At 44.5% G+C, this 129573-nt stretch overlaps 4 protein-coding genes across 4 annotated transcripts in view; all 4 read left to right on the top strand.

The window, feature by feature from the left end:
- The first annotated feature begins 25599 nt into the window (after nt 1-25599).
- LOC106543993 (acyl-coenzyme A synthetase ACSM5, mitochondrial) lies at nt 25600-46929 on the top strand. Its single transcript, XM_087729579.1, has 13 exons — nt 25600-26163; nt 27385-27595; nt 29441-29648; nt 30784-30927; nt 31987-32143; nt 34332-34411; nt 35470-35593; nt 38390-38470; nt 39327-39428; nt 42248-42375; nt 42467-42566; nt 45003-45122; nt 46805-46929. Exons 1-13 carry the CDS (start codon nt 25978-25980, stop codon nt 46913-46915), a joined length of 1752 nt encoding a protein of 583 aa, XP_087585705.1. The 5' UTR covers nt 25600-25977; the 3' UTR covers nt 46916-46929.
- Nucleotides 46930-54277: 7348 nt separating this feature from the next.
- LOC106543986 (acyl-coenzyme A synthetase ACSM4, mitochondrial) lies at nt 54278-74190 on the top strand. The gene is made up of 13 exons (XM_087728704.1): nt 54278-54467; nt 55066-55276; nt 56399-56609; nt 57550-57693; nt 58531-58687; nt 62754-62833; nt 63178-63301; nt 64495-64575; nt 66240-66341; nt 67820-67947; nt 69402-69501; nt 71056-71175; nt 73965-74190. Exons 1-13 carry the CDS (start codon nt 54282-54284, stop codon nt 74049-74051), a joined length of 1731 nt encoding a protein of 576 aa, XP_087584830.1. The 5' UTR covers nt 54278-54281; the 3' UTR covers nt 74052-74190.
- Nucleotides 74191-86265: 12075 nt separating this feature from the next.
- On the top strand, nt 86266-104941 carry LOC106543994 (acyl-coenzyme A synthetase ACSM3, mitochondrial). The gene is made up of 13 exons (XM_087728666.1): nt 86266-86477; nt 88602-88812; nt 89744-89954; nt 90730-90873; nt 93055-93211; nt 95270-95349; nt 95545-95668; nt 96771-96851; nt 97694-97795; nt 99649-99776; nt 101888-101987; nt 102972-103091; nt 104779-104941. The coding sequence occupies exons 1-13, from the start codon at nt 86295-86297 to the stop codon at nt 104863-104865; spliced, it is 1728 nt and encodes a 575-aa protein (XP_087584792.1). The 5' UTR covers nt 86266-86294; the 3' UTR covers nt 104866-104941.
- Nucleotides 104942-116342: 11401 nt separating this feature from the next.
- The window catches only part of LOC106543987 (acyl-coenzyme A synthetase ACSM4, mitochondrial-like), a 21895-nt gene continuing 8664 nt past the window's right edge, over nt 116343-129573 (top strand). Inside the window, exons 1-7 of the mRNA XM_087729435.1 lie at nt 116343-116543; nt 118774-118984; nt 120034-120241; nt 122842-122985; nt 123218-123374; nt 125581-125660; nt 127773-127896. Coding sequence (XP_087585561.1) covers nt 116343-116543; nt 118774-118984; nt 120034-120241; nt 122842-122985; nt 123218-123374; nt 125581-125660; nt 127773-127896 — 1125 coding nt within the window. The remainder of the gene's footprint in view (nt 116544-118773; nt 118985-120033; nt 120242-122841; nt 122986-123217; nt 123375-125580; nt 125661-127772; nt 127897-129573) is intronic.

Below are 129573 nucleotides of genomic sequence, written 5' to 3'. Positions count from 1 at the left end.
AAAAAATAGATTCTCACTCAGACATGATCTCAACCTTTTCGGGGCATTACAACTGATGTGTTATTAGTGAAAACAATTGCAACAGGAAACATTCAAAATCCTCGCCTTTCTCCCTGACATTTTTACCAGCTTTATATTTCCATCGAACTGTATTACACCCACTTCCCCAGCATCCACACCGTCGTGTTTCGATCTTTGCAATATTCCTGGCAACCAGACGAGAGGCGAAATACACACAGAGTAAAATAAAACAAGAAGCAGCATTTAAAGTAGTTCTCAATTTATGATCACAGTTGGGAATGGCGCCATTGTTAAGTGAGGCAGTTGTTAAGCGAGTTACGCTGGATTCTACATCCTTTTGGGGGCTGCGGTCGTTAAAATGAATCAGGGGGTCATGAAGCAAATTCAGATTTCTGACACTGGCAAGGCTTGTGGGAAGCCAGCTGAAGAGATTGCAAATGACAATGGTTATGAATACAGACTGATTACCAACGGCCTGAATTCTGATCTTGTGACTGTGGGGATGTTGTGATGGTCATAAGGGCAAGGACCAGTTATTAACTGCAAGGACTGGCATTTTTAAGCCCCTTTGAATGGTCGTTAAAGAACCAGTTGTAAGTTGAAAACTACCTGTATTATCCCTTGTTAACTTCCGGAATAGAGAACTTGAGAGACCGCCTGCTGCCAATTACCTCCCACAGACCCATTAGATCTCACAGGGTTGGCCTCCTCCGGGTGCCATCTACCAGCCAATGCCACCTGGCTATTACCCGGGGGAGGGCCTTCTCTGTGGCAGCTCCGGCCCTCTGGAACGAACTCCCCGCAGGGATTCGGACCCTCACCTCTCTCCAGGCCTTCCGAAAAGCCGTCAAAACCTGGCTTTGCCGGCAGGCCTGGGGGTGATGAGTTCCCTCCCCTCTCGACATGTATGGTTGTGCGACTGTTGTTTACTTTTATTATTTGTATTTTGTTTTTTTATGTTCCCCCTTTTCTCCCTTGAAGTGTTCGCCGCCCTGAGTCCTCCCGGAGAAGGGCGGCATACAAATAATAAAATTCTAATTCTAATTCTAACTTCTGTCTCTCCGGAATTAGTTCCCCTTCACTTCAGAGTAAAGAGAAACGTGGATTGAGTTCCTCTCCTGATCCATGTGAAATATAGGTGAAGGAAAACAAATTAAGCAGCTCTAGGATTTTAAGGGCTCCTCCAAACCTTTTACTAGGTGATCAAAAGCCCCTCGGAATCAAGGTTGACTTCACCCAACTCTAATTGGGCAAAGGCAATCCAGAAATGTAGCAACAGGCTTACATTAAACTTTAGGAGAGCTCAGTGCAGATGCTAGGAATTTGTTCTGACAGAGGCTCCCTCAGAGCATGAAGCAAACTCCTTGTCTTGACAAAAAACCCTTTTATTAATTGGCTGTGAATTCTGCTCATTCACAACCAGCAAAGTCTTTCCAGGGAGGATTTACGGTCACAGACCTTCTCTGGCTTGGAGAGCTGCTAGGCCGATATCTGCAAAACTTGGCGAAGAGCCTCGGAGAGTCACGAACCAATTAAGCGAACTAATTGTCTCCTGCAAACTCCACTCCCCTTTCGCTCCTCTTTTATTTCCTCTGGGAGGGGCCATTCATCGTCCACCTGTGGCCTTACTCCCAAGTCGACCCCTGTTCTTTAGCTGTTCCCTTCGTCTGGCAACTCTGCGCATGCGCACACTGGGAACAGGCTCCAGCTGTTCGTCTGCCTCACTGCTATCTGACTCTGAAGGCAGCTGATAACTGGCATACGGCCCTGGCCCCCTCTCTGCCTCTGACACAGAGCCCTCATCAGAGCCTTCCCCAGACTCCAGGACCATGTTCCTCCCCAACCTCCTCACTGTCTGAATCTGCTGCCAGCTCCACTGGCCGCTGGTGGACACAACAAAACCTTTTTGATAAGTAATGGGAGCTCACTCCATTACATGACGCTAGGGATTCGAACCACTGAACTGCCGAGCTTTCTAATCGAAAAGCTCAGCGTCTTAGCCATTGAGCCAAGTCATCTGTAGATGCTCCAGATCACACATGCTGAAAACCGATATCTGATATACAGTCCTTTCATAAGACAAGAACCAAACAGATTCAGGATGATGGAAGTGTCTCTCATTCAACCTCTTGTTTTTCGAAAGAGATCATGAGATGCTTCAGAGAAGCCCTTGGTTGACTCCTGAAGATGTTTCTCCTTCTTCTGTTGCCTACTAACAACCGATAGGCTTCTTCTGAGGACAAAACAATCATTTTGGCACTTGGTTGCTACCAAGAAACTCCAACCTTGATGAATAAGTCTCTTTCTCTTCTAAAGCCCTCTCAGCAAGGCTGTCATATCGTTGACAGTAAAATTGCGGAAATGATAAATGGTTCATTTAGAAAAGGACACCCAAAAGACAGATTTCTTCATTTAGGCGTAGAAAAGTTGATATGTGAGAGGAATTTTATGGAGGACAAACTGTCTTTGCAGCTTGGAGGGCAAAGCAAATAACTTATGTCTGCTTTTTTCTTTTCTTTTTTCTTTTTTTTGCAAAGGTAAGAATTCAAAATTTAGAAATGTGTAATGGATGCATTTACTCCACGTATTCAAATTATATTATATTATATATTTTTTTAGAAAGGCCTATTCAAACTATTTTGGTCATCTGCTGTGGCTGAGGTTTTTAAATGTCCATCTAAAACCTCTTAAGATCTGTAGTCCTCTTTGTTTTCCATAGAGCCAAGGGGAGGTTTAATTTATACGTATCGATTTGGCTGAACCTAGTCATATTTTTTAACCTTATGCTTAAGCACTTTCAAAGATCGATATATGGGTTTTCCTACTTTTTTGGGGGGATGCACGTGTCACATTAAAAAAAAAACACCAGCCATTTTGAACCAATCTAAGGACATCTGAGTCATACAAAAAAAGGAGCCCAAATAGAAACTCCCAACAAAACACACCCAGCTGTTCTTGAATGAAATGGCAAGATAGCAACAATAGCAGTGAGACTTATATACCGCTTCATAGGCTTTCAGCCCTCTCTAAGCGGTTGACAAAGTCAGCATATCGCCCCCAACAATCCGGGTCCTCATTTTACCCACCTCGGAAGGATGGAAGGCTGAGTCAACCTTGAGCCGGTGAGATTTGAACCGCCGAACTGCAGATAATAGTCAGCTGAAGTGGCCTGCAGTACTGCGCCCTAACCACTGCGCCACCTCGGCTCTTATAAGATCTTGGGATGTGAATATTCTGCACAATCATGAGTGATCCCGTTCATTCAGAACCACACGTTGCGCGCCATGTGCAACTTTGAAGAGGATCACTTTGATTACGCACAGCACGCATATCCTAAGAGCGTGTCGTTTCATTTTGTGAGTTGGGAAGTCCTATAAATCTGTTTAATAAAAAAAATCCCTCCCTTTTTATGACCCTGTAATCCCTTAATTCAGGGACGCAGTGGCTCAGTGGCTAAGACGCTGAGCTCCTCCATCAGAAATGTCCGCAGTTCGGCGGTTTGAATCCCTAGTGCCGCCTAACGGAGTGAGCTCCCGCTGCTTGTCCCAGCTTCTGTCAACCTAGCAGTTCGAAAGCATGTAAAAAACGCAAGTAGAAAAATAGGCACCACCTTTGGTGGGAAGGGAACAGCATTCTATGCACCTTCGGTATTGAGTCATGCCGGCCACATGACCACAGAGACGTCTTCGGACAGCGCTGGCTCTTCAGCTTTGAAATGGAAATGAGCACCACCCCCTAGAGTCAGGAATGACTAGCACATATGTGTGACGGGAACCTTTCCCTTTGATCCCTTAATTCAGGGTACAGTCGGGGTAACTGGATGGAGCTGAGCATTTACTGGCCTGATGCCCTTCCTGATGCCACACAGAGTTCACAGCAGATAATTTTTTTTCTTTGCACCCTAAGAGAGAAATATTTGCTGTTACCTAGGATTGAATGCTCAACCTCCCAAATGGGAGGCAAATGTCTTTGCCACTAGGCCACCACGCTACTCATATGAAACCGTTTCATAAATAAATGTGCCCTAATAATGTGGAAACTGAAATGGATGCCTTAAAATGAGCATTGATTTACTGATTCAGGCACGCTCCTGTGTACACTTGCGCAGGCACGCAACACTTCAGCGCATGCAGAGAAGCATCCGAGCGGGTGGGCGGAGCCTCCTGCCGCCGCTACTACCGGTTTGCCCGATCCAGTCTGAACTGGGAACACAATCCACCTCTGCCACATCCATGAAACTTTCTCGTTGAGGTTATTTCAAGAAGCCAACCACCGTGAGTGAATTTTGGGGCCGTTCAACTCTAACCAGACTGCCGATTCCCTCTCTCCTTTTCTGAAGGAACTATGCTGGATCTCATTAGACTAAGGCTGACAGCCATCTAAATAATGATAATGACGGCCCCTTAGCCCAGCCCGAGAAGAATTATGGATCCCTCGGATACCAAGTTCATTTATGAACTCGATGTCTCTGCAAGAAACATGATTGGGCAATCCATCTCTCACAGTGATGCAAGTTCCTTTCCCTCCATCCTTGTTAGCAAGCTGGAAATCCCAGCGACAGAGATGCTTGAGGAGACAGTGAGGCTGAACGGGGAAGGCAGACTGTCTAAACTTGGGCCCACGGCAGCCGTGTCTTCAGGATAAATAAGAACCACTGAGAAAAAAGAAATGCACTCATTTTTTTCCCACTCAGCAAGTAAAGAACAGGGATGGGCTTCAAAATTTTTAGCAAGGACTCCTCTGCCAGGTTTCTGGCTGGGTGTGGCCTAGTCAGCCTCCTTCGCCAAGGCCAGGGGTGGTGGTGGCCCTCCCCAGGCTCCAAATCAGTGGTGGGTTTCAAAAATTGTTCGAACCTACTCTGTGGGTGTGGCCTCCTTTGTGGGAGTGGCTTGCTGCCCATGTGACCGGATGGGAGTGGCTTGCCGCCCATGTGACCGGATATGAAGATGCCGACGACACTTGTTAGAACCACCTTAAATTGCCCCCCACACAGCACTGGCATGCATAAGAATAGGATGGAAACTTGTTTTTTAAAAGGCATCTTTGATTTGCGTGAAAACAACTTCAGCACACGCAATGTTCTGATTGCACCACAAACGCAGGAGTCATCCTTACCTTTCACAGTGGCACTGAGTTTTATAAACAGGAGCATGATAGTGTAGAATAATCACATCCAAGGACCAGTGGTGGGTTTCAAAAATTTTTGGAACCTCTTCTGTAGGTGTGGCCTGCTTTCCGGGTCCACTGGTGGAACCTCTTCTAACCGGTTCGGTAGATTTGACGAACCGGTTTTACCGAATAGGTGTGAATATAGATAGATAGATATAGAGATAGAGATAGAGATAGAGATAGAGATAGAGATAGAGATAGATTATATATATATATATATATATATATATATATATATATATATATATATATATATATATATATATAGAGAGAGAGAGAGAGAGAGAGAGAGAGAGAGAGAGAGAGAGAGAGAGAGAGAGAGAGAGAGAGAGAGAGAGAGAGAGAGAGAGAGAGAGATAGAGATAGATAGATAGATAGATAGATAGATAGATAGATAGATAGATAGATAGATAGATAGATAGATAGATAGATACAACCCCCGGTATGCCCAAATATGGGAGGAAGATCACTACTTCCATTCTCTGTCCATTCTCTGTCCTCTGTCCTCAGTGGTTAACACATCTGCCTAAGATGCAATACAGCACAGGTTCGAATCCCAGTAAGGGTATGGCTAGCTGATAAGAGCTAAATAGCTTGAAATAGATCTATACTAGTCTCCCTTTATTTATTTATCAGCACAAATACAACACACACAGACACACACAGACACACAGACTCACAGACACACACAGACACACACACAAACACACACACACAGACACACAGACACACAGACACAGACACACACACAGACACACACACAGACACACACACACACACACACACACACACACATATATAAAGTTTGTCTTCGCTTTTCAAAGTACGTTTCCAATTTATATTCTTTGGCACAATCTCTCCTTTTTAAAATAACAATTCATTCCAGCCTCCTTTGAAAGTTGGAGCAATAAAGGATTATTAGAAAAATTGCTCTCTTGTCAGTGACCTTAATAAGCAAAGAGCAATTAAGGAAAGCCAGAGGAAAATCAAAGATAAGTTGTGCTTCATCGGTGCTTTTTTTTTTCCCCCTGTTGCAAAGATTAAATGCAAAAACTTCTTTTCCAAGGAAATAGTTTGGCAGACAATTTGACCAGCTTCTGCAGTCTCGAGATCAGGGCTACTGTCAGAAACAAGAAACCGGGAGTCAGGATGGAGTTCAAAAGTCCTGTGAGCTTTATTTTACGCTCCCGGTAGACAAGAATCTGAATTACAATCAAGGCAAATTGTCACTAGCGAAGAGTCAACGGAATTCACAGGGAGCTGGACTTGAGTCGTTGGCGACTGTGTAAGGATTCCAAACTTGTAGGTCATCTAGTCCAACCCACTGCCCGAGCAGGAGACTCTACACCATCCCCAACAAATGGCAGTCCAATCTCTTCTTGAAAGCCTCCAGAGATGAAGCCCCCCACAACTTCTGAAGGCAACTTTTCTTCCATGGGTTGATTGTTCTCCCTGCCAGAAAATTTCTCCTTATTTCTAGGTTGAATCTTCTTCCTTGACCAGTTTCCATCCATTATTCCTTGTCTGGCCTTTGGGTGCCTTGGAAAAAAAGATTAAGCAGGATGAGAGCCAGTTAGAACCTGATCTAGCACTGATGATGTTACCTAGTTCGGTAATGCATGAAATAAAACCAAGCTCAGAGACCATTGAGGACTCCACAGTTCCACCTTGAGTTACAAACGTTGTCTTCCATTGGTGGAAATGATCTACCACTGGAGTCGCAGCTGGCTTGGGAAAGAGAATGCTCTTCAGAAGAAAGCAGGTATCTCTGCTTTTATGACTTGCTTTAACCCACCCCACTGTTCTGACCAGTTCTGGAGAACCAGTAGAAGAAATTTTGAGTATTTCGGAGAACCGGCAAATACCACCTCTTGACTGGCCGTGCCCCCATCTGTTCTCTGCCTCCTAATTCCCAGCTGATCGGGAAGAAATGGGGATTTTGCAGTATCCTTCCCCTGGAGTGGGGAGAGAATGGAGATTTTGCAGTATCCTTCCCCTGGAGTGGGGAGGCAATGGGGATTTTGCAGTATCCTTCCCCTGGAATGGGGAAGGAATGGAGATTTTATAATATCCTTCCCCTGGAGTGGGGAGGGAATGGGGATTTTACAGTATCCTTCCCCTGGAATGGGGAAGGAATGGGGATTTTATAATATCCTTCCCCTGGAGTGGGGAGGGAATGGAGATTTTACAGTATCCTTCCCCTGGAATGGGGAAGGAATGGGGATTTTATAATATCCTTCCCCTGGAGTGGGGAGGGAATGGAGATTTTACAGTATCCTTCCCCTGGAATGGGGAAGGAATGGGGATTTTATAATATCCTTCCCCTGGAGTGGGGAGGGAATGGAGATTTTACAGTATCCTTCCCCTGGAATGGGGAAGGAATGGGGATTTTATAATATCCTTCCCCCTGGAGTAGGGAGGAAATGGAGATTTTGCACTAACCTTCCCCTGGAGTGGGGAGGGAATGGAGATTTTACAGTATCCTTCCCCCGGAGTGGGGAGGGATTGATATTTTACAGTATCCTTCCCCTGGAGTGGGGAGGGAATGGAGATTTTATAGTATCTTTCCCCTGGAGTGGGGAGGGAATGGGGATTTTGCAGTATCCTTCCCCTGGAGTGGGGAGGGAATGGGGCTTTTACATTATCCTTCCCACCTTGGTGCCCACCAAGCCACACCCACAGAACCGGTAGTAAGAATTTTTGAATCCCACCCCTGCTTTAAACCCCCAAACTTTAGAAGGGCCTTCAACCATAAATCCCTGCATTTCATTTGGGATGATATGGTCTACATCCACTTTTATTTACACGAAGAAGGAAGGCTTTTGGATGGAGAGAAGTAATTAGTTTCTGAGTAACAATGAAGCATATCACGTCCCCCTGAATTATTAAATGTAATTAGTTTCATTTTAAAAAAAACAACAACTCCTGCAGGCTACAATATCTGCATTAAAAGTCAAAGTCAACGCTGTCTTAGCAACAGCCCAGGCTGGATTTTGCCCCAGCACTGAAACCAATTAGCATCTTTGTGAGTGTCTGTGTGTTATTTCTTCGTTTTCCCTATGCTTTTCATTTCCTGCCCTGTATTTTTTCCCCCTATATTCCTAAACCACCTCCAGTGGAAATCAAAACAGCTTTTTCGGTGAGATGGATACAAGTATCTTCTGTCTGGTTTTGCTGAAAATACTAATAGAGCTTTTGGGATTACAAAAAGGTTTCTCAACCTTCGGCGTTTGAAGATGTGTGGACTTCAGCTCCCAGATTTCCCCTGCTGGCTTCTTCTGGTTGGAGAATTCTGGGAGTTGAAGTCCATACATCTTCAAACAGCCAAGACTGAGAAACACTGGATTAGAAAAAAAAAACCAAAGGAAGCCAAGTTCTTGTGAAGATCCCCAGAAAATAAAGTTTTGTTACGAACCAGGGCTGGATTATTTGACGTCTTTCCAAATTGTTGGAAAACATGAAGCAGAAGACACCAGCCGGAAGATTGAGTGGGACCTCATCAAAACGTCGCCAAGATACTCTCAATCTGACACAGGAAAAGATCCGAATACGCCAAGACCTGCATATATGTGTGTGTGTGTGTGTGTGTGTATGTGTGTGTGTGATATATATATATATATATATATATATATATATATATATATATATATATATATATATATATATATATATATATATATATATATATATATATATATGTTATATTTATGCTGATAAATAAATAAAGGGAGACTAGTATAGATCTATTTCAAGCTATTTAGCTCTCATCAGCTAGCCATACCCAAGTTTTTGGGAATCGAAATATATATATATATTCTGACCCCCTCCTCTGTCCAGTAACGACAGCTGAGACACACTTAATGAGAATGTCCTTTAATAGCAAGACCAGACTCTCGGTGGCTGAAAGCCAAGTAAACAAACAGATAAGGACCTTGGCACCATGTCTGATAAATCTTGGCAGCAATTCAGACAAACTTTGGCAGCAATCCAGCCTGCCAAGTTAGTTTCTCTTTAGTCAAAGCGTTGGACTTCTGCAAGAAGGGCGTGGCACAAGCAGTCTCTTTTATAGTCTGGAGAGGAGCCTAATGACCATCAGCAGAGCATAATTACCTCCTGTAATTACGTAATTGTTCTTGACGCCGAGTAGCTCTTCGACGGCGTGCATCCCAGAACAACTCACAGGTGGTTTCTGGATCACTCTCCCTTGTCTCCTCCCCACTGATCCAAGGCTCAGGCCCAACCTGGTGGGCAACCAGTCTCTCTGCGCCCTGCTCGGAGTTGGAACCCTGTCCAGGGTCCTCCACATCCTCCAGGGCCGACTCATAGGGCCCCTCACTGTCGGAGTCTGGTGGCAGCTCCAACAGCTGCTGCTGGGCCACAACACACATATATATATATATTTTAGAAGGAGGCTTTCAGCCTCCTTCTGTAATAATCTGTTATGTCAGGCCAAAATTCCAGGAATTTTAGCTCTGGGAAATGAAATTATCCAGTTATCTTTGCCTATTATGTCTCATCTATGAAAAAGGCTTCTTGGGCTGAGAGTCACAAATGTGTTTTTTTTGGGGGGGGGGGGAATCTTTGGCTTTGTGTCTCTTCTGTTTTCTCTCACAACCACCATCCTGGTTTTTCAAAATCCACATTAACCTTAACCTTGTCGTAGCACAAATATCGATGCCATTTTGGTGCTTCTGGTCATGTCCTTCTAACTTTAAAAATCCGTTTTTTCTCAGAAACGCCCACTCTTTCGTTCAAACCAAATGGCAAGCTATAAAACACAGAGCCATTTCAAGCCAGGTGAATACAATCCTCCCACTTTCCTCTGCGTTTTGCAATAACTTATATTTAACTTGTGTTTTTATTCCCCCGCCACACAAATTCAGAGAGGAGCCTTCTGCCACGCTGTTTTAAATGCCGCATCCGTTGTCAAACCTGATCAGCAGATACTGGAATTTTGTCAAGAGGAACGTAAAACAAAATCAAGAGAAGAACCGGTGGCCGAGAGATAATCATCGTCGACGGTTCTCTTGCAATCATTAGATTTTAAAATAAACAAGCTCATTTATGGTTTTCAGCGTTGCAAGACTTGAGTTTGAAATAGAATTGTGCAGAAATGATGAACAAGAATTGCTAAAGTATATGAGCTTTCAGAGGTGGCTCCGTGGCTAAGACGCTGAGCTTGTCAATCAGAAAAGTCGACAGTTCGACTTTCTAGCACCGCGTAACGGAGTGAGCTCCTGTGACTTGTCCCAGCTTCTGCCAACCTTACAGTCCGAAAGCATGTAAAAAATATAAGTAGAAAAATCGGGACCACCTTTGGTGGGAAGGGAATAGCGTTCTGTGCGCCTTCGGTGTTGAGTCATGCCGGCCACATGACCACAGAGACGTCTTCGGACAGCGCTGGCTCTACGTCTTTGAAATGGGGTGTTTTTTAAGGGGTGCAAAAATACATCAGAAGCGTTCTAGGGGTGTGGTGTGGGGCATAGAAAAGGCTGCCTTAATGTGTGGTCCTGATTCTCCCACCCTGACGCCTCCTAATTTTTGCTGCCTATAAATCTCTTGGCCTCCAAGGATACCCCAAGACTCTTTGGTTTTCTGATCCACCTCGGAAATGTTTGTCTTTTCTCCCGCACCGTTTTTCCTCCAGAAATGGTGTTGAAGAACGGAACACCTGTTCGGTCAGGCGGTCACCCAAGATTGTTGACACTGCATAGCCTCATTTCTATAATGACTTAATTGGATACTTGGCTTGTCGAATGTCGCCTTGGACAGGGGTCCTTTTTCTTGATTGATGATAGAAGCTCAACGCATCCATCTCCGCACCCCACGGATGCTTAAACTCCTGCTGTGTTGGCAACTTGCAGTGAAATGATTAGGAAGCGAAAGGATGAGTGTCCCTACCCTGGGGAGCTGAGGACGATGTGTCAATTATCTTTCTTGGCTCTTGCGAAGGATTGGGATGAAGAGGGAAGCGTGCCAGGAAAGAGGAAATAAAATGGCGAGGGCCCACTGGAGGATATTTGTCATAAGCTGCGGCCCAATGCAACCATCATTCATTTAAGTACCGTTTGCTTGCTTACAAAGCCTCATTGCTCCGCTCCCTAATTGATGATTCACGAAACGTTTCCAATTCACCATTGTTGAAGAAGAAGACGAAGAAAAATAATCCCGTAGGAGTTTTAATCATGTCCGACCTTCCATTCTTGCTCATTTCAGGGTAGCAGAAGAATTCATGCAAACCCATTTACGGCCTGGGCTAAATGGGCTTTTGCGTTGGGCTGATCAAGCGGGGGGGGGTCACCTGACCTAGTCATTAAATGGAAAGCAGAATTAAAGACCCGTGGATCAATGAAATGAAACAGCTGTGGGGGCGCAGTGGTTAGGACTGCAGGCTACTTTCTGCTGGCTGCCGGCTGCCTGCAATTCGGCAATTCACATCCCACCAGGCTCAAGATTGACTCAGCCTTCCATCCTTCCAATGTGGGTAAAAGGAGGACCCAAATTGTTGGGGGCAAGAGGCTGACTTTGTAAACGGCTTAGCGAGGGCTGTGAAGCACTTGTGAAGCAGTATATAAGTCTGCTATTGCTTGCAAAGGAAGAAGGGGAGGGAAGGGAAAGGAAACAAGCAAGCAAGTCATGTTGGTGCAGTGGTTAGAATGCAGTATTGCAGGCTGACTCTGCCCATTGCCAGCAGTTCGATCCTGACTGGCTTCAGGTTGACTCAGCCTTCCATCCTTCCGAGGTGGGTAAAATGAGGACCCAGATTGTTGGGGGCAAGAGGCTGACTCTGCAAACTGCTTAGAGAGGACTGTAAAAGCACTATGAAGCGGTATATAAGTCTAAGGGCTATTACTACCTACCTTCCTTTCCCCTGCCAGTGGTTAACATGCAGCGTTGCAGTCTTAACTCTGCCAACTGCCAGGAGTTCGATCCTGACCGGCTCAAGGTTGACTCAGCCTTCTGTCCTTCAGAGGCAGGTAAAATGAGGACCCAGATTGTTGAGGGGCAAGAGGCTGACTCTGTAAACTGCTTAGAGAGGGCTGTAAAAGCACTGTGAAGCAGTATATAAGTCTGCTATTTCTAGTCTCTCTCTCTCCTTCCTCCTTCCTTCCTTCCTTCCTTCCTTCCTTCCTTCCTTCCTTCCTTCCTTCCTTCCTTCCTTCCTTCCTTCCTTCCTTCCTTCCTTGGTCCACAGGGATTAGAATGCACTATTGCATTCTACTGACTGCCCATTGCCAGCAGTTCGATCCTGACTGGCTTCAGGTTGACTCAGCCTTCCATCCTTCCAAGGTGAGTAAAATGAGGACCCAGATTGTTGGGGGGCAAGAGGATGACTCTGTAAACCACTTAGAGAGGGCTGTAAAGCACTATAAAGCGGTATATAAGTCTGTTGCTTTAAAAACGGCTATTGCTAAATGTTTTTTAAAGGAAATAATGCATGGCAAGCAAATCAAAGGGAGGGGCACCGAAATCCAAAATGTCCTTCCACGGATCCCAAAGCTTTCTTGAACTTATACCGCTGAATTTCAGCAACAAAATAATTGGGTATCTCTGGCATGGTTTTTCTGACATTTTGGCATGGTTCATATCATGTCCCCCATCGGAGCCTGAATCTTCAGAGGAAGATGAGGCAGAGCTGGAGCTGATGGAGATTGAGGATGTAGCTTCATTGGCTTCGTTAGGAACCCTAACAAGGACTTTAAGGCATTGCTGGCTATTTTCCAATAGCCAAATCAGATCTTCCTAAGACCTTGTAACAGAGGTGGCATTCAGCAGGTTCTGACCAGTTCTGGAGAACCGGTAGCAGAAATTTTGAGTAGTTCGGAGAACCGGTGAATACCACCTCTGGCTGGCCGCGCCCACATCTATTCTCTGCCTCCTGAGCTGATCGGGAAGGAATCGGGATTTTGCAGTAACCTTCCCCTGGAGAGGGGTGTGAATGGGGATTTTTCAGCACCCTTCCCCTGCCATGCCCACCAAGCCATGCCCACCAAGCCACGCCCACAGAACCGGTAGTTAAAAAAATTTGAATCCCATCACTGCCCTGCAACTGAGCAGAGGCTCAGAGTATCTTGAGAGTAGATTTGTTTTAGCAGCTGCGATTGAGAAAGCTGGGAACCTGTGTGGTTTTACTGCATGACCTTTGAGTGGTCCCACCAGCCTGTTGCCTGTTTATATGTTTGGTAACGCCGTGTGATTTCCCCCTCGCCCCCTGGACCAACATCTTGGCTCAGTTGGCAACTATAGCTAGCATCTTCTTGCAGACATAACACAGCATCTTAATCGCCCCCTGCTTAACCGACAATCCGGCTACAGATGGTTGGGTTTTCGTTTTGTTTTGCTTGCAATCTTTTCTTTCTCTGGATGCAAATCTCTGTTTTAATAAGCTGCTGATAGAATACCAGCAGTGGAAGGCACGGTCAAAGGGAGGGAACATCCGTGGAATGTTTCCTTGAGGTATCGTTATGTTGGAAGAACCGTCGTTCTGGGTTCAGTTCCAAGAGGGGGGAGAAGACACTGGAAACATGGAGTCTGCTGGGGAAGATGGTTTTAATGGTGGACAGGACCACATGGCTTGAGGTCCTGGGAGAAAAAGGGAGAGATGCTGAGAGTGCCCTGGTTTTATGCCCTCTCTGGGCTTTTGAATTTGAGCTTGCATTCTGATTGGTTGTCGGACTCCCATGGGGTCATTGCAGGGGCACCTCTGTAGGCTGCCCTGAGTCCGAAGCTTGGTTGGGCCTTGCTGGGTGATGATGTCGTGACATGGCTTTGGACAGTGGTGGGATTCAATTTTTTTTTACTACCAGTTCTGTGGGTATGGCTTGGTGGGCGTGGCTTGGTGGGCGTGCTTGGTGGGCATGGCAGGGGAAGGATAGTGTAAAATCTCCATTCGCTCTTCACTCCAGGGGAAGGATAATGCAAAATCCCCATTGCGTCTTCATTCCAGGGGAAGTATACTGCAAAATCTCCATTCCCTCCGCACTCCAGGGGAAGGATACTGCAAAATCCACATTCCCTCTTCACTCCAGGGGAAGGATACTGCAAAATCTCCATTCCCTCCCCACTCCAGGGGAAGGATACTGCAAAATCTCCATTCCCTTCCCACTCCAGGGGAAGGTTACTGCATAATTCCCATTTGCTCCAGATCAGCTGGGGCTCAGGTGACAGAGAATATATGGGGCCGGGCCCAGCCAGAGGTGTTATTTACCAGTTCTTCAAACTACTCAAATTTTCCTCTACCAGTTCTCCAGAACCGGGTCAGAACCTGCCACCTCTGGCTTTGGGCAATCCCTCCTATGGCTCTGCCTGAAAGAGGTAGATCTTTGTTACGTCAAATAGATTGGCTCAGGCCTTAATGGCCCATTGACAAAGGTTGGGGGGGGGGCCCAAACCCATCCGAATCGTTAGGAACCCACCTTCTGGGTTGGGGGAGAAAATTGTACTTTCATACTTGCAAGATTGGTGCTGGCCTCACAAGGCAAAGCAGGATAGGAATCACGGACCAGAGGAGCGAATTCTGCTTTATTGTAAAGCTACGCCGACAGAATCTTGCCAGCCTGGAAATATTATTATGCTGGTGTGATGCCCTTTGCAATCTCAAACGTCGTTGTGTTAGAGGGTGAAAGATATTTGAGGCTTGTTTGCATTTCATCTGGGGGGGGAGGGGAGCCAAGTCAGACATGCAAGTGTTATCAGGGTTATAAATGAGCAAAATACAAAGCCATTTGTGATTAGATCTTTTTTTGCTACTTTCCCCTTAGGTTTGAAGTGCAGGCGTCCTTATCGGTCGATAGCAACCAGCAGAAACCCTCGGTTTTCTATCGGCAGTCATGTTCCCAACAGATTATCAGCCAAGTCAGGGCACAAATGTCCCCAAAGTCCTTCCCCCACCCCCTGAGAATGTATTTATTTTATTTATTCATTTAGTTTGTCAAACATGTAAAAGATAAACATAAATAGGAACACAGGAAATGGGTATGATTAAATGGGGACAGTAGGACAGGGATGGTAGGCACGCAGATGGGCTTATGCAGACCCCCTTTACAGACCTCTTAGCAATGGGGTGAGGTCCAGTGGTGGGTTTCAAAAATTGTTCGAACCTACTCTGTGGGTGTGGCCTCCTTTGTGGGAGTGGCTTGCCGCCCATGTGACCGGATGGGAGTGGCTTGCCGCCCATGTGACCGGATATAAAGATGCCGACGACACTTGTCAGAACCACCTTAAATTACCTCACACACAGCACTGGCATGCATAAGAATATGATGTAAACTTGTTTTTTAAAAGGCATCTTTGGTTTGCGTTAAAACAACTTCAACACACGCAATGTTCTGATTGCACCACAAACGCAGTAGTCATCCTTACCTTTCACAGAGGCACTGGGTTTTATAAATAGGAGCATGATAGTGTAGAATAATCATATCCAAGGACCAGTGGTGGGTTTCAAAAATTTTTGGAACCTCTTCTGTAGGTGTGGCCTGCTTTCCGGGTCCACTGGTGGAACCTCTTCTAACTGGTTCGGTAGATTTGACGAACCGGTTCTACCGAATAGGTGCAAACTGGTAGGAACCCACCTCTGGTGAGGTCCATGGTAGACAGTTTGAGGTTGAAGCTATGGGGGGTTTGAGGATGTAACCACGGAGTCAGGTAGAGCATTCCAGGCGTTGACCCCTCTGTTGCTGAAGTCGTATTTTCTGCAATCGAGTTTGGAGTGGTTTACCTTGAATTTGTGTCTATTGTTTGCCCGAGTATTATTGAGGTTGAAGCTGAAGTAGTCGTTGACAGGTAGGACGTTGTAGCGGATAATTTCGTGTACTACACTGAGGTCAGACCGTAGGTGAGGCAGTTCTCCAAGCCCAAAATATCAAGCCTGGCGGTGTAAGGGATTCTATTGTGAGCAGAGGAGTGGAGTACCTGTCTTGTGAAACACCTCTGGACCAGAGGTGGGTTCCTACCAGTTCTCACCTATTCGGTAGAACCGGTTTGTCAAATCTACCAAACCGCCGAACTGCTGACCTTTCGGTCGACAAGCTCAACATCTTAGCCACTGAGCCACCGCATCCCATAGCACCGCGTAACGGAGTGAGCTCCCGTGACTTGTCCCAGCTTCTGCCAATCTAGCAGTTCGAAAGCACGTAAGAAATGCAAGTAGAAAAATAGGGACCACCTTTGGTGGGAAGGGAACAGCGTTCCGTGCGCCTTCGGTATTGAGTCATGCTGGCCACATGACCACGGAGACATCTTCAGACAGCGCTGGCTCTTCGGCTTTGAAATGGAGGTGAGCACCCTAGAGTCAAGAACGACTAGCACACATGTGCGAAGGGAACCTTTACCATTTTAAAATGGCCATCAAAGTGTAAAATAGTAATGTGTCTCTTTTTTTTTCCAGTGCTGTTGCAACTTTAGTCACAAAATGAAAGATTGTCGAGTTGCAAAAATTGCAATGAAACCCGGCTGTACTTGGAGTAAAGTCCCTGTAGGAGGCAGGCTTAAGCCCTGATAAAGTTGGTCAGCCTTGATCATGCTACAGGATGATCCTCTATTTTGTAGACTAACAGGGTTTCCCTCCCTCCCTCCTCCCTTCCTAACTCTTTCTGGTTTCCCTTTAATGCTAATAACCAGCAGAACAAAATCGGTGCAATTGACTTCATCAGAAATTCTACAAGGGTATCATCATCTCAGCTACACTTGGAACAAAACTCCCTTTGTTCTCCTTGTTCTTCTCTTCCTCGTACAGGTTGTTCTTTTTTCAAAAGCATAATAACAAGAAACAATTTGAGCAACACTCTGCAGCAGACTTCCCTCAACCTTGGTGACTTTCAGAGGGGTTGGAAAACTCCCCAAATCCACCCAGCATAGGGAATTAGCACAGCATGCATGGCTGGGGAATTCTGGGAGTTGAGCTGCCAGGCCAATATCTGCAAAACTTGGCAAGGAGTCTTGGAGAGTCACGAACCAATGAAGTGAACTAATTGTCTCCTGCAAACTCCACTCCCCTTTCGCTCCTCTTTTATTTCCTCTGGGAGGGGCCATTCACCGTCCACCTGTGGCCTCACTCCCAAGTCGACCCCTGTTCTTTAGCTGCTCCCTTCGTCTGGCAACTCTGTGCATGCACACACTGGGAAGAGGCTCCAGCTGTTCCTCTGCCTCACTGATGTCTGACTCCGAAGGCAGCTGATAACTGTCAGACGGCCCTGGCCCCCTCTCTGCCTCCGACACAGAGCCCTCATCAGAACCTTCCCCAGACTCCAGGACTGGCCCGTGTTTCTCCCCAACCCTCCTCACTGTCCGAATCTGCTGCCAGCTCCGCTGCTGGGCCACAACATGTTTTCTTGGGAAGGCAGTTCCAAAAATCTGCAGATATTTGTTGGCAAATAAGCTCTTGATTTATAACGCTGGCCTTGTATTTGCTAAGTCTGAGCAGTGGAGCAAAGCAAGAAATTCACCTCCTGTCTTGTCATGGAAAAACATTTGTTGCAATATTCCAACCAACAGGTTGCACTGCAATTATTCCAAGGGATGTTGCAATGCCAGAAATTGGGAGAAAGTCCCACTTTTACTGCCTTATCAGGTTGTGAGGGCACATTGCTAAATGCCACTCATTCACCCAGGGAACTTTGGCGAGGGAGGAAAAGTTCAATAAATAAATAGTAAATAAATAAAGCTGGGTTTATTTGCCCAGGAGTCCACTCTGCTAAACAAATAATTCCCTCAACACTGTCAAACTATTTACTAAGTCTGCATTGCTATTACTATTAATCTTCTCATTGTTCCTATCACTCCTCTCCTCCCACTTATGACTGTATGACTGTAACTTTGTTGCTTGCATCCTTACGATTTATATTGATTGTTTCCTAGTATGATTTGATTGCTTATTTGTACCCTGTGACTATCATTAAGTGTTGTACCTTATGATTCGTGACGAATGTATCTTGTCTTTTTATTTACATTGAGAGCATCTGCACCAAAGACAAATTCCTTGTGTGTCCAATCACATTTGGCCCATAAAGAATCCTATTCTATTCTATTCTATTCTTCATTCCATTATTCTATTCTAAACTTATTCTATTCTATTCTTCATTCCTTTATTCTATTCTATTCTTCATTCCATTATTCTATTCTATTCTTATTCTACTCTATTCTATTCTATTCTTCATTTCATTATTCTATTCTATTCTAAACATATCCTATTCTATTCTTCATTCCATTATTCTATTCTATTCTTCATTCCATTATTCTATTCTATTCTTCATTCCATTATTCTATTCTATTCTATTCTAGCAATAGCAGTTAGATTCAGATTCAGATTTAATTTATTTGTATGCCGCCCTTCTCCGGGAGGGACTCAGGGCGGCGAACAACTCAAAAGGGGAAAGGGGATACAAACACAATACATATAATTAAAATACACAAGAGTCATACGGCCATACAAGTCGAGAGGGGAGGGGAACTCATCAACCCCAGGCCTGCCGGCACAGCCAGGTTTTGACGGCTTTCCGGAAGGCCTGGAGAGGGGTGAGGGTCCGAATCTCCGCGGGGAGTTCATTCCAAAGGGCCGGAGCTGCAACAGAGAAGGCCCTCCTCTTAGACTTATATACCGCTTCATAGGGCTTTCAGCCCTCTCTAAGCGGTTTACAGAGTCAGCATATTGCCCCCAACAACAATCCGGGTCCTCATTTCACCCACCTCGGAAGGATGGAAGGCTGAGTCAACGTTGAGCCGGTGAGATTAGAACCGCTGAATTGCAGATAACAGTCAGCTGAAGTGGCCTGCCGGACTGCACCCTAACCACTGCGCCACCTCGGCTCTTATTCTAAACTTATTCTATTCTATTCTATTCTTCATTCCATTATTCTACTCTATTCTTCATTATTCTATTCTATTCTATTCTATTCTATTCTATTTACTCTACTCTACTCTACTCTACTCTACTCCACTCCACTCCACTCCACTCCACTCCACTCCATTCCATTCTTAACTCTTCTCCTCTCCTCTCCTAACTTACCCTACCCTACCTTACCTTACCTTATCCTATTTTCTATTTTCTATTTTTTTCTATTTTCTTATTCTTATTCTTTTCATGTTAGAACCACACATTCCTAGTCGCATCCGGGCCAATCAGAGGGTGCAATGCTAGAAGGCAAATTCCCCCCAAAGTAGGAATCACAATTCCTCATTCCTTAAGGCTGGGCCAATGTAACAGCAAAAGAAGGCCAGCGTTCCTCCTTTGTGTGTGCAAAAAGTTCAAAGCGTTTTCCCCTCCCCAGCATTTTCAAAGCATGCCAACCCCCCCCTCCCGCCCCCAATCCAGGTCTCCCGTGATACAATTCTGGCGTTGGCAGGCAGGAGAGGCCTGGAATTTGTATAGCTCTTTTGCGGTTGCAATTATACGAGCAAGGAGCCTTTGACAGGACCAGATTGCAAAGCCAATTTATTTCGTAGAAGTCCATCCTCCAAATCAATTCACACACCTGCCAGGAATGTGGGGTTGGAAGCAAACAGGAACGCCTGCCAAATTGGAAGGGAACAGTCCTATAATAAAGGCATGTGGCTTTATCCCCGGGTACTTGAAAACACACACACACTCACACACACACACACACACGCATGCAAGCATGCACGCACGCCCATTCTGTTGCCGGACTAATTAGGATTCTGCTTGCTTTAAGTCTCCTAGCCAAGCAGATGACATTTGTTTGAGAATATTGCAAATCCGCCTGCGTTTCAATAAAGTTCTCTTTTTAAAACTCCATTAATATTTATCTTGAGGTTTATGGGAAGCCATTCTGCCCGTTAACCAAAAGGGTAGAAAAGGCATAGCAACAGCAGGGGGCAGTATTTTGGCAGTCTCACCATCTTAAGTCCTCAACTTAAGACCACAATTGGGATCAGAATCTCCATTGCTAAGCAAGGCACCACGCAGAGGCTTGGGGATGGGGGAGGGGATGGCTTACCAAAGGTTAAAGAAGTTTGGAAATGGGCCTGGCTTTGCCCTCCCAGAGGCAAGAGGAAAGCCTCTGGAGTTTGGGAAGGGCAACCCCACCCACCCCCGTGATTCAGGAGGCCGATTAATCCATGCCCATCATGGCAATGGACCCATTGCTGCAATTTTTGAAGCCCACCCCTGGTTATAAATATAAGGATCCGTGGTAAGTCACTTTTTTTTTTCATTATAATTTTGAATGCTTGTTACATGAATTGGTTGCAAAACTCCCTGTACACTTTAGCCTTGCCACTAGGTGGCAGCAGATAGTTGAGCTTGAGTCCAACCAGGTTAGGATTTGGAAGGGAGACCACAAAGAAATGCCTGGCCAGTGGACGGTGGGAAAGCATCCTAAAAGGAAAGTGTTTCTGTATTGTTTCCGAGCCAATTACTTGAAATGCCCATGAATTGAGTTTAAATCGAAGAAGCCTTTACCTGCTGATCATCTTCTAGATCTAAGGCTAAACCTACACCCCTAAATGAATATAAACGTGGAAAAGGCATAGGCCTCTGTTCTGACCCCACTCTTCCTACACCAAAGCACGCCGAGACAAAGATACTTCAAGGATTTATTAACACAGAGACTAGACTTTGGCAGCAATCCAGCACAGACTAACCTTGGCAGCAATCCAGCCTGCCAAGCTAGCCACGATAGCTTCTTCCCTCTAGTGAATACGTTGATTCCTGCGACGAGCATGTGGAAAATCATTCCTTTTATAGTCTTGAGAGGAGCCTAATACCACCAGCTGAGTTCAATTATCTCCTGTAACTGTGTAACTGTTCTTTACGCCTATTAGCTCTCCGTTGCCGGGCATCCAGGACCAACTCCCTTGTCTCCTCCCCACTGCTCCAATGCATGACGTCAGGATCACACTCCCTTGTCTCCTCCCCACTGCTCCAAGGCTCAGGCGCCTCCTGGTGGCCAACCAGCCTCTCCTCCACATCCTCCAGAGCCGACTCATAGGGCCCCTCGCTGTCGGAGTCTGGTGGCATCTCCAACGGCTCCCGCTGGGCCACAACAGGCCTCATACAACTTTGGAAGTTGTAGAGCAAGAAAAATGGATTATAGCAATTCCTTTTATCATGGCAAGAACTGCAGGCAAGATCAGGAATCTAGTTTCTCCCCCACCCCTCTAATAAGTATTTATGTTCAATCATAAATTCGCAGCACATCTTATTCCAGATAAATTAGATTTTCTCCCTTGTTTTACTAAATTCTCCATCAGCTTACAGGTGTTCTCTCTTCAATAAAAGGAGTGAATATGGTGTTCTGTTATACAATTACATGGAGGATCAAACATCAACATAGAGGTATCTGCAACATCCTTCAAGTTCTTCTCAGCCATAAAAGGAGGAACAGAAATAATCTCAAAAATGACAGCTATGGAATGGCCAGAGAGAGATTTACGTTTGAATTTGGATCGAAAATGTTAGTATCATTTGAGAGCCCCATTCATAGCCGTCGCAGGGGCCTTTGGTGGGTCAAGAATAATTCATTCGGGAGATCCAGCTGTCCAAACAGCTGCACAATTGAGGGCCTCTGAATTTTAATAAGACTCAGAAGTTTTGCAAGAGCCTCGTTCGCCAATTGTCTTATTCATAGCACGTTCTTTGTATCTCCTTGGAAGAATTCTTCCCATAGGGGAAAAAATTAAGTTTTCATTCCTCCAGCAAACAAACACTTTGCCTGATTGAAGCTTTCACCAATTTTTAGAATTGGCAAGTGAAATATTCAGGGATTAATGCTGATAACCTGCCGTTGGCCGGATATTTATTTGTAGGGGGGAAAATGTCTGGACCAAATGTAATTTCTAATGTTGGATTTTCCCCCTTACCAGAGGGAGCCCCCTTGTGGGGTACTGTGGAGCCGTTACCATAGCAACTCGACTGTGCTGTACAGTAGAAGCCATATTGCGGCAGTACTGTAGAAGCCGTTTGAAGGCACAACAGGCTGTATCTTAAGAACAGAACAGAACACACACACCGAAAGGCGTGTCTTACACCCCCCATCCCACTATTTATTTACAGAGAGTAAGGCCTCTATGTACCAAGTTTGGTTGAAATTGAAATTGAGGTTGAAATTGCTTGAGGCGCTCCAGAGTTATGCTGGAACACACGCACACACACAGCCACACACATACACACACATACACACACACACACTAAATGAGATGTCAATGGGGATGTTTTCTAGGAAACAGTAGATTTGGAAAATAAAATAAAAAGGAAACCAAACTACTGGAGAGAATTGAAATAGAGGACCAGAGATGTGTAAGTCCTTGAGCTCCTTGGCGTTTGAGTGCTGAACTGATTTGCTCCGTATGATACATTATTCAGATGAGGGTAGGGGCAACAAGATGATTTTTAACAGTGTGATAATTATAGATTCTGCAGAGTGTAAAAGAAAAGCTTGAAAGTGACATGTTTTGGGGACAAAGGTTGCCAATGTGTCATCCTATATGTCACACAACATGACGACTACTACTACTACTACTACTACTACTACTACTACTACTACTACTTCTTCTTCTCCTCCTCCTCTTCCTCCTCCTCCTTCTTCATCATCATCTTATCCTTCTTCTCCTTCTTCTTCTCCTCCTCCTTCTTCTTCATCTTATCCTCCTCTTTCTCCTCCTTCTTTCTTCTTCTCCTTCTCCTCCTCCTCCTCTTTTTTCTTTCTTCTTCTTCTCCTCCTCCTTTTCTCCTTCTCCCCCTCCTCCTTTTTTCTTCTCCTCCTCCTTCATTTCTTCTCCTCCTTCTCCTCCTTTCTTTTAGTTTCCTCTTCCTCCTCCTCCTCCTTCTCCTCCTCCTCCTTTTTTCTTTCTCCTCCTCCTCCCCCTTCTCCATTTCCCTTTCCTCCTCTCTCCTCTCTTCTCCCTCTTCCCCCATTCAACTGTTATCTGTGTCCTCATCAGTTGAGATGGACCATGAGATGGTCATTTGCATCTCGGTCATTGCTCTGAAGCCAAACAGGACTTTGCCCCATCACTCTTGCACCATTCCCCTGACGGACAGTTCTCTCTTTCCTATTTTTCTCTTGAAAAAGCTCCATCCCTGAGACAACAGATGAGGATGAACGGAGCACAACTGGATGTCTTGGGCAGCTACGCTGCGAAGCCTACTCCGTCAAGTCTTCCCTTCCACTTCTAGAAGCCTGGAGGTTGGTAAGTTCAAGCGAGCATTCTAGATTTGCGGGACGTCCAAGATATTCTTCAAAACGAGCCCAGAAGTCATGCTGACGTCTTCTTTCTCCTTAAATCATGGACATTTGCAGGCATAAATGGAGTAAGATACTATCGGGATTTTTCTCATTGCTTCTCAATCTTCCTTTAAAGAAAAGGGGCTCAGGTTATTTGTCTGTCTGTCTATCTTATCTTGTCTGTCTGTCTGTCTATCTTATCTGTCTGTCTGTCTATCTATCTTGTCTTGTCTGTCTGTCTATCATCTGTCTGTCTGTCTGTCTCTCTATCTCTCTATCTATCATCTATCTATCTCTCTATCTATCTATCTTGTCTGTCTGTCTGTCTATTTCTCTCTCTCTCTCTCTCTCTCTCTCTCTCTCTCTTGTCTGTCTATCTATCATCTATCTATCTATCTATCTATCTATCTATCTATCTATCTATCTATCTATTATCTATTCTCTATCTATCAATCTATCTATCATCTATCTTGTCTGCACATCTCTGCCTGACAGTTAGAACAATTAATCAGTGGAACAACTTGCCTCCAGAAGGACTAGAAGGCCTCCAAGGTCCCTTCCAACTCTGCTATTGTATTGTATTGAAATTTCCTTTGATGTGGACTGTCTCTAACTCTGTGTAACAGTTCTTGCACTTCATCCTTCATTCAAAGATCCTGGAAAGGACAGCTGGTTTTTTTCTAATCTAAAAAGAGTAATTAGAAAGGAATTCAGATAAAAGGAAAAGGGGGGGGGGAGAAATGGTTCCCGCCAGAGTTTAGAATGGTCCTGAGTGGCAAAGTGCCATCTAGTGGTGCCTTTAGGAAACAGCTTGATTTTTTTGAACCATTGCTCTGAATTTTATTTTTATTTATTTATTTAGTTTGCCAAACAGGTACGAGATAACAGGCGTAAGTATAAACCTGGACATGAGCGCAGGAAATCAGTACAAATAAATGGGGACAGTAGGACAGGGACAGAAGGCACGCTGGTGCGCTTATGCACGCCCCCTTTACGGACCTCTTAGGAATGGGGTGAGGTCCACGATGGACAGTTTGAGGTTAAAGTTTTGGGGGGGTTGAGGATGTAACAACAGAGTCAGGTAGAGCATTCCAGGCGTCGACCCCTCTGTTGCTGAAGTCCTATTTTCTGCAATCAAGTTTGGAACGGTTTACTTTCAGTTGCTATCTATTGTTCTCCCATGTATTATTGTGGTTGAAGCCGAAATAGAGATTGACAGGTAGGATGTTGTAGCAGACAATTACGTATACTACAAACCCTGCTTCGCTGAAGCACATGGGCAGGGGGTGAGGAGAGGGGGATGCAGCCGGTACATTGTTCCGGGGCCCTTGGAGCTCAAAGTGGGATTTAAAAAAAAATTTGTTTTTTACAAAAAAAATTTAAAAGAAAAACAATATCGGATATATACTTCATACTTTGCGTCTGTAGCAAAACCTCCTTGCAGCCCTGTTTGACCTAACCTTTATGAATCTGAAACGCAGTGCAATTTGTGTTAATTTTATGGAATTTTAATTTCACGACTTAAAGTATTTATTTAGGTTTGCATGTTTAGTTTCCTTTGATTTATGACTAGATTTTATATTTCACTCCGGTTTACGAATGGTGATGTCTTCTCTAAAACCCGGAGCTCTGTAAAAACGCTGTACAGTGTACATGTACAATTAAGACACAATTTTTTTATTGAATTTTTTTGGAAAAAAAAATGTTTTACAAATGTTTACCTCATCTTATCCTCCTCTTTCTCCTCCTCCTCCTCCTTTCTTCTTCTCCTTCTCCTTCTCCTCCTTTCTTTTACTTTCCTCCTCCTCCTCCTCCTCCTCCTTCTTCTCCTCCTCCCTTTTTTCTTTCTCCTCCTCCCCTCCCCACCCAACCCCCCCCCAATCTCCCCCCCCCAACTTCCCAGAACCAATACAGGGTATAAATCTTCAACAAAGATGTTCTAAAATAAACTTAAAGATAGTTAGTATCATCTTTCATTTGAGCTTTAACTCCTCTTTGCTAGGCTAAGTCTAAACAGATTATATCATTCTTCAGTCATAACCTATCTGGAATTTCTTAGTCCCATATTTATTTTGAGTATAGTCAACCCATCTTCTCCACTCCAGTTTATATCTCTCATTTGAGTGGTCCTTAAGATATGCTGATATTTTAGCCATCTCTGCTAAGTTTGTCACTTTTAATGTCCATTCTTGAATAGTAGGCAAATCTTCCTTCTTCCAGTATTGCACCACCAACAGTCTTGCTGCAGTTATTAAATGCAAAATCAAGTTAGTCTCTATAACTGTATAGTCAGTAATTATACCTAAAGAGTCCGTGTATAGGTGAGGGAGGCCCATCCTAGCCTTCTTCCAGCACTTAATAATCCTCTTGGCTGCCCTGCCCGTGGGGCAGAGTGGTGGCCCATTGGCTGGGGTGGATGGGTGGGGACGTGTCAGCCAAGAAGAAAGGTCAGAGGTGAATTGCCCCGAGGAGGAATGCTGACGGAGAAGGAGGTGCAGCTAAGGGTAGGGAGTCAGAAAGTCCCATTCTCCAATTTCCCTCCCCTCCCCTCCCCTCCCCTGTTTTGGCAGGAAATCAAGCCCTGGATTGCTGATCTCAAACAGGGATCATGAAACTCTTAGCCAAGTGCTTTGGGCATCGGAAGACCCCTTGGGTGTTTCTTCACCAAGCAAAACGATACGTGGCTTCTTTGATCCCCTCGTATTACGAAGCTGTCAATCGGGGCCACCAGGAAGTGCCCGAGTACTTCAACTTTGCAAGCGACGTGGTAGATAAATGGACCCAAGAGGAAAAGGTAACATTTTGCACTCCTTTTGTGGGAAAGGACCACAATTGAAGTTATTGTTGGAAGCACACAAGCTTTGAGAGAATAGAATAGAAATAGGAATAGGAATAGGAATAGGAATAGGAATAGGAATAGGAATAGGAATAATAGAAATAGAAATAATAGAAATAGAAATAATAGAAATAGAAATAATAGAAATAGAAATAGAAATAATAGAAATAGAAATAGAAATAGAATAGAATAGCAATAGCAATAGCAGTAGACTTATATACCGCTTCATAGGCCTTTCAGGCCTCTCTAAGCGGTTTACAGAGAGTCAGCATATTGCCCCAACAATCTGGGTCCTCATTTTACCCACCTCGGAAGGATGGAAGGCTGAGTCAACCCTGAGCCGGTGAGATTTGAACCGCTGACCTGCTGATCTAGCAGTAGCCTGCAGTGCTGCATTTAACCACTGTGCCACCTTGGAAATTAAGAATAGAATGGAAATTAAGAATAGAATAAAAATAGAATAGAAATTAAGAATAGAATGGAAATTAAGAATAGAATGGAAATTAAGAATAGAATGGAAATTAAGAATAGAATGGAAATTAAGAATAGAATAGAATAGAGTAGAATAGAAATAGAATAGAAATTAAGAATAGAATGGAAATTAAGAATAGAATAGAATAGAAAATATGGAATGGAATGGAACGGAATAGAAAATATGGAATGGAATGGAAGTTCTGTCTCTGTTTCTGGCACACTCTTGCGTCCCCGGGCCTCCTGCTCTTTTTGCGACCGCTACTAAGAGAAGGGGCGCAGTAGCTAGGGTTTGTGAGAGGGGCTTGTACGAGGCCGTTCCTGCGTGGCTAACCGGTGCATGTGAGGCACCGTGGGGCACGTTCCCCCCTTTCCCTTCCCCAGGAAATAGTGGGGACAGCTGTTCATGCGTAAAATAGGACTTATTATCAGGGGATGGCTTATTTTCAGGGGAGGGTTTATTTTCGGGGGAGGGTTTATTTTCAGGGGAGGGTTTATTTTCAGGGGAGGGCTTATTTTCAGGGGAGGGCTTATTTTAGTGCATGCACTCAAAAGCCCAATTGGGCTTAATATCTGGGGAGGTCTTATTTTCGGGGAAACAGGGTAGCTTTTCTTTTCATTTGCAGTTGATGACCAGATCTTGTCTGGATTAGGATAGGTTTTCAGCTGCCCCTTCGTGAATTTTAACTTCTTGAGTTTGCCTTCTAGGATGGGAAGAGAGCGGGCAACCCAGCCTTCTGGTGGGTCAACGGTCAGAACAAAGAGGTGAAGTGGAGCTTTGAGGAGCTGGCTTTCTTCTCCCGAAAAGCTGCCAATGTCCTCTTGGGTCCATGTGGCTTAGAACGAGGGGACAAAGTTATGATCGTTCTGCCCCGCATTCCGGAGTGGTGGCTACTAGCTCTGGCTTGCATGCGAACAGGTTAGTAAATAGCAGTAGACTTATATACCGCTTCATAGGCCTTTCAGGCCTCTCTAAGCGGTTTACAGAGAGTCAGCATATTGCCCCCAACAATCTGGGTCCTCATTTTACCCACCTCGGAAGGATGGAAGGCTGAGTCAACCCTGAGCCGGTGAGATTTGAACCGCTGACCTGCTGATCTAGCAGTAGCCTGCAGTGCTGCATTTAACCACTGCGCCACCTTGGCTCCAAATGTTATAAGGAACCCTTAGCTCAGTGGGGAAATTCAAAACTTTTTACTATTGATTCTGTGGGTGTAGCTTGGTGGACGTGGTGTGGCTTGGTGGGCATGGCTTGGTGGAATGGCAGGGGAAGGATACTATAAAATCTCCATTCCCACCCCACTTTGGGGCCAGCCAGAGGTGGCATTTGCCAATTCTCTGAACTACTCAAAATTACCGCTACCGTTTCTCTAAACTACTCAAAATTTCCGCTACCGGTTCTCCAGAACCTGTCAGAACCTGCTGAATTTCACCCCTGTCTTAGCCTCTGCTTCCTAAGTGGGCCAATGGACATTCCTAAGAAGGGGAGACATGATGGCAGTCTTCCAGAGTAGAGAGAAGAGCAACAAAGATGATTAGGGGACCGGGGGCTAAAACATATAAAGTACAGTTGCAGGAACTGGGTATGTCTAATTTAATGAAAAGAAGGATTAGGAGTGACTTGATAGCAGTCTTCCAATATTTGAGGGGCTGCCACAGAGAGGAAAGGGGTCAAGCTATTTTCCAAAGGACCCGAAGGCCAGACAAGGAATAATGGATGGAAACTGACCAAGGAGAGATTCAACCTAGAAATAAGGAGGGGTTTTCTGACAGTGAGAACAATCAATCAAAAGAACAGAAGTTGCCTTCAGAAGTTGTGGGAGCTTCATTCACTGGAGGCTTTCAAGAAGACTGCCATCTTTCAGAAATGGTGTAGGGTCTCCTGCTTGGGGGGGGGGGGGTTGGACTAGATGACCTACAAGGTCATCTAATTCTGTTAATCTGTTAAATCTGACTAGGGGTGGCGTGATCACAGTCTTCCAATATCTCAGGGGCTGCCACTAAGAAGAGGGAGTCAAACTATTCTCCAAAGCACCTGAGCACCTGAACAAGAAGCAATGGGTGGAAACTAATCAAGGAGAGAAGCAACTTGGAACTGAGGAGGAATTTCCTGACCGTTAGAACAATTAATCAGTGGAAGAACTTGACTCCAGAAGTTGTGAATGCTCCAACACTGGAGGTTTTTAAGAAGAGATTGGATAACCATTTGTCTGAAGTGATGTAGGGTTTCCTGCCTAAGCAGGCGGTTGGTCTAGAAGACCTCCCAGGTCCCTTCCAACTCTGTTCTTCTGTTACTCCGTTTCCTGGTGGACTCTCTTCCTAGGAGTGTTAGTGGACATTCCTAAGGTGTCCCAGGAGACAGTTTTCCTAAGAATGCCAAAGAATATCCTATCTATCTAGGTTCGAATCCCTAGCGCCGCGTAACGGAGTGAGCTCCCGTGACTTGTCCCATCTTCTGCCAACCTAGCGGTTCGAAAGCACGTAAAAAATGCAAGTAGAAAAATAGGCACCACCTTTGGTGGGAAGGGAACAGCGTTCCGTGCGCCTTCGGCATTGAGTCATGCCAGCCACATGACCACAGAGACGTCTTCGGACAGCGCTGGCTCTTTGGCTTTGAAACGGAGATGAGCACCGCCCCCTAGAGTCGGGAACGACTAGCACATATGTGCAAGGGGAACTTTTACATTTACAACTTCACTTTATCTATGACATGGACTCTTCGAATTGGTCTCTCTGGTCACTTTCTTCTCTACTTCTTTCATAGGGATTATTTTTATTCCTGGAACCCCTCAGCTAACAGCGAAAGACATTTCCTATAGAATTCAAGCTTCCAAAGCCAAATGCATCGTTGTGGCCGATCAATCCATCCTTGCAGTGGATTTGATCACAGCTGAATGCCAATTTCTGAAAACCAAGCTTGTTGTGTCCAACAGAGGCCGAGATGGCTGGCTGAACTTCAAGGACTTATTGCAGTACGTAGTTCAATAAAAGTTATAACTACATCGCCATCTTCTGGGTTGGAGTATTATTTTTATTGGAACACATGAGAAGCCACTTTGGTCTACTGGTTAAGGCATCAGACTAGAGAACGGGAGACTGGGAGTTCTAGTCCTGACTTAGCCATGAGAGCCAACTGGGTGATGTTGGGCCAATCATCAGAAGATGGTCAGTTACAATCCTGCCTTAGGCATGAAAGTCAACTGGGTGACTTCAGGTCAATCACCAGGAGACTGGGAGTTCTAGTCCTGACTTAGCCATGAAAGCCAACTGGGTGATGTTGGGCCAATCATCAGAAGATAGTGAATTATAGTCCTGCCTTAGATGACGCAAAGTCAACTGAGTGACTTTGGGTCAATCATCAAGAGACTGGGAGTTCTAGTCCTGACTTAGCCATGAGAGCCAACTGGGTGATGTTGAGCCAATCATCAGAAGATGGTCAGTTACAATCCTGCCTTAGGCGTGAAAGTCAACTGGGTGACTTTGGGTCAATCATCAGGAGACTGGGAGTTCTAGTCCTGACTTAGCCATGAGAGCCAACTGGGTGACGTTGGGCCAATCATCAGAAGATAGTGAATTGTAGTCCTGCCTTAGATGATGCAAAGTCAACTGAGTGACTTTGGGCCAATCACCAGGAGACTGGGAGTTCTAGTCCTGACTTAGCCATGAAAGTCAGCTGGATGATCTTGTCTTCTTCTCGCCCTTCTTCTTCTCATCCCAACTCATTTCACTGGGTTGTTGTGGGGGAAATCGGAGAAGGAAGGAGTAATGGGTGTGTCCACTGCTTTGAGTTGTTTATAAAATAATGAAGGTGGGGTATAAGTTAAATAGAAATAAATAAGAAGCAAAGTTAGTTCTTTTAGCAAGCATCTGTTCCACATTCCTTAAGTTCTAGCCATAAATACCTGCATTGCGTTCTTGACTAAGATGCTCTCAATTCCTTGGAAGAGTTGGTGATGATGATGCCTTCCAGATGTGGAGAAAGCCCCCCGAAATTCCATTCATGAATACCCATAAATTCCAATCGTGAAAGAAAACCCTCTGCTCCCCCCCAAAAATGTCCCTTTCCAATCGAATTGCACATCAAGATCAATCTTGACTCTTTTCCAGAGAAGCCTCGGGTGACCACAATTGCGTCAGGTCGCGAAGTGAGGAGTTAATGCTGATCTACTTTACGAGTGGCAGCACCGGATCGCCCAAAATGGTGGAGCATTGCCACTCCAGTTATGGCATTGGATTCTCATCCAGTGCTAGGTAAATATCATGGTATGCTTTTGGAGGCCTGGATTGTTTATTTAGATCTTGGCTTTGGCTTTGGCTTACTCTTGACTGTTGACTGTTGACTGTTGTTGACTGTTGACTGTTGTTGACTGTTGACTGTTGACGACTGTTGACTGTTGACTCTTGACTCTTGACTCGACTTAACACGACTTAACACGACTTGACTTTTGACTTGACTTGACTTGACTTGACTTGACTTGACTTGACTTACTTCACTTCACTTCACTTCACTTCTTCACTTCACTTCACTTGAATCTACTTGAATCTACTTGAATCTACTTGAATCTACTTGAATCTACTTGAATCTACTTGAATCTACTTGAATCTACTTGAATCTACTTGAATTAACTTGAATTAATTTTTTGCCCCGCATCTCACGTCAAGGCAACTCTGAGTGGCTTTGAGGTAGTCCTTAACATGTGACCACAATTGAGCCCAGAATTTATGCTGCTAACTGAGCAATTTGTTAAGCAAGCTTGCCCCTTTTGATGACTTATTTACGACGTTAATAAATTTCTCACTTTGCAACCTAGATTTTGGGCTCAGTGTGGTTGAGGACCACATGCAGTGATGATCAACGTTATGAGTTCAAAACAAGGCTTTCATTGCACAGTTGCTCTGCTTAGTGACAAATTGAGAGGATGCCAAATAACAGGAAGTCCTCAACTTACAACCATTTGCTTAGCGACTGTTCCAAGTTATCATGGCACTAAAAGAAAGGCTCTTACAACCAGTCTTCTCACTTAATGACTGTCGTAGCATCCTCTTGGTCATGTGACAATGGTTGTAGCATCACAGATTATGTAATCTTCATTTGCAACCTTCCCAGCTGGCTTCCAACAAGCAAAGTCAACGGAGGAAGCTGGACTCGCTTAACGACCGCATGATTTGCATAACAGTCATTGCAAAAGAAAAAAGATCAAAACATTGGGTGTGACTCACTTAACAATCGCCTTGATGAACCGTGAACGTTCTGGTCTCAACGGCGGTCGTAATTCGAGGACTACCTGTCTATTATTTTCTTTCGAGCAGGCACTGGATGAATCTGTCTTCTTCAACTGTCTTCTGGAATACCTCGGACACAGGATGGGTAAAAACTGCCTGGAGCAACTTATTTGGCCCATGGATCCATGGATCTGGTGTCTTCGTACATCATCTGCCCAAGTTTGAACCAACAGTCATATTAAATGTAAGCATCTCCGTTTATATGCAAGTGACCTGGAAGAGCCGAGGTGGCGCAGTGGTTAAATGCAGCACTGCAGGCTACTTCAGCTGACTGCAATTCTGCAGTTCGGCTGTTCAAATCTCACCAGCTCAGGGTTGACTCAGCCTTCCATCCTTCCGAGGTGGGTAAAATGAGGACCCAGATTGTTGGGGGCAATATGCTGACTCTATAAACCGCTTAGAGAGGGCTGAAAGCTCTATGAAGCGGTATATAAGTCTAACTGCTATTGCTAACTGCTAAGCACTTATATAGGCATAATAGGAAACCAGACATTCTCCTTGCTCAACCATAACTCATTATACCCCACAGCCATCATGGCATGTAGAAATAAATGCTGGTTCACCAATATCTGGAAGGTGAGTATCTTAATTCTGGGACATATTACTTGCCAGAGAAGATTACTCACAGGGCCTCTCTTATAGAGAAGAGCAACAAAGATGATTAGGGGACGGGAGACTACAACGTATGAAGAACGGTTGCAGGAACTGGGTATGTCTAGTTTGATGAAAAGAAGGACTACGGGAGACATGATAGCAGTCTTCCAATATCTCAGGGGCTGCCCCAAAGAAGAGGGAGTCAAACTATTCTCCAAGGCACCTGAGGGCAGAACAAGAAGCAATGGGTAGAAACTCATCAAGGAGAGAAGCAACTTAGAACTGAGCAGAAATTTCCTGACAGTGAGAACAATTAATCAGTGGAACAGAAGTTGCCTCCAGAAGTTGCGAATGCTCCAACACTGGAAGACTTTAAGAAGATGTTGGATAGCCACCTGTCTGAAACGGTGTAGGGTTTCCTGCCTAGGCAGGGGGTTGGACTAGAAGACCTCCAAGGTCCCTTCCAACTCTGCTATTGTATTGTATTGTATATACAGCCTCTTAAAGTGATAAGTTATAAATAACCCTGCTGGCTCATTCTCATTGCATCATCATTTCATTATTACAGCTTCATTACAACAGCCGGTCAGCTCTTAAATCATCATTATCCTGACATTTTCTTGCAGATGTTTTATTACTAAACTAGGCAACATCATCAATGCCAGAGTGATGATGCACTGATGGTGGTACCTAGTTTGGTCATGAAATGTCTGCAGGAAAACCACCAAGCTCAAATTACACTCTCAGGCTAACATTGTTGGACGTAGAATTTTTTTTTCTATTTTTTTATTATTTTATTTTATACACATAAGCACATCAACAGAACACATAAACACATTAACAAAAATAACCAGATAACTTAAAAACAACATAGGAACAATAAGTTCCATCGTATATCATACAGCAGTTCCGAATCGGTTTCTTTGCAGTTAGTGTTTTCCTTTCTATACATTTCTATCTTACGTTCATAATCTCGTTATTCATTGTCCATTTTTACATACATTTCTTTATTTATTTATACTTAGCTACTTATGATCAAGTATATTTATCTATATTGTGCTTTATATTTTTACTGTCATTTATTCTCTTACATACAGATTATAGGTATACATTCACATAGTTATTCTTTTTCTTTGCCATTCTTATATTATTATTATTCCATTTAAAAGGATATAAGGTATAATTTGGAATGTATTGTTTACCATCCCTAGCGCCTGTTGTAACACCACCTTATTTTCTCTTTCTTTTCTTTTCTCCCTCCCTTCCTTCTCTACTTCCTTCCTTCCTCCTCTCCTTCCCCTTCTTCCTTCCCTTACTTCTCCCCTACTTCTCCCCTCTTTCTTCTCCTTCCTACCCTCTCTCCTTCTCTTTTTCTCTCTTCCTCCCTCCTCTCCTTCTCTTTCTCTCCCTTCCACCCACCTCTCCTTACTTCTTTCTTCTTCCCCTACCTCTCCTCCACATTTCTTCTTCCTCTCCTACTATCTCTCCTTCTCTCTCTCTCTCTCTTCCCCCCTCCACTTCTTTCCTTTCCTTCGTCCCTCCGTTCCCTACTTCCTTCCTTCCCTCCTTTCCTTCCTTCTATTGGACGTAGAATTTTAAGCCGATGCAGCGACTGTTTCTAAAATTGATTTTAAGGTTTAGCATGTTGTAGGAACTCAGCCTCAACTTAAACCTGAGCCTGGGTCATTTCCATCTTACAGAAATCATCTTGATTGCATATTACCTCTCATTGCAAACACATTGCCTTCATGTCTGCATATTTCATTTTCTTCCTCTAGACGCTGGTGAAGTATCCAATCACAACTTTCTGTACCGCTCCTACTGCATATACGATGATGGTTCAGCACAATGCTACCGGGTATTTTATGTATTTATTTATTTGGCCACAAAATATGAAAAACGAGGGCAAGGAAGGTCGACGTGAAAATGGGACGTTTAATGGAATTGTCTAGGCCGCAGTGGTCTCCAACCTTGGCAATTTTAAGACCTGTGGACTTCAACTCCCAGAGTTCCTCAGCCAGCTTTGCTTTAGCTTTGCTGGCTGAGGAACTCTGGGAGTTGAAGTCCACAAGTCTTAAAGTTGCCAAGGTTGGAGACCACTGGTCTAGGGTTTCTTTTGCTCTGTTGCTGTTGCTATGAAGTTCTGGGATCTTGGGAGTCCTGGTGGACGACCATTTAAATAGGATCCAGCCGTGTGCAGCAGCTGCCAAAAAAAGCCAACACAGTTCTAGGCTGCATCAACAGAGGGAGAGAATCAAGATCACGTGAAGGGTTAATACCGCTTTATAATGCCTTGGTAAGGCCACACTTGGAATACAGCATCCAGTTTTGGTCACCACGATGTAAAAAAAAGATGTGGAGACTCTAGAAAGAGTGCAGAGAAGAGCAACAGAGGATTAGGGGACTGGAGGCTAAAACATATGAAGAACGGTTGCAGGAACTGGGTATGTCTAGTTTAATGAAAAGGAAGACTAGGGGAGACATGATAGCAGTCTTTCAATATCTCAGGGGCTGCCACAAAGAAGAGGGAGTCAAGCTATTGACTCCAAAGCACCTGAGGGCAGGACAAGAAGCTATGGGTGGAAACTAATCAAGGAGAGAAGCAACTTAGAACTAAGGAGAAATTTCCTGACAGTGGGAACAATTAATCAGTGGGACAACTTGCCTCCAGAAGTTCTGAATGCCCCAACACCTTTAAGAAGATGTTGGAAGCCATTTGTCTGAAGTGATGTAGGACTTCCTGTCTAAGCAGGGGGTCGGACTAGAAGACCTCCAGTGTCCCTTCCAACTCTGTTATTCTACTCTACTCTCTATTCTTCTCTGGCCAGCAGAAGTCAGAGTTCCTTCCAAATGTTTGCAAAATCAACCCACCGAAGGAAAAAAGTGAATTATTTATTGTCTCTGTTTCTTTCCAAGCTATAAATTCAGAAGCTTGAAGCACTGCGTGACTGGTGGAGAACCACTCAATCCCGAAGTGTTTGAGCAATGGAAGACTCAGACTGGATTGGATATTTACGAAGCATACGGACAAACCGAAACGGTATATATATTCATTTCAATTAATGAGAATATCTGCAGCGCCATGTTCAACTGCTGCTTCCTAAACTTGGTTGTCTGCTTGCAGATATTTCATTACACAATTAGATAACCTCATCAATGCTGGTGAGTGTGGCCTGTTTTATATTCAGTATGTTGCCCCATCAGTATTGATGGGGGAGTAGTTTTCTCCTTGGTAGCTCCATAATAGAGCCTTGTTTTCTACTAGATAGTTTGTCTGGTGTTAATCACTGCTTATCTGGGTATTGATTGCTAGAGAGGAAGTATTTTCTCCTTTGTTGTTGTTAGTTGTGAAGTCATGTCCGACTCTTCGCAACCCCATGGCCAACGTTCCTCCAGGCCTTCCTGTCGTCTACCATCCTCTAGAGTCCATTGAAGCTCATGCTTACTGTTTCGGTGACTCCATCCATCCACCTCCTTCTCTGTCGTCCCCTTCTTCTTTTGCCCTCAATCTTTCCCAGCATGAGGCTCTTCTCCAGGGAGTCCTTCTTCCTTCTCATTAGGTGGCCAAAGTCTTTGAGTTTACTCTTCAGGATCTGGCCTTCTAAAGAGCAGTCAGGGTTGATCTCCTCTAGGACTGACCGGTTGGATCGCCTTGCAATCCTTCTTCTTTTGCCCTCCATCGTTCCCAGCATAAGGCTCTTCTCCAGGGAGTCCTTCTTCTTTCTCATCAGGTGGCCAAAGTCTTTGAGTTTCCTCTTCAGGATCTGGCCTTCTAAAGAGCAGCCAGGGTTGATCTCCTCTAGGACTGACCAATTGGATCAACTTGCAGTCCTTCTTCTTTTGTCCTCCATCTTTCCCAGCATGAGGCTCTTCTCCAGGGAGTCCTTCTTCCTTCTCATCAGGAGGCCAAAGTCTTTGAGTTTCCTCTTCAGGATCTGGCCTTCTAAAGAGCAGCCAGGGTTGATCTCCTCTAGGACTGACCAATTGGATCAACTTGCAGTCCTTCTTCTTTTGTCCTCCATCTTTCCCAGCATGAGGCTCTTCTCCAGGGAGTCCTTCTTGCTTCTCATTAGATGGCCAAAGTCTTTGAGTTTCCTCTTCAGGATCTGGCCTTCTAAAGAGCAGTCAGGGTTGATCTCCTGACCAATTTTCTTCTTAAATTTTTCCCCTCTCTTTTCTTCTTAGGACCTTCTTTTTTTTATTCTTAGCATTTCAATTGTCTCTTTTGAACAGTTTATGATTTATTTCTATGTATCCCTCCACCAACACTTCATAAGGTTAAGCTACTGTACATTAAACAGATAGCACATCATTAGAACTTGGAACACAAATTATAAACTAACATGATCAGCAGCACTTAAAGAAAATATATACACAATGTTTTATCATTGGCATTTATCACCAACAAGATTGGCTAAAATGTACCCAAACATGAAGCCGACCTGCTGGAAGTGTAAAAAAGTACAAGGGACTTATTATCACATATGCTGGACCTGCCCGGAAACACAAAAATATTGGACAAAAATTTGGAAATGGGTGCAAGAAATTACAGGAGAACAGATAAAATACAAACCCGAAATCTTTCTACTGGGAATATTCAAAGGAAAATATACAAAGAAAATTAAGTACATATCAACACATCTGCTAACGACAGCTAGAATAGCATTTGCCCAATGCTGGAAACAAAATAATACCCCCTCAGATGAATTAGTGATTAAAAAAACTTTGGATTGTGCAGAGATGGACAAATTAACACTGAAATTAAAAGATAAAGAAGAGTCAGAATATTAGGAAATTTGGAACAATTGGTATAAATGGCTGCAAAACAAGAATAAAATTAATTAAGCCAAAAAACTATGTATGTATGTATGTATGTATGTATGTATGTATGTATGTATGTATGTATGTAGCGTCACAACCCCTGGTATGCCCAAATATGGGAGTAAGCGGACTGCTTCCATTCTCTGTCTATCGGCTCATCACAAGAGACCATCACGACAGAAAGCCATTATTTTTACTGTTGCCTTTGTTACATTTGTGTTGCATTTGTGCTGATAAATAAATAAAAAAGGGAGACTAGTATAGATCTATTTCAAGCTATTTAGCTCTCATCAGCTAGCCATACCTTACTGGGATTTGAACCTGTGCTGTATACAAATGCAACACAAATGTAACAAAGGCAACAGTAAAAATAATGGCTTTCTGTCGCGATGGTCTCTTGTGACGAGCCGATAGACAGAGAATGGAAGCAGTCCGCTTCCTCCCATATTTGGGCATATCAGGGCTTGTGACGTTAAATACATACCTACTTCCCTGGCTCAGCTGATAAGGAGGAGAACCTTGTGGCTTAGTGGTTAACACAACTGCTTAATATGTAATACAGCACAGGTTCAAATCCCACTAAGGGTATGGCTAGCTGATGAGAGCTAAATAGCTTGAAATAGATCTATACAAGTCTCCCTTTATTTATTTATTTATTTATCAGCACAAATGCAACATATATATATATATATATATATAACTGCGTATAAAGATGTATAAATATAGAAGCGAAATATTATATACGTGTACAGGTATGATGACATAACGATGTTGATGTAATGCCTGTAAGGTGTTGTAGAAGGGAAAAAATAATTTAAAAAATCTGCCAGCAGAACTGATGATGTTAGCTACGTGGGTAATGAAACATCTGCAAAACAACAACCAGCCTCAAAGAACATCATGGACTCCACAGCGGATTCCTTTTCATTTCCCCAAAAGTTGGGCCTGATGATCCCATCTCCTCATTGTCACCATGGCCCTGAGGGGTTGTGTCTCATCCTCCTGTCTCTTGCAGGTAACAATCTGTGCAAATGTCCAAGGGATGAAAATTAAACCTGGCTCGATGGGGAAAGCATCTCCACCCTATGATGTCCAGGTATGAAGGACCAATTTTGCTATTCTGTACAATACGATTTTTAAACGTAGGCTGGTTGTTATGTTGTGGTTTATTATGTCACAGTCTTTATGTTTTTTTTTTAAACTTTATGCTGGTCACAACCAAAAGAAAAATGATATGCTATAATTTAAAACTAGCTAAGCTGTTCTGAACCCCCCTCCTTCGCTCGTTCAAAGACGACAGGCAGACAGACTTAAAAGGAAATAACTTTATCAGTCCTTGGCTCAGACTCGCTGCGAGCCCAAAATAAACATAAATAAAGTCTCTGGCAAGAAGATAACAGAATACTTTTTTCCCTGACGTGGTTGTTATTTACTGCCATTGTTAACTGAATTGGATGGTCCTTAAGTGAATCCGGATTCCTCCGTTGAGTTTGCTTTCCAGAAGCCAGTTGGGAAGGTCTCCCGATGGCAATTGGAGAATTTTTGGACCAGGATGGCATAAGGATTCCTCCCTTGGGCAAGGAGTTGGACTAGAAGACCCCGGGCAATAAACACCATCGGAACAATACTTTGTATTTACTGTATGTGTCACATTTCTACACCGCCCGACTTGCCTAGCAGTTGGCAATAGCAGTTAGACTTATATACCGCTTCATAGGGCTTTCAGCCCTCTCTAAGCGGTTTACAGAGTCAGCATATCGCCCCCACAGTCTGGGTCCTCATTTCACCCACCTTGGAAGGATGGAAGGCTGAGTCAACCTTGAGCCGGTGAGATTTGAACCGCCGAACTGCAGAACTAGGAGTCAGCTGAAGTGGCCTGCAGTACTGCACCCTAACCACTCTAACCACTGCGCCACCTCGGCCTAAGGGACGCTTTGCTTTTATTTCTGAAGGTAGTTGATGATGAAGGAAATATTCAGCCCCCTGGGAAAGAAGGAGATGTAGCCATCAGAATCAAACCTAAACGACCGTTCTGTTTTTTCTTGAAGTACACAGTAAGTATGATTTTTTAAAATGTACACTTCAATACATGGGATTAAGGTAAAAGTTCCCCTCGCACATATGTGCTAGTCATTCCCGACTCTAGGGGGCAGGGCTCATCTCCGTTTCAATGCCGAAGAGCCAGCGCTGTCGAAGACATCTCCGTGGTCTTGTGGCCGGCATGACTCAACGCCAAAGGCGCACAGAACGCTGTTCCCTTCCCACCAAAGGTGGTTCCTATTTTTCTACTTGCATTTTGTACGTGCTTTCGAGCTGCTAGGTTGGCAGAAGCCGGGACAAGTCGCAGGAGCTCCCTCCATTATGCGGTGCTCAGGATTCGAACCGCCGAGCTGCCGACCTTTCTGATCGACAAGCTCAGTGCCTTAGCCCCTGAGCCACATATGGGATTAGTATGCATTTATTCCAGGTAGTCCTTGACTTACAGAAGTTCACTCAGTGACCGTTTGAAGTTGCAACCGCACTGAAAAAAAGGGACCATTTTTCACACTTAATGACATCGCAGCATCCCCATGTTCATAGGTTTTACATTCGGATGCTGGACGGCTGGTTCATATTTATGACCGTCGCAGTCTCCCAGGCAGTGGTGGGTTTCAAAAATTGTTTGAACCTACTCTGTGGGTGTGGCCTCCTTTGTGGGAGTGGCTTGCCACCCATGTGACCGGATGGGAGTGGCTTGCCGCCCATGTTACCGGATATGAAGATGCCGACGACACTTGTCAGTACCACCTTAAATTACCTCACACACAGCACTGGCATGCATAAGAATAGGATGTAAACTTGTTTTTTAAGAGGCATCTTTGGTTTGCGTTAAAACAACATCAACACACGCAATGTTCTGATTGCACCACAAACGCAGTAGTCATCCTTACCTTTCACAGAGGCACTGAGTTTTATAAATAGGAGCATGATGGTGTAGAATAATCATATCCAAGGACCAGTGGTGGGTTTCAAAAATTTTTGGAACCTCTTCTGTAGGTGTGGTCTGCTTTCCGGGTCCACTGGTGGAACCTCTTCTAACCGGTTCGGTAGATTTGACGAACCGGTTCTACCGAATAGGTGCGAACTGGTAGGAACACACCTCTGCTCCCAGGGGTACACCCCCCCCCCAAAGTCTGTGGGGAAGAGCAACGAAGATGATCAAAGGGCTGGAGGCTAAAGTTTACAATCCACAGTTGCAGAGTATGTACTGAGTAGGTCTGGTTTAATGAAAAGAAAAACTGGGGTGACATGATATCAGAGGCTGTTGTTACAAAGAAGAGGGGGGGAACCCCAGAAAGAATGGGTGGAAATCCAACCTATTTATTTGTTTATTTTATTTTATTTAGTTTGTCACTCATGCACAAGATAGCGGGAATAAGAATAAGCATGAATAAGAAACAGGAAATGGGTACGATTAAATGGGGACAGTAGGACAGGGACGGTAGGCAGGCTGATGGGCTTATGCATGCCCCCTTTATGGACCTTATAGGAATGGGGTGAGGTCCACGGTAGACAGTTTCAGGTTGAAGCTGTGGGGGGTTTGAGGATGTAACAACGGAGTCAGGGAGAGCATTCCAGGCGTTGACCACTCTGTTGCTGAAGTCGTATTTTCTGCAATCGGGTTTGAAGTGGATTATCTTGAATTTGTATCTATTGTTTGCCCGAGTATTATTGAGGATGAAGCTGAAGTAATCCTTGACACATTGTAGAGGACAGAAGGCTTAGATCAGATCGTAGGCGGCTTAGTTCTAGGTTGTCCAAGCCCCCCCCCCAAAAAACCTTAGAACTAAGGAGAAATTTTTCGACAGTGAGAACAATTAATTAGTGGAAAGACTTGTCTCCACAGGTTGTGGGTGCTCCATCACTGGAGGTTTTCAAGACAAAACTGGACAGCCACTTGTCTGGAATGGTAAATGGTCTCCTGCTTGAGCAAGGAATTTGACCAGAAGACCTCCAAGGCAGGGGTGAAATCCAGCAGGTTCTGACAGGTTCTGGAGAACCGGCAGCGGAAATTTTGTGTAGTTCAGAGAACCAGTAGCAGAAATTTTGAGCAGTTCGGAGAACCGGTAGTGGAAATTTTGAGTAGTTTGGAGAACTGGTAGCAGAAATTTTGAGTAGTTTGGAGAACCAGTAGCAGAAATTTTGAGTAGTTCAGAGAACCGGTAGCGGAAATTTTGAGTACTTTGGAGAACCGGTAGCGGAAATTTTGAGTAGTTCAGAGAACCAGTAGTGGAAATTTTGAGTAGTTCAGGGAACTGGTAGCGGAAATTTTGAGTACTTTGGAGAACCAGTAGCGGAAATTTTGAGTAGTTCGGAGAACCAGTAGTAGAAATTTTGAGTAGTTCAGGGAACTGGTAGCGGAAATTCTGAGTAGTTCGCAGAACCGGTAGCATAAATTTTGAGTAGTTCGGGGAACCGGTAGTGGAAATGTTGAGTAGTTCAGAGAACCAGTAGCAGAAATTTTGAATAGTTCGGGGAACCGGTAGTGGAAATTTTGAGTAGTTCAGAGAACTGGCAAATGCCACCTCTAGCTGGCCCAGAGTGGGGTGGGAATGGAGATTTTGCAGTATCCTTCCCCTGCCACGCCCACCAAGCCATGGCCACCAAGCCACACCACGCCCACCAAGCCACGCCCACCGAACCGGTGGTAAAAAAAAAATTGCATTTCACCACCGCTCCAAGGTCCTTATTATTTTATGTTTCACGTTCAGTTCTCAGAATTTGAATCCATGTGCCACGCTAGCTGAAAAGTTCCCAGAATTGTAGCCCGCATAACGGGAAGGCGTTGAACTTAGAAATGCTGGGTCATGGATTCGTGGTTGGTTCTTTCCAGGATAACCCAGAGAAAATGGCAGCCATTGAACGTGGGGATTTTTATATCACCGGAGACAGAGCGGTCAAAGATGAAGAAGGCTATTTCTGGTTTGTGGGGCGGGCCGACGACATCATCAATTCCTCTGGGTAGGTTTTCTTTTTCTACCCCGTGGTTGGTTGATTCCTTTACCTTTACTGTTCAGAGAAGGGTTCAAAAAAATGACGGCGTCTGTTTTAGATATCGCATCGGGCCTTTCGAAGTCGAGAGCGCTTTGATGGAGCACCCAGCCGTGGCCGAATCCGCTGTTGTCAGTAGCCCAGATCCTATTAGAGGAGAGGTAAGCTAGGCCCTTACGCCATAAATTATCCAATGGAAGAGAATATCCATAGCTCAAGGTTCAAACTATGGGGTCCTTGGTGCTCTCTGAGCTTGGTTGCTTTGGTTGAAGACATTTCATTACCAGACTAGGTAACATCATCAGTGCTAGAGGGAGGAGGAGGAGGAGGAGGAGGAGGAGGTGGTGGTGGTGGAGGAGGAGGAGGAGGAGGAAAAGGACTGTAGGGTCCTTGGTGCTCTCTGAGCTTGGTTGTTTTCCTGCAGACGTTTCATTACCCAACTAGATAATATCATCAATTCTAGAAGTGAGTGGGGTTTTCAGAGGAGGGAGGGAGGAGGGGGTAGAGGAAGACTGAACCAGTGGTGGGTTTCAAAGATTGTTTGAACCTACTCTGTGGGTGTGGCCTCCTTTGTGGGAGTGGCTTGCTGCCCATGTGACCGGATATGAAGATGCCGACGACACTTGTCAGAACCACCTTAAATGACCTCACACACAGCACTGGCATGCATAAGAATATGCTGTCAACTTGTTTTTTAAGAGGCATCTTTGGTTTGCGTTAAGACAACTTCAACACACGCAATGCTCTGATTGCACCACAAACGCAGTAGTCATCCTTGCCTTTCACAGAGGCACTGAGTTTTATAATAGGAGCATGATAGTGTAGAATAATCATATCCAAGGACCAGTGGTGGGTTTCAAAAAATTTTGGAACCTCTTCTGTAGGTGTGGCCTGCTTTCCGGGTCCACTGGTGGAACCTCTTCTAACCGGTTCGGTAGATTTGACGAACCGGTTCTACTGAATAGGTGCGAATTGGTAGGAACCCACCTCTGGACTGAAGGGTTTTGGTGCCCTCTGAGCTTGGTTGTTTTGTTGCAGACATTTCATTACCCAACTAGGTAATATCATCAGCTCAACGAGGAAACTGACTAGGTGACATTACTCACTCCCACTGATGATGTTACGGCACCAGTGGTGGGGTTCAAAATTTGTTACTACAAGTTCTGTGGCCGTAGCCGTGGCTTGGTGGGCATGGCAGGGGAAGGATACTGTAAAATCCCCATTTCCTCCCGATCATCTGCGGCTCAGGAGGCAGAGAATAGATGGGGGTGTGGCCAGCCAGAGGTGGTATTTTCCGGTTCTCCAAACTACTCAAAATTCTGCTACCGGTTCGCCAGAACTGGTCAGAACCTGCTAAATTCCACCTCTGTAATGGCACCTACTGGTTGTTGAGCAATGACATGTTTGTCAGCCAACAAGCAAGCTCAAAGATGGTCAAGATCTCCACAAATCATGTTACCCGTAGAAAGAAACATCCTATAATGTAATGTCAATAAATTAATATAAATTGGGGAGTACCTGCAGTTAATCACACCCAAGGAACCGTTTCCCAACCAATCTGCAAAAAAATATAGTGAATAGGCTGAACGGACAGAAGCCAGCTGTTGGGAAAAATGGGAAATAGCTACAGTAGGAAGTAAATTTGTCAAGAGTTTGATGCAGCAATCACATCCAGAAAGCACCCACAGATAACCGATTCAGCAGGATTCATTAACTTCTTTATATACATAATAACACATGAAGTCATATATACAATACCAAGAGTGTATTCAGTTCAGATTCAGTTCAGAGAGCTCTGTTCTGCGGAGGTATGGATCTGATCCACTTCTTTTTTTCGAAGCTGCTTGGGCATCATCTTCCTCCTCCTCCTCCCTCCTCCTCCTCCTCCTCCTCCTCCTCCTCCTCCTCCTCCTCCTCCTCCTCCTCATTCCCAGAGAGCCTGTCCTCCTCTCGCTCTGCAAACTTTGCACAGGCAGAAACACATAAATACAAATTACGTATTGTCTTATGATCACAAGACAGGCCAAAATTTCCACTGCTAAGCAAGACGGTTGAGTGATTTGCAAGAGTTTGCACTTCAAATCAGATCCAGAAAGTACACACACAGATAACTGATTCAGCAGGATTAATTAACTTCTTTATATACATAATAACACACGAATAAATGTACAATACCCACAGCAGATTCTTCCAATGTGGTAGAGAGGAGAGATTGAGATCTCCAATTTCAATTCAGAGAGCAGACTAGATTAGTTCTCGTGCACAGACTCAGAGCTACATAGGTAAGCCACGCCCAGGCTCCACGCTATCCAGCTTGGCTCTCAGTCACCAAATAGATCCCATTGGCTGACCCAGTTGCCATGCCTATACCTTGGCTGACCTTGTTACCATGTCCTATTCCCGCCAAGTCCCCAATGGCTGACCTGTTGCTGTGCCCTATTCCAGTTCATGAATATTCTGACAAAATTTACAAGACCGGACTTGAATTGTGGGCCCAACTGCATTGGCAGCCTAACCAGGATTGAGACAATTCATGGACTAACTTTACAACCTTTTTTGTAAGGCGTTCACCGCCAGGTATGTTTGTGCCCACACAGGTGGTCAAAGCGTTTATCATCTTGTCTCCTGCTTTTCTACCCCGCGATCCAGAGGCCTTAATCCAAGAACTCCAGAACCACGTGAAAAAATCTACAGCTCCATATAAATATCCCAGGAAGGCAAGTCGGGGCGGGAAAGTTGCAGGGGGAGGCGGGGGGGAGATTGAACTTTGCAAACAGGGAAGCTTTAGCTCTGGGTTGATGAGTTGAGGTTTGGTGACTTGACTTTTGAGCCCCAAACTTTTGTTGCTAAGCAAGACAGCTAAGTAAATTTGGCCCTCTTTTACGATCCTTCTTGCCACAGTCGTTAAGTGAATCTGGCTTCCCCATTGCTTGATCAGAAGGTCGCAAAAGGGGACACTGCAACCATCATTAATATGAGTCCGTTGCCAAGCATTTGAATTTTGATCGTGTTATTTATGCAACGGTCGTAAGTTTCAAAAAACATAAATGAGTTATTTTTTTTCCAGTGTCGTCCTAAGTTGAACAGTCACAAAACAAATTGTTGTAAGTTGAGGACTACCTGTATAAGGTTATAGTGCCCAAATCTTGCACGTTCTTCCTTTCTTTATTTTTCAGGAGACCTAGCAAGGGTCTTAACCGAGACCCTTTCTTTATACAATAGATTTTTTTAAAATTAAGATTATCATATATGAAATACGAATGAAAGTAAAGATAATAGGGGAAGGGGGAAGGGGAGGGAAAGAAAAGTGAGGGATAAGAGGGAAGGAAAACAAACACTGACTTCCAAGTGAATGGGTGGAAACTAATCAAGGAGAGAAGCAACTTAGAACTAAAGAGAAATTCCCTGACAGTTGGAACAATTAACCAGTGGAACAGAAGTTGCCTCCAGAAGTTGTGAATGCCCCAACACTGGAACTCTTTAAGAAGATGTTGGATAGCCATTTGTCTGGAACGGTATAGGGTTTCCTGCCTAGGCATGGGGTTGGACTAGAAGACCTCCAAGGTCCCTCCAAACTGAATGGAATACTGCATTCAGTTTTGGTCGCCATGATGTAGAAAATCTGCGGAGACTCTAGAAAGAGTGCAGAGAAGAGCAACAAAGATGATTAGGGGACTGGAGGCTAAAACATATGAAGAACGGTTGCAGGAACTGGGTATGTCTGGTTTAATGAAAAGAAGGACTACGGGAGACATGATAGCAGTCTTCCAATATCTCAGGGGCTGCCCCAAAGAAGAGGGAGTCAAACTATTCTCCAAGGCACCTGAGTGCAGAACAAGAAGCAATGGGTGGAAACTAATCAAGGAGAGAAGCAGTTTAGAACTGAGGAGAAATTTCCTGACAGTTAGAACAATTAATCAGTGGGACAACTTGCCTCCAGAAGTTGTGAATGCCCCAACACTGGAAGTCTTTAAGAAGATGTTGGATATCCATTTGTCTGGAATGGTATAGGGTTTCCTGCCTAGGCAGGGGGTTGGACTAGAAGACCTCCAAGGTCCCTTCCAACTCTGCTATTGTATTTGTATTGTATTGAAATGTCCCTTTTGCAATCTAGCCAGATATCTGAATTGGGAAGCAAATACGCAATCGAGTTTTGAGCATTATTAATGGGGAGCGAATGTAGGCTGATTCTTGGCCGTGTTTACCTAAGTCATTTCCCTTTGCCTTCTTTATTTTATTTTTATATTTTATTTTATTGCATTTTTATTTCCTTGCCTAGCTAACAGCCTTGGGATTTCCACGTGCCCCCTTCCCTCCAAAATTCACTTGAGTTCAGCGCTGCCACAACGGGGCAAAAATTAATTCTCCAACCCTCTTTTTTTTAAATTTCCCCGAACAGATAGAATTTGTCCAAGAGCTTCCCAAAACGGCAGGTGGGAAAATTCAACGGAGTGTCCTGCGGAAACAAGAATGGAGCAAAGTCAAACAGCAGCTCGACCTTCCCAAATAAACCCTTCTTCCCCCGTTCTCTGCTGTCCCGTTTTCATTCATTCTGTTATTCCGGGCGAATTGATTCCACGCTGGAAGGTTTTAAGGTTTGAAGTTACGACAAAGGGACCACATATCTAGTTTTGCATGTATCGACAGCGGCGAGGATAGTATTTGCAAAACATTGGAAAAACGAGAACACCTCATCAGAGGAGGATATATTTGGGAAAATCTTAGATGGTGCCAAAATGGACAGGCTGACTTTAAGAATAAAAGATAAAAAGGACACAGAACATTACTTGATATGGAATAGATTTTATGCTCGTCAATCAGAAAGATCGGCAGTTTGGCGGTTTGAATCCCTAACGGAGTGAGCTCCCGTTACTGGCCTGAACAAAACAAAATAAATTATTGATCATTGTTAATTTTAATTGATTTTTTAAAAAAATGTTATTGTTAATCCTAATTGGGTTTGTTTGGGCTATTCTATTTAATTTTTTTTTAACTTTTGTAATATGTGTTTTTTTAATGTTGTACACCGCCCTGAGTCCTTGGGAGAAGGGCGGCATATAGATTCAATAAACTAAACCAAACGAAACTTGCCCCAGCTTCTCCCAACCTACGTTCGAACCTTTAAGTTCGAAAGCACATAAAAATTGCAAGTAGAAAAATAGGAACCACCTTTGGTGGGAAGGGAACAGCGTTCCATGCGCCTTCGGCGTTGAGTCATGCCGGCCACATGACCACGGAGACGTCTTCGGACAGCGCTGGCTATTCTATTCTATTCTATTCGTTTGATGAGCTGTGGGCTAATAAGCCGAGGTGGCGCAGTGGGTAGAGTGCAGTAGTGCAGCCACTTCAGCTGACTGCTAGTTCTGCATTTCGGCGGTTCAAATCTCACCGGCTCAGGGTTGACTCAGCCTTCCATCCTTCTGAGGTGGGTAAAATGAGGACCCAGATTGTGGGGGGCAATATGCCGACTCTGTAAACCGCTTAGAGAGGGCTGAAAGCCCTATGAAGCGGTATATAAGTCTAACTGCTAATAACCAATACAAAATAAACAATGAAATCGTCTTAATTGAGAACACCAAATATTATCTTGGATCTCTCAAAGCATAGCATGAACATTCAAAGTGAGTGTTCTTGGATAACTTGGACCTGAGGCACAAAGTTCATAGAAGTTGGACAAATATTAAGAACAAGCCCAGCTCAACAAACTTTTTAAGTTTCCACGTTTGAAATGAGTTATAATTATGTATTAGGAACCAGCATGCTAATCCAAAGTGGAAGAGGATATACTGGAAAAAAGTGTGGCCATCAGCAATTCTTTATTTTGTGCAAGACCTACAAAATCCTACTCTATGGATGTCCTTCCCCCCACTTTTTAAGTCACGAATGTGCATATAATTGGTGTTTTATAGAGGCTGAACCCCTTCGTTGTCTCGGCTCCTGCTTTTTTAACCCCACGATTCAGAAAAGAAAAAAAAACCGAATCGAAAAACTCCAAAAATCTCATGAAAAGCTCCTCAACTCACCTAGGGCTGTCCTAGAATGATAAATAAGACTTTCCAGGGTGAATTTGAGAACTGTAGGGTGTGATTATGAATCATCAAAATGTTTGGAAAGGAAGTTTTTTGGATCAGTGATACCAACAAGAGTTGGGGGCCTTTGGGGGGCAAATAGATGCAAGGAAAGATTGCAGAAGAGAAGGGTGCAGTCCTGAGTGAAGCTTCCCATGATCTTGTCATGGCATCAATCATTTGATGGGACAGGAGAATTATGAAATCCTTGGGGAGTAATCGGTTTCAAGTTAAAAAGACACATTTAAATACATTTCAATTTCGACATGCCTCCTCATCTTCTCTCTCTTTCTCTTTTCCATCCTTCACTCCCTTCCTTCTCTTTTTCTCCTTTCCTCACTTTCTGTCCTTCCTTCACTCTTTCTCTTGCTTCTTCATTTTCCTTTCCTTTTCCTTCCTTTCTTTCTCCCTCCTTCCCTCCCTCCCTTCCCTGTCTTTCTCTCCTTCCTTCCTTCCTTCTTTCCCTTCCTTCCTTCTCTTTTTCTCCTTTCCTCTCTTTCTGTCCTTCATTCTTTCTCTTGCTTCTTTGTTCTCTTTTCCTTTTCCTTCCTTCCTTTCTCCCTCCTTCCCTCCCTCCCTTCCGTTTTTCTCTCCTTCCTTCCTTCTTTTCATTCTTCTCTTTTTCTCCTTTCCTCTCTTTCTGTCCTTCATTCTTTCTCTTGCTTCTTTGTTCTCTTTTCCTTCCTTCCTCCCTCCTTTTCTTCCTTCCCTGTCTTTCTCTCCTTCCTTCTTTCATTCTTTTCCCTCCTTCTCTTTCTTTCTTCCTCTCTTTCTCTCCTTCCTTCACTTTCTCTTGCTTCTATGTTCTCTTTCTTTTCCTCCCTCCCTCCTTTTCTTCCTTCCATCTTTCTTTCCTTCCTTCCTTCTTTTCCTTCCTTGCTTCCTTCCCTGTCTTTCCTTCCTTCTTCTTTTCCTTCTTTCTCTGTTTCTCCTTTCCTCTTCCTTCCTTCACTCTTTCTCTTGCTTCTTTGTTCTCTTTCTTTTCCTCCCTCTTTCCCTTCCTTCCTTCCTTTCCTGTCTTTCTCTCCTTCCTTCTTTCATTCTTTTCCTTCCTACCTTCCTTCCTTCCAACATCTGCCTCTCCCAGGTCCTTGGGAAATACTTGATAGGTGGATACAAAGGTCAAATTCAGTCTGAACACCTGGCCGACTGTGTGACCAACCGTAACAATTGCATTCATCATGAATTTCAGCTATGAACTTTGTCTGCTATTCAGTTGCTTTTGAATACCATCGTCCACATTCTGGATTGTATTTTTACTGAATTTGGGATATGCTAGCTTTAATTTTATGTTTCCCCTCTGATTTTTAATGCCTTGTTTTAGTAGAGGTCAATGCCATTGCAAAAAAGAAAAAAAAAGTGAGCCTTCTAACCGCAGCCTGTAAAAGTTGAATAAATGAATAGGTTTAAATGCAGCTTTAGAAATAAGTAAATGTTTAGCACAATTAAAAAATTAAGCAACTGCTATTGCTTCTACGAAGCGCATTGTTTGAGCAGTTGGCTGGATCTTTGTGTTCTTCTATCTCTCATCATTCCTACCCTTTTATTGTCTCGTCTGCAAAAAATTAACTTTTTAAAAAAAAGCCAGGATTGGCTACATTCATGACAGAATAAGCTGCAGTAAAGATCTAAGGAATCTTGTCAGATCATCCAAGTTATGGCCCCTCTGGAAGACATAACCTTGAAGTGTCTGAATGGAGATCATTGTGCAATTCAGTGTAGCTCAGTGTCAGTAGCCTTTGGGAAAGCATGAAAGCGGCAGGAGGGAAGAGAAAGGTTCGTTGAAGGACTGAGATCCGAGGCCCCCAAAGATTGTATTGAGTAGGGGGGGAAAAACCAAGCTTCAAAGAAAGATTGTTTTTAGAATAAAATAGAATAGGAAACAGAAAAAAAGAATAGGATAGGGTAGGGTAGGATAGGATAGGGTAGGGTAGGGTAGAATAGGATAGAATAAGAGTTAAGAATGCAATGGAATGGAGTATGATAGGGTAGGGTAGGATGGGATGGGATAGAATAGAATAAGAGTTTGGAATAGAATAGAATAGAATAACAGTTAAGGATGGAATGGAAGAGAAGAGAAGAGAATAGAAAAGAATAGAATAACAGTTAAGAATGGAATAGAATAGAATAGAATAACAATTAAGGATGGAATAGAATAGTATAGAATAAAAGTTAAGAATGGAATGGAATAGAAGAGAATAACAGTTAAGAATGGAATAGAATAGAATAGAATAGAATAGAATAATAGTTAAGGATGGAATGGAATAGAATAGAATAACAAGGATGGAATGGAATAGAATAGAATAACAGTTAAGAATAGAATGGAATGGAATAGAATAGAATAACAGTTAAGGATGGAATGGAATGGAATAGAATAGAATAACAGTTAAGAATAGAAGAGAATAACAGTTAAGAATGGAATAGAATAGAATAGAATAATAGTTAAGGATGGAATGGAATAGAATAGAATAACAAGGATGGAATGGAATAGAATAGAATAACCATTAAGAATGGAATGGAATGGAATAGAATAGAATAACCGTTAAGAATGGAATGGAATGGAATAGAATAGAATAACAGTTAAGGATGGAATGGAATAGAATAGAATAGAATAACAGTTAAGGATGGAATGGAATAGAATAGAATAGAATAGAATAGAATAACAGTTAAGAATGGAATGGAAAAGAATAGAAGAGAATAACAGTTAAGAATGGAATAGAATAGAATAGAATAGAATAATAGTTAAGGATGGAATGGAATAGAATAGAATAACAAGGATGGAATGGAATAGAATAGAATAACCGTTAAGAATGGAATGGAATGGAATAGAATAGAATAACAGTTAAGAATAGAATGGAATGGAATAGAATAACAGTTAAGGATGGAATGGAATAGAATAGAATAGAATAGAATAGAATAGAATAGAATAGAATAACAGTTAAGAATGGAATGGAAAAGAATAGAAGAGAATAACAGTTAAGAATGGAATAGAATAGAATAGAATAGAATAATAGTTAAGGATGGAATGGAATAGAATAGAATAACAAGGATGGAATGGAATAGAATAGAATAACCGTTAAGAATGGAATGGAATGGAATAGAATAGAATAACAGTTAAGAATAGAATGGAATGGAATAGAATAACAGTTAAGGATGGAATGGAATAGAATAGAATAGAATAGAATAACAGTTAAGAATGGAATGGAAAAGAATAGAATAGAATAACAGTTAAGAATGGAATGGAATAGAATAGAATAGAATAACAGTAAGGGTGGAATGGAATAGAAATAGAATAGAAATAGAATAGAAATAGAATAGAAATAGAATAGAAATAGAATAGAAATAGAATAGAAATAGAATAGAAATAGAATAGAAATAGAATAGAAATAGAATAGAAATAGAATAGAATAGAATAACAGTTAAGAATGGAATGGAATGGAATAGAATAGAATAAATTATTTATTGGCCAAGTGTGATTGGACACACAAGGAATTTGTCTTTGGTGCAGATGCTCTCAATGTACATAAAAAGACAAGATACATTCATCACGAATCATAAGGTACAACACTTAAGGATAGTCATAGGGTACAAATAGACAATCAGGAAACAGTATCAATATAAATCGTAAGGATACAAGCAATAAAGGTACAGACATGCAGTCATAAGTGGAACTCATTCAGGACTCTTGGGACAAACTCAAATCTCCAAGACCTCTGACCTTCGAACGCAGGGAATGGACGAAGCGGGGGAAAAAATCAAGATAACCGGAACTTTGTGTGTTGTTTGCTGTGTTTCTTTTGAGGCCAGAGTTCATCCTTTCCTCCTTTAAAAAGAGGAGTCAATTTTAGGATAATATTTTACAAGCGTGTCAGTTATTAAAGGAGAAATTCAGGGAGCTGTTTTGGATTGCACTGCATCCCTCAACCATGAGATTATATTTAAGGGTCATATTGTCCAGTTAGTTTTCTCCAGGGAAAACGGAGTTCTGTTTCACAGCCACCAGACAACTAAGAAAGGCAATCAAAGAAGTTCTGTTTTTTCCCCCACAAGTTTTGGGTTTTCCAACCGGATTCTTCACTAGCACATCTCGCAGGTCAGTTTATGGGTGAATCAACCTCATGTTCCATGTTTGAACCAAATTGAAAATGTAGTCTCATTGTCCAGCCTATTATTTAAGTTATAGTGGGTTAGTAGTAGAATGGCTTCTGGGGAAGGGCTAGCTAGCTTCTTGAGCTGGATGTGCCTTCCCAAAATTGCTCCCAAACCTTCAACAGAGCATTGACAACATTCGATGAAATTGTGCCATCTGGTTGTGGTTGAGTCTTAGCGACCGCAGAGATAGACTTTCTCCAGAAGAATTCTGGTCCTAACTTGGTCCTTCAGCTCTTCCCTTTTTTATATACATTTTTATAAAGGGATACAGAAAGCATAAAAAAATAAATTAATATAAAAGGAAGGAAGGAAGGAAGGAAGGAAGGAAGGAAGGAAGGAAGGAAGGAAATGGATGAGGGAGGGAAGGAAGGGAGAGAGGAAATGTGATGGATGAGAAGGGAAAAAGGGAAGGGGAGGAAGGAAGGAAGGAAATAGATGAGGAAGGGAAGGGAGGGAGGAAAGGAAATGGATGAGAAGGGAAAAGGGGAAGGGGACGAAGGATGGATGGAAGGAAGGAAGGAGATGAATGAGAAGTGAGGGAGTGAAGAAGGAAGGAAGAAGGGAAATGAATGAAAGAGGGAAGGAAGGGAGGGAGAAAAGGAGATTGATGAGAAGGAAAAAGGGAAGGGGGAGGAAGGATGTATGGAAGGAAGGAAGGAGATGGATGAGAGAAGAAAAAGGGAGGGAAGGTTCAATCCCCTTTGCAAATAGAAGTACAATTACAAATTTATCTCTTACTCAGGGAGGTCACTTTTTCTATTATCCAGTTTTCCCCACCAATCCTTTAAACCCACGTCATAGCTGCATGTTTTCCCATTTCATGCCTCAGTCTATAAAGGATTCCCAGCCAGCCGTGAATGTAGATGTTCTTCATTTAGGAAGCTTCATTATCTTCAACCATTTCCTCCATTGCGGATACGTTTGACTCTTCCCATTGTTGAGCACATAACAGTCTCACTGCAGTGGTCACCTACAAAAATTAAAAAATAATAATAATTCATATACCAGACATGATCACATGTCCCTTCATTCTCTTGGCCCTTCCATTCTTTCAATAGCAAACACATTTATTTGAAAGGGCGATTATAAAAACTTGCAACCAGAAACCCTTTGAAAGAACTATGTGTCAGGCCTGCATTTATATTCCTTTTAGAATTTTGGCCTGCCACACTTTCTCTTATTTCATTATGTTGTTTCTTTAAGTATAGTCAATGGGAGGGGGGAATAGAAGGAGTAGGATTGTGGAATGTATTATTTTCATTCTTTACTAGAAGTCAAGGTCATCCTTTGTCTCTGCACTTTCACACCTGACCAGAAGCAGCTGGGTGGAGATGCCAGAGTGGAAGAAGAAGATTGGACCATGTGATGGATTGTGGGTGTGGGGACAAGATCATGAACTTTTAACTGGGTGGAATTCTGATGTCATTTCCAGTATTGGAATTCCACAGCTATGTGCCAACATGTCTGTCTTATTAAATTGGAACTTTAAGCATAGTTCTGCCTTGGACTCTGATTTAATTCTGCATGATATTTGGAACGCTGATACTATGATTTCCCCGCTGATTTTGGTAGATTAAGTCCTTCAGTCTTGTAGATTAAGTCTTTGGAGGCTAATATTGGCTAACACTACTGCATTTTTTCCCGTTTTTCCCAGCCATGAAAACTTCACTTTCTTGCTACACGATATGGAAAAGGATCCCTAAATTATTTCCGAGATATTCCAGATATCTCAGCTCTCCTATAGCGGCACAGTATGAAGCTGTAATCCAAGGACAGGACCCACTACCAGAATATTTCAACTTTGCCAGTGATGTGTTGGATAAATGGACTCAAATAGAAAAGGTAAATGGGGGGTTTTGGGGGGTCTCTTTTTAGTAAGATCCTTCTTTGTTTCAAAATTATTGCCATCACTCCTTTACGACAAGAAGACTTCACTATTTTCTTGCAGATGTTTCATTACCCAGCTAGTTAACTGCATCAGGGCTGGAAGGGAGAGGGGTTTGTGGGGAAAAAAAGGAGGACGGGGACTCTGGAGATCTGAGCTTGCTTGTTTTCTTGTAGACTTCTCACTACCCATCTAGGTAACATCATCAGTGCTAGGAAACATCTGCATGAAAACAAGCAAACTCAGAGAGCATCAAGGACCCATCAATTCCCATTACAGCTTCTGCCAACCTAGCAGTTCGAAAACACGTGAAGAATGCAAGTAGAAAAATAGGGACCACCTTTGGTGGGAAGGGAACAGCATTCCGTGTGCCTTCGGCATTGAGTCATGCCGGCCACATGACCACAGAGACGTCTTCGGACAGCGCTGGCTCTTTGGCTTTGAAACGGAGATGAGCACCGCCCCCTAGAGTCAGGAACGACTAGTACATATGTGCGAGGGGAACCTTTACCTTTAAACATTCCTCTCTCTGTTTCGCGGGGTTCCATTTTGTAGGATGGAAAAAGATCGTCCATCCCAGCCCTCTGGTGGATCAATGGAAGAGGAGGGGAGGTCAGATGGAGCTTTGAAGAGATGGGGCTCCATTCCAGGAAGGTGGCCAACATTCTCACCGACCGATGTGGACTACGCAAAGGCGACAGAATCCTGGTCGTTCTCTCCCGGATTCCGGAATGGTGGCTGGTGATCATGGCTTGCATTAGGACAGGTCAATTTTTTTTAAAAAAAAAAATGTCATTTTTATTTATTTTATTTGTTAAATTGATTTGCTGCCTGTCTCACCTATTCTAGGTGGCTTCAGGGGTGGGCTCGTAGGGGCTCGCCCATATTCGGGAGAATCCGTAACCAACATTATGGCAGGCTTGGAGGACCTCCAAATCCCACCCCTGGATGGCCACCCTTGCCCCGCCCACAGCAGATTCGGACAGTGAGAGGGTTGGGGAGGAACATGGGCCAGTCCTGGAGTCTGGGGAAGGCTCTGACGAGGGCTCTGTGTCGGAGGCAGAGAGGGGGCCAGGGCCATATGCCAGTTATCAGCTGCCTTCAGAGTCAGACATCAGTGAGGCAGAGGAACAGCTGGAGCCTGTTCCCAGTGTGCGCATGCACAGAGTTGCCAGACAAAGGGAACAACTAAAGAACAGGGGTCGAACTTGGGAGTAAGGCCACAGGTGGACAGTGAGTGGTCCCTCCTAGAGGAAATAAAAGAGGAACTAAAGGGGAGTGGAGTTTGCAGGAGACTATTAGTTCATTCCTGCATTCTTGCCAAGTATTGTGGCGTCTGAAAGATATCGGCCTGGCCACTCTCCTAGCCTGATAAAGGTCGGCAATTGTGAACTACATCTTGAAAGACTGTGGGAGAGGAAAGATTTGCTGTAGAGGAATTCACTGTCAATTAAAGAAAAGGGGTTTATCTGGACAAGGACTTGGCTTCGTGCTGCTGGGGAAGCCTGGGTCAGGATAAGAATAGAACAGCTAAAGAACAGGAGTCGACTAGGGAGTAAGGCCACAGGTGGAGGATGAATGGCCCCTCCCAGCGGAAATAAAAGAGGAGCGAAAGGGGAGTGGAGTTTGCAGGAGACCATTAGATTGCTTCATTGGTTCGTGACTCTCCGAGGCTCCTTGCCAAGTTCTGCAGAGATCGTCCTGGCAGCTCTCCAAGCCAGATAAGGTCTGTGACCGTAAATCCTCCCTTGAAAGACTTTGCTGGATGTGAATGAGCAGAATTGACAGGAAATTAATAAAAGGGTTTTTTGTCGGGACAAGGAGTTTGCTCCATGCTCTTGGGAAGCCTCGGTCAGAACACGGACTTCCTATTTTATCAATCTTGCAGGAATTGTGGCCATCCCCGTAACGTCGCAAGTAAGTGCTAAGGACATCGAGTACCGGCTGAAAGCTTCGGGAGCCAAATGTCTCATCACTACAGAGGCCTTAAGATCTACCGTGGATTCCGTTGCCCCACAGTGTGCCTCTCTGAAAACCAAGCTGCTGGTCTCTTCTGATGGCAAGCGAGATGGATGGCTGAACTTCGATGAGCTACTCAGGTGAGCATCTTGGAGAGTGCATTTCTCAGGATGCACAGTCGTGAATCTATGAGCTATATTGTTCCTCACACCAGTGGTCACCAACCGGAGAAAATCTTGGTGGTCCGCAGAAAAATTATTTGCATTTTTTATATTGCACTAAATCAGGGGTCCTCAAACTACGGCCCCTGGGACGGATACATGCAATGAACGCTTGTGTTGCTGCAGAGAGTCTCTCCCTTCGGGGGTCATTTTGTGTTGATCGGAGGGGGGCAGGAATTCCAACTTGGGGTCTGCTTCAGCCTCCTGGTGGGGGGCTTTGGGGCGAAGGCTGGAGGGAAGTACCGCTGGTGGCGAAGAGCCGGAGGGCCTCGTTCCAGTGGGACTGCATCATAGCCTGGAACTGGCTGACCATCTCAGCCCGCTGAGCCTCCAGGTACCGGTACCTGGCCTTGCACTCCCGCAGGTCTTCCCTCTGCTTGGAAAGCCCATGTTCGTAGTCCTCAGTGAGGAGCTTCTGCTGAGCCTCCTTCTCGGCCAGATCCAATTTGAACTGAGCTGTTTTGCCAACTCTTTCTCCTGGTGGCTACTTAGCTCCAGCAACTGCTTCCTGTTGGGGCCCTGAGGACCCCGGGCAGGCAGGCGAGGAGTGGCTGGGAGGGGGCGGAAGAGGCTGGTGATTCGCCCCTTGACATGAGTGACATTCAGTTGGCCACACCCGCCCAGTCACATGACCACCTAGCCACTCCCGCCCAGCCGGTCATTTGGCAGATCCTATTAGTGGTCCGGTATAGGGTTTCCTACCTAGGCAGGGGGTTGGACTAGAAGACCTCCAAGATCCCTTTCAACTCTGCTATTGTATTGTATTGTATTATCATCATATGGAGGGGTTGAATGTGACTGCATCCATCGTCTGTCTTTCTAATGTTTCACATGTTTGCTGGGATGTTATTTATTACAGAGAGGCACCTGCCAATCATACTTGTGTGAAAACCAAGATGAATGATCCCATGTTGGTTTATTTCACCAGCGGAACCACAGGGGCTCCCAAGATGGTTGAACACAGTCAAGGGAGCCTGGGGTTCAGACCCATCATTTGCCAAAGGTATGAAAGAAATTCCCTCAAAATCCCAGTGAAAATCCATCATAGTGAATTTATCATTAGGTATATTGGATGTTTAAAATAGTAGACAGGAGCATCGGTGGCCAGATGTTCTACTATAGCTATAAGAGGCCAACTGGCCACATCCTTGAATACGACTTGTCAATCATTGAGTCCAACTCATCACACCGAAAGACTGTCAACTCTTTAGTTGATTTCAATGCCAAATGATATGAGGTCAATTCCGTCCCATCAATTTCATCAGTCCCTTCCATTCCATCAATTTCCATTCAGTGGTTGGCTTGGTGGACCATCAAATTGCTCCCCGCTGTTGTAGGAAATGACGGGACACACAAGTCAGCTCTTCAGAGAAGGAAAAGTTTATTTGCGCAGGTTCATAGCAAAGAATAAATGGCCTGAACACTGAGTGAAATCCAGGAACTTCCTTATATAGTTTATCACTTTCAGCCAAAGCCATCTGTTAGTTTTGGAAACACCCCTCAAGATTTGCCCTTGAGTTACAGAAAGTATGTCTACAGGATGTCATAATACATGGGTCAGCTAACGGATATACATAGCTCGTATTTTGAGGAACTAGCAAACAGATTAACAGCCAAGCCAGCAGATGGGCTAAAATAGGTGCTTTGCCTCAGCATATTTCATGTACAGACTTCCTTCTAACCTGTGTCTAACCGCACTATGTCCTAAAAGCAAACCTTGCAATTTCTATATGGACAGTTCAAGCTTAATATCATGAAACCCTAGTTTGGTTCATGCTTGAGGCCTACTTCGGTTCAGCCTGCCACCTTACCGCAATATGATTTTCTTTGTTTTTATCAGATCCTGGTTGTACACAACGCCTTCGGACCTTACATGGAGCACAGCAGATACGAGCTGGGTGGTGGCTGCCCTGGGCTCATTTTTTGATCCATGGGTCTTGGGATCCTGCGTCTTCATCCATAACTTACCAACGTTAGAGAAAACGAGCATCCTAAGAGTAAGATGACATTTCTTTCTCCTGCTTCTTTATTCATTGGCAGAACCTATATGGCCACCTACCCATATGGTGGGATTCAAAAAGGAAGTAGGAACTAGTATGGAGTTCTCCTTGATGCTCCTGATGTTTCTTGCGTTTTACTGATTCTACTGGTTCTACTGTTGTTCCTGAGTGTTACTGACTGTTACTCAGAGGTGGGTTCCTACCAGTTCGCACCTATTCGGTAGAACCGGTTCGTCAAATCTACCGAACCAGTAAGAAGAGGTTCCACCAGTGGACCTGGAAAGCAGGCCACAACTACAGAAGAGGTTCCAAACATTTTTGAAACCCACCACTGACACAAACACACACACACAGAGAGAGAAACAGACAGACAGACTCACACAGAGAGAGAAAGAGAAAGAAAGGAAGAAATAAGAAAGAAAGAAAGAAAGAAAGAGTGAGAGAGAGATGAAAGAAAAAAAGGAAAAAGGGACAGAGAGACAAAAGGAAGGAAAGAGAGAGAGAGAGAGAAAGAAAGAAAACACATGGCCAGCAAGCCACTTCCACAAAGGAGGCCACACCCACAGAGTAGGTTCGAAAATTTTTTGAAACCCACCACTGCTGTTACTGTATGTGCTGAGTATTGGGAGAGAAGACCGTGTATTGAATGGTGGCTAGTCTGTATGTTAGTTACCTGTCTACATGGTAAATCGTGAGTTGAGCAACTGTAACTTCAACGTATTGTAAATAGAGACTGTTTTATATACTACAAGGCTGATTATAGTCTATTCTATTTTTGTTCCACAAGTAAAGATATTCTTTGTTTTACCTTCAGTGGCTGTGAGTTAATATTCAGTGACTTATTTGTTACTAACCTCTGCTGCACAACTCTAGTCTCCTAATGGGGATAGACTTAACATTACTGGTTCTGTGGGCATGGCTTTGTGGGCATGGCTTTGTGGGCGTGGCAGGGGAAGGATGCTGCAAAATCCGCATTCCCTCCCGACCCCACGAACCTGCTTTCCAGCTCCATTCTCCTGCTCAGGGCATCAAAAGAAGATCAGCTGGGAGGCAGGGTGGCAGCAGGGGCGTGGCCAGTTCTCCAAACTACTCAAAATTTCCACTACCGGTTCTCCAGAACCTCTCAGAACTCGCTGAACTCTGTGCCTATTGCATATAACAATCCTACGTAACTCACAACCAATATTTGAAGAATATTTATCAAGTTCTAACCTAGCTCCATTCCTGATGTGTCGCTTGATACTATATGCCTCATTATGTATTTATTGATATTTTGCAATGCTGGACACCCACTCCCCCATCCTCCTCAAAGAGGGACTCTGGGTGGTACACAGTACAGTATCAAAATATTAAAAAGTACATAAGAATAAAAACGTTAGAACTGAAATTTACAATTAAATTTTTTAAAGATTATACAATTATAAATCTACGAGGATAAAAAGTGTACTCGTGTAAATAAAGTATAAATTTATAAAATTATAATTTAGAACATTAGAACATTAGAATTCTTTATTGGCCAAGTGTGATTGGACACACAAGGAATTTGACTTTGGTGCAGATGCTCTCAGTGTACATAAAGAAAAATAAAACATAATATATTCATCAAGAATCATAAGATACAACACTTAGTCATAACCCATAGGTTACTAAAAAGCAATCAAATTATACTAGGAAACAAATAAAACAAAATAAATTTCAAAGATACAAGCAACATAATTATACTCAGAAGTGGAAAGAGATAGGTACTAGGAAGGAAGAGAAGAATAATAGTAATACAGTCTTTTTTTGCTATTTTTTTTTATTTTATACACATAAGCACATCAACAGAACACATTAACACATTAACAAAAATAACCACATAACTTAAAAACAACATAGGAACAAGAAGTTCCATCGTATATCATACCGCAGTTCCGAATCGGTTTCTTTGCAGTTAGTGTTTTCCTTTCTATACATTTCTATCTTACGTTCGTAATCTCGTTACTCATTATCCATTTTTATATACATTTCTTTATTTATTTATACTTAGCTACTTATGATCAAGTATTATTTACCTATATTATGCTTTATATTTTTACTGTCATCTATTCTCTTACATGCAGTTATAGGCATACATTCACATAGTTATTCTTTTTCTTTGCCATTCTTATATTATTATTATTCCATTTAAAAGGGTATAAAGTATAATTTGGAATGTATTATTTACCATCCTTCACACCTGCTATGACACCACCTTATCCTCTCCTTCCCCTTCTTCCTTCCCTTACTTCTCCCCTACTCTTACCCTCTGTCTTCTCCTTCCTACCCTCTCTCCTTTTTCTCTCTTCCTCCCTCCTCTCCTTCTCTTTCTCTCCCTCCCACCCACCTCTCCTTACCTCTTTCTTCTTCCCCTACCTCTCTTCCACATCTCACTTTATTTTCTCTTTCTTTTCTTTTCTCCCTCCCTTCCTTCCTCCTCTCCTTCCCCTTCTTCCTTCCCTTACTTCTCCCCTACTTCTCCCCTCTTTCTTCTCCTTCCTACCCTCTCTCCTTCTCTTTTTCTCTCTTCCTCCCTCCTCTCCTTCTCTTTCTCTCCCTCCCACCCACCTCTCCTTACCTCTTTCTTCTTCCCCTACCTCTCTTCCACATCTCACTTTATTTTCTCTTTATTTTATTTTCTCCCTCCCTTCCTTCCTTCCTCCTCCCCTTCTTCCTTCCCTTACTTCTCCCCTACTTCTCCCCTCTTTCTTCTCCTTCCTACCCTCTCTCCTTCTCTTTTTCTCTCTTCCTCCCTCCCCTCCTTCTCTTTCTCTCCCTTCCACCCACCTCTCCTTACTTCTTTCTTCTTCCCCTACCTCTCCTCCCCATTTCTTCTTCCTCTAGTAATACAATCTTAGTAAATAATTTGACAGTGTTGTGAGGATTAGTTGTTTAGCAGAGTGGTGGCATTTGGGGAAACACTGTGTCTAGTTGATTTGATGTGCAGTGCCCCATAGCTTCATTTTGAGGGTAGAAGTTGAAACAATTTCTGTCCAGGATGTGAGGGGTGTATAGTTATTTTCACAGCCCTCCTTTTGAGTCATGCAGTAATAATTGTTAAGTAATAATTGTAAATAATAATTTACCATTAATAAATAAATATGCATTTACAATTATTAATAAATAATTGTAAATGATAATTTATCAAATTGTTATAAGATTATATTTATAAAATATAAAAAATAATAATTTTATGTTGTAAACTAGTAGCCAACCATGAAAACTGCATGTTTCAGGAGTCAAGTTACACTCACAAGTTTTTATTCTTCAATCCAAAATGTGTGCAGATACATCTTCCAGTTTGAGTAGGGGAAGTACCTACTAGAACCCCTCCTTCGTGTCTTATTGTTTTTCTTCATCAGCTCATTTGGGCTAGAACCCAACTCAGCTTAACGTTGAATTTATTATCAGCCCTTGAATTAGTTCTATGTTGTGGCCCAGCAGGAGCCGGTGGAGCTGCCACCAGACTCCGACAGCGAGGGGCCCTATGAGTTGGCTCTGGAGGATGTGGAGGACCCCGGACAGGGTTCTGATTCTGAGCAGGGCACAGAGAGGCTGGTTGGCCACCAGGAGGCACCTGAGCCTTGGACCAGTGGGGAGGAGACAAGGGAGAGTGAGCTGGATGCCAGTAGTGAGTTGTTCCTGGATCCCCAGAGCTAATAGGCGTCAGGAACAATTACGCAATTACCAGAGGTAATTGCGCTCAGCTGGTGGTCATTAGGCTCCTCTCCAGACTATAAAAAAGACTGCTTGTGCACACGGCCCTCTTGCAGAAGTCAACGCATTGATTAAAGAGAACGGTTGTAACTAACTTAGCAGGCTGGATTGCTGCCAAGATTTGTCTGAGTTGCTGCCAAGGTCCTCATCTGTTTGTTTGCTTGGCTTTCAGCCACCGAGATTTTGGTCTTGCTATTAAAGTACATTCTAGTTAAGCTCATCTTGGCTTTCGTTACTGGACGGAGGAGGGGGTCAGAACAGTTCTGTATGTAATCCGTGCACAACCTTGGCTTCTCTTCTTATTTGTACACATGTATTCTTTTTTTAGACTCTCTCCCAATTTCCGATCACCGCTTTCCTGAGTACTCCTACCCTCTTTCGCATCTTGTTGAGGGAAGATTTAACCAGGTATGGTGGGAAGCAACTTTTAAACACTGTGTTTTTGTCAGGATGTTCAGAACCCACTTTGAACCTTATCAATCTAATCTGCTCCTGAGGTTTCAGATAAGAGTCAATGAAATTCGGGAGAAGCTAACCTTGGATCCTTTGTGGGAACACAATGATTTTAAGCTGATAACACACGTAACTCCACCCTGCCTAGTTTTTGCTTACTCTTCTACAGTTAACAGTTCCTAAAACGAGCCTCATTCTCAGTAATACTTCTAGCAGAATTCTTTTGATGCTTTGTTTATAACCTGACCCAAAATATTAATGTCCACCTTCTTAATAATCTTGTGTACACTCTCATTCAGTTTCAAGTTCAAGAGTCTCCAATACTGTATAAGTGGAGGAGAACCAATAAGTCTTGAAGTGGTGGAAGAATGGAAGAACAAGACAGGACTGGATATCTATCAACTATATGGACAGACAGAAATGGTAAGTTCTATTCAATTTATAGTGACTTTCTCACCGTTGTTTTAAAACATTGTGAAACGCCCAGGTACCTTTAGAGAACTGCACCTCTACCTGAACAACTTTAAGGTATGCAGACTTCAACTCCCAGAATTCTCCAGTCAGCATGGAATTGAAGTCCATCTATTTTAACATCGCTGAGTTTGCAAAACACTGCTCTAGAGGCTGGAATATTGTTTTAGCTTTAAAAGAAGAGAAAAAAGTAAATAAAAAATGTATAATTGATATCTCTGTAGTAGCTTGGTAGATTTTGGCTACTAATGTTTCAAAAGTTTCCTACCGAGCAAATCTATATACATATAAATGAAATACCACTCACGCATCATCGCGAAATCTCCAGAACCGTAAAACCTACAAACTTGAAATTTGGCATGTATGTTCCTCTTGGCTTCTAGTTGCTCGCTAAGAAAGGATTTTTTGAAATGACCATCAGATCATTAGTATTTCATATAACACGCTCTGATGCTAAGGAGTTCTACTCCCCCCTCTCCATCTGAAAAGAACTCTGTTCCAACTGCCACTTGGGCGGGGAAATTTAGACATTCTACTCCCCCTCCCCACCTGAACAACGCTCTGATGCTAAGGACTTAGACTGAGGGAGACAAGGGGATAAGATAGGAGAGGCCTCTGTGGAGCAAGCCTGAGGGAGAGAAGGCGATAGGAGTGGATCAATGGGGTCAGACTGAGGGAGACAAGGGGATAGGAGTGGATCAATGGGGTCAGACTGAGGGAGAGAAGGGGGAGAGGAGAGGCTGATTGTAACTACTCATTAATTTTCAAGGTGTGTCGATTTATCAAACCCGAACATATAGTTTCATAGCGCAGCACGAGTATTCAGCTAGTATTTCATGATTAGGGGCACTAAACTATAGATATTACTGAGGAAAAAAATAGACAAGGTAATCAAGAATCCAGTTCTAACTGATTTTAAATTATTTACTGATGTCACAAAACAACTGACAAGAATAAGTAGGTTTGGGTTGAAATTAAAGTCATCTACATACTTTTTTTGTGAGGAAACCTACTGAAACAGATTTCTCTGTGAATATGTGTGGGCCAAACTGTATGTTTTTCTAAAATCTTTCGGGGGAAATGAGGAAATAAGGCTATGTGTGTATGTGTGTGTATTTCTTATAAAGTAATTTTCTTTTATATAGGGATCAATTTGTTCCGTTTCCAAAGAAATGAAAATTAAGCCAGGCACCATGGGGAAAGCTCTTTTTCCGTACGATGTCCAGGTTGGTATTTTCCAATCTTCTTTCTATTGGTTTTCAGATTAAATGCATTCAGGCCAGTGGTGGGTTTCAAAAAATGTTCGAACCTACTCTGTGGGTGTGGCCTCTTTTGTGGGAGTGGCTTGTCGCCCATGTGACCGGATGGGAGTGGCTTGCCGCCCATGTGACCGGATATGAAGATGCTGACGACACATGTCAGAACCACCTTAAATGACCTCACACACAGCACTGGCATGCATAAGAATAGGATGTAAACTTGTTTTTTAAAAGGGATCTTTGGTTTGCATTAAAACAACTTCGACACACGCAATGTTCTGATTGCACCACAAACGCAGTAGTCACCCTTACCTTTCACAGAGGCACTGAGTTTTATAAATAGGAGCATGATAGTGTAGAATAATCATATTCAAGGACCAGTGGTGGGTTTCAAAAAATTTTGGAACCTCCTCTGTAGGTGTGGCCTGCTTTCCGGGCAGGGCTTTCCGAACCTCGTCTAACCGGTTCGGTAGATTTGACGAACAGGTTCTACCGAATAGGTGCGAACTGTTAGGAACCCACCTCTGATTCAGGCTATCAAAACAGGCTACAGGTCATCTTCAACTTATGTATTTTGTTAGGTAAGCTCCCCGTTGGGAGAGCGAGTGCGTTCAGAGAAGCGTTGTGAAAGTTGTGTTGGAGAACACACAAACCAGCATTCAGAGACACTGCAGTTTAAATAGGCTTTTACTTTCGGGGAAATAGAGGTATCAGTGTCCATCAAACAGTCCAAGTCATACACGGATAAGACAGTCAGTCATCAACATCTTTCAGTTAAGGGATAATCCAAATATAATCCATAATCATACAAACAGTCTGGTACACAAAGTTTGCTAACAGTTGCAAAACTTACAACAGCTCACGACACTTTCTAACAGCCAGCTTCCAAAACACTCAGATCAGATCAGCCCAGCATCTAACAAACAGAGAGCTAACAGTCATTCTGGCTCCCTCTTATGGCCGATTGAGGAAACAGCAACCAATCACATTTTACAGTATGATTTAAAGAAACAGGTACAACATTGTTACATGATTTATATATTGCCAACCCAACCATTAGATTATATTCCTAACATATTTGAGCCCCCAAGTTTGTTGCTAAGCAAGATTTGTTGTGAAGTGACTTTTAGCCCGTTTCACAAATCTTCCTTGCCATGGTTGTTAAATGAGTCACTGCAGTTGTTAAGTTAGTGACCCAGTTGTTAAGTGAACCTGGCTTCCTCGTTGACTTTTGCTTGTCAGAAGGTCACAAAAGGAGATCGCATTAACCCGGGCCCCGGCAACCGTCATAAATGCATGCCAGTTGCCAAGCCTCTGGATTTTGATCACGTGAGCATGGGGATTGTGCAACAGTCATAAGTCACTTGTTTTTCAGTGATGGTATAATTTCAAACAGTCACTTAACTGAGAATATTGCACACTGAGAATATATCTGCTGAACAAAACTCCAGATTGGCGACAGGGAGAGCATCTGGCCATTAAAACATTTTGCTAGCTCCATTCCTACACTCCACTCCACAAGGGATTATGGGGTCGTTAAAAGGTGATGACTCAATTGGGGATTGTAACTCAGAGATTGCCTGTATACCTAGATAAAGGCCCAGTGGTTGAGTGTCTTGTTTCTTTTCTAGATTGTAGACCAAGAAGCCAATATTTTGCCTCCTGGAAAAGAGGGTGAAATAGCAGTCAGGATAAAACCCGAAAGACCCCTTGGCTTCTTCACTCAGTACATTGTAAGTAAACTCTCTTGTAGCCTTGGGAAAAATCTCAGGAATTGTCTAAGGCTCGGGAAGCTCTTTTATTTAATAGAAAATTGAAGAATGTCTCACGATCTTCCTTACTTTTGGTTTACGTTTTTGGACTTTTTCATCCGCCCCTGCGAAACAAAAAAAGCCAGACATGTCTAAAGCGTGGTTACGCAATCTTGGCAACTTTAAGACCTATGGACATTAGCTCCCAGAATTCTGGGAGTTGACGTCCACAAGTCGCCACAGGTGGATACCCCTGGCAGAGGTGGGTTGCTCCCGGATTGGCCCGGATCGGGCATACTGGTGGTGGCGGCAGTGGAAGGTTCTGCCCACCCACCCGGACACTTCTGCGCATGCGCAGAAGTGTTGTCAACGTGCATGAGTGAGCACGAGCAAACCGGTAGCGCCAGGATTTGACACCCACCTCTGGATACAAGGGACGCGGTGGTTCAGTGGCTAAGATGCTGAGCTTTTTGTTTAGAAGGTCGGCAATTCAGTGGTTTGAATCCCCAGCGCTGCATAATGGGATGAGCTTCTGTTACTTGTTCCAGCTTCTGCCAAACTAGAAGTTTGAAAGCATGTAAAAATGCAGGTAGAAAAATAAGGACCACTTTGGTGGGAAGATAACAGCGCTCCGTGTGTTTAGTCATGCCAGCCACATGACCACGGAGACATCTTCGGACAGCGTTGGCTCTTCAGCTTTGAAATGGAGATGAGCATCGCCCCCTAGAGCTGGAAACGACTAGCACAGATGTACGGGGGAACCTTTACCTTAAAGCTACAAGAGCTGACTGAGAAATTCTGGGAATTGAAGTCCACAAGGCTTAAAGTTGTGAAGATTGGACTAGTTACAGAGTCTAGAGAGTAAATTAGATTGTGTCCCTTCCTGTGAGTGGGGGATACATCTTTACTGACCCATATCGATCACTCAAATGAGAGATATAAACGAGACTGGAAAAAATGGATTGACTATATACAAAATAAATATGGGACCAAGAAATTCCAGTTAGCCTATGCTTAAGATCAGAAATGATTTAAATTGTTTAAAGTTGGTTCAGCAAGAAGAAGCTAAGGTCAATGTAGAATGTTATTAATTTTTTTTATTTCTTTTTTTTTTCCTCAATAGATTTTAGACTGTGTTTGTTAGAAATCCATACCGTGTATGGGTTCTGGGAAGTCGGGGGGGGGAAGGTGGAGGGGGGTTGGGGGAGAGGGTGGAGGGAGGGAGGGGTATATATTAGGCTAGACAAGAATTTGGTGGTAAACTAGAATTATTTTGACATACAAGAAATTGTACTTTGATGTCTTACTGATTGAGGAATGATGAAATGTTTGCCTTAAAAGAAATAAAACTTTTGAAACTTTACTGACCCATATCAGTGGCCAATGAAACTCTCCCTACAGACTCCCATTGAATTGGTATTTATATAGCTAATTGTATCCTTCTGAAATGTTCTCCTCAGGATGCACCTCAAAAAATGGCTGCCACAACGCGCGGGGACTTTTTCCTCACTGGAGACAGAGGAGTGATGGATGAAGATGGCTACTTTAGGTTCATCGGACGAACTGACGATATCATCAAATCATCTGGGTCAGTTTCCATTCTGGGCATTGCTTTCGTAGCTTTGTGCTCCCGAGCTAAGAGAGAAGCTTAGGTGGCAATTTGGCATACCTCGAGTGCCGAGGCAAATATCAAAATGTCACATTTCAAAGCTCTTGTTGTCAGCGTTCCAAATATCATGCAGAATTAAATCCGAGTCCAAGGCAGAGCTATCCTTAAAGTTCCAATTTAATAAGACAGACATGTTGGCACTATGCTATGGAATCCCAATACTTGAAATGACATCAGAATCCCACCCAGTTAAAAGTTCATGATCTTGTCCCCACACCCACAATCCATCACATGGTCCAATCTTCTTCTTCCACGCTGGCATCCACGCCCAGCTGCTTCCGTCAGGTGTCAAAGTACAGAGACAAAGGATGACCTTGGCTTCTAGTAAAGAATGAAAACAATACTTTCCACAATCCTACTCCTTCTATTCCCCCCTCCCATCGACTATACTAATGAAACAGCATAATGAAATAAGAGAAAGTGTGGCATTCTAAAAGGAACATAAATGCAGGCCTGATACTTGTTTGACTTCACAACTGCAGGGATTCCCTTAACAGCTGTGGCCAAAAGGAAAAGATGGGCCAAAACTTACTTAACAACTGCCTCACTGGAAATTTTTAGCCTCAATTGTGGTTATAGACGGTGGGGGGAGTGGTGGTTAGAATGCAGTACTTCTGCTGACTGCCAGCTGCTGCAATTTGGTGGTTCGAATCTCATCAAACTCAAGGTTGACTCCGCCTTCCATCCTTCCGAGGTCAGTAAAATGAGCACCCAGATTGGTGGGGGCAATACGCTGACTCTGTAAACCGCTTAGAGCAGGGCTGTAAAGCACTGTAAAGTGATATATAAGTCCAACTGCTATTGCTATTACTATATATCAAGAACTTCCTGTAATTCTACCAGCTTGTCATATTATTGGGTTGATCTACAAGGCAGTATTGTGTACGGATGGAAGAGTCACAACATACTTTGTGTTCCAAAAATGGACATCCACAGCAGATTTTAGGGCCATGTGCCTCTAGTTTAAAGGTAAAGGTTCCCCTCGAACATAGGTGCTAGTTGTTCCCAACTCTAGGGGGCGGTGCTCATCTCCGTTTCAAAGCCGAAGAGCCAGTGCTGTCCGAAGACGTCTCTGTGGTCATGTGGTTGGCATGACTAAACAACGAAGACGCATGGAACGCTGTTACCTTCCCACCAAAGGTGGTTCCTATTTTTCTACTTGCATTTTTTACGTGCTTTCGAACAGCTAGGTTGGCAGAAGCTGGATAAGTAACAGGAGCTATGTGGTTGTAGGGATTCAAACCATCGAATTGCCGACGTTTCTGATCGACAAGCTCAGTGTCTTAGCCACTGAGCTACCATGTCCCTTTGCCTCTAGTTTATAAAGGTATAAGTTTCCCCAGTATTTACTGCTTACGCTCCCTTTTTCCTAGGTATCGTATTGGACCATTTGAAGTAGAAAGTGTTCTATTGAAGCATCCTGCGGTAGCAGAAGTTGCAGCTGTTAGCAGTCCTGATCCAGTCAGAGGAGAGGTAAGCAGACCCCAACCCACACACACACACCACGCCAATAATCTGTACACACTAACATTAAGTCGGATTTGAATCCAAACTTTTCAAAATGTTCATTTGTTCGCATTAAATTTATAGTCTGCTTTTCCACCTGAAGCTCAAGCTGGCAAAGCTAACATTCCTTCCTCCATTCCACCACACACACCCCAAAAAAACCCTACCCTTCGTGGCAGCTGAGGTTGAAAGAAAATGAGACCCAAAGTCACTCAGTGAGGTTTCATGGTTGAAGTTGGATCCGTCTTAGAGCTCTTGGTTCAACCCCTTAACCGCTGCACCATTGTGCCCCTCAGGCTTGATGGAGGTTGTAATACTGAACAAGATCTGCTGCAATTGGAAAGTTTATTCCTTCATGCCAGGAAAAATGGATGACTTCCATCTATTTTAGTCAGTATGAAATAAACAGAACTGAACTTGTGGGAGAATAGAGTAGAGTAGAGTAGAGTAGAGTAGAGTAGAGTAGAGTAGAGTAGAGTAGAGTAGAGTAGAGTAGAGTAGAGTAGAGTAGAGTAAAGATAATAGAGTAGAGTAAAGATAATAGAGTAGAGCAGAATGGACTAGAGATAATAGAATAGAGCAGAGATAATAGAGTAGAGTAGGGTAGGCTAGGGTAGGGTAGAGTAGAGTAGAGTAGAGTAGAGTAGAGTAGAGTAAAGATAATAGAGTAGAGCAGAATCGACTAGAGATAATAGAATAGAGCAGAGATAATAGAGTAGAGTAGAGTAGAGTAGAGTAAAGTAGAGTAGAGTAGAGATAATAGAGTAGAGTAGAGCAGAATGGAGTAGACATAATAGAGTAGAGATGAGATAATAGAGTAGAGTAGAGTAGAGTAGAGTAGAGTAGAGTAAGGTAGAGTAAATACAGTAGAGAGAGTAGAGTAGAGTAGAGTAAAGTAGAGTAGAGTAGAGTAGAGTAGAGTAGAATGGAGTAGACCTAATAGAGTAGAGCAGAGATAATAGAAAAGAAAAATAATAGAATAGAATAGAATAGAATTCTTTATTGGCCAAGTGTGATTGGACACACAAGGAATTTGTCTTCAATGCATAAGCTCTCAGTGTACATAAAAACTATTTATCATAAAAGTGAAAAATCATGACCATACCGATAAGTCATCATAAAAATACATACATCATAAATCATCAGATACAACACTTAGTGATAGTCATAGGATACTAAATAAGCAATCAACATAAACCATACTAGGAAATTAAATAAAACAATATAAATGGTAAAGATATGTGCTGAGGATTTAATTCGTGTGCTTAGGATAGCTCTGTAAGATTCCTCTGAAATGGATACATGAACCGTTCACCTTGGGAAGAAAGATGATCTGAATAGAACATACGATATTATATTCCTTATATCTGTTATTCTGTCATATCCTTCTGTAAATGCACCCTGGAATTTAGTTTCGGAGAATTTTAGAAAGTTTCAGGAGTGATAGGAAAAAAATTTTTTTTAAAAAATATCAGTCATTGTTTTGAGGTCCTTGGGCATTTTCCATCTCTGCTTTTTTAGGTAGTAAAGGCATTTGTGGTGTTGTCTACGGACTACGCAACACACAATAAGGAGAAATTAACCACGGAACTTCAGGAACATGTGAAAAGAATGACTGCGCCGTACAAATACCCCAGAAAGGCAAGTATTAATTCCTATATTGGAAGAGCGCTGGAAAAAAAAAGTCCCTGAAGATATGAATATAAATCCAAGCATCGTTATGGCTCCCAATGGCAGGAGAATTGAAAATAGAATAGTATAATAATAGGGTTAGAACTTAGAAGGGACCTTGGAGATCTTCTAGTCCCAATTCCTTGCTTGTTTAGCAGATCCTATACAATTTTGGACAAATGGCTTTCTTTTCTTAAAAACCTCCAGTGATGGAGCATTCCCAATTTCCAGAGGCAAGTCATTGTGATGGACCTTGTGGGTCAAGTGGGCTTGTTGTTAACGTACCTGCCGGTTACGTAACTTTATAAGTTACGACTAGCACCTTGAAGCCGGATACGCTTCAAGGTGCTAGTCGTAACTTATAAAGCCCTTCATGGTATTGGATCTGGGTACTTGAGAGACCGCCTGCTGCCAATTACCTCCCACAGACCCATTAAATCTCACAGGGTTGGCCTCCTCCGCGTTCCGTCTACTAGCCAATGCCATCTGGCTACTACCCGGGGGAGGGCCTTCTCTGTGGCAGCTCCGGCCCTCTGGAATGAACTCCCTGCAGGGATTCGGACCCTCACCTCTCTCCAGGCCTTCCGAAAAGCCGTCAAAACCTGGCTTTGCCGGCAGGCCTGGGGGTGATGAGTTCCCTCCCCTCTCGACATGTATGTTTGTGCGACTGTTGCCTATTTTTATTATTTGTATTTCGTTTTTATGTTCCCCTTTTCCCCCTTTTGAATTGTTCGCTGCCCTGAGTCCTCCCGGAGAAGGGCGGCATACAAATAATAAAATTCTATTCTATTCTATTCCACTGATGAATTGTTCTCACTGTCAGAAACGTTGTCCTTAGTTCTAGAGTGAATCTCTCTTTGACTTCTCTCAATCTCTCTGACTTCTTGTCCTGACCTCTTTCACTTCGGAAAATAGGTCAATCCCCTCATCTCTTTTAGAGCCCCTCAAATATTGGAGGGCTGCTATCCTATCACCCCTTACTGCTTTTTTCCCCTTTGTCTGGGCATATCTAGTTCCCTCAATAATAATGTCAATAAATATTGACATTATAAATGTCCATTCATTAACAACTGACTTTATGAATGACAAAACTAGACATACCCAGTGGCAGGACCTGGGTATGTCTAGTTTAATAGAAAGAAGGACTAGGGGAGACATGATAGCAGGCTTCCAATATCTCAGGGGCTGCCACAGAGAAGAGGGAGTCAAGCTATTCTCCAAAGCACCTGAAGGTAGAACAAGAAGCAATGGGTGGAAACTAATCAAGGAGAGAAGCAACTTAGAACTGAGGAGAAATTTCCTGACAATCAGAACAATTAATCGGTGGAACAAATTGTCGCCAGAAGTTGTGAATGCTCCAACACTGGAAGTTTTTAAGAAGATGGTTGGCTAACCATTTGTTGGAAGTGGTGTAGGGTTTCCTGCCCAAGCAGGGGGTTGGAGTAGAAGACCTCCAAGGTCCCTTCCAACTCTGTTATTCCATGAATAAAATGTTAAGCGTTGCCTCTCCTTAAACGATTGCTATTTTTTAAATTTAGTTTGTCAAACGTGTACAAGATAACAGGTATAAGTATAAACATGGACATGAACAAAGGAAATGAGTACGGATAAATGGGGACAGTAGGACAGGGACGGTAAGCACGCTGGTGCATTTCCAAAAAGAAATGAGATTGCTAGGAAACGTTGGCAAATTGCATGCTCTCCGGAAAACTGGATCGCCTCCTTTTAGCAATCGAAATCTTTCGTAGTGACTTTCCAATCGGTTTAAAGAGGACTTGAGTCCCCAGCTCAAGATCTTATTTCCCCCAATGGGTGTGATAGTCCATTTCCCCCCCCCCAGACAATTAGTACATGAATCGAAATCTGTTCTGACCCCTCCCTTCTCTGTCCAGGAACGAAAGCCAAAACAGACGTACGAAATAATGTTTTAATCAGTCCAGACTCTTGTTGGCTGCAAGCCCAAAATAAACAAAGAGATAATCACTCTGGCAAAAAGTCCTATAAACCTACGCAGCACTGCAAACAGGCTTCTCACAGCAAACCACTTATCCAAGTTGGTTTCTCTTGATTTGTGAACTTTGACTTCTGCAAGAAGGGCGTGGCCCAAGCAGTCTCTTTTATAATCAGGAGAGGAACTTAATGACCATCAGCTGAGCGTAATTACCTCCTGTAATTATTTAGTTGTTCTTTACACTGAGTAGCCCTTCGCCTGCGTGCATCCCGGAACAACTCACAGGTAGTTTCTGTGTCATTCTCTCTTGTCTCCTCCCCACTGATCCAAGGCTCAGGTGTCACCTGGTGACCAACTAGTCTCTCTGTGCCCTGCTCGGAGTCGGAACCCTGTCCAGGGTCCTCCGCCTCTTCCAGGGCTGACTCATAAGACCCCCTCGCTGTCGGAGTCTGGTGGCAGCTTCAATGGCTCCTGCCGAGCCACACTGTAAGCATGTTGACCCTGTAGGCATCTGGGCTAACCTTCCCTTTGCACTTGTGGTATTCCCCTTCACCAACATTCAAAGTTAGTCGGAATTATGTTAACAATGAAACTGTAGGAGAACAAATCTCTCCGGAAAACTGGATCGCCTCCTTTTAGCAATCACAATCTTTCGTAGTGACTTTCCAATCGGTTTAAAGAGGACTTGAGTTGAAAAAACAATGGATTCCAGAGTATTCGTCACTGATTAGTAATCAAGGTTGCGAAGACAACCTCAATGGGATCTACCCTACATGGCCCTCATTTTGCATGTTTCTGTCTTCAATAGGTGGAATTTGTCCAGCAGCTACCGAAATCCCAAACGGGAAAGATCCGACGGAATGAATTAAGAGACCAAGAATTTGGCCGAGTTTAAATCTATAGAAAGCTTTCTTTATCTGCACCGTTTTCTTTCATTGATGTGATCCAAAAGCCTTGTTACTTCTCAAAATGACTTGTTCTTTGGCTTGGCTTTGAGTTCTCCCACTGAAACCTATAGGGGCCATACATTAAAAGCAGTCTTCCATCAAACCATGTGGCAAGAAGATGTTGTTGGGGCAGTGGTTAGAATGCTGTACTGCAGGCTACTTCTACTGTCTGCTGTCTGCCAGCAATTTGGCAGTTCGAATCTCACCAGGCTCAAGGTTGACTCGGCCTTCCATCCTTCCGACGTTGGTCAAACGAGGACCCAGATTGTTGGGGGCAAATAGGCTGACTCTGTAAACCGCTTAGAGAAGGCTGTAAAAGCACTATGAAGCGGTATAAAAGTCAAAGTGTGATTGCTGTTGTGGATGTCAACATGAACATGAAATCTAGAGGAGTGCCCCCCCCCCAACCTTTTGGGGCACCAGGGACTGGTTCCATGGAGAAAGGTTTTTTCCGTGGTCCCAGAGGAGGCGTGTTTTTACATCCCGCCTGCATGCCATGGATGGGGCTTCGCTTGTTTGCATGGCTTGGTTTCTGGCACGCCGCGACCCAGTGCCGGTTCACAGACTGGGAGTTGGAGACCCCTGATCCAGAGGACAGGTGGAATGGGGGTGGGATGGTGAAGGTGCTGGCTGGGGAGAATCAGATTCAATTCACCCTCCTAGAAGTTCTCTGGGTTCCTCATTCTCAACCGAGGTGGCGCAGTGGTTAGGGTGCAGTACTGCAGGCCACTTCAGCTGACTGTTATCTGCAGTTCAGCGGTTCTAATCTCACCGGCTCAAGGTTGACTCAGCCTTCCATCCTTCCGAAGTGGGTGAAATGAGGACTCAGACTGTGGGGGCGATATGCTGACTCTGTAAACCGCTTAGAGAGGGCTGAAAGCCCTATGAAGCGGTATATAAGTCTAACTGCTATTGCTATTGCTATTGCTAACCTAGAGACTCTCGCGAGACCCGGGTTCTTGTAGAGATACACAACACAGCAGGTCTCTGTGTAAGTTACCTTGAGGTCCTAGAAGACCATTAACCATCATTCAAAGTTAGTTGGAAGTATGTTAACAATGAAACTGTAGGGGAATAACCCTGTTAGTCCATGTTAGCTAAAAAGTAAGGGTCTGGTACTAACAAACTAAGCTAACAAACCTTGTTCCCAGACCTCAGCTGCAGCTCCTGGAAATTCCTTCTGATTTATTCTGTTCTGCCAAACTTGATTTCATTGAGGGACGCATCAGGGTTGCGTTTGACCTCAGGTGGCTGTGCTGGGCAATGGTCAGAGTGGGTGTGACCAGGATAAATGTGGCCAGCTCAACGTCACTCATGTCGGGGTGCCTGTGGTGGCCCGGAGCATTCTGCCAGCGAAAATGGGCTCCTGAACTCCGTTTCCAGCTGCAAAGACCTCCTGCAACCTTCTGCCAGCGAAAATGGAGCTCCTGTTTTCCCGATGACAGAGGAACCACGGGGCGGTCCTTCACTCTTTCAAGCGTGGCCCCGCAGGTCAGATCCAAGCATCCCGTGGGCCAGATCTGGCCCGGGGACCTTGAGTTTGATGCCCCTGTTCTAGACCAAAGGCAAGAGATAAATCTAAACATATCAACATTTCTCCCAGCTCAAGATCTATTTCCCCCAATGGGTGTGATAGTCCATTTCCCCTTCCCCAAGAAGGAATACAGCCCAACCAGACAATTAGTACATGAATGGAAATCTGTTCTGACCCCTCCTTTCTCTGTCCAGGAACGAAAGCCAAAACAGACGTACGAAAGAATGTTTTAATCAGTCCAGACTCCTGTTGGCTGCAAGCCCAAAATAAACAAAGAGATAATCACTCTGGCAAAAAGTCCTATAAACCTATGCAGCACTGCAAACAGGCTTCTTACAGCAAACCACTTATCCAAGTTGGTTTCTCTTGATTTGTGAATGTTGACTTCCGCAAGAAGGGCGTGGCCCAAGCAGTCTCTTTTATAATCAGGAGAGGAACTTAATGAGCATCAGCTGAGCGTAATTACCTCCTGTAATTACTTAGTTGTTCTTTACACCGAGTAGCCCTTCGCCTGCGTGCATCCCGGAACAACTCACAGGTGGTTTCTGTGTCATTCTCTCTTGTCTCCTCCCCACTGATCCAAGGCTCAGGCATCACCTGGTGACCAACTAGTCTCTCTGTGCCCTGCTCAGAGTCGGAACCCTGTCCAGGGTCCTCTGCCTCCTCCAGGGCTGACTCATAAGACCCCCTCGCTGTCGGAGTCTGGTGGCAGCTCCAATGGCTCCTGCCGAGCCACACTGTAAGCATGTTGACCAGTGGTGGGTTTCAAAAATTGTTCGAACCTACTCCTTTGTGGGAGTGGCTTGCCGCCCATGTGACCGGATGGGAGTGGCTTGCCACCCATGTGACTGGATATGAAGATGCCGACGACACTTGTCAGAACCACCTTAAATTACCACACACAGCACTGGCATGCATAAGAATAGGATGCAAACTTGTTTTTTAAGAGGCATCTTTGGTTTGCGTTAAAACAACTTCAACACACGCAATGTTCTGATTGCACCACAAACGCAGTAGTCATCCTTTCCTTTCACAGAGGCACTGAGTTTTATAAATAGGAGCATGATAGTGTAGAATAATCCTATCCAAGGACCAGGGGTGGGTTTCAAAAAATTTTGGAACCTCCTCTGTAGGTGTGGCCTGCTTTCCGGGTCCACTGGTGGAACCTCTTCTAACCGGTTCGGTAGATTTGACGAACCGGTTCTACCAAATAGGTGCAAACTGGTAGGAACCCACCTCTGATGTTGACCCTGTAGGCATCTGGGCTAACCTTCCCTTTGCACTTGTGGTATTCCCCTTCACCAACATTCAAAGTTAGTCGGAATTATGTTAACAATGAAATTGTAGGAGAACAAATCTGTTAGTCCATGTTAGCTAAAAACCAGGAACCTGGTACTAAAACACACAAACCAACTATGCTAACAAACCTGGCTCCGAGACCTAAGCTGCAGCTCCTGGAAACTCCTTCTGATTTATTAACCCTGAATGTTAGTTGAGCAGGAAGCATGAATAACCGAACTCACTTTCTTATGTTCTGAAACCACCAGGATGTTTATATTCACCAACTTCCATTTTTGGTACCTGAACTGATCTTTTCTATTCTATGGCTAACTGTTCTGCTCCGATTGGGAAAATTTTTAGCAAGGGCTTCTCTGCCCGGTTGCTGGGTGGGCGTGGCCATGGTGGGCCTGGCCTAGTCAGCCTCCTGCACCACAGCTGGTAGGGGGGTATTTCTGCCCTCCCCGGGCTCCGGATGCTTTCCTTCAGCCTCTGGGAGGGCAAAAATGGTCTCCCCAGGCTCTGGAGCCCCTCTGGAGGTCAGAAATGGGCCTCATGAACTCTTTGTCAAGAGCCAGGTGGCACAGTGGTTAGGGTGCAGTAGTGCAGGCCACTTCAGCTGACTGTTATCTGCAGTTCAGCGGTTCTAATCTCACCGGCTCAAGGTTGACTCAGCCTTCCATCCTTCCGAGGTGGGTAAAATGAGGACCCAGATTGTTGGGGGCAATATGCTGACTCTGTAAACCGCTTAGAGAGGGCTAAAAGCCCTATGAAGCGGTATATAAGTCTAACTGCTATTGCTATTCCGGTAAGCCCGGTTTTTGCTCATCTCGAGTGTCTGAGTGTGCCCTGCACTTACCCGTATCCAAAACAAGCCGCGTGGGGACTCCTGGGAGGGGAGGGGTGGGTGGGGCCAGCCAGGAGTGGGATTTGGGAGTTCCCCAAACTGCTCAGAATCTTAGCTAGAGGTTCTCCTGAACTCCTACAAGCCCCCTGCAGCCCACCCCTGAATCATACTAGGTCAGTGATAGCTAACCTTCTTCCTATCGCATGCCAAAAGCGGGGGGAGCACAGGGGGGTCGTGTGTGGGTGTGCCCACACCCATACTGCTATGTACATGACCCTCCCCCCATGTGCATGTGTGCATGACCCTCTGCTTTTGGCATGTGATGGACCCGGGTTTTTTGCCCTCCCCAGGCTCCAGATGCTTTCTAGGAGCCTGGAGGGGGCGAAAACACCCTCCCCCGCTCCCCCGTAGGCCCTCCAGAAGCTTGAGGAGGCTTCCCTGAAGCCTCCAGAGTGCAAAAAACGGCCCAATGCACAAACCGTGCATTGTCAGTTCCCAGACTTCCGTTTTTTGCATGTTGGGTTGTTTTTCACCCTCTGGAAGTTTCAGGGAAGCCTCCGGAGGGTGAAAAATGGCCTTAAAGAAGGCCGAAGTCAGCTGGAGCCTGGCGGGCCCTAACAAACGGCTCCGTGTGCCACCTGTGTCATAGGTACTATAGATTTGCCATCACAGTACTAGGCCATAGAGACTAATGGATACTCGTTTCACAAATGATTAAGCTGATGGTTTGGACACCGACGGTCCCCCACGTGAACAAGACAAGGTTAATCATCATCATGACATAGACAGGTTCCTAAAGAGAAAAGATGGGTCCCAATAAAATGCTGACTCACGCGATTAAGTATTAACGAAAGTTACAACACTTAATTTTTAAAAAAAGGTGAGCTCAGCAAAATCAACCTTCCTTATGTAAGAGCTGCTGACCAGGTTCAGCCCCGGATGATGATGGACAGCTGAATGATGTCTGCCACGGCTGAAAGGAAAATAGAACGAAATGAAAATAAAATTCAGTGCAATCGACGGTGCTTCTTAAAGCCCCTTCCCAGACTATTCTCCGGCTGACAAAGCAATTAACTCTAACAAGGAAGTCTAGAGGTTAATTTGCAGGCAAGGCCATTACTGTCTAATTCTGCATTCCAGTCTAGCAGTGATAGATATAATTACGGGCCTTTCTGGCTAAATCTTTCCTTGAGGATCTTTCCCCATTGGGCCACTCCAGGTAGTCCTTGACTTACGGCATGATTGTGTCCAAAATTTCCATAGCTAAGTGAGACATTCTGTTTCCCTGAAAATAAGACCTCCCTGGATAATATGCCCAATCAGTTTTTTGAGCGCATCCGCTAAAATAAGCCCTCCCCTGAAAATAAGCCCCCCTGAAAATATTGCCACAAAGCAGCAGCCATGAGGTGATCACACTCACCGCCTCCTACACCTCAAAAATAATAAGCCCTCCCCAAAAATATTGTCTCACAGCAGCAGCCATGAGGAGACCACACTCGCCACCTCCTACACCTCAAAAATAATAAGACCTCCCTGAAAATATTGCCTCACAACAGCAGCCATGAGGGGACCACACTCACTGCCTCCTACACCTCAAAAATAATAAGATCTCCCCGAAAATATTGCCTCACAGCAGCAGCCATGAGGGGACCACACTCACCACCTCCTACACCTCAAAAATAATAAGACCTCCCTGAAAATATTGCCTCACAACAGCAGCCATGAGGGGACCACACTCACTGCCTCCTACACCTCAAAAATAATAAGATCTCCCCGAAAATATTGCCTCACAGCAGCAGCCATGAGGAGACCACACTCGCCACCTCCTACACCTCAAAAATAATAAGACCTCCCTGAAAATATTGCCTCACAACAGCAGCCATGAGGGGACCACACTCACTGCCTCCTACACCTCAAAAATAATAAGATCTCCCCGACAATATTGCCTCACAGCAGCAGCCATGAGGGGACCACACTCACCACCTCCTACACCACAAAAATAATAAGACCTCCCCGAAAATATTGCCTCACAGCAGCAGCCATGAGGGGACCACATTCACCGCCTCCTACACCTCAAAAATAATAAGACCTCCCCGAAAATATTGCCACACAGCAGCAGCCATGAGGGGACCACGCTCACCGCCTCCTGCACCTCAAAAATCATAAGTTTGAGTTTGAGTTTGAGTTTTATTTAGCTTGTATGCCACCTTACTCCTGGAAGACTCAGGGCGGCTAACAATGAGAAGGGAAGGGGGGTACAAAAATAAAAACAACAGTTAAAAATTCAGCAACAGTCACAACATAGGATGGGGCTGGATAATTCAACAGCCCCAGGCCTGCTGGATCAGCCAAGTCTTAGTTGCTTTGCAGAAGGCCGGAAGGGTAGTAAGGGTCCGGATCTCAACGGGGAGATTGTTCCAGAGGGCCGGAGCAACTACAGAGAAGGCCCTCCCCGGGGGGGGGGGGGTCGCCAGCCGACATTGGCCGGCAGATGGAATCCGGAGGAGGCCTAGTCTGTGGGATCTAATAGGTCTTTGGGAGGTGAATGGCAGGAGGCGGTCTCTCAGGTAACCAGGTCCGATACCATGTAGGGCTTTAAAAGTAATGACTAGCACCTTGAAGCATGTCCGGAGACCAATGGGAAGCCAGTGCAGCTCGCGGAGGATAGGTGTAACGTGGGTGTACCTAGGTGCACCCACAATCGCTCGTGCGGCTGCATTCTGGACTAGCTGAAGTCTTCGAACACTCTTCAAGGGCAGCCCCATGTAGAGCGCGTTACAGTAATCCAGTCTTGAGGTGATGAGGGCGTGGGTGACTATCTGAAGGGCCTCCCGGTCCAGATAAGGTCGCAATTGGTGCACCAGGCGAACCTGGGCAAAGGCCCCCCTGGTCACAGCCGACAGATGATGTTCTAGAGTCAGCTGCGGATCCAGGAAGACTCCCAAATTGCGAGCCCTCTCTGAGGGGCGAATAATTTCACCCCCAGGCTGGGAGATGGAATAGCTGGACCATCCTTGGGAGGGAGCATCAATAGCCACTCGGTCTTGTCGGGATTGAGCGCAAACTTGTTCGTTCCCATCCAGACCCTGACAGCCTCCAAGCACTGGCACATCACTTCTACTGCTTCACTGAGTTGGCATGGGGTGGACAGATACAAGACCTGCCCAAAAATATTTCCACACAGCAGCAGCCATGAGGTGACCACACTCACCGCCTCCTGCACCTCAAAAATAATAAAACCTCCCCGAAAATATTGCCACACAGCAGCAGCCATGAGGTGACCACACACACTGCCTCCTACACCTGAAAAATAATAAGACCACCCCGAAAATAAGGCCAAGTGCTTATTTCAGGGGGCAAAAGAAAATAAAACCCTGTCTTATTTTTGGGGAAACATGGTAGTTGTTATGTGAGTTTTGCCCCCTTTAGCAACCTTTCGTCACTGTTGTTAAGTGAATCACTGCAGTTGCTATGTTAGTAACACGCTTGCGAAGTGAATCTGCCTTCCCCCGTTGACTTGGCTTGCCAAAAAGTTGCAAAAGTCTATCACATCACCCTCCCGGACAACACAACACAAATGAGTCAGTGATGGTGACCCATCAACTCATCGATACCACAAAAATATCCATTGGTTCTTGTTCTGCAGTGTTCTGCAACTAGCCATATTTGTTCCTAGGCTGTGTGAAGTCTATCACAACACACTTTGGATGCACCTCTCACTTGACCCCGTCAAAGAGGAGAGAAACTCTCAGAAATATCACCCGAAATACATGGAAAGGGAAAGGGAAAGGTTCCCCTCGCACATATGTGCTAGCTGTTCCCAACTCTAGGGGGTGGTGCTCATCTCCATTTCAAAGCCAGAGGTGTCTGAAGACGTCTTCGTGGTCATGTGGCCAGCAAGGCTAAACACCGAAGGCGCACGGAATGCTGTTCCCTTCCCACCAAAGGTGGTTCCTATTTTTCTACTTGCATTTTTAATGTGCATTTGAACTGCTAGGCTGGCAGAAGCTGGGACAAGTAATGGGAGTTCACTCCCTTACGCGGTGCTAGGGATTCGAACTGCCAAACTGCCGACCTTTCTGATCGACAAACTCAGCGTCTTAGCCACTGAGCCACTTTATTCTCATTCTCTCTCTCTCTCTCTCTCTCTCTCTCTCTCTCTCTCTCTCTCTCTCTCTCTCTCTCTCTCTCTCTCTCTCTCTCCCTCCCTCCCTCCCTCCCTCCCTCCCTCCCTCCCTCCCTCCCTCCCCTCTCTCTCTTTTGGCTCCTCCACATTCTTCTATCCCCCTTTCTGAGTTTTCCAAAGAAGGGGTCCATCCATCCCATCTCGGTGCTAAGGTAATTTGAGTTTAGGAGGTATTCTTTAACCAATACAAGTTAATACAATGGGATGGTCCAATGAGAACCAAAGTGCAAGAATTGCAACACAGAATTGCAATACGGAAACCTCGTTTCACGTCCTTTTCGCCCCTTGCCAAAAGTCTGCGGCTGTATCCTTTTTATTTTTATTTTTTGGACTCTGGAGTGAATGGCGTTTAAAGGGACCCTTTTCTCTTCGAATTGGCCCAGAGCTCACATTTGGAATGCGAGGAATCAACTCTGCACCACGGAAGGCAGTCCCATTTCTCGCTCTGCAGGGTGAAGATTGGGCACCAAGGCGGTGGTGACTCATACGGTGTTCATCAAGCTAATACGATGCCAAGCCTAGAATATTCAATTAGATGCAAAAGGTACGCTTGAAAAACATGTCACAGAAAGAAAAGTGATTTGACCTTAGTTTCTTCCCACCACATCCTGAGTCAATTTCAATTAAGGTTTATTACATCTGTACGCCACCATTCTGAAAGGAGGATGTTTAAAACGATGTCGCCTCCTTTTTTTTTGAGATGTCTCCATTTCCATGATAATATCTAAAAAGGTAAAGGTTCCCCTCGCACATATGTGCTAGTCGTTCCTGACTCTAGGGGGCGGTGCTCATCTCTGTTTCAAAGCTGAAGAGTCAGCCATGTCCGAAGACGTCTCCGTGGTCATGTGGACAGCATAACTCAACACCGAAAAGTGCACAGAACGTTGTTCCCTTCCCACCAAAGGTGGTTCCTATTTTTCTACTTGCATTTTTACGTGCTTTCGAACTGCTAGGTTGGCAGAAGCTGGGACAAGTCACGGGAGCTCACTCCATTACGCGGCGCTGGGGATTCGAACCACCGAACTGCCAACCTCTCTGATTGACAAGCTCAGCGTCTTAGCCACTGGGCCACCGCATCCTACAGTCCTACGGACTACAATTGTAATAAAGCTCAACTCAAATTGTATACAAGCAATTTAAGCAACAGCAAAACGTGTGCCAATGACTGCTAAGCACTCACCTAAACCAAGAGATTTTAAGTAATGCCTGATTACCGTTAGTCCTTGATTTACAACTCTGGATTTAGGGACCGTTCAAAGTTACAGCAGCAGTGGAAAAACTGACATGACCACTTTTCACACTCACAACTGTTTCAGCATTGCCTTGGTTATGTGATCATAATTGGAAGAGACATTACCCTGCCAATAAAAGTGTGTCTAGTCAAGGCAATGGTTTTTGCAGTTGCAATGGATGGCTGTGAAAGTTGGACCATAAGGAAGGCTGAGAGCCAAAGAATGGAGGCCTTTGAGCTCTGGTGCTGGAGAAGACTCCTGCATTGAGTCCCTTGGACTGCAAGGCCATCCAACCGGTCAGTCCTAGAGGAGATCAACCCTGACTGCTCTTTAGAAGGTCAGATCCTGAAGAGGAAACTCAAAGACTTTGGCCATCTAATGAGAAGGAAGAAGGACTCCCTGGAGAAGAGCCTCATGCTGGGAAAGATTGAGGGCAGAAGAAGAAGGGGACGACAGAGAAGGAGGTGGCTGGATGGAGTCACTGAAGCAGTCGGCGTGAGCTTAAAGGCACTCCAGAGGATGGTAGAGGACACGAAGGCCTGGAGGAATGTTGTCCATGGGGTTGCAATGGGTCGGACACAACTTCGCAACTAACCACAACAACAGGGGAAATGTTCTGTCCATCCCATCATTTCAAATATTGGCACACACTTGGAAATGAGGGTAGGAAAATTGGGGAGGCAGAGAGTTAAAACCTTGACATGTTTTGATTGACACAGTCTATATAGAAAGAAAAAGAGACTCTTCACATGAGTGACATAGTGTAAGATTAACAGTTGATTACAAAATAATTCAGGAAAATGTAACCACCTTTACCCTGAACAATGTTCTGATTCAAAAGTAAAGCATTAACTTTAACAATAATTGATCCTTTAAGTATTAAAACGTCCGATTTTTTCATGTGCCTCTCCTTTGGGGAACTCACATTCTAATGAGGAGGCCTTTAAATCATCTGCAAAGGTACATGTTCTATTTTAAACCTTTTTGTAGCCTGAACACATTTTTTTAATGAGTATCTGCAGGAATAATTTGGATTTGATCTGGGTGCATGTGAAAATATGAAGTAGTCCAACACGTCTTGTTGAAGATGGTCACAAATGGAATGGGACAGAAATTAATTGTGGGTTTTATGGATAAATTTCCCAGGTATTTTGAGATTGAATGTATAGTTTTTGCTCGACCCCAGCAGATGTATAAGTTAAACGTGTACTTTTTTAAAAATTATATTCTCTAAATAAAGGCCACTGACATTAATTTTTGGATTGATTGATGTGCCGTCGAATAATTGTTGATTCTTAGTGATGAGAACTCGGTGTTAAAGATGTTTGATGCACAGGGGGTATTGATTTACCTTGCCTACCGGTTCCCAAGTGTGAGCGTGCGCGCACCTCTGAGCATGCACACAGCCTTCCACGCCTGCGCTCTTAGCAAAAAAAGGACCTAAATGGGATGCTGGAGAACAAATGGGCACCTGAGATTTCCAGACGTCTGGTACCACCTCTGGTTTGATGACCCATTTGTACATCTAGAGGAGAACATTTGTGACGCAGGCTTGAGATGAGAGGTCCTGTGTACTGTTGTGAGCTTGGTGGTTTTCTTGCAGATGTTTTAGGACTCAAACTAGGTAATATTTGCACTAGTAAGGTGTGGGATCTGCATTCAATTTATATCCTAATGTCGTGCCAATGTGGGTGGAAGCCAATTACCTCCAATAGACCGATTAGATCCCACAGATTAGGCCTCCTCCGAATTCCATCCACTGGCCAATGCCGATTGGCTACCACCCAGAGGAGGGCCTTCTCTGTGGCTGCTCCAACCCTCTGAAACGAACCCTCACCACCCTCCAGGCCTTCCACAAAGCCCTTAAAACCTGGCTGTTCCGACAGGCCTGGGGCTAAAGAGCTGTTGCCCCCCTCCTCGAATGGTATGACTGTTGTGTGCTTTTAAATTATGTATTGTTATGTTCGTCTTTTTTATTCCCTCTGTACCCCCTTCCCTGATTTGAATTGTGAGCTGCCCTGAGTCCCCCTCGGGGAAAAAGGCAGCATATAAATGTAATCAATCAATCAATCAATCAATCAATCAAGTGGTCTTGGAGGTTCTTTGGTTGGGCCAGTTACTGTTAAGCTTGCTGGGCATGTCTGCAGGAAGATAACCAAGCTGAGAGAACACCAAGGACCCCTCATTCAAACCTGTTCTTGGTTGTCCTTGGCGTTCTCAAGGGTCTTCTCCAACACCCAACTTCAAAGAGTATCAATGCTCTTCCTGTCCTGCGTCTTCAAAAGCTTTTTGCTTCCATAGAATAGCCTGGGGAATACCATGATTGGGCGATTCTGATCAGTGTTGATATAGACGCATCCCAACATTTGAATATCTTTTCCAAGATCTTCATGGCTACCAAGATCTACCCAGGTCTATCAAGAAGGCCATCCCTACTGTTAAGTAAGCTCCCCGTTGGGAGAGTGAGGACGTTCAGAGAAGCGTTGTGAGAGTGTTGTTGGAGAACACACAAACCAGCATACAGAGACACTGCAGTTTAAATAGGCTTTTACTTTCGTGGAAATGGAGGTACCAGAGCCCATCAAACAGTCCAAGTCATACACAGATAAGACAGTCAGTCATCAATGTCTTTCAGTTAAGGGATAATCCAAATAACATCGCCCATAATCATATAATCAGTCTGGTACTCAAAGTTTGCTGGCATGTGGAAAACTTACAAATGCTCACGGCACTTTCTAACAGCCAGCTTCCAAAACACTCAAATCAGATCAGCCCAGCATCTAACGAACAGAGAGCTAACAGCCATTCTGGCTCCCTCTTATGGCCAATTAAGGAAACAGCTACCAATCACATTTTACAGTATGATTTAAAGAAACAGGTACAACATTGTTACATGATTTATATATTGCCAACCCAACTGTTAGATTATATTCCTAACACCTACTATTACAGTCTAAGACTTGAGGCTATATAAATACATTTCTGCTTGCCCATTAGGAAGTGTTGAGCCTTCAAGCTCATTGGTTTCCTTGTTTAACCTTCATGACGATTGACTCTCTCAATTTTACTCCCTGTTTACTTTAGCTAGACGAGATATTACGCAGAGTTGGTGCTATGAAGTTCCTCTCCAGACTTCCTCGGTTGCAGTCTGCTGGTGTTCCTACATTCCCTTGCCGATTCAACCGTCATGGATTTGCATCTCTGACTAACGCAGATTCTGAGCCTCAAGACAGAGGTGTGCCAGAATATTTTAATTTTGCAAGCGATGTCATTGATAAATGGAGCCAAAGAGAAAAGGTAAGGTGGCATTAAATTTCTTGATAATTTCTATTAGCTTCTGTTCATTCTCTGATAGGGGGACACGGTGTCTCAGTGGCTAAGACACTGATTTTTTTTAATAGATTTTTTTTAAAATAGATTTTATTAACATTTGTAGGCCGCCCTTTTCCCTGAGGGGACTCAGGGCGGCTCACATAAAATCAGGGAGGGGAAGTACAAACAGTGACATAGACACATATAGTAAAAGTAATAAGCAACATACATTCATCATTCGGGAGGGGCAACTATCCTTGTCCCCAGGCCTGACGGGCTAGCCAGTTCTTGAGGGCTGTGCGGAAGGCCTGGACGGTGGTGAGGGTACGAATCTCCACGGGGAGTTCGTTCCAAAGGGTCGGGGCTACTACAGAGAAGGCCCTCCTCCTTGTAGTTGCCAGCCAGCACTGGCTGGCCGATGGAATACGGAGGAGGCCCACTGAGCTTGTCGAACAGAAGGTCGGCAGTTCAGAGGTTTGAATCCCTAGCGCCGCGTAACAGAGTGAGCTCCCGTTATTTGTCCCAGCTTCTGCCAACCTAGCCATTTAAAAGCATGTAAAAATGCAAGTAGAAAAATAGGGACCACCTTTGGTGGGAAGGGAACAGCGTTCCGTGCGCCTTCACCGTTAGTCATGCCAGCCACATGACCACGGAGGCATCTTTGGACAGCGCTGGTTCTTTGGCTTAGAAATGGAGATGAGCACCGCCCCCTAGAGTCGGGAATGACTAGCACGCATGTGCGGGGGAACCTTTACCTTTACCTTATTCTCTGATAGTATATAGAGAAAGAATTCAATTTTACAGGAGACTCTGACAATTAATCTTGGTTAATTCAGGCTGTTAATTTAATCATCATACAGGTAGCCCTCAACTTACAACCATTCATTTAGTGAGCATTTGAAATTACAATGGTGTTGTTTCTAGCCTCATCTTTATTGCCCTGCTTACAGAAACTGCCTCTCCGGTTAACCCTCATTACATTGTAACAGCTAAGGCCCATCGATGTGAGTGACGTTGAGTTGCACGCCCACCCAGTCACATGATCACTGAGCCCCACCTACCCAGCTGGTCATTAGGGCAGAGAACCGGTTGTTAAATTATTTGAATCCCACCACTGCCTAGAGGTGCAGACACTCATCTCCCACTCAGAAGATTGAGAGGTCAATTCTAGGCAGTGACTGATGCCTACCAGGATGCAAGGATACAATATCTGCTGTGAACTCCATGTAGGCATCAGAAAGGGCATCCAGCTAGTAAACGCTCAGCTCCATTTCTCCAAAGGTGCCCTCATCACCTCAAGACTGGATTACTGTAACGCGCTCTACATGGGGCTGCCCCTGAAGAGTGTTTGAAGACTACAGTTGGTCCAGAAGCAGCCGCGCGAGCGATACTGGGTGTACCTAGATACACACATGTTACACTTATCCTCTGCGAGCTGCACTGTCTCCCCATTGGTCTCCGGACGTGCTTCAAGGTGCTAGTCGTTACTCTTAAAGCCCTACATGTTTTAGGACCTGGCTACCTGAGAGACCGCCTCCTGCCATTTAGATTTTTTTTAGATTTTATTGAACATTTATATGCCGCCCTTTTCCGCCCTTTACCTCCCAAAGACCAATAAGATCGCACAGGTTGGGCCTCCTTCGGGTACCGTCGACTGGACAATGCCGGCTGGCGGCCCCCCGGGGGAGGGCCTTCTCTGTAGCTGTGCCGGCCCTGTGGAACGAACTACCCGTAGAGATCCGGACCCTCACCACTCTCCCGGCCTTCCGTAAAGCCACCAAGACCTGGCTGTTCCGGCAGGCCTGGGGCTGTTGATTAATATCCAGCCCCTCTTAGACAGAATGGATGTTGTGTTAGTTTTAATATTGTATTTCTTATTTTAAAATTTTTAAAAATGCTTTTATCTTGCCTGTGAGCCGCCCAGAGTCCCAATGGGAGCGGGCGGCATACAAATTTCATTAAACTAAAACTAAACTAAACAAAGGGATTACAGGGTTGTTAAAAGAAACAGAAATGCAGTAAGATTTACCGCTAAGTCAGAACCTCAAGACCAGGAGACAGTTCTATCTCTGCGGATGTCCATATCGTCTCTCCTACATTGTCTGCCAGGAAGGGAAGAAATCTTCCAACCCAGCCCTCTGGTGGGTTAGAGAGAACAACGAAGAGGTGAAGTGGACCTTTGAGAAGGTGAGCTACTTGTCTAGGAAAACAGCCAACCTGCTCTCAGAGGCCTGTAACCTGTGCAAAGGAGATCGACTCCTCCTGATACTTCCAAGGGTTCCCGAGTGGTGGCTGCTCAGCTTGGCTTGCATCCGAACAGGTCAGTCCAAAGGATGCTCATGTATTAAGAGATCTTGTAATGGTATGTGGAGAAGACCTTGGGAGACGGAGCAAACAGAGGCTGCTTGGGGTAGGGTCAGATAAGAGACTGCATAGCCCAAAAGTGCATAAGGGCAGGAGAAAGAGGCTCAGAAGAGACCCTCCCTAGTTTCTCAGGCTGTAGAGGAGGCAAGGGGAGGGGGAATTACAAGATTCTGTTAATTCTGTTATTTTTCCCCTTTTCTTTTGCCCCTCGAAGTAAGCGCTTGACCTTTTTTTCAGGGAGGCCATATTATTTTTGAGGTTCAGCAGGCGACGAGCGTGGTCACCTCATGGCTGCTGCTGTGTTGCAATGTTTTTGGGGACAGCTTATTTTAGCGCATGCGTTCAAAAGCCCGATTGGGCTTTTGTTATTCTATCCCTACTCTCAAAACGACGTTGTGGAGCACTGCACACCAGAACAACTAGACCCAAGGACAGTTTCCCCTACGAATGCCATCACTCTGCTAAACAAATAATTCCCTCAACACTGTCAAGCTATTTACTAAGGCTGCGTTACTGTTACTATTAATCTTCTGATTGTTCCTATTGCCCATCTCCCCCCACTTATGACTGTATGACTATAACTTTGTTGCTTGTATCCATATAATTTATATTGATTTGTTTCCTAGTATGATTCGATTGCTTATTTGTACCCTATGATCATCGTTAAGTGCTGTACCTTATGATTCGTGACGAATGTATCTTTGCTTTTATGTACACTGAGAGCATCTGAACCAAAGACAAATTCCTTGTGTGTCCAATCACAGTTGGTCAATAAAGAATTCTATTCTATTCTATTCTATTCTATTCTATTCTATTCTCCATTCTCCATTCTCCATTCTCCATTCTCTTCTATTGTTTTTCTCACAGTCCTTTGTTCTGCTTTGCAGGCATTGTCTTCATTCCAGCCACAATCCTCTTGACCGCTCCAGACATATTATACAGACTCCAGCAATCCAAAGTCAGCTGTATTGTTGCCAATGAGGCAATTGCACCGTTAGTAGATGCCGTGGGGTCTGAATGCAGCTGGTTGAAAACCCGGATCCTGGTTTCCAAGAGCAGCAAACGGGAAGGTTGGCTGAACTTCCATGATTTACTACAGTGAGTATCCTTCCTGTTGCTCCAAGACCTTTGTGATACCAAGAGATATCACCTGTAGACATTTCCTCCTCCTTCTCCTCCTCCTCCTCCTCCCCCTCCTCCTCCTCTTCTCCTCCTTCTCTTTCTCCTCCTCCTCCTCCTCCTCCTCCTCCTCCTCCTCCTCCTCATCCCCATCCTTCTTCTCCTCTTCTTCCTCCGCCTCCTCCTTCTTCTCCTCCTTCTTCTCCCTCTCCTCCTCCTCTTCTTCTCCTCCTTCCCCTTCTTCTCCTCCTCCCCTTCTTCTTCTTCTTCTTCTCCCCCTCCTCCTCCCCCTTTTTCTTCTTCTTCTTCTCCCCCTTCTTCTTCTTCTCCCTCTCCTCCTCCTCTTCTCCTCCTCCCCCTTCTTCTCCTCCTCCCCTCCTCCTCCTCCTTCTCCTCCTCCTCCTCCTCCTCCTCCTCCCCTCCTCCTCCTCCTCCTCCTTTTTTCTGCAATCAAGTTTGGAGCGGTTTACCTTGAGTTTGTATCTGTTGTGTGCTCCTGTGTTGTTGTGGTTGAAGTTGAAGTCGTCACTGACAGGTAGAACATTGTAACAGATAATTTTTGGGTACTGTGCTCAGGTCACACCAAAGGGGGCATAGTTCTAACTTGTCTGAGCCCAAAATCCCAAGTCTGGTGGCAGAAGGGAATCTGTTGTGAGCAGATGAGCTCTTCTGGACTCGCTCAATTGTATTAATGTCTGATAGGCAGTGCGGGTTCCAGACTGATGAGCTAATCTTCCCTTCTTCTCTTTTGCAGAGCCGCCCCTGACCAGCATCAACCTGTTCAGACGAAGAGTCTTGATCCGATGACCATCTACTTCACCAGTGGGACTACAGGCTACCCCAAAATGGTGCAACATTCCCATGGCAGTTTGGGCTTTGGGCTGAGCAGTATTGCAAGGTAGTTCTATAGGTCTGCATTTGACCCATCCCTATTGTATCTCTCCATTGATTAATTGACTGATTACATGTCAGAGTTTTGGCAGCATAACTATTATTATGAGATAAACCCAGGAGCAAAACAGAGCACACAGCACACAAAGCCTTTAGACAATTCATAGTGGTTTGTATATACCAGGGGTGGGTTTCAACCGGTTCGTGGCGGTCCCTGCGAACCGGTTGGTCGCCGAACCCGGAAGTAAGTAACTTCCGGGAACGGCGAAGGGCGCGCCCGCCCGCCCGCAGTCCTTACCCAGTTTTGACGAGTTCTGCGCTTCCACACATGCGCAGGACGCATACAGTGCTTGCGTGATTGTCCAGGAGCAGCTGGAGCGTCGCGCAGACGCTAGTACGCATGCGTGCACCATGCGCGTGCACGAGGACGCCGCCGGCCCCGTTCCAACCGAACCGGTTGGAACGGGGCGAGAAACCCACCCCTGGTATATACATATATACAGACATACACATGGTAGATAAATCCCTTACCACCCAGCTACAGACACAAGGAGAGAAATGAGATACATGACGAGAGAAAGAGAGAGAGAGAGAGAGAGAGAGAGAGAGAGGGAGAGAGGGAGAGAGGGAGAGAGACTGAGAGAGAGAGAGACCCTCTAATGGCCACCTATATATAGACACCTCTTAAAACAGCAAAAGACCCCACCAGCGTCTTAAACTAGCTACACCTGTATTGCTGAATCATCCTCATTGCATCCACTTACAGTTCACAGCTTACAACCTTACATCAACTGGCAGCTATTAAATCCTCAGTACCTGACATTACAGGTGGTCCTTGACTTGCAACCCATTCGTTCAAATGGTACTTACAACCCAGTGGTTCAAAGCTGCGATGGCACGGAAAGCAACTTACAATTGTTTTTCACACTTATGACCATTGCAGCATTCCCCATGCTCACACGATCAAAATTCAGTCCACTTGACCACGGACTCACATTTATGACAATTCCAGTGTCCTGGGATCATGCGATCCCCTTTTTGCGACCATCTGACAAGCAACATCAATAGGGAATCCAGATTCACTTAACAACGGTGTGGCTCACTTAACACCTGCAGTGATTTACTTAACCACTGGGGCAAGAAAGGTTGTAAAATGGGGCAAAATTCACTGAACAAACGTCTCGCTTAGCAACAGGGATTTTGGGCTCAGTTGTGGTCTTAAGTTGAGGACTACCTCTTTAGCAATTTCTAAATAAACTCATCTTGCGGCTTCTGTGACCTGATCCCTTTTAGAGAATGATGACCTCTACAATGGCTGCTACAGTTTGAGTCTTAATCATCATCATCTTCTTCTTTTAATGGCCCCATAATCCCTCGTGGGATGGAGTCTGGGCAACATCCAGAATGCAGCCGCGCGAGCGATTGTGGGTGCACCTTGGTACACCCACGTTACACCTATCCTCCGCGAGCTGCACTGGCTACCGATCGGTCTCCGGATACGCTTCAAAGTGCTAGTCGTAACTTATAAAGCCTTCATGGTATTGGACCTGGGTACTTGAGAGACCGCCTGCTGCCAATTACCTCCCAAAGACCCGTCAGATCTCACAGGGTCGGCCTCCTCCGGGTTCCGTCCACCAGCCAATGCCATCTGGCTACTACCCGGGGGAGGGCCTTCTCTGTAGCAGCTCCAGCCCTTTGGAATGAACTCCCCGCGGAGATCCGGACCCTCACCTCTCTCCAGGCCTTCCGGAAAGCCGTCAAAACCTGGCTGTGCCAGCAGGCCTGGGGTTGATGAGTTCCGCTCCCCTCTTGACTGGTATGGCTGTGTGATTTTCGTGTATTTTAATTATGTGTACTGTTGTTTATGTTCCCTTTCCCCTTTGAGTTGTTCGCCGTCCTGAGTCCCTCCTGGAGAAGGGCGGCATACAAATAAACCAAATACTAATACTAATACTAATACAACAGAATAGAGTGTTTAGTGGCCAGATGCCCTTCTTGTCACCAGTACAGAGTTTTGTTCAGCAGATATATTCTCATTGTGCCCAGAGAGAGAAATATATGCCTCTATCCAGGATCAAACCTCCTGATTGTGAGGCCAGAGCACCACCTCTAGGCCACTGTACCACCCAACAGTTTGAGTCTTAATGTCATTCACAAAATATCTATTGGCTTTTTCTTTTATTAACAGGGAATGGTTGGGTCTGAATTCTTCTGACATTATGTGGGGTCTTTCTGATCCTGGCTGGGTAAAATTTGCCATAGGATCTTTCTACTCTACTTGGAGCCAAGGATCATGTATATTTCAACATGGCTCGCTCCAGTTCGATCCCAAAGTAGTTTTGGAGGTAAGAATTCAGGTGCCTTGTTTGAAAAGTCCCATACAGGTAGACAGTGATTCTCCCTAAAGTTACATATAATTTCAAGGTTGTCTCAGCCTTCCAAGGTGGGTAAAATGGGGATCCAGATTGTTGGGGGCAATAGGCTGACTCTGCAAATCGCTTAGAGAGGGCTGTAAACCACTATGAAGCGGTATATAAGTCTGCTATTGCTTGCAAAAAAAGGAAGGAAGGAAGGAAGGAAGGAAGGAAGGAAGGAAGGAAGGAAGGGAGGGAGGGAGGGAGGGAGGGAGGGAGGGAAACTGTGGTGGTGCAGTGGTTATAATGCAGTATTGCAGGCAGACTCTGCCCACTGCCACCAGTTTGATCCTGACCGGTTTCAGATTGACTCATCTTTCCATCCTTCCGAGGTCGATAAAATGAGGACCCAGATTGTTCAGGATAACAGGCTGATTTTGTAAACTGCTTAGAGAGGGCTGTAAAAGCACTGTAAAGCAATATATGTCTGTGCTATTGCTATTGCTCTTCCTTTTTTCCTTTCCTTCCTTCCTTCCTTCCTTCCATCCATCCATCCATCGTGCACAGTGGTTAGAATGCAGTATTACAGGCTAACTCTGTCGGTTGCCAGCAATTCGATCCTGAGCCCCTCAAGGTTAACTCAGCCTTCCATCCTTCCGAGGTGGGTAAAATGAGGACCCAGATTGTCGGGGGAAAGAGAGGCTGACTCTGTAAACCACCTAGAGAGGGCTGGAAAGCACTGTGAAGCGGTATATAAGTCTATGTGCTATTGTCCTTCCTTCCCTCCTTCCTTCCCTCCCTCCTTCCCTCCCTCCCTCCTTCCCTTCCCTTCCCTTCCTTCCATGGTGTGCAGTGGTTAGAATGCAGTATTGCAGGCTAATTCTGCTGACTGCTGGCAGTTCGATCCTGACCGGATCAAGGTTGACTTAGTTTTCCATCCTTCCGAGGTGGGTAAAATGAGGACCCAGATTGTTGGGGGAAAGAGAGGCTGACTCTGTAAACTGCTTAGAGAGGGCTTTGAAGCACTGTAAAGCATTATATAAGTCTAAGTGCTATTGCTAGTGGCTGGTTAACCCTCCCAAATTGTCTGAAAAACTGCTTTCCTCACTACAATTCAAACTGGAGAAAGTGCAAAAATCAAATATCCATTCTATGGCCACACCTCCTCTGTTCCTCTGTCTCAATCATCCAGGTCGTAGTTGTACCAAAGTTATTAACTTATTTGTCTTTGTAGATTTATATATTTATCTTTTGTGATTGTAAGCGACCAGAATTACCTTGAGGTAAAATGGGTGGCCTATAGATTTTATAAACAAACTGTACACCAGCTATGGGGGAACCCTACAAGATTTGGTTATTTGTTTATGTATACTCAATTCAGTGGTGGGATTCAAATTTCTTACTACCGGTTCTGTGGGCGTGACTTGGTGGGCATGGCTTGGTGGACATGGCAGGGGAAGGATACCGCAAAATCCCCATTCCCTCCTGACTTGGGAGGCAGAGAATAGATGGGGGTGTGGCCAGCCAGTGGTGTTTGCCGGTTCTCCATACCGTGACCCATCAAATGTGCACCCGACAAAACCGCGCCGACAAAACTGCGGTGAGAAAACCGTGAGGTCGAAAGCACTCCCACAAAAGAGCGCCGACAAAATCGCATCCACAAAAGTGCGATTAGGGTTAAGGTAAGAGTTAGGGTTAGGGTTAGGGTTATTACGTTGTTATTATGTTGTTATTACGTTGTTTTCGAGTTGTTTCTTGATGGCATGCTTTCGTCGGTGCGCATTTGTCGGTGCGCTTCTGTGGGCGCGCTTTCGACCTCGCAGTTTTCTCGCTGCGGTTTTGTCGGTGCACTTTTGTCAGGCGCACATTTGTCAGTGAACCCTCCATACTACTCAAAATTTCCGCTACCGTTTCTCCAGAACTGGTCAGAATCTGCTGAATACTGCCCCTGACTCAATTAGTTATATTTCTCTATATTTCTCTATATTTCTCTTTGAGTGCCAAATCTCACTCAGTGGTATTAAAAATGGCTTCCTCCCTTTTACTCAGTGTCTTGCCAAGTATCCGGTGACAACCTTTTGTGGCACGCCAACAATTTTTCGGATGCTGCTCCAACACGATGTTAGCAGGTACAACTGATTTGCCTAAGAAGAAGGACATTCTGGGATGCTTTAACTCTTTTGTAATTTTGTATCAAGAGACGCGGTGGCTCAGTGGCTAAGAATCCCTAGTGCCGCATAACAGAGGGAGCTCCCATTACTTGTCCCAGCTTCTGCCAAGGTCCCTTCTCTGAAGAAAATTGCTTTCTCCTTCTCTTCGTTCAGGTATAAGTTCAAGAGTCTGCACACCTGTTTGGCTGGTGGCGAACCAAGCAACCTAGAAGTGTTGAAAGACTGGAAAGCAGAAACTGGGTTTGATATCCGTGAAGTCTACGGGCAGACAGAAAGTGTAAGTTTGCAACCAGTTGTGTCTTTAATATAAATGTTCAGGGTGAAAAGGTCCGGAAAACAAACGCATGGAACTTTTCCAGACTTACTCAGCTGTTCTGAGCCAAGCTTCCTTAAAAAGCAATTAGCAGAGCAAAACCCCTTTTATTTACACGACTGTGAATTCCTTTCATTCACAGTCAGCAAGGCTTAGCAAACAGTCTTTCAGAGGAATGTTTATCAACACGAACCTTATCTCGTTTGGCGAGCTGCCAAATAACTAGTTTCCAGACGCAGGGCAAGGCAAAACTTGGCACAGAGTCTCTTATAGTCACAAACAGAACTTTCCACTCTTAAAACGACCGAATGAACGAAGTGTTTCCTGCAAAAGCCCCTCCCCATTCATTTCCTCCTTTGTTTCTTATGGGAGGGGCCAATCACTTTCAAGATATGGATTTACTCTCAAGTTGACCCTGCTTTCTTAGTTCTTGTCTTCTGACAGCTCTGCACAGGGGCACACTGGGAACAGGCTCCAGCTGTTCCTCTGCCTCACTGCTGTCTAGCTCCCTCTCTGCCTCCGACGCAGAGCCCTCGTCTGAGCTTTCCTCAGCCCGCAGGACTGGCCCATGTTCCTCCCCAACCTTCTCACTGTCCGACTCTGCTGCCAGTTCTACCGGCCACTGGCAGGCCACAACATCAGCTGAGACCCTGACTTCAGTTCACCAAGCCAGAATGTGAGGAGGTCAATGCATGCACGCACTCTGAAGCACCGAGATCCTTCCAGGTTGAAAGGATTATCCGGGGACATCACTGTTTCCCACGGGATGCCCATTTGAGGATCCCCTTTCATATCCCCTGCAGGAGCTGGAGTGAAGGATGTGTTGTGGCCTGCCAGCGGCTAGCGGAGCCGCCGCTGTCTGAATCTGCTGCCAGCTCCACTGGCCGCTGGCGGGCCGCAACACAAACATATGTTTAGTGAGCATTTAAAGTTGCAACGGCACTGAAAACATGAGATTTACAAGCAACCCCCACACTTACAACGAATGCAGCATCCCCAGAGTCACATGAGCAAAATTTGGATGGTAAGCTTAACTTAATTGCATTCCTATCATTTGTCCTCACAGTCCTTGCTATGCGGCACTGCAAAAGGGATGAAAATTAAACCTGGATTCATTGGAAAACCTGTTTCTGGTGTTGATATCCAGGTAAGTCCGTTTTGTCATGGATATCATCAATAGAGGTAGTGGAGTAGTGCGGTGGCCTAGAAGTGGTGCTCTCGCCTCACAATCAGGAGGCTGAGAGTTCAATCCTAGGTAGAGGCAGATATTTCTCTCTCTGGGGATAATGAAAAATATATCTGCCGAACTAAACTCCGCAATGGTGACTGGGAGGCATCCGGCCATTCAAACATTCTGCTAGTTTCATTCAGTTGCCCAGACTCTACCCCGCAAAGGATTATGGGGTCATTAAATGAACATGATGGTCATCATCACTACAGGTAGTCTTCAACTTGCACTTCATTTAATGACCTTTCACAGTTACAATGGCCCCGAAAAAGAGGCTCATGACCATTTTTCACACTTAACAACCATTGCAGCATCCCTGTGCTCACATGGTCAAAATTCAGACGCTTGACAACCAATTCATGTTTATGACGGTTGCCATATCCCGGGGTCATATGATCCCTTTTTTTTTTGCAACCTTCTGACCAGCAAAGACAATGGGGAAAATCAGATTCGCTTAACAACCCTTGCTATTAAGTTAACAGCTGCAGTGATTCGCTTAACAACGGTGGCAAGAAAGGTTGTAAAAGGGGGCAAAACTCACCAACAACAGAACACAACAATAGAAATTCTCACAACAACAGAAATATGGGGCTCGGTTTTGGTCGTAATTCGAGGACTACCTGAATTATAGGGGGGGGGGATTCCTTGGCATAGCATAACCTAATACCATGAGAATTGTACATTACAATGAATCTGCTAGCCAAGGAGATTAGCCCCCCCCCCCAATCAAAAGGGAAGCTTGAATGTCCATTTCTTTCTAGATCATTGATGAAAATAACCATCGTCTTCCTCCCGGAGAAGAAGGAGACATCGCCGTGAAGATCAAGCCGCAAACGTTTGTGGGTCTTTTCAGTGGCTATGTGGTAAGGGAGAACCCCTCAAACAAATTTCAAGAAGTAGAAGAGGTTAGGGGGTGGCAATGGCATCAGCCAAGGTGGCGCAGTGGTTAAATGCAGCACTGCAGGCTACTGCTAGATCAGCAGGTCAGCGGTTCAAATCTCACCGGCTCAGGGTTGACTCAGCCTTCCATCCTTCCGAGGTGGGTAAAATGAGGACCCAGATTGTTGGGGGCAATATGCTGACTCTCTGTAAACCGCTTAGAGAGGCCTGAAAGGCCTATGAAGCGGTATATAAGTCTACTGCTATTGCTATTGCTTCAGCTCTTGCAATGATCAAGGAGAACCTACAGAAAGGACCAAGAATGAAGCTTCAAATGAAGTTTCAGTCCTTCTCGGTTCCCAACGTGGAAGTTGGAAAGCTACAACACAGGGGACAATTGTTGGTTCCAAGACCACCCTATGCCAGCCCACTTTGGGCGAATCAATGATATCGTGGTGTACATAGGGAGATCTGATTGGATAACTGCTGACCAATTGTTGTGCCAGAGCTGGCAGCAGATACGGACAGCGAGGAGGTTGGGGAGGAACATGGGTCAGTCCTGGAGTCTGGGGAAGACTCGGATGAGGGCTTTGCATCAGAGGCAGAGAGGGGGCCCAAGACCATCTAATAGTTATTTGCTGCCTCCGAACCCTCCGGAGCCTGATATCAGCAAGGCAGAAGAACAGTGGGAGCCTGTTTCCAGTGTGCGCATGTGCAGAGCTGCCAGAAAACAGAGTCGACTTGGGAGTAAGGCTTGGAGATGATTGGCTCCTCCCATATGACATAAAAGAGGAACAAACTGGATGTGAACTTTTGCAGGAAGCAATGGGTTCATCTGCTCGGTTCAAGCTTTGAGAAGTTCTGTTTGACTCTGTGCTAAATTTGGCCTTGCTCTGCCTTTGGCAGTTAGGTCTCTGGCCTCATTCCCACAGACTGTTTGTGAAGCCTTGCGGACTGTTTAATGACCACAATTTACAGCCGTATAAATAAACGAGGGTTTTGGGGAGTAAGATTATGATTTACGCTTTCTCAGGAAGCCTAGGTCGGAACACCAATGACCAGGGAGGTGGGGAAGAGTTGAGATGGTTGAGAACGTTCTACTTTATGATCCTGTGGGTTGCAACAATTATTATTATTATTATTATCAAAATTTATATGCCGCCCAATCCTGAAGGACTCCGGGTGGCTTACAAAAAAAAAAGAGAGAAAAAAAGAGAGAGAAAAAGACAAAATCACAACACCACGTACATTCATTCTAATCGGGGCTGGATCTCAACAATGAGGTCAACAGCCCCAGGCCTGTCGGAACAGCCAGGTTTCTACAGCTTTCCTGAAGGCCATGAGAGTGGGTATGGTCTGGATCTCTGGGGGTAGCTGATTCCAAAGAGTCGGAGCAGCCACAGAGAAGGCTCTCCTCCGGGGGCCCGCCAGCTGACACTGTCTGGCTGACGGCATCTGAAGGAGGCCTAATCTGTGGGATCTTACTGGCCGCTGGGAGGTATGTGGCAGTAGGCAGTCACGGAGGTACGCTGGCCCTAAGCCATGTAGGGCTTTAAAGGTAATAACCAACACTTTGAATTGCGTCCGGAGACCAATTGGTAGCCAGTGCAGCTCGCGGAGGACAGGCGCAACGTGGATGTACCTCGGTGCACCCAATATCGCTCGCACGGCCGCATTCTGAACAAGGCTGAATTATGAGGCTATCACCCATGCAGAGAGTATGGGGTTTCCACCCCATGATAGTCCAGTAATGGATCACATTCACAAGTGTGGGCTCAATGTTGCAGCCACCCAGCGAAGAATGTGAGGAGTGAATTGCCTGCTTCTTTGCCCTTAGAACGATCCAGAAAAAACTGCCTCTACAGTACGCGGAGACTACTACATCACTGGAGACAGAGGACTCATGGATGAAGATGGATACATCCAGTTCGTTGCAAGAGCAGATGATATCATCTTGTCTTCTGGGTAAACTTTGTTTGCTAACGCTTTGCAAGATATCTGAGATGCTTCGCACCAACAATGGCAATGCAAAATCTAGATGCATTCACAGGCCCGATACTCAATCCTGCATTACGATGATAGACTACAGAGGTGGGTTCCTACCAGTTCGCACCTATTCGGTAGAACCGGTTCATCAAATCTACCGAACTGGTTAGAAGAGGTTCCACCAGTGGACCCAGAAAGCAGGCCACACCTACAGAAGAGGTTCCAAAAGTTTTTGAAACCCAGCACTGCCCCACACACAGACACACACAGACACACACACACACACACACACTGACAGAGAGAGAGAGAGAAAGGAAGGAAGGAAGGAAGGAAGGAAGGAAGGAAGGAAGGAAGGAAGGAAAGAAGAAGAAAGAAAGAAGTAAAGAAAGAAAGAAAGAAAGAAAGAAAGAAAAAGAGTGAGAGAGAGATGAAAGAAAAAAGGGACAGAGAGACAAAAGGAAGGAGAGAGAGAGAGAGAGAGAGAGAGAGAGAGAGAGAGAGAACACATGGCCAGCAAGCCACTCCCACCAGGTCACATGACCGGCAAGCCACTCCCACAAAGGAGGCCACACCCACAGAGTAGGTTCCAAAAATTTTTGAAACCCACCACTGATAGACTACCACCCCAGAGAGAGAAAGACAGGGAGAGAGAGAGAGAGAGAGAGATTCCATCAACATGAGCAAAATCAAAACTCATTAAATCAGCACTATTAAAACATTTCCATCAATGAACCAACATTTTGAGGTCTCCAAGGAGTGTATCAGTGGTGGGTTTCAAAATATTTTAGAACCTCTTCTGTAGGTGTGGCCTGCTTGGTGGGAGTGGCTTGCCGGCCATGTGACCAAGTGGGAGTATCTTGGCAGTCATGTGACTGGGTGGGTGTGGCCAACTTATAAAATGTGGTGAAACTCACTTAACAACGCTCTTGCTTAGCAACCAAAATGTTGGCTCAAAAACTCTGGCATTTGAAGCACGCAAGTCTTAAAGCTGTCAAGTTACAAGACCATTGCACCCCTAACCCTTTAGAAAAAAAAACCCAGGGTGTTCAAACTTGACAACTTTAAGACTTGTGGACTTCAACTTCCAGAATTCCTCTTCTTGCTCTTCATCTTGATGATGTGCAGACGGGGGAAGGGGAAGGGAGCTGGAACCGGTTCTAAACGGCACTGTAGATTTGTGGAACCTCTTCTATAGAAGAGGTTAGAACTGGCAGGAACCCACCCCTGGTGTGTAGTGAGATTTCATTCAGTGACCTTCCAATTTCCATGTTCTACTTTTCGTGCATACTCAGAGCAGAGGTGGTATTCAGCAGTTCTGACAGTTTTGGAGAACCGGTAGCGAAAATTTGGAGTAATTCGGAGAACCGGTAAATACCACCTCTGACTGGCCCTTCTGACTGGCCCCTCTCCCATGTATTCTCTGCCAGCTGATCCAGGAAGAAATGGGGATTTTGCAGTAACTTTTCTCTGGAGCAGGGAGGGACTGGAGATTTTGCAGTATCCTTCCCCTGCCACGCCCACCAAGCCACATCCACAGAACCGGTAGTAAAAAAAAATTGAATCCCATCACTGGCTCAGAGGTATTTTGGCTCCTTCAATTGAAGTATACAAGAAAGCTCTGGGTACATCAACACATCAGGCACAATGACTTGCCAAAAATCAAATGCTTCCTGTTAAATTTGGAAAGCAATTAAGTATTTTAATTCTGTGTTTAGCTGCCAGTATCCCTTAACCTTTGGTCTATCGACAGCTGAGTAGCCACCAATGGCCTCTTCAGAGATCAAACTGGAGCTTTTATAGCAATAGCAATAGCAGTTAGACTTATATACCACTTCATAGGGCTTTCAGCCCTCTCTAAGCGGTTTACAGAGTCAGCATATCGCCCCCACAGTCTGGATCCTCATTTCACCCACCTCAGAAGGATGGAAGGCTGAGTCAACCTTGAGCCGGTGAGATTAGAACCGCTGAACTGCAGATAACAGTCAGCTGAAGTGGCCTGCAGTACTGCACCCTAACCACTGCGCCACCTCGGCTCCTTTTGGACTTCAATCTACAGTGTCTCCCTTGATTTATGGTATTCTCCTGTTTAGATATCGCATTGGCCCATTTGAAGTGGAGCACGCGCTGATGAAGCACCCTGCAGTAGCTGAAGCCGCTGTTGTTAGCAGCCCAGATCCCATCAGAGGAGAGGTAACGTGTCCGTTATGCTGGGTGTTATTGTCATTCCCCTGTCAGAGTCTGACTCTGTGGGGAAAGATGAGACAACAGAGATTGAGGGGCTGGCTTCATTGGCTTCGGAGGAAAATGGGGAAGGGAAGGGCCTTTCAAGATTAGGGCAGCTTGCAGATAGGGAGGAACAGGGGCAGGATGAACATGAGAGGCAGAGCTCAGGCAAGGAGCAAGGGCCACCCCCTCCTGATCCAAGAGCACGGAGAATGGAAAGAAGGCGAGAACAACGCAGACTGAACAGTCGACATCGTCTGCAGTACTGCACTCTCATCACTGAGCCACTGTGGCTCTTCGCCAGGTTGTTTTGGGATCGCCCCCAGGATATCTATCACTATTAGTATTATCATTTTTTATCACTAACATTATTATTAAGCATTCATCCTATAGTACCAGAAAGTGACCTTTGCGCAAACCTTGATGTCAACTCGCAAAAGCATTTCTAGTCTCCTCTCGAGTTGCCATAGGCAGCAAATTTCACGCATACCTTCTTCCAGGGTCGGATCTCAGATTGCCAAAGCCGGCTTGTGATGTGTGGACCTCTACAGTCCACAAAAGTGCCTCGTTGGAGAATGTGATTTATGACACAGACTGAGAGGAGATGGGGAAACAGGGTCAAAGTTGAACCATAGGCTACATACCACAGAGTTGACCTCACCCGAGTAGCTGCCGACATGCTATTCCTAATTTGTTTTTTGGATATTCTATCTAATTTTTTGTTAACTTTTGTAGTATGTGTTGTTGTTTTTTATGTTGTACGCCGTCCTGAGTCCTTGGGAGAAGGGCGGCATATAAATCCAATAAACCAAACCAAACCAAACCTAATAAATAACTGGTTTTCTTTTGAAACTTGGCTTGAGACTCATGAATTAATTAGGGCATCTGTCAGGAGCTTAACATCGGAGAGCCATTGCTAATTCATCTTCTTTTATCCTGACTTGGCTGTAGGTGGTCAAAGCATTCATCATCCTAACGCCTGCCTATCAATCACAAGACAGAGATAAATTAAGTGTGGAGCTGCAAGGACATGTGAAGAAAATTACAGCTCCCTATAAGTACCCCAGAAAGGTGAGTGCTTGGCACGACAACAGACTCAAGTCTTGTTTGAACTTGAGGAGAAGGAGGCAATGATCAGATAGGGGGCAGCTGAACCCACAGAATGAATGGGGTGTGGCAAGCATTTCAGAAGGGACCCTCCCTGCTTTCTTAGACTTTAAAGTGAGAGAGGAGATATGCACTTCCAGACTTGCAAGCTTTTGTTAATGCAACCTTAAACAAAGGTAACACTACCGTGTTTCCCCAAAAATAAGACAGGGTCTTATTTTCTTTTGATCCCCGAAAAAACTGCTTGGCCTTATTTTCGGGGAGGTCGTATTATTTTTGAGGTGCAGGAGATGGCGAGCATGGTCCCCTCATGGCTGCTGCTGTGAGGCAATATTTTTGGGGAGGGCTTATTATTTTTGAGGTGCAGGAGATGGCGAGCATGGTCCCCTCATGGCTGCTGCTGTGAGGCAATATTTTCGGGGAGGTCTTATTATTTTTGAGGTGCAGGAGGTGGTGAGTGTGGTCCCCTCATGGCTGCTGCTATGAGGCAATATTTTTGGGGAGGTCTTATTATTTTTGAGGTGCAGGAGATGGCGAGTGTGGTCACCTCATGGCTGCTGCTGTGAGGCAATATTTTTGGGGAGGTCTTATTATTTTTGAGGTGCAGGAGGTGGCGAGTGTGGTCCCCTCATGGCTGCTGCTGTGAGGCAATATTTTTGGGGAGGTCTTATTATTTTTAAGGTGCAGGAGGTGGCGAGTGTGGTCCCCTCATGGCTGCTGCTGTGTGGCAATATTTTCGGGGAGGTCTTATTATTTTTGAGGTGCAGGAGATGGTGAGCGTGGTCCCCTCATGGCTGCTGCTGTGAGGCAATATTTTCGGGGAGGTCTTATTATTTTTGAGGTGCAGGAGGTGGCGAGTGTGGTCCCCTCATGGCTGCTGCTGTGAGGCAATATTTTTGGGGAGGTCTTATTATTTTTGAGGTGCAGGAGATGGCGAGTGTGGTCCCCTCATGGCTGCTGCTGTGAGGCAATATTTTTGGGGAGGTCTTATTATTTTTGAGGTGCAGGAGATGGCGAGTGTGGTCCCCTCATGGCTGCTGCTGTGAGGCAATATTTTTGGGGAGGTCTTATTATTTTTAAGGTGCAGGAGGTGGCGAGTATGGTCCCCTCATGGCTGCTGCTGTGTGGCAACATTTTCGGGCAGGTCTTATTATTTTTGAGGTGCAGGAGATGGCGAGCGTGGTCCCCTCATGGCTGCTGCTGTGTGGCAATATTTTCGGGGAGGTCTTATTATTTTTGAGGTGCAGGAGATGGCGAGCGTGGTCCCCTCATGGCTGCTGCTGTGTGGCAATATTTTCGGGGAGGTCTTATTATTTTTGAGGTGCAGGAGATAGCGAGCGTGGTCCCCTCATGGCTGCTGCTATGTGGCAACATTTTTGGGGAGGTCTTATTATTTTTGAGGTGCAGGAGATGGCGAGCGTGGTCACTTCATGGCTACTGCTGTGTGGCAATATTTTCAGGGAGGGCTTATTTTCAGGGGAGGGCTTATTTTAGCGCATGCGCTCAAAAGCCCCATTGGGCTTATTATCTGGGGAGGTCGTATTTTCAGGGAAGTAGGGTAGTATTCCTAGTCTTACATTACCTTGAATGGCGAAGAGCCTTTTTTCCCTCTATTTTTAAAAAAAATACAATTTCATTCTGTTTTCGTTAGATCGAGTTTGTTCAAGACCTACCCAAGACAATTTCCGGAAAAATCCAAAAGGGGCTGTTGAGAAAAAAAGAATGGGAGAAGGCCTAATGGATTTTGGAGCTCATAATGGACTTGGTGGAGGCTGTCTTTTTGTTATTTTGCCAGAATCAGCGGTGAGATAGGCGATCAACTGGGTGACTTTGGGCCAATCAACAGGAGATGGTGAGTTCTAGTCCTGCTGTAGGCATCAAAAGCAGCTGAGTGACTTTGGGTCAGTCCCTCTATCTAAGCCCAACCCACCTCGCGGGATTGTTGTTCTGGGGACAATGGGGGGGGGGGAGGTCGTGTGGGATATGCTCGCCGCCTTGACTTATTTGTACAAATAATAAAGGCAGGATAGAAATAAATAAATAAACAATTAGTAAATAAATACACATATGGACCAGTGATGAAATTCATATTTTTTTTTACTATTGCTTGAGGTAGTAAATGAGGACCCAGATTGTTGGGGACGATATTCTGACTCTGTAAACCGCTTAGAGAGGGCTGTGAAGCACTGGGAAGTGGTATACAAGTCCTATTGCTAATGGCTGATTAACCCTCCTAAATTGTCTGAAAAAGTTTACTGCTTGCTTCACTACAATTCAAACTGGAGCAAGTGCAAAAATCAAATATCCACTCTATGCCTCTACGCCTCCTCTGTCCCTCTGTCTCAATCATCCAGGTCATAGTTGGCCCTGTTGTCAGCGTTCCAAATCAGAATCGAAGGCAGAGCTATCCTTAAAGTTCCAATTTAATAAGACAGACATGTTGGCACTATGCTATGGAATCCCAATACTGGAAATGACATCAGAATCCCACCCAGTTAAAAGTTCATGATCTTGTCCCCACACCCACAGTCCATCGCATGGTCCAATCTTCTCCTTCCACGCTGGCGTCCATGCCCAGCTTCTTCTGGTCAGGTGTGAAAGTGCGGAGACAAAGGATGACCTTGACTTCTAGCAAAGAATGAAAAACAATACATTCCAAAATCCTACTCCTTCTAATCCCCCCTCCCATTGACTATACTTAAAGAAACAGCATAATGAAATAAGAGAAAGTGTGGCAGGCCAAAATTCTAAAAGGAATATAAATGCAGGCCTGACACCTGTATTATTAACTTATAACTTATTTGTTATAAGTTATTACAACAAGTTATCATAACAAGTAAAGTTATTAACTTACTTGTGTTTGTAAATTTATATAGTTTTTCTCTTTTGTGATTGTAAGCCACCAGAATTACCTTGAGGTAAGATGGGTGGCCTGTAGATTTTATAAACAAGCAAACCGTACACCAGCTAAAGGGGAACTGTTCGGACTCCCCCCCCCCACCTCCATACAGTAACGAATGCTGAGACAAGCTTAGCTGGAATGCCACAACACTTTATTGGCAGGGTTATAAATCTTGGTGGCTGAAAACTCAAACATGAAGGAACAGATAAAGAACCTTGGCAGCAACCCAGACTCCGACAGATACAGATAACAGCTTCTCCAGCATTGGTAATGAAGTTGAATCCTGCAAACAGTCTCCTCCCAAAGTCTCTCCTTATATACTCTCTTGAGAGGAGCCTAATTACAACCACCTGGGTCCAATTATCTTCTGTATCTGTGTAGTTGTTCTCTGTGTCTATCACCCCACCATTGCCTGGCGTCCAGGACCAACTCCCTTTGGCTTTCACCACTGCTCCATGCCTCAGGTGCCTCCTGGCGGACAACTAGCCTCACTGGTCCCTCCTCGGAGTCGGAACCCTGTCCAGGGTCCTCCACATCTTCCAGAGCCAACTCATAGGGCCCCTCGCTGTCGAAGTCTGTTTGCAGCTCCAATGGGCCACAACAGGAACCCTACAAGATTTGGTTCTTTGTTTATATATTACTCAATTCAGTGGTGGGATTCAAAAAAAATTATGATCCGTTCTGTGGGCGTGGCTTTGTGGGCTTGGAGTGGCTTGGTGGGTGTGGCAGGGAAAGGATACTGCAAAATCCCCATTCCCTCCCCACTCTGGGGCCAGTCAGAGGTGGCGTTTGCCGGTTCGCCAAACTACTCAAAATTTCTGCTACCGGTTCTCCAGAACCTGTCAGAACCTGCTGGCTTTCACCCCCGATATGGACCAGGCAATTTGCCATCTAGAAAAGGGTGGGCAACCCAGCCTATCATCATCTTCTTTTAATGACCCCCACAACCCCTTGCGGGGTAGAGTCTAGGCAACTGAATTGAGGTAGCAGAGTGTTTACTGGCCGGACGCTCTTCCCTGTCACCAGTGCGGAGTTATATACAGCAGATAGATTCTCATTGGGGCAACCCAGCCCATATTAGCCCCAAATCCCTTTCTTTTGCTGTCCTCAACCCCCCACCAACCCCCTCCCATCACCCTGTGAAATTTGGAAGAACCATTTTTCTCCTCTTGATCCACCAAAGGATGTGAACTGACTTGATCCGGATAACAGCAACACTAAAAATCTCTCAAGCTCTTCTTAGGAAGATTCCCTAATCTGATCAGGGGGAAAAACAGCCCCAACTTCTGCTGTGCCTTTGTGATTTTGGCTGTGTTGCTCTCCAAGCTTGTTTCCATTGAGTTTCTCAACGTTTCATTCAGTGGTGGGATTCAAATAATTTAACAACCATTTTTTCTTCCCCCAATGACCAGCTGGGTGGGCGTGGCTCAGTGGTCATGTGATTGAGTGGGTGTGGCCAACTCAACGTCACTCACGTCGATGGGCGTTTCGCCTTAGCTGTTCCAATGTCATAAGGGTTAACTGGAGAGGCAGTTTCTGTAAGCAGGGCAATAAAGATGAGGCTAGAAACAACACCAGAATGTTTCCTTCCTGCCTTCCTTACAGGATTAGCCCTGTAGAGTGGGGGAAAAACAAAAGATTTATTCCAAATCCCAGTTCTCCGAACTGCTTAGAAAGTTAACAACTGGTTCTCCCGAATAGGTGCGAACCGGCTGAATCCCACCATTGTTTTCATTCCAAGACTAGGTAACATCCACAGCAGGATTTTCTTGTCCTATTCCTCTTTAGCTTATAAAACGTCTTGTGCATACAATTATGTCTACTCCTATCCAATTTCAACACATCCTTGCCAATTAGAAAAATTAATACATCAGTCTGGAAAGCGGGGTATTCAATTTCTAAGGCATCTCAAATGCCTCGTTTTCTTTTCTTCTCCGGATCCCACAGAGATTGCTTTTGCCGTGTCCATTTTTTCGCTCTTCTCGTTCCCCTAAAATGAAGAGCAATTTTCCAACGGAAGGGAATTTTGCCTCCATTGGAGACAATGGCTTTGTTTCTCCGCAGGAAACGCACTCGGTGGGGCATATCGCCACAACTGGGAAATGGATTAAGTTACAAAGCGGTCTGTTACGTTTCAGGGAAAAAATAAATTTAATTGGAGTGCAAACAAACACATCCGTTTCCCCCAAAGGAGCCACGCCAAGCATTGTCCCCTAGGTGGATTTTAAATACCTCAATAATCTCGGGTTTGGATTGGGGAAGAATAGCTCGCTTCTCCAATGGCTAAGCAGTTAATTGCTTCTGAGAAAGGACAGATTAGCTGTTTGCACCTGGGGGAAAGGATTCTAACTTTCAGTGAGGAGAAACCCCTGGGCTTTTGTACTTTCTCTAGAATTTATTTATTTATTTATTTACTTATTTATTATTTATTTATTTATTAATAAAATTTATAGGCCGCCCAATCCCGAAGGACTCCGGGCGGCTTACAAAAAGAGGAAAATAAATAATAAAAAAATAAAAACGACAGATTTAAAATCACAACATGCATTCGATCTGATCGGGGCTGGACCTCAACAATGAGGTCAACAGCCCCAGGCCTGCTGGAACAGCCAGGTTTTAACAGCTTTTCTGAAGGCCATAAGAGTGGGTAAGGTCCGGATCTCTGGGGGTAGCTCATTCCAAAGGGTCGGAGCAGCCACAGAGAAGGCTCTCCTCCGGAGAGCCGCCAGCCGACATTGTCTGGCTGACGGCATCTGAAGGAGGCCCAATCTGTGGGATCTCACCAGCTGTAGGGAGGTATGTGGCAGTAGGCGGTCCCGCAGGTACGCTGGCCCTAAGCCATGTAGGGCTTTAAAGGTAATGACCAACACCTTGAATTGCATCCGGAGACCAATTGGTAACCAGTGCAGCTCGCGGAGGACAGGTGTAATGTGGGTGCATCTCGGTACACCCAATATCGCTCGCGTGGCTGCATTCTGGACTAGCTGCAGTCTCCAAACACTTTTCAAGGGTAGCCCCATGTAGAGCGCGTTGCAGTAATCCAGCCTAGAATACAGGTAGTCCTCGGCTTATGACCACAATTGAGAGCAGAATTTAGGTTGCTAAGCGATGCGGACAGAGGTCGGCTGCTGCCAGTTCAGACCAGTTCAAGCAAATTGGCAGTTCCAACCAGGAATGGGCTACAAAAATTTTAGCAAGGGGTTATCTGCCTGGTTGCTGGATGGGCATGGCCATGGTGGGCATGGCGTAGTTGGCCTCCTGCACCACAGTGGGGATGGTGGCATGTTTTCGCTCTCCCGGGGCTCCAACTTTCCTTGAGCTTCCGGGAGGGCAAAAACGGCCTCCCAGGTTCCGGAGGCCATCTGGAGGCTGGAAACTGGCCCATTTCCAGTCTTCCCGAACTTCCAGTAGCCCGTTTTTTCACCCTCCCTGAGCCTCCAGGCGCACCCTGCACTTACCGGCATCCAAAACGGGCTGCGTGAAGACTCCTGGGAGAGGAAGGGTGGGCATGGCCAGCCAAGAGTGGGATTTGGGGGTTCTCCGGACTGCACAGAATCTTAGCTAGAGGTTCTCCTGAATCCCTGCGAACCCCCAGCAGCCGACCCCTGGTTCTTACCACCGGCTCGGCTCACCCACCTGCCCCGATGCTATCCTGTCCTATATATCTCAATCTCTGGCTCGCTCGCCCTGCCCTCGCAGCCCAGCTGATTTATGCGCCTCACCCCCTCTACTCACTATGGCTGCTCGACAAGGTGCGCTGGAAGCTGCGCGCATGAAATCTCTGTGTGTTTGAAGCCGCACGCTCACATTTTCAGTTCACTAGGTGAAACCAATTGTTAAAATATGTGAAGCTCTGAAAGGACCTGTGTTTACAACCGTTTTTACTGTGGTTGTTAAGCGAATCATGCAATTGTTAAGAGAGCCAGAGACAGTCCTCGACTTAGGACCATAACTAAGGGCCACAATTTAAGTGACGTTAAGCGATGTGGTCCTTAAAGGTCTCGTCCCATGACCGGACCCCAATTTGGTTGTTAAGCAAATCATGCAATTGTTAAAGTGAACCACGCGGCTGGGTAAGTAAACAGGTTTCGTCCGTCGATTTTGCTTGTCGCAAGCTGGCTGGGAAGTTGCAAATCAAGATCACAAGAATCACAATCTACGAGACCGTCTTCTGCCACATACCTCCCAGCGTCCGATAAGATCACACAGGATGGGCCTTCTCCGGGTGCCGTCAACTAGACAATGTTGTCTGGCGGCTCCCCGGGGGAGGGCCTTCTCTGTAGCTGCCCCGGCCCTATGGAACGATCTACCCCCAGAGATCCAGACCCTCCCCACTCTCTCGGCCTTCCGAAAGTCTACTAAGACCTGGCTATTCCGGCAGGCCTGGGGCTGTTGACCTCTTGAATGAGTTCCAGCCCCACTAAGGCTGAGTGCATGATATGTCCTTTTAACTTGCTTTGTCTCTCTATTTTAAATTTTTTAGTATTCTTTTAGAGTTGTTTTTATGTAAGCCGCCCGGAGTCCTTCGGGATTGGGCGGCATATAAATTCATTAAACTTCAAAACTTTGAACAAAACACTACAGCCGTCATAAATGCCATCCGGTTGCCAAGTGCTCAAATCACAACCACGTGACCCAGGGGTGTTCGTGTCAGTTGTAACTTTGAGAACAGGTTCTAGGTCCCTTTTATTTATTTATTTATTTATTTATTTATTTATTTGAATTGAATTTGAATTGAATTTCCTTTATTTGTATGCCGCCCTTTTCCCTGGGGGGACTCAGGGCGGCTCACAATTCAAAAATGGAGGGGGGGGAAGACAAACAGTATTCCAATATGGAAACAATACAACAGAGAGCACAACAGACACACAATTTGGGTGGGGTTGAAATCTTAACCCCAGGCCAGCCGGGACAGCCAGATCTTTAAAGCGGCGCAGAAGGATTGAAGCGTGGTGAGGGTCCGAATCTCCACGGGGAGTTCGTTCCAGAGGGTCGGAGCAGCCACCGAGAAGGCTCTCCTCCGGGTAGTTGCCAGTTTGCACTGGCTAGTAGATGGAATTCGGAGGAGGCCTAATCGATGCGATCGTATCGGTCTAGTGGAGGTAATTGGCAGTAGGCGGTCTCTCAAATACCCAGGCCCGCTACCATGAAGGGCTTTATAGGTGATAAGTAGCACCTTGAAGCGCACCCGGAGATCGACAGGCAGCCAGTGCAGCTCACGGAGGATAGGTGTAACGTGGGTGAAGCGAGGTGCACCCACAATTGCTCGCGCGGCTGCATTCTGGACTAGCTGAAGTCGCCGAATGCTCTTCAAGGGCTGCCCCATGTAGAGCACATTTATTTATTTATTTATTTATTTATTTATTTACTTACTTACTTACTTACTTACTTACTTACTTACTTACTTACTTATTTATTTATTTATTTATTTATTTATTTATTTATTTTTGTATGCCGCCCACTCCCGGAGGACTCCGGGCGGCTCACAAAAGACAAGGGAAAGGGGGGAACGAGACAAAGACAACATATTAAAAACAAAACCAACATTCACAATTTCTATGGAGGTAGATGCTTCTCAGCTCCCCCCAGCCTGCTGGAACAGCCAGGACTTGGTGGCTTTGCGGAAGTCCGGGAGGGTAGTAAGGGTCCGGATCTCAACAGGGAGCTCGTTCCAGAGGGCCGGAGGGCCGTTCCAGAGGGCCGGAGCTGCAACAGTGTTTTTTCCCTAGGTCCATCTCAGTGGTAACTCTGAACTCTCATTGAACAAAAGATTGTAAGTCAAGCACTATCTGTATAATAAGACCTCCCCGAAAATAAGGCCATGCGCTTATTTTGGGGGGGGGGTGTTTCAAAAGAAAATAAGACCCTGTCTTATTTTCAGGGAAACACAGTACTTGGCTTTGCAGATTTGCTTCCTCCATCGTGTTGCAGGGAAAGCGTGTAGTTCTTTGGCCACGGCAGAATTTGGAGAAAAAAGTGAGAGGCTTATAAAAGGAAACACTATTCCGAAGACCTAGTAATAATAATAAGATGCAATTTAATTTGCTGGAGGAACAAGGAGACATTATTCTGCCAGGATATGTCTACTGCGCACAAAATAGGAGCAAAAAAAAGGGGGGGAAGGAGCAAGCCACCCCTTGGTGAAGGCCAATTTCATCGCAATGAGTCACCTCTAATGAGTTCCCCGGAGTGACTGCCTGTTTATCACACTTAATTGTGCTCTTTTCTGCTGAGGCTGTTTGAGAAACACACAAACATAAAGGAGATCTCAGCTGCCGCTTCGCAGCCTGCTGAGAACCAATTATTTCTCCGTCAGACACTGTCCATGACGGGGGATAGCTAAATTGAAGTTATGGGTCAATTGGAATGGTCATTTTTAGCTTCAGTGTTTTTTCCCTAGGTCCACCAAGACAAAACACCATAAAATCCAGTGAACTTCAGTGAGGGTATGACTTTTAATGGAGGGTGTTAGGAGCATGTTCTTTGGTCCTCCTTATCTTACCCACAAAACAAGAGATCATCTAATCTTTAAGAACTAGAATAGAATAGAATAAATAGAATAGAATAAGGAAAAAAGGAAACAGAATAGAATAAAATAAGGAAAGAAGGAAGGAGAATAGAGTAGAGTAGAGTAGAGTAGAGTAGAGTAGAGTAGAGTAGAGTAGAGTAGAGTAGAGTAGAGTAGAGTAGAGTAGACAGAACAGAACAGAATGAAATTAGAAGCAGAAATAATAGAAATAGAATGAAATTAGAATTAGAAATAATAGAAGTAGAGTAGAGTAGAATAAGGAAGGGAGAATAGAATAGAATAAGGAAAGAAAGAAGGAGAATAGAATAGAATAAGAATAGACTAAATACAACAGAATAGAATACAATAGAATAAAATAGAATAGAACGAAATTAGAAACAAAAATAATAGAAACAATAGAAATATAATAGAATGAAATTAGAAGTAGAAGTAGAAGTAGAATAGAATAGAATAGAAAGGACTAGTATAGACTATAATAAGGAAAGAAGGAAGGAGAATAGAATAGAATGGAATAGAATAGAATGAAATTAGAAATAGAAATAATAGAAGTAGAGTAGAATAGAATAAGGAAAGGAAGAATAGAATAGAATAGAATAGAATAAGGAAAGGAAGAATAGAATAGAATAGAATAGAATAAGGAAATATGGAAGGGGAAGAGAATGGAATGGAATAGAATGGAAAGGAATAGAATAGAATAGAATTAGAAACAAAAATAATAGAAACAATAGAAATATAATAGAATGAAATTAGAAATAGAAGTAGAGTAGAATAGAATAGAATAGAATAGGCTAGTATAGACTATAATAAGGAAAGAAGGAAGGAGAATAGAATAGAATGGAATGGAATAGAATAGAATGAAATTAGAAATAGAAATAATAGTAGAGTAGAGTAGAATAGAATAGAATAAGGAAAGGAAGAATAAAATAGAATAGAATAGAATAAGGAAAGAAGGAAGAAGAGTAGAAAGTAGTTGTTAAATTGTGAAACAGATTTAGAACCCATGTCTGAAAAAAAGAAATATGCTCATGTTCCGCACTTGCGCAAAAACTGGTGGGCGGTAAGGAAATTTTTCCATCAAGAAAGATCCATTAGTGGGCGGTAAGTAGAAAAAGGTTGACTACCACTGGAATAGACTATAATAAGGAAAGAAGGAAGGAGAATAGAATGAATGGAATGGAATAGAATAGAATGAAATTAGAAATAGAAATAATAGAAGTAGAGTAGAATAGAATAGAATAAGGAAAGGAAGAATAGAATAGAATAGAATAGAATAGAATAGAATAGAATAGAATAAGGAAATATGGAAGGGGAAGAGAATGGAATGGAATAGAATGGAAAGGAATAGAATAGAATAGAATAGAATTAGAAACAAAAATAATAGAAACAATAGAAATATAATAGAATGAAATTAGAAATAGAAGTAGAATAGAATAGAATAGAATAGAATAGAATAGAATAGAATAGAATAGAATAGAATAGAATAGAATAGAATAGAATAGAATAGAATAGAATAGTATAGACTATAATAAGGAAAGAAGGAAGGAGAACAGAATGGAATGGAATGGAATAGAATAGAATGAAATTAGAAATAGAAATAATAGTAGAGTAGAGTAGAATAGAATAGAATAAGGAAAGGAAGAATAAAATAGAATAGAATAAGGAAAGAAGGAAGAAGAGTAGAAAGTAGTTGTTAAATTGTGAAACAGATTTAGAACCCATGTCTGAAAAAAAGAAATATGCTCATGTTCCGCACTTGCGCAAAAACTGGTGGGCGGTAAGGAAATTTTTCCATCAAGAAAGATCCATTAGTGGGCGGTAAGTAGAAAAAGGTTGACTACCACTGGAATAGATTATAATAAGGAAAGAAGGAAGGAGAATAGAATGAATGGAATGGAATGGAATAGAATAGAATGAAATTAGAAATAGAAATAATAGTGGAGTAGAATAGAATGAAATTAGAAATAGAAATAATAGAAGTAGAGTAGAATAGAATAGAATAAGGAAAGGAAGAATAGAATAGAACAGAACAGAACAGAATAGAATAGAATAAGGAAAGAAGGAAGGGGAATAGAATAGAATGGAATGGAATAGAATACAATGAAATTAGAAATAAAAATAATAGAAATAGAGTAGAATAGAATAGAATGAAATTAGAAATAGAAATAATAGAAGTAGAATAGAGTAGAGTTGAATAGAATAGAATAACCCTATACCATTTCAGACAAATAGCTTGTCCAATCTTTTCTTAATAACCCCACAACTTCTGGAGGTGAGACATGGGTCTGTGTCCCTCCACCGTGCCCCACCCCTCTTGGGGAGATTACATGACTTGTCACCTGCACGGAATTAATCCTGGAGCAATGATACCCTTCTCTTCTCCTTTTCACTGTTTTGCCTTTAAAAAAAAAAAGAAGAAGAAACAAAGAAAAGGGAGGGGTGGAATTGGAGAATTTTTTTTTAAAAAAAACAACCCTCCGTTCCCACGAATGCATAATTCTTTTCCATGAAAGCCACCTACTGCACAAAGATAAATCTTCTGGGCTTTTGAAAGCATGTTCACAGGAGAGAAGTATAGGAGGTGACACTTCCATCCACCTGTAGAAGCGCCTGAATGGCAATTTAAACAGAGCTTGTTCCCCCCCGCCACCGCCCCCCCCTGATCACTTTCAGGTAAGGACAACTGTGTCATTTTTTACTCTTCATTGCCATTTCTAGCTGATGATTTGCCCCCCTGCTTTGCTACGGCTTCCGTAATCTGTCCGTCATCTGTCCTCGCAAGAGTGCAGTGAGGAACCTTGGAGAACATTGACTTTCTAAGGTCTCTTTCTAGTCAAGTTAGATATGAATTTGCAAGTGATGGGTGTTTTGGGAATAATTATATGGGAGAGGGATTTGAAGAGAGGCAAAGAAACAAGCAATGTTCAATGTTACTCACATGATGATAGAACATCAGATTAACAGAGATGGGAGGAACACCTTGTAGGACATCTAGCCCAAGCAGGAGACCTTACACCATTTCTGACAAATGGCAGTCCGGTCTCTTTTTGAAAGCCTCCAGTGATGAAGCTCCCACAACTTCCGAAGGCAACTTCTGTTCCAAGGGGGTTGCTTGTCCTGACTGTCAGAAGATCTCTCCTTATTTCCCGCTTAACGCTCTCCTTGTTCAATTTCCATCGGTTATTAATTATTGATGGATTCAGTTTCCATCCATTACTGATCCCGCGTTCAATCTCTTGTCTACTGAGGGGTACGCCAACCTCAAACTGCAAACGGGTGTAGAAAAGGCTCGACGAAGGTAGTCAACAGAAGGTTTTTACTGACCCAAGATTGTGAAAGAGGTAAGGAACTGGAAGGGCTGGTTGCTGATGGACCTTACAAATCATGACTCTGGCTTCCTTTCTCCTTACACAGAAGATACACCGTGCATATTTTCTTTAAGAGATGAGGAGTCACAGTCCCACCAGATTGTGCTGTATTTGCTTGAAAACATAAGAATAGTAGAGATTGTTACAGGTTGCTAGCTCAACAATAACTGTGCCTTATCCCACCTTGTTCATCTCAATGGGTTTGGGCCACTAGTTTATAATTGCATTGGCCTTTTTCTCTTGAGCAAAACTATTTCCTGGACTCTACCTGCTGCTAACAGACACTTTAGAAGGAGAAGAATCAACACGCATCTCACCATCCAGCTTAGGTGTTCTTTGACCTGGTAACAATCCATGTCTAATCTCTTCCTTCCCTGAAGAACCAACTCTTAAGAAACTGCGTGGTCTTCACCGCAGCCATGAAGATCTTATTCATCAACCACAAGTTGCTGAAGTCCGTCTGGAGTAGCAGATTTGGTAGATCAGTGCCCCAAGCCGTGAGGCTGTTTACGTCTCTCAATCTTTCCGAGTTTGAAGCCATTAATCGCGGGGACAAAGAAGTGCCGAAGTACTTTAATTTTGCGAGTGATGTGCTGGATAAATGGTCTAAAATTGAAAAGGTAAGGTTCCTTCTGAAGAATTCTAGGGGAAGGAGGTTCCTGATTGATGTGCTTGTCCCCAAATCTCATTTTTTCTTTAAACAGTTGAAGAGAAATGAGACAACATACCCGATTGAGATTTGATAATTTGTCAGTCCCAAATTTTAAGAAAACCAGGTAGTTTTTCAACAACAACAAAAGTATTAAGAGTGGGGCACCATAAAAGAAAATATTATTTGGGACTTCACTCCCTTCTGCAGTTTACAAAGGGTGCCTTAACTATGGCAAATGTAAATTTAGAAATTATAACTATCATTCGCATCTCGCCACTTATTAACCTTTTAACCTGCATACTTGCTTTTTATTTATTTCACTTATTTTTAATTATTAAATTGGTTTTCTGCACATCTTCCCCCATCTTCCCTCTGTGCGGCTTACATTAAAATCAAATCATAAACATAGGTATAAAATGTATTAACATTGCGATCAATAAATACAACGTTTTCTTCTGTTCACGTGAGATTTCTCTCCTTAGGATAGTTTATCGTAACTTTTTATATTAAAAATGCCTTATTTGTTTTCATTTTTCTCTCTTTTGTATTTTTTTTTACATAGCATAACGTAAATAAGAAATTTACAAGAATTATAAATTCAAAAATGTCAGAATATGAATATAGTTCTGTGTGTTACAATTCCATGCATTAATTTAGAACTTTAAAACATAACTAGAATAAAATTCGTTACTCCTTGCTCACTATAATTTTTTTTTACGTTCCTAAAATATTTATTTTATTTTAAACGTTTACATAGCAGCTCATCTTCTAACGAACTGTGGGCGGCCGCCAAAATCATCAATTTAAAAAGCACATAAAGTTCTATTAAAACCAAACAGATTAAAAAACATTAAACTATCCTTCCTCAATCTTCCCCAATCTTCCAGATGTGTGAATTTACAACATCCAGAACTCTGAAGCCAACGACAAGCAGATCTGGAGATGAAATCCACACATCTGGAAGACAAAACCATTCTGATTTTTTTTTATTAGGCCCAGCTTGCATTTCTCTATTTTCCTTTCTCATTCTACAAACTAAAGACATAACCCAAAAGCATTAAGAGTTGTTAACCTAATGTCGCGAAACTTCTTCTCCGGTAACATTGTACTGCAAACTAAAGCATACAAAACCTTTGCCAGACCAATCCTCCAATACAGCTCGTCTGCCTGGAATCCACACTGCATATCGGACATTAATACAATTGAACGAGCCCAGAGGTATTTCACGAGAAGAGTCCTCCACTCCTCTGCTCACAATAGAATCCCTTATGCCACCAGGCTCAAAATTTTGGGCTTGGATAATCTGGAACTCGGCTGCTTACGTTCTGACGTAAGATTAGTACGCAAAATTGTCTGCTACAACGTCCTACCTGTCAATGACTACTTCAGCTTCAACCACAATAATATATGGGCAAGCAATAGATACAAACTCAAGGTAAACCGCTCCAAATTTGATTGCAGAAAATATGACTTCCATTTCCATTTCCATTTATTGAATTTATAGGCTGCCCAATCCCGGAGGACTCCGGGCGGCTTACAGAAATAAGAATATTAAAAAGGGTTAAAACAGATGGGACACAACAAATTTAAAAAAAAAACACAACATGCACCCAGTCTAAGCGGGGCTGGACCTCAATCAAGAGGTCAACAGCCCCAGGCCTGCTGGAAAAGCCAGGTTTTGATAGCTTTACGAAAGGCCATGAGAGTGGGAAGGGTCCAGATCTCTGGAGGTAGCTCGTTCCTTAGGGCCGGAGCGGCAACAGAGAAGGCCCTACTCCGAGGCAACAGAGTGGTCAGCAACATAGTGGTCAATGCCTGGAATGCTGTACCTGACTCCATTGTTACCGCCTCAAACCTCCACAGCTTCAACCTTAAACTGTCTACCATGGACCTCACCCCATTCCTAAGAGGTCCGTATAGGGGGCGTGCATAAGCGCACCAGCGTGCCTTCCGTCCCTGTCCTATTGTCCCCATTTATTCCTACCCATTTCCCTCGTTCATGTCCATGTTTATACTTATACCTGTTATCTCGCACATGTTTGACAAACTAAACAAATAAATAAAATAAAATAAACTTTTGGTTGACCATCCCAATGGAGAAACCTTCTTCTATGGTCTGGTTGAACCTCCCCAGATCAGCTTCCTTAATACGGTGGAGGAAACTACGAGCATAGTCTCTTTTCAATATTGTTTTGCAGGACGGAGGGAGACCCTTCCACCCAGCTCTCTGGTGGATCGATGGAAAAGGAGGAGAAGTGAAATGGGACTTTGAAAAACTGGGCTTTGTCTCCAGGAAAGCGGCCAACGTACTCACGGGACCCTGTGGCCTGCAGAGAGGAGACCGAGTGATCCTCATTCTGCCTCGGATCCCAGAGTGGTGGATGCTAACCGTGGCATGTATCAGAGCAGGTAAAAAAAACCAAACTCATCTAGGATTGTTGTGGCTCGGCTGGAGCCTTTAGAACGGTTATCAGACAGCGAGGGGCCCTATGAGTCATGCTTGGAAGAGGAGGAGGGCTCTGGACAGGGGTCTGACTCCGAGCACGGCTCAGAGAGACTAGTTGGTCCCCAGGTAATGACTGAGCCTTGGATCAGTGGGGAGGAGACAAGAGAGGCTGAGCAAGAACCCTCCTGTGAGTTATTTCGGGATGCACATAGGAGAAGAGCTGACGGACATAAGGAACTATTGAGGACTCATAGGAGGTGGTAACACACAGCTCTTGCTCGTTAGAGTCTTCTCCTATGGATAAAAGGACTGATGGTGTCACGGCCTGGTTGCAGAAGTCAACGTCGTTTGTTTGTTCGTGAGTTCAGTTCCATTCCTGTTCGAGTTAGTGTTCATGATTCAAAGAGGCACTTGGATAAGTGATTTGCTTTCTGGAAACCTAGTTTGCTGTAAGAGTTTTGTTTTTTGCATTTGCTCTGTAACTTTTTGCCAGAGACTTTGCCAGAGACAATGTTCTGATTGCACCACAAACGCAGTCGTCATCCTTACCTTTCACAGAGGCACTGAGTTTTATAAATAGGAGCATGATAGTGTAGAATAATCATATCCAAGGACCAGTGGTGGGTTTCAAAAAAATTTGGAACCTCTTCTGTAGGTGTGGCCTGCTTTCCGGGTCCACTGGTGGAACCTCTTCTAACCGGTTCAGTAGATTTGATGAACCGGTTCTACCGAATAGGTGCGAGCTGGTAGGAACCCACTTCTGGAGGTATCCCAGTAGGATTTTAATCTGAGATGGATGAAGTTCTTCCTTACCTTATCATTGCTTTCGGTGTTCTGAAGCCTCCAGGCTTCCCTGAAATCAAAATGATGGATGCCGGAATGATGACCCAGAACTTCATCTTCCATTCTTGCTTTTTTGGGATGGAACAAGTTGACTTTCAAAGCGTCTTGCGAATAAGCAACGTTGTATGGACATCCTCAAAGTTCTTAATGCATTTATTGATCTTGCCAGGCATCGTCTTCATCCCAGGGACCCCACAGCTGACAGCTAAAGATATCCAGCACAGGCTCCAGGTTTCCAAAGCGAAAGGCATCATCACGAATGATTCGCTGGCCCCTGTGGTGGAGACCGTTTCTTCGTCGTGTCCTTCTCTGCGAGCCAAGTTGTTGATTTCTGAAAGCGGGCGAGAAGGATGGCAGCATTTCAAGGAGTTGTTTGAGTAAGGCACAATGAATAACAGATGAACAGAGTTGGAAGGGACCTGGTAGGTCATCTAGTTCAGCCCCCGCCCAAGCTGGAGACCCTACACCATTTCTGACAGGTGGCAGTCCAGTCTTTTCTTGAAAAAATAGAATAGAATAGAATAGAATGTTATTATTTGTATGCCGCCCTTCTCCGGGAGGACTCAGGGCAGCGAACAATTCAAGGGGGAAAAAAAGGGGAACATAAGAAACGAAATACAAATAATAAAAGTAAGCAACAGTTGCACAACCATACATGTCGAGAGGGGAGGGAACTCATCACCCCCAGGCCTGCCGGCAAAGCCAGGTTTTGACGGCTTTTCGGAAGGCCTGGAGAGAGGTGAGGGTCCGAATCCCTGCGGGGAGTTCATTCCAGAGGGCCGGAGCTGCCACAGAGAAGGCTCTCCTCCGGGTAGTCGGCAGTTGGCATTGGCCGGCGGATGGAATTCGGAGGAGGCCTAATCTGTGGGATCTGATCGGTCTAATGGAGGTAATTGGCAGCAGGCGGTCTCTCAAGTACCCAGATCCAATACCATGAAGGGCTTTATAAGTTACGACTAGCACCTTGAAGCGTATCCGGAGACTGATCGGTAACCAGTGCAGCTCGCGGAGGATAGGTGTAACGTGGGTGTACCGAGGTACACCCACAATCACTCGCGCAGCTGCGTTCTGGACGAGTTGAAGTCTCCGAATACTCTTCAAGGGCTGCCCCATGTAGAGCGCATTGCAGTAGTGAAAGCCTCCAGTGATGAAGCTCCCACAACTTCTGAATAGCACACACACCATTGCATAGAATGGATAGGAAATATGTTAGGGAGGGAAGGCCAGTGGTGGGATTCAATTTTTTTTACTACTATTCTGTGGGCATGGCTTGGGGGATATGGCAGGGAAAGGATACTGCAAAATCCCCAGGAAACAAAAGAGGAGCGAACGGGGAGTGGGCTTTTGCTGGAAACAATTCGTTCCTTCGGTCGTTTGAAGAGTGGAAAGTTCTGTTTGTGACTATAAGAGACTCTGTGCCAAATGTTGCCTGGCCTTGAGTTTGGAAGTTAGTTATCTGGCAGCTCTCCAAGCGAGATAAGGTTTGTGTTGATAAATATTCCTCTGAAAAACTGTTTGCTAAAGCCTGGCTGAACTGTGAATGAAAGGAATTCACAGTTGTGCAACTAAAAGAGGTTTTGCCGGGACCAACACTCTGCTTCTTGCTTTTCAAGGAAGCCTGGGTCAACACATGAGCTGGGTCTTCACATCATGTGTCCAAAGTAGGATCATTTGAACCTTGGGGGTATCTGAGAACCTGAGAAATGGGGAAATGGATCTGGCACGGATAGATAAGCTCTTAGAAGGGGCAGGTGAGAACGTTCCATGGGAGTCTATATCGTGCTCCAGAAATCCGTGAAGGTAACTGCTCAAAACCGTTTGGAAAGATTTGTCGTCCGCCGTTGTTGACGTCCCTTTGAGTTCAGCTTCTCCATGCAACAGCGAGCGATCGAAATGTAAATTGTGAACGAAATGCTAAAGGTAGCAATTTTGTCAAGCAATCATTCAGAAATCTGCTTCCTGGAGGGGAGAAAAACAAGCTAGAACAGAGGTGGCTGTGCTTTTTAAATATTGTGAAAACAAAATAAGCAGGTGCTTAAACCAAATAAAAACAGACCCTTTGTATTCCCAAGTGCCACTTTCCATCGTCGTTGTAGGTCAGAGAGAGGTATTTAAGTCTGCAAATACAACACCTACCTGGGAATAATTCTCAGCACACTCAGAGAGCTTTCCTTTCCAGTCAAACACACACGAGACCCCGCTCTGAATTTCTGGCAGATAATTACTTTATTCAGGCAGGAAGGCAACAGGGAGCCCCGAGATGATCAATACCGAAGATAAAACATCCCTCTAGGAGTGGGGCAATCAGTTAACCTTGTTGATCAATTTTCAGCTTTTTAAGTGAGAAGGATGAAGTGTTCGGAGCTAGGCTTCCCCAAACCACGAAGACTCCTGGTCCCGAGAAAAAACCCTTTTTATTAAGTTACTGTGAATTCCGCTCATTCACCTCCAGCAAAGTCTTTCAAGGGAGGATTTACAGTCACAGACCTTATCTGGCTTGGAGAGCTGCCAGGTTGATATCTGCAGAACTTGGCAAGGAGTCTTGGAGAGTCACGAACCAATTAAGCGAACTAATGGTCTCCCGGAAAACTCCACTCCCCTTTCGCTCCTCTTTTATTTCCTCTGGGAGGGGCCATTCATCGTCCACCTGTGGCCTTACTCCCAAGTCAACCCCTGTTCTTTAGCTGTTCCCTTCGTCTGGCCACTCTGCGCATGCACACACTGGGAACAGGTTCCAGCTGTTCTTCTGCCTCACTGCTGTCTGACTCTGAAGGCAGCTGATAACTGGCATACGGCTTTAGCCCCCTCTCTGCCTCCGACACCGAGCCCTCCTCAGAGCCTTCCCCAGACTCCAAGACTGGCCCATGTTCCTCCCCAATCTCCTCACTGTCCGACTCTGCTGCCAGCTCTGCTGGCAGACCAGAACATGAAGTTCCTTTCTGATCCCGGCTGATGTCCTTCCTTGGGTCTCTTTCAGGGCAGCTCCTTCCAGCCACAACTGTGTTCAAACCCAGAGCGATGATCCAATGGTTACCTTCTTCACCAGTGGAACCACAGGTTCTCCAAAGATGGCTGAGCACTGTCAAACCAGCTTAACCTTGGGCTTAGCTTTAGTGGGAAGGTATCCTTCTTAATTTTCGTGCAAGTCTTGAACCTGACCCCCAATCAACCAGAATTCAGTGTATTCGACCTCTTGGGAGTTTCATGCAAGGCCTCTGGAGAAGACAATTGCCAACGAAGAGCCGAGGACTTGTGGAACTCTGTAGAAAATTTAAGGCCACCTAAAAATGAGGTGAGATCTTGTTTGTTTGAAGGCAATCCAGAATCCCAGCTAAAATGTCCGTGTCTCGCAGGTATTGGCTGGACTTCAAACCTTCCGATGTCATATGGAACATGTCAGATACTGGTTGGGTGAAGGGCACTATGGGAGGTATCTTCGCCCCTTGGCTTCGTGGGACCAGTGTCTTCATACACAGCATGACACAGTTTGACCCAAAGGAGGTCCTAAAAGTAAGAACTATACATCCAATCATTGGGAGGGGGGGGGGAATGTATCATGACCTTTTGAAGCTGCAATTTCTTGATGTATCTTGTGAAATTCTTGGACATGGTACCATGTTGATGACAATGGGTACCACTGTTACATGTTTCATCCATAGCCGTGTAGTTTCAATGGCCAGGTTGTGGTATTTTGTGATTTTTGTTCACAAATTTTTGTTCTGGCATCTCCTGGTACAGCAATATCAATAAACTGTACTCTTTGGCCCTTGACAACAGTGATATCTGGCGTGTTGTGTTCCAAATGACGATCCGTCTGTACTATTATTATTATAGACGTTATTCATTAAACATGAAACTCAGTCAACTGAACATTCAAAAACACATCAAAAATACCATTGACTGGTGCTAAGGGTTGATACGGGTTGCTGACAGCGTCCTAGGTATCAACCAAGGACCTTCTTAAAATATAAGATGTTCCAAGTAGGGCAGTTTTTTTTGCAGTTCCGCTGGTGTTATTGCAGGAAGCTGCAATTTCTTTATGTGTTTTGAAAAATTCTTGGATGGTGCCAAGTGCCCCAATGACAATGGGTATCGCTGTCACATATTTCACCCATAATCATGTAGTTTCGATAGCCAGGTTGTGATATTTCATATTACTATTATTATACTTTATTCATTAAACATGAAACTCAGCCAACTGAACATTCAAAAATGCATTATTATTATACAATAGTATCACAGCGGCCAGTTGTTTCACTGGATTTGGCATTGATTACTAGTCGGGCCCCACCCAGGGGCCTAGGACGTCGTAACGTATTTTTGTAATATACATGCGGATCCAAGCAGTGTGGCTTTTTGCATTTGACTGATGGTGATTTTGTCAATTTTTAACTGTTTTAAATGTAATTCCAGGGCTTTTGGAATAGCACCCAGTGTGCCGATTACCACTGGAATTACCACTGCTGGTTTGTGCCATAATAGTTGAATTTCAATTTTTAAATCCTGGTATTTCACAATTTTTTAATGTTCCTTCTCGTCAACCCTGCTATTACCTAGTATTGCGATGTCTATGATTTTAATCTTATTTTTCTCAACCAGTGTGATGTCTGGTGTATTATGTGCCAGTATTTTGTCCGTTTGTATACGAAAATCCCACAAGATCTTGACCATCTGATTTTCGGTGACTTTTTCAGGCTTATGTTCCCACCAGTTTGTTGTTCTTTTAATATTATAATTTTTGCACAAATTCCAGTGGATCATTTGTGCTACTGAATTGTGCCACAATTATTGATGTTGTTGTTGTTGTTGTTATACAATTGTATCACAGCGGCCAGTTGTTTCACTGGATTTGGCATTGATTACTAGTCGGGCCCCACCCAGGGGCCTAGGACGTCGTAACGTATTTTCATAATATACATGCGGATCCAAGCAGTGCGGCTTTTTGCATTTGACTGATGGTGATTTTGTCAATTTTTAACTATTTTAAATGTAATTCCAGTGCTTTTGGAATAGCACCCAGTGTGCCAATTACCACTGGAATTACCACTGCTGGTTTGTGCCATAATAGTTGAATTTCAATTTTTAAATCCTTGTATTTCACAATTTTTTCATGTTCCTTCTTGTCAACCCTGCTATTACCTAGTATTGCGATGTCTATGATTGTAATCTTATTTTTCTCAACCAGTGTGATGTCTGATGTATTATGCGCCAGTATTTTGTCCGTTTGTATACGAAAATCCCATAAGATCTTGACCATCTGATTTTCGGTGACTTTTTCAGGCTGATGTTCCCATCACTTTGTTGCTGTTTTAATATTATAATTTTTGCACAAATTCCAGTGGATCATTTGTGCTACTGAATTGTGCCACAATTATTATTATTGTTGTTGTTGTTGTTGTTATTATACAATTGTATCACAGCGGCCAGTTGTTTAGCTGGATTTGGCATTGGTTACTAGTCGGGCCCCACCCAGGGGCCTAGGACATCGTATTATTATTATTATTATTATTATTATTATTATTATTATTATTATTCATCGCCATCATTATCTTTACCATTATTAAATGTATTTGCCACTTATCTCTTCACGGGCTATGGCAGCAAAATCCAGAAGGTAATAGCTTTGCCAATCTTTAACTCAGGAAGAGCTTTAAAGAATGAGGACGATGCAACTCCATCATTTTCACATCCGTTTCTTCCTTTTTCCTCTTTTTAGACTCTTTCCACGTACCCAGTGACAACCTTGTGCACCGCTCCGACAGCCTACCGCATGCTGGTGCAGGAGGACCTCAGCAGGTAGCTGGTTATCAGTTAATCCATCTGTAGTTTGACTGATAGATGGACAGATTGGTGAGGCCAAAGGAATCTGCAAAACTAAAATCTTCAGAGAGTTGGCTGCCTATTGAAAGGGATCAACCCAGGACAGAGAGCTCAGCTTCCTCTCTTCTATGGGGCTGCTCTACATGGGGCTGCCCCTGAAAAGTGTTCGGAGACTACAGTGGGTCCAGAATGCAGCCGCGCGAGCGATATCGGGTGTACCCAGATACACCTATGTTACACCCATCTTCCGCGAGCTGCACTGGCTTCCTATTGGTTTCCGAACGCGCGTCAAGGTGCTAGTTGTTACTTTTAAAGCCCTTCATGGCTTAGGACCTGGCTATCTGAGAGACCGCCTCCTGCCACATACCTCCCAACGACCAATAAGATCTCACAGGTTGGGCCTCCTCCGGGTGCCGGCGGCCGGACAATGCTGGCTGGCGGCCCCTCGGAGGAGGGCCTTCTCTGTAGCTGCTCCAGCCCTGTGGAACGATCTACCCGTAGAGATCCGGACCCTTCCCATCAGGGGTGGGTTTCTCGCCCCGTTCCAACCGGTTCGGTTGGAACGGGGCCGGCAGCGTCCTCGTACACGCGCGCGGTGCACGCATGCGTACTAGTGTCTGCGCGATGCTCCAGCTGCTCCTGGACGATCACGCAGGTGCTGTATGTGTCCTGCGCATGCGTGGAAGCACAGAACTCATCAAAACCGGGTAAGGACCGCGGGCGGGCGGGCGCGCCCTTCGCCGTTCCTGGAAGTTACTTACTTCCAGGTTCGGCGACCAACCGGTTCGCAGGGACCGCCGCGAACCAGTTGAAACCCACCCCTGCTTCCCACTCTCTCGGCCTTCTGAAAAGCCACTAAAACCTGGCTGTTCCGGCGGGCCTGGAGCTGTTGAACAAGGTCCAGCCCCACTAGACGGAATCTATGATGTGTTGTTTTTAAAATTGTATCTTTCTTATTTTTAACTTTTACCTTGTTTCTGTAAGCCGCCCAGAGTCCTACGGGATTGGGCGGCATACAAATTTATTAAATTACTAATTACTAATTACTATGTCAGTAGACTTTCTCAGCAGGATTTTAGCCTGGAGCTCTTTATACAGGAGATCCTCAACGTTTAGTGACCGTTTGAAGTCGGCACTGATAAAAGTGATTTAGGACTGCTTTTTACACTTATGACATCCCCCGAGTCATGAGATCAAAATTCAGATGCTTAGCAACTGACTCATGTTCCTAGGTGATCCCCTTTTATGACCATCTGACAAGCAAAGTCAACAGGGAAGCCAAGTTTCACTTAACAATGGTGTTACTAACTTAACCACTACAGTGATTTGCTTAACAACTGCAGCAAGGAAGGTCATAAAACAGGGGCACAAGTCCCCTTAACAAATGTCTGACTTAGCGACAGAAGCTTGGACTTCAATTGTGGTTGTAAGTCGAGAACTACCTGTTACAATGTTTAGGACAGCAATCTCTTGAGTCCTTTCCTTGTCTCTCTTCGGGAAAATGTTAAACTGCCATTTGTATAGTGCAGTGTTTCTCAACCTTGGCAACTTGAAGATGTCCGGACTTCAACTCCCAGAATTCCCCAGCCAGCGAATGCTGATGCCTATTAGCTCTTCAGTGCCGGGCATCCAGGAACAACTCACTGCTGGGGTCCAGATCACTCTCCCTTGTCTCCTCCCCACTGGCCCAAGACTCAGGCGCCTCCTGGTGGCCAACCAGCCTCTCTGCGCCCTGCTCGGAGTCGGAACCCTGTCCAGGGTCCTCCACATCCTCCAGAGCCAACTCATCGGGCCCCTCGCTGTCGGAGTCTGGTGGCAGCTCCAACGGCTCCTGCTGGGCCACAACAGAGCGCTAAGGACCCCACAGTCCTTCTCCTCTTCCTCCTCCTCCCTCCCTCCTCTGAAAACCCCACTCCCTTCTAGCACTGATGACGTTTCCTAGTTGGGTAATGAAACATCTGCAAGAAAACCCCCACCAAGCTCAGAGAGCACAAAGCTCCCCCCCCCCTCATTACACCCTGCTCAATGGAAGAGGCTCTGAATAATTATAGAAAACCAATCTCTTTTCTTCTTTTTCTCCCCCTCAAGCTACACATTCAAGAGCCTGTCTCACTGTTTGACTGGAGGGGAGCCGATGACCCCGGAAGTGATTTCCCAATGGAAAAAAGAAACCGGGATGCAAATCTACGAAGGCTACGGACAAACGGAAGTGGTATGTGCATATTCCATAAAAGCTCCTTTTTCTTAACCAGGATAGTTAAGGACCCAGTAGCTAAAGGAGCCGAGGTGGCGCAGTGGTTAGGGTGCAGTACTGCCGGCCACTTCAGCTGACTGTTATCTGCAGTTCGGCGGTTCAAATCTCACCAGCTCAAGGTTGACTCAGCCTTCCATCCTTCCGAGGTGGGTGAAATGAGGACCCAGACTGTGGGGGCGATATGCTGACTCTGTAAACCGCTTAGAGAGGGCTGAAAGCCCTATGAAGCGGTATATAAGTCTAACTGCTATTGCTATTGCTATTGCTAAAGGTGGTTAAATTTAGGACTGAGATTTTATTGATGTCATTGTTTTTTAACGGCTGCGCGTGAATGCAACCCGTCTTTTTTTTTAATTAAAAGTTTTAAGAAAGTTTTACAAATATATACCTCCCCTCCCCCACCCGAACCCACCTGTCCCCCCAACCTTCCCTCCCCCAACCTCCCAGAGCAAATACAGGGTATAAACTTTTAACAACCATATTCTAAAATAAACTAACAGACTTTAGCATCATCCTTTAACTCCCCTTTTGTAAAGCTAACTTTAAACAAGTTGTATCATTCCTTGCTCATTCAGTCATAAGCTATCTGGAGTGTCTTAGTCCCATATTTATTTTGAATATAATCAATCCATCTTCCCCATTCCAGCTTATATTTCTCGTCTGAATAATCCTTGAGATACGCTGATATTTTAGCCATCTCTGCTAAGTTTGTTACTTTTAACATCCATTCTTGAATAGTAGGCAATTCTTCCTTCTTCCAGTACTGCGCCACCAACAGTCTTGCTGCCATTGTTAAGTTCAGAATCAAATTAGTCTCTATAACTGTACAACCAGTAGTTATACCTAACAAGAATAACTGGGGAGTGAATGCAACCCGTCTTATTAATTCACAGTTCAGGGTATTGTCCGAACCAAGAAACTGGGTAAATTAATCAAGCAGGGATAGTGTGTGGTAAAGGTAATTCAACCACTGAATGTTGGCCTTTCTGATCGACAAGCTCAGCTTCTTAGCCCCTGAGCCACCGCGTCCCCAATTTGTGGTATGACCTCCCAACTATAGGGTAGGGGTATCAGCTGAAGGCCATGGAGCCGCATGATAAAAAATATAATTTGGAAGCCCACTCAGGGTATCATACAAAGGATTGTGTTTTCTATCACAGAATGGTATTCAAAGACTGGGGATTGCTCATTGAAGGAATAGATAGCAATAGCAGTTACATAGACTTATGAACCGCTTCACAGTCCTTTACAGTCCTCTCTAAGCGGTTTACAGAGGCAGCCTCTTGCCCCCCAACAATCTGGGTCCCCATTTTACCCACCTCAGAAGGATGATGTCAGCATTCCAAGTATCATGTAGAATTAAATCAGAGTCCAAGGCAAAATGATCCTTAAAGTTCCAATTTAATAAAGCAGACATCTTAGCACATTGCTGTGGAAATCCCAATTCTGGAAATGACATCAGAATCCCACCCAGTTAAAAGTTCATGATCTTGTCCCCACACCCACAAATCCATCACATGGTCCAATCTTCTTCTTCCACGCTGGCATCCACACCCAGCTGCTTCCGGTCAGGTGCAAAGGTGCGGAGACAAAAGATGACCTTGAGCTTCTAGAAAGGATTTTTTTATTTTGAAA

Source organism: Thamnophis sirtalis, unplaced genomic scaffold (assembly GCF_051295495.1).
Source record: "Thamnophis sirtalis isolate CommonGarterSnake01/CBP01778 unplaced genomic scaffold, rThaSir2_p1.2 scaffold_14, whole genome shotgun sequence".
Lineage (NCBI taxonomy): Eukaryota > Metazoa > Chordata > Lepidosauria > Squamata > Natricidae > Thamnophis > Thamnophis sirtalis.
The sequence above is the reverse complement of the archived record's forward strand: the minus strand, read 5'-3'. Positions and strand labels throughout refer to the sequence as shown.

Coding starts and splice junctions, on each gene's coding strand:
- LOC106543993 (XM_087729579.1), top strand. CDS start 25,978: ATGAAACTCTTAGCCAAGTGCTTTGGGCATCGGAAGACCCCTTGGGTG. Junction 27,596..29,440: donor TCTGGCTTGCATGCGAACAG/GTTAGTAAATAG, acceptor CTTCTTTCATAG/GGATTATTTTTATTCCTGGA. Junction 39,429..42,247: donor GTTTTTTCTTGAAGTACACA/GTAAGTATGATT, acceptor GGTTCTTTCCAG/GATAACCCAGAGAAAATGGC.
- LOC106543986 (XM_087728704.1), top strand. CDS start 54,282: ATGAAAACTTCACTTTCTTGCTACACGATATGGAAAAGGATCCCTAAA. Junction 58,688..62,753: donor AGAAAACGAGCATCCTAAGA/GTAAGATGACAT, acceptor TTCTTTTTTTAG/ACTCTCTCCCAATTTCCGAT. Junction 66,342..67,819: donor GCTTCTTCACTCAGTACATT/GTAAGTAAACTC, acceptor TGTTCTCCTCAG/GATGCACCTCAAAAAATGGC.
- LOC106543994 (XM_087728666.1), top strand. CDS start 86,295: ATGAAGTTCCTCTCCAGACTTCCTCGGTTGCAGTCTGCTGGTGTTCCT. Junction 95,669..96,770: donor TCTACGGGCAGACAGAAAGT/GTAAGTTTGCAA, acceptor TTGTCCTCACAG/TCCTTGCTATGCGGCACTGC. Junction 97,796..99,648: donor GTCTTTTCAGTGGCTATGTG/GTAAGGGAGAAC, acceptor CTTTGCCCTTAG/AACGATCCAGAAAAAACTGC.